Here is a 144,179-nt window from a genome sequence, read left to right on the forward strand (position 1 = left end):
TTGATAAATCAAGCATTATGTAGTCATAACATTTGCAGACCCACACCAAGAGGTGGGGCTTTTGTAATGATTTTTTTCTGTATAGAAATAAATGAGTGAAAAAACAACAACAACTTTGTGACCTCAGTTATGCCAGTATGTGGATCCTAGAGTTGTAGTGAAATATAATTTTATATGCCTATTGGTTTATGCTGCAGCCCACTACAAAGTGTTGTGGTATAGGCCTAGTAACCTGAAAATGTTGTCATTGCTTCAGGCAGAGAAACATAGAATGTAATGAAAGGGCAGAGATAAATGTTTCTGGGATTCTACAACTTAAGTTTTCTTGGATAGCTTGCTTTCACGTTGATGTTCTAAAATGTGTGCTAGAATTGAATTGCAATATTTTGTTCCTTATGATTTCCATTATACAAGCATTACTTGGTTCAGAGTAGTCTTCCATGAGGTCTAATGTGCCCCCGTCCCCCACCCTGGCAAAGTGTACAACTCTCAGATAAGTGACATTAGAAATGGTAGAATTCTCTTTATGAAATGAAAAACAACCCCACAGCAAGACATAGACATGAGACAATAATTGTATCTTAATGAGCCATCATATAGTAAGAAAAACATTTGCTATATTGTGAGTGTAATATCTTCGTATCAGTTATGAACCTTTTATTTTTGGTTGATGGTAAAATACCCTGGGTGCTCAGAAAAAGAAATAAAAGTGTATGAGAGATTGAGTGTCTAGTTCTTTACTTAAACTGCAGTCAGATAGTCTGAGCATGAATTTGACATGTGATTTCAATACCTAGTCATGTGTTCCTACAAAATACTACTGAAATTGAGAGGGCTTGCGAAATGAAGGAGCACAATTTGATATGAATGCAAAGGGAATCTTATTTGTGTCTGTATGACAAGAATGCTTAATTCATGTTAGCACACTGCGCTTAGTTATTGCATGAAAATTTATATCGTAGCAACTACTGGACAGGACACAACAACGAGGTTTGTGTATGTACTGGGATCTTGGGTTCAACTCTGAAAAATGTGTCGTGTATTCAACTCTGTGTTTACTGGATGATTTGATGATTTCATGAGACCCATGACAATTAGAAAGAAGAAAATAGGCATTGTTTAGCTAGGAGTGTGAGAGACTGTTTGTGTTACTTAATTTACTTTTCTTTTCTTTCTGCCTTTTTTTGTAAACATGATGTAATGGTATGGGATATACTAAGTATTTTAAAACTGTATTAGTCTTTCTGTGATGTCATTTAATGAAAGTATATTAAGTAGCCTAATGTATGTACAGAGTAGTTTGGTATGATGTCATTCACAGCCAGATTGAAATTGTCTTGATGGTTAACGATATTATTTGAAAATTATTTGAATTGCCGGCTTTGAGGATAGCAAAGCAAAGAAATTTTTTAAAGAAATCACATTCCAATTTTTTTTTTTTTTACTTCAATTGCTGTTTTCTTTTGTTTAATGTAAGATAATCTACAATATGTGTTTTATGTTGTAGCAGCCAAGTTGACTCATTTTGATATCAACTTTGAAAGCAATCAGGGATGACCTCATGCACTAGAGGTCAAATGACGGATGATGCTGAGATGACTTTTGGGTCCAGGTGTATTTTGAAAGCAGTTTAGTTGGGCTATGGTGAACTGGGTTTATGATATTGGACAGGTGATGGGATAATTAAAAGTGTTTAGTTATGATGTCATCTCTGACATTCTGTTCTTGGTTTCAGGCATTATTTCTTGGGATTTACCTTTGATAAGGGCCTGAGGAGCTGTCAATACCTTGTAGAGATGTGCTATAGAATCAGTGTATGCATCTCTGTCGGCTTACTCTTGTGTGTTACCCACCAATATTGATCTCACTTGGTAGAAAGGCTCTCCTGTTCAGGGGCAAGTACCACTATTTTGTGCTTTTGTTTTTTTCTTCCCGCCTCGCTTCGACTACATCACGTCATTGAAGACAAGAAATTCATGAGTGAAGTTTTCTTCTTTTTTTTTCCATTCTGTTAATTTTAGATAATTTTGGTGTTGAATATGAATTTATAGACCTTTCACAGACAATAAAAAAAAAAGAATTGTTGTGCATAATTTGAATGATTGAACTGTTGCCTAGCAAGTGGGAGTAGCAACGGTTTTGTTACCGGTATTTCATCCAGTGCATTATGCAAATTCATAACTCTTGTTATGAGCACTGGTTGTCTTGTGACCTCTGCAAATTGTATGGTGCTCTCCACAAAATAGTTATGGAGCAGGTTGACAGATCTAGAATGTTAAGTACTTTGCAAGTACTGAATGCCGCACCAGCTGTATTCAAAGTGCTTGTCTCACCTGCACACATAGCCTGCTCGTAAGAAGTGTTTTCAACCCCAGCCAAAGAAATCTTGTGCAAGGGCATGTGGTCGTTGAATGTCGCTATGATAAGTTTGTGTTTTATGTTTTTATGTTTAATGTTCATCAATGTTGTCAAGTGTATTGTTTGTTTCTCTGATAGTACGATCATAATTGCTGTCGGATGTTTCACCCCCAACTGCAAGGGAAATTCGTGTGAGCATTACGCACGTGCTGGAGGCAGAACGGAGTCAATTCTGAATTATGAAAGTGCTGAAGACGCAAGGGAATGCAGGCATTGGGACTTGAATGTATACAGAACAGTGAACTCTTTCAGAGAAAATCACCGTCTGCTGCACATAACCTGCACGGGCCACTGGGAATGGCAACATGCCATTATTCAAGTGAATGTATGTCCAGTGGTATTAATGACTCTGTGCTAAAGAAAGTTGATGTCTGAGTTTGACAGGAATCACTTTGTAAGCCATTATTTTCATGTACAGATATTTTCATGCATTTGGACATGGACATTTACGCGAGATGTTGTTTTCGCAAATTGGAAAGCACATGGTGACATTTTTGCGTGTTGTTAAATTCGCGGTCCAATCGTAATTTGGGAAGTCACGAAAATTGTACCCTCACAAAAACAACAGCTTATACAATAATGGATGTGTGTGGACTTCATCAGAGAGAGCTATCCATACCAAAATATGTCACCAGGATTTAGGGCTACAGAGTTGTGTTTAGGGAGCAATATTGATGTCATTATGGTCACTAGATGTGGTGTTCACCTTTTTCTTTTTAGGTCAGAACTTAATAGTTGTGTTTGTCTTTTTTTTTAATGTAACAACTTGACATATCTTAATGTTCTTACCACTTTTATCTTTTACCTTTTCATCATTGTCATTTTTCTTTGGTTGAAATGGGTGCATTTAAGCCAAGGCCCCATGCTTTTTCAGTGTTACTATTTGATCTACTTGATACTTCTATCCAGTAAGGATCAAAAGCTTTCTGACACTCATTTTCAGAAAGGCTCCTCGCCCCATCTTACTCTACAGGCAACAAATCCTGTGATTGCAGGCATATTTGTATGTGTTTATTGTAATTTTGGTTCTAACTGATGAGTACAGCCTAAGGAAGTTGTATAAGATAATGAAATTTGATGGCATTAATTATTGTGTATTGTTTGACCCTATCTCTGTCTAAAATGCCATGACTTGGTCAAACTCATTACTGTGACTTCTGCAGGGCTTGCAAACTTCCATACTGAATTGGGCATTGCTTTGTCTTCTTACTCTCGTGAGGAGAATACAAAGAAAAATGAATTCAATTAGAGAATGTATGCAACTTGAAAAGAAAAAAAGATAAGAAAATCAAAGCAATTGTGTGATTCTATGCTCTTGTTGTATATTCATGTATCATAGTGTGGTAATTTCAGTAGAATTCCTAATGTCCGATGAGAATTTTCAAGGTAATGATTTATCAGGTGCAAACAACTTTAACCAGTATTATTACAAGAAAAAAAAATTCAATTTTTTGTATATGCTCTGACAATAACTACCTAGGCAATCAAAGGCTTGTTCATCTTCCTCCTAGGGTCACTGTACTTTAGAGCTATACGAAGTTGTTCATGCAGATGTGCTATACTGTGTCTGTGCATGAATAGGGGAAGATTGACAGGCATGAAATCTCATATGCTGCATTTGTCGTCACTTTTCTGTGGGTACATTGACCATTTCCGGGAAACTGAGTCTGTGGCAGATGGTTCACTCTCGTGTATACGATATGGAAGTATGTGGAGCATAAATCAGTTCCACAATCGCAAAGTGCTTGGAATGATGCGTGCAACGATTTATATTGATCTATTCATGTGTTACCATCTCTGTGAGGGGATGACACTTCTTGGAAATTATGTAGGATGGTTCATGTGAAAGGAACATACAAATCATAGTTCTGTTGTGACATCTCTGTCTGAATATTCTGAATAAAAGGAGGACACTGCCACACAACAGCAGCTGGAAGATGTTTGCAAGAAAAGTCCCCCCCCCCCCCCCCTTGGAATCACTTTGAACGGAAGCAGTGAAATGGAGCAGCGTCAGCTTACTGGTGTGGCAAAATTTGAGATGTTCAAGTCATTAGGGGTTTGAATGTCACTCATCTGTGTAGTTTTGGAGCCTACGGGCTACTGGACATGGCCATTTTGGTCACCTGATCATGACATCACTGGCATAGTTCTCCCCATTTGACATACAAAAACAAGCAAAGTAATTTCCTCCTGATATTGTGCGAGTAGATCCTTTATCTTTTTTCTTCTTTTTTTTTTTTCCAGGATAAGGAGGGGTCTTCTGTCATATATCATGGACTATCATGAAAGAAAATTTGTCTTAATGATATAAAACCAGACATAACTCCTGCTCTGTATGAAACAAAGGAACTAGGGCAAGACGTTACACAAGCTGTGAGACATTCAAAAGACTAAAGCAGATTATCTTGGGGTTACAAGGACCACCGTTTCGGAGCACGTAATGACAGTTGAGAAGAAGGAAAAATATTTTTGACTGATGTTCAGGTTCCCCAAGATTTCTACTGGTTGTTTGCTGCTTCTTATTCCTGCATCTATTCAATAATAACTTTACTGAAGGGTGAATGATCTGCTGCAGGACTCAAAAGAAAAAAACAAACAAACCCGGTAAGAAAAAAATGTGTTTTGTTCTGTTTTCGACTCATATCCTGACTAACAGAAAAATTTGAAGTAAAACAAATGTGCAATTCTGGTACTAAATGTGTAGTTGTCTGTTGGGGAGAGCTTGCACAGTTGGGGCTCTTGCCTTTCTCGTGTCAAATTTGGTTGGATCCAATTTCTTTTAACTTGTATTATTTTTTTTCTGTATGCCATGGTATGTCATAGCTTGACCAACTGACCCAAACTGTAGATCCCACAGAACATAGGTGACGAGTTTGCCTGTTTTCTTGCCTTGAAGATTGCGATAATGTGGGGTTGGTCATACTCTTTGTGAATACGTTCATGATACCACTGTATATCTATTTGGTGAATTAAAACAAAAAAAAAATGTGATAAAATATATTGACAATACAATGCAAGTCAAAGGACTTTTACATGTGTATTTGTGAAATGTGTGTACTGTATGTTGAAAGCAAGAGCCTTCCTTCAAGTTTGTGAAAGTGAGTGCACTGCATTTGATTTTCCAAAGTAGCTGTAACAGGTAAGATTACATCACATACTACAGAAAAGTGGGTGTTTCATTGCAGCAATAAAGTTCTTGGATTTAGGTACACATTATTTTTGCCAAGCAGCGTTAAAGGCCCAAGTCCACACTAATATCAAGTTGATTTCAATAAAAAGAGAAACATTAAACAAGTATAACGCTGAAAATTTCATCAAAATTGGATGTAAAGTAAGAAAGTCATGAAATTTTAAAGTTTGGCTTAATTTCACAAAACAGTTATATGTACATCCTGGTCAGTATGCAAATGAGGGAACCGATGATGTCATCCACTCACTATTTCTTTTGTATTTTATTATATGAAATTTGAAATATTTCAATTTTTTCCTCATTATGATGTAAAACAAAAATTGGTTCCTCACTGAACTTGTGGAATTGCCATTTTTCTAACATTGTGATTCAAGGAAAAGCTTCCTTAATGTCAAATCTGCAAAAATTGTAATATTCTATAATTCATATAATAAAATACAAAAAAAAAAAAATAGTGAGTGTGTGACATCATCAGCTATCTCATTTGCATATCCCCCGTGTTGTGCATATAACTGTTTTGTGGAAATAGGCGAAACTTTAAATTGTCATAACTTACTTATTTTACATCCGATTTTGATGAAATTTTCAGCATTATGCTTGTTTAATTTTACTCTGTTTATTGAAATCAACTTGATATTGGTGTGGACTTGGCCTTTAATGCTCTATGTATGCAAATTAGGAGAGTCAATGATAACATCGCCTTGCAACACTCCCATTGAGTGTTAAAAAAAAAAAATGTACTGAGAATAATGTTTCTGGTTGATATATTCACCAACGCCCCCACCCCATGATAATTAAAACTGCTCGATTGTGACTACAATTATTTGATGTAAAGGATAAAAGGATAAAGTCACGGTCCTGTAAAAGCATATAAACCCTTCCCCACCCACTAAAAGCATGGTTTTCTTATTTAAAGTCTGATCATCATGAAACTTGTATCATTCTGTCTTTATAGCTCTACTCCACATCACAGCCAACTTGCATTTAAAATGAAATGGCAGTTTCAAGTGGAATTTGGCTAACTTGTAATGTACAAAAATCCCTGTCTAGTCAGTTAAAGGAAAGCTGCTAAATCTCTGTGTAATGGTCCACATTCATCATCTGGTGTGAGTAAACATGTTACATTTTCAGCTTCTTGAAAACCTTGTGGCTGATTTTCTCCAAAGTTGGCAGGGCACTCCCTAGGGTAATAGGATTTCAATTTGTTCAAATGGGCACCATGTCCCCCCCCCCCCCCTCCCCCCAAAAAGAAAGAAAAAAAAAAAAAAAAAGAAAGTTAGGAATCTTTAATAAGAATCTTCTCCAGAACCAGAAGTTATAGAGCTAATTTAATGCTAGTGAGTACATTGGTGACTGTAGTTTCTAGTTCACGACAGATCAAGGAGTGCACCCCTCGAGTTTGGGGGGGGGGGGGGGTGCAAATTGGGCAACAATTTGAATATTTTCATCTTCTTAAAAATGCATGGCCAAATTTTTACAAAACTTGGCAGGTACTATCTCAAGGGTGGTACAATATTTACATATTCAAATGGGAACCATGCACCAGAGTGGGGGTCAATTTTTACATTTTGATCTTCTCTGTCGGAATTCTACATTGGCAGGTATTATCGTCAGTGAGATGATTTACTAACAATCACTTTAAAAAAAAAAATCTTAATGGACAAGCTGAACAACATACCATAAACACAACTTTTATTCATGGGCAACTCATGAATTTAATGTGCACTGGTCAAACATTACACTATAAAACATGTACAGAATAAAGCTAGAGAAAGAGAGAGAGAGAGAGTGAGAGAAAGAAAGAAAGAATGGAATATACCACAATACATAATAGATTGTACACCCCAAATGTGCATAATTACATAACATGATTGCTTTATAAAACACTCAGTCAAGAGGCAGCACTGTTCTGTATGTTCCAGGTTGCAAACAACTGATGCAGTATAACAAGTCGACCTCCCAACTTTTCAGTTATTTGTAACCTTTTTCTTTTTGAAAAATCAAAAATAAAATACAAAAAACTGCCAACCTGTTAGGAAAAACAGACACTACACCAAACATACTCTAAAAAAACATGTTATCATTTAACATGACACAAATTGTCGCATACCTATATTTACAGTACGGTAATATGTATAAAGGTACAATTGCTTCTCTTTACAAATATATTTCATGTGGATGGAGTTGTACGCAAGGACTATTGTGTGGTGTGGGTGATTTTACAAAATCTTTTTGGTACAGGTACAATCGTATTTCTGATGAGCGGTAAGTTGTTTGGTCGGAGAAAACAACATTCAGAGAGGGGGGATTATCACATCATATCAAATATGATGCAGGATGCATCAAACACAGTGTTGACACAAGTTGACACCGCTGTCACCAAGTTGGGCCCAGGTACATTGTAGCAACCCCTTAACACCCTGCACTCCAGCGAAGTCTAACTACGAAATTCAAGTTTAGGACCAAAGAATTCACATCCTAATTCTTGTGTTTTTATCTTTCTTTTTGCTACAGCATCTCCTTTGTAAAGAGAGAACTAATCTTGATTGCAACGTTTTCACTATTTTCAATGACATGATAAAGAGATTTCTTCCCATTCATTCACGCCTGCAACATAGTATTTCTATTTACTGTCACTGTTGTGCCCCCATTTTTTTTTGGATGTGATATTTGTCAATAGGACTGTAATTGAGAAGTTAATTTTTTTTTTTGCAACACAAAAAGTACCAGTACTGACATCCTTCTGTGCACGTCAGAACAAAGTTACCTACTTTAACCATGCATGCCCCCCTCCCCTCCCTCAAAAGATCTGTGCAAAATTTAAATTAAATCACACGGTGTGGAACAAACCTCTACTGCAAATGACCTTTTTTTTGCTGTAGTATTGAATACCAAGGCTCGCATACCACACCTGTTTCAGATTCTGACATTTTAAGAACCCAAGGCCCAAGGGAGAAACTTGGCATTTTCCTCGCAATTAATGACTTTCTATGGCTGAACGTAATGACGTATTTTTAAAATGCAAGCGATTTAAACATGATGGCCTACCAAAATAAAATCATATGATCCTGATATTCTAAAACTTTTTTTTATAACTTATTTTGCATCGGATTTCTGACACCTCTTGTCACATTTGCACTCTTACCACACAGGCATTTACTCTTGGTGGGTCGACACATGTGCGCACCTTGCTATGTCACATGACGCATGACAAAAATGACTGGAATGTTTTGATGGTGTGTGTTTGTTTGTGTTTGTGTTCTCGTAAACTGTTTCAATCAGGGACATTGGTTGGTACTGCTCTGGGCAACCGAGAAAACATTTCACATTGGGCATAGGCCAGTTTGTCCAGGGCCTCGTTTTATCAAAAGATAAAATCAATTTTACATTTCCTTACCACATAGGATGCCATAGACTTACAGTTAAAATCAACTATAAAATCAATTTTATATCTTGATAAAACAGGGCCCTGAGTAGTTAAATGAAACGATGCACTCATAAGGCCCTAGGGGTACCAGTACCTTATAAATGTATAATGCATCTGCCCATTCTGCATACTCAGTGCCTGTGTGTAGGCAATAACAGTACTTCACACTATCCAAATGGGGTTACTGAAATTTTGACACATCCTTGATTGCTGTGTAGGCCCCCATCACTACATGAAGCCTGGTTTTTCATGAAATAAACTGAACTATTAAAGATATAAAATTTGATGGTTTTCCATTTCAATTATTCAATTTATCATTAAAAAACAAAAATCAGAAATGAATAATGGGACTTTGCCTGGATGCCCGTGAGCAAACGGTCATTTACCCATTACAAGCCTCACACGAGAAAGTGTGTGTGTATGAAGAGCTGTGTGATTACCACTATCCCCCCGCCCCTCCCAAAATGAATCAGATAACAAGATAATAAATGTGTGTTCCAGAATGAAAGCCAAGAAAAGTATGAAGAGTAGATACAACATGAAGTCGGCACTGGCGAAGAAAGATATATGATACAAATATCATCAATGAACAGATGAATGGCAGTATGAAAAAAAAAAAAAAAAACCAAGCAGGTAAATGAGTGTATACATTCAAGGCATTGTTTTAAGGAGTATTTTGAATTATATGCATTGCATAAGAAACAACACAAGAACAAAAGAACCACTGCAACTGCGAGAGTAATACATGTCTTTTTCACGAGCAGAAATGTGAAGTTTGCCCTCAGGCAAGTTGCTGAAGTCAACAATGAAAATGCGCAAAAAACAAACGGCTTTGTCAAAAAAAAGGAAGAGAGAATAGAAAAGACTGAAAACTGTGATGACACGACTAACAAGAAGGCTGACCAATACATTCACTCTTTCTTACAGGTGAGGGCAGTATCTTTTCTTAGCCTGTTTTGTGCAAAGAATTGTGGGTAGCTCTCTCACTGATGCATGATAATGGTCACCTGTGTCCATTCCCCACACCCACCCTTTTCCTCATGTAGTGGGGCTTAAGCAACCCCGATGAAAGTACAGGACACTCAGGGAGTTGGACTGCCACTTTTCAGTGCTGAATTCATTAATAGTTTGGACAAGCTTTGGACTTATGCTATCCAGATTGGGATTTTCATCTTCAGACAAAAGGTGCACAAAATCACAGGGTGTAGAAAAAAAGAAACAACCAAAACCAGTGTCTACCTTAACCCATTAAGGACGAACTGATTTCGCTATAACACATATTTTCTATAGACACCTGCCCGAGTATACTCGGAACTAGTCTTCAAAGGGTTAACATGTAAAAGAGCTAATGTGTGACCCAGACTAAACTTCCTACAAGTGTGACCTTGTTGCTATTCATTATTTACCCCCTTATGTTAGAGTCAAACTTTATAATTCAACTACACACACCAATAGCTCCAGTCACTGGCTTGTCTGTGCTATGGCAGGTGAAGCAATAAACAGTAAAGTGTGTCAACACCTCATTCCTTTGGCATTGTTAAACACAAGAAAAGCAATGCTTTCATGACATCACGCAAAGAACATCCCGTCAAATGACGCGAACGAATGACCACAATCACAAAATCATACGAAACAAACAGTGGAAGACCGGTGTAGATTCGCTGAAGATTTTTGATCGGCGCCCATTCATTCATTCTTCAAAGATCAACATTAGTGTAGATGAAATCCGCCCCTGACCGACAACTGTAACTGAGTCGTCTTGACATGCGACAGAAATCTAACAGAGTCCACCATTAGATTACTTTTGAAGTCTTACATTAAAAGATATGTCACTGCCTACTTTCACATAATGCCATCTTTAGACATAGGGTGATACATTTGACATCAGCTGGTAATGTTACATAATAGACACCTCAAGACAAGTCAGTGCTGTTAAGAAAGAGTAAAATCTTCCCCTTACCGTCACAGCTTGTGAAATAATTCTACTCACGATCATCTGCGCTTACGCACTGGGCACACAAAGGGACTTTGTGTACGTTGTGAGCTTATTCTAGTTACGATAGTGACCCACTGACCTAGAAAACCATTTCAGAACAACACCACACTTGTTACGACAGTAGAATCATTGTATGAATCAATAGACTGGTTGACAATGAAAGATGAATAATGAGAATGTCGGTGATTTTGCCTTAGCGTAGAAAAAATGTATCAAATATCAAATTGCAATATCATGTCATATCATATCAATACCATTATCAATTTAAGTCTTTCATAAAGATTATCTTCTTTATTCCTCTTTATTCGAGAGCCATCAGTTGATATCATTTGAAGCAGACATTTGAAGCAGACCTTCATTTACGAAACGTTCAATATCCAATCATCCCATCATTGCTTTAAGTTGGCAAATCATGATTAAGTTGAATCACTCACTTATTTTATTTCATGTGGAAAAGTAGTAATAACCTGGAAATATGGTTTGAATATTATAGAACTACACAATTACATGATTCTTGCTCTAAAACTCATTTGGCTATCATGTTAAAACCCTGGATTTCAGTGATTAACTCTATACATGTGACCTTGGGAAATCATTGTCGAAAGATATTTGATGAAACCTGGTATTGTCATTGCAATCATTGAAAAATATTGAGCTGTTCATCTTCAGGAGTATCTTTCAATATTTCTTCATTTTACTTAAGGGATGTAACAGAGAACAACTAGGAGAGATAAATAAAAATGCTGCACTTCACCTGCATAACTTTTGCCCTCATTTTTACATCAAGAACTTGAATTTAAAATTGAATTTAACACTTAAAGCTGAAGCAATAGTGAGTTGTGTGTGTATGTGTGGTGGGTGGGGGGGGGGGGGGGGTGGGAGGAAACACCATGACATTAATAGTGAAATTTAGCATACCACTATTTAGTGACATTTCCAAGAAAAGACTCTATCATACTACATTTTCTGACTATGAAGATTGCAAGACAGAAATCATCGCACTGGGTGTAGGCAAGCATTGGTATCCCAATGGTAATGTTCATGCTATTTGAAACTTTGTGTAAATTTTTAGTATATTTTGCAAGTCCTAATGCAAAAAATATCAAATAAAAATTGGTGCAATCAACACTTATCAAATCAACGTGTCTTCTACCGGAAAGGATTGCAGTGCCAAAAGTATGCTGGTATGCTATACAGGCTAACAGAAATGCTATCCCCTGCTTTGTTTTAAAAGATTTATTGGTTGACATACAATGTACTTTTACTTTTCTTTGGCATATTATCCTTATCTCCCTACATACATAATATTTCAAGTTCAATAAACAATGCTTTCTTCTTTCATACATCTCCCTACCCCCCCCCCCCCCCCCCCCCCATCGCAAAACATTGTCAAAACTTGGTTGGGTTCTCAGTACAGGGTAAGCAAGTGATAACCTTGACTATGGGAACTATTGATTTGCTGCAATGAAACTTACACACATCAACAGAAAAAGAACACATGGTTTGTTAAACATATCATCAACTGAATATATGCTGAGACAGAAATATTTTTTACTTGATGGCAGTTATTTAAGAAAATGTTTGTGCTGTACAGATGAGTGAAATTCATTCTTTATGCATTATGGGTCATCCCAGGGCTGTGACCACATGAAGATGAAAGAAACACTGCCTGTCCTGATGCCAGTAGTTAAGGTACATTAGTCGACAGACAAGCAGAATTGATAAGAGGCAACAAATTTTATTGGCCTGGGGGAATATCTTGGAAGAGTAAATGCTGACAGAGGCTATCACGTGGCACATCATAATGATCCTTGTCAATTATCTCCGTTTCACAAAGAATGCATGAACCAATGCATCAGTGAGACAGCGAGCAGTGTGTGTCTGAATTACGTGAAAGCAGAACGCCATTTGACTTTATGATTATACAGAGTGTTGCTGATGCGTTACAAATCAATGAACCTGCCGTTTTCATAAATGTTTTCCTTCTTCCACAAGTGAGCCACTGCTCTCGAATAATGTAACTTTCAATATCACGTCATAGTTTTATGTCGCGAATCAATATACTGCAGTGACAAGCTGCCTGGAGCTTCTTGCACGAGACCCCGGCTCCAGATTAGCCGGGAACTCGTCAGTATGTTATCAGACTCCAAGGTGGTTCTGGGTCTTCAATCATGTCCTCCACTGTGGTTGGCTGCACAGGTCAATCAACAATAATAATAAAAAACTCTTACAAAACACAATGCATTTCCTGTCCACTCAGCATCACTCCAAATTTAGCTTGGCCTGGAGAATTGTCTGTATGCGTAGTGCACAGTGCAATGTGGTGCATGGGGGTGAAGCCTCTTTCTTTTAGGAGTCCACATCACATCTTTATTGTCAGGAGCTGGGCAAGGAGGGGGGGGGGGGCTGAACCTGTACCCCCTGCCCCATCCAACCCCCATCAGTCCTCTTCCACCAACAACATTCTCACTCCCCTTCTTCCCTTCAGTCTATTGGGTGTGGCTCCATGAGGGGCATAGTGTGGAGCACCTCGTCCAGGAGCTGGAGGGCACGGTGCAGGTGGATCTCGATCCAGCACGGCGTCTCCTTGATGCTCTGCCGGGGGTAGTCCGGGCCCCACCCCTTCACGAAGCTCATCCGCAAGATGCACAGCCTCCGGAGGTCGTCGACCCCAATGCCCGCTGCCGCAGAGTAACCTGTGTTCAAGGTGGATGGGAGGGAAACGTGACAAAAAAAGAAGCAATGTGTGAGATCACATGATGGAGTCACTGTACACACTGGAATAGAGCTTCACACAGCATATGATTATAATTCCATCGGAAGCAAACATGGACTGTGGGTAAAACCAATCTAAAATGATAGAACCCCACGTGAGGAATGATGGAGAAGGCTACGAGGGTATTGTTTGATTGCTTTGTTTCTGATACTTTCAATGCATATAAATATCAATTTTACTTTCTTGAAAAATAAATGTTACAAGATGAATACATGTATAGTCATTGTTAGTGTGTGCGTATACTCTTAATCAGACACATACACACAAGATGTAAGATTAATACATAATTAGGATAATAAAAAGAATATTGGTCACGAGGAAACTGCAAAGTGAGAATGGCTTTTTTTTCCTCCATAATCATCACCAACTGCAGCACTGGACTTACGGACTGCTGGTGCTATCCCTCCAACTGACGAGGGCCCTGGGACGTGGCCAGCCACGGCGGCCGCCTGCGCTGCTGCTGCAGCCTGGGCTGTGGCTGCTTGGGACTTCATCTGGGCGTAGCACTGCTTCAGGTCAAACACCTGATGTGTATGGGCAAGAAGACACAGAGTGCATAAGACAGAGTTCAGTACATCACATGCCATGAAAATTTTGCTTACTGGTATGTATAACATACCTGCCAACATTTCAAGATGAAATATCTTACTCGTGGATTGCAAAAATCTTATTTTATATGCAAACTGAAGTTAAAAATTTTACTTTCGGTCAAATCTTCAGAAAATACACATGAAAGGTATATCTAAATATGTTTTTTAAATCTGATTTTGCTTTTTTTAACGTAAAAAATCTTACTGGATCTGATAAAATCTTACTAGTTGTCAAGTATGGTATAAGAACCATTCAGGGCCATTACCAATTCACACGTCTGTTTGCCTACGGACAATCACTGTTTGGCAAATAAAATTTTACAGAAAACTTTAAGGTGAGGTAACCGTCGTTTATTTTTCCCTAAAAAACTCTACATACACTCATCCATTACAGTTTTTACAATAGAAACATGAATGAAAACAGATGAGATTTATTCTGAAAAAAAAAAAATAATAACAAAACAAAAACAAAACTGCACACAACGCATTCTCCTATGTGAATCATTCAGTAGGTGAATACACAAGTTTCTCATCATTATCATAGTTCAATGAAAAAAAAAAACTGGTAAGGATCTGTGAGGCACATTGATCATCGCTGCCTTCAATACCTTGATGTATGCCGTGGGATAGATCTTGTGCACGGCATCCCCGGGCGCCCGGCCGGCTTCCCTATCGAGGTAGTAGCTTTGGACGAAGACCGCGTGGTCACTCTGACACCTGACCCAGACGTCCCCCTCCCCTTTCAGCTCCAGCTGCACACCTTTCCCAATGTGAAGCCTGTCATAGGGTTGGAAGAAAATAAAGATGACCCCTGTTTCTATGATACCTTAATAATATGCACACCATCTTATTCATTAAATGCAATGGTCCAAGAGTAGAGTGCTTACATCACAAAATAATGTATCTACTATCATTGTAAGCTGAGATAAGACAGAGAAACTAAATCCAAAATAAAATTGGTGTCACATGCAGACACTTATTTCACTAATGTTACGTTCGGTTCCATGGCATTTGCTCTTGCGACAATTGCTCCCATGATTTATCGGCACGTTAAGCCAAGCATAAATTCTACCCACAAAAATAACCCTAAACCTCTATCACAGTCCCAACCCTAATCCTAAGTCTTTGGAGAAAATAAGACCGGAGCGATTGTCGCAGGAACAATATCGTGTTACCGTTACGTTCACCATCATCTTTTCCATGAAAAAGACCACTACAGTGATCCGTAACTATGTGTCAATGAGCTTGAGAAGTGGCGATTAAGATTTAACTAGAGGAAAACTATCATCACCATTTGATTGATCTTTAAGCATAAATACTGGACATTACTAGCAAACTGTTACACAATTCATGACAGTAGAAGGACTTCTCTGGTCAATCAGTGAAAACTGAAGGCATTAAAAAAAAAGGAGAAAACTTGTGCATGAACCAGAACACAGCTTTTTCACTACAGTCTTTTAAATTTTACAAAACTAGTCACAAAAAAGGGGGATGTATCAAATGAATGACTCGTGCATTCATTATTCATTCTCTCCTGCGCTTCCACATGTTTTGGCTTTGATAAGAACTTGGTTCACAGACACACAGAAAGAAAAAAAAAAGAAGAAGAAATAACCCAGTTTTACTGATGAGAATACCCTCGCTTTGTACAAACAGCAGCCATTTGCACATATCCAAAAGCTGCAGCTTTAAAACTTTGCACTTTCCTCAAGCACTTACAAGGTTGCATGTACTTTGCACACTGAAACCTCTCATGTTCACGCTGTGATAGGCAAAAGAAAAAAAAAAGAGAGAGAAAAAGCCTTGTATTTGCCAGGTGTCTGCAGCAATGAGAAAAGTACAAATAATGTATCATGAAAAGTAAGCGTACCCCTTCTAACCACATTGGACCTTGGTAGTTCACATCAAGTTCAAATTACAGTCAAGTTGTTGGTATGTACGTTGGTATGGAAGAAGCGCTTGTGTTCTCACTTATGAACTACAGGTACCTCCACTGTTAACCCATTGAAGACAAGTCTCAAGAATACTCAGGCAGGTGTCTATGGGAAATGCATATTGTGGCAAAATCAGTCGGTCCTCAACGGGTTAATGTCACTACTGGAAAACTTGAAATGGAATACCTGGCCTTCTCGCTGCTTTCGGTCCTGTGTACGTTGGAAAGCTGTCCCAGGCAAAACCTGTCCATCCTCGACGGGTCCACATAGCCATCGACCTTCACCGTCGGGCAAGAGGACTGGATCTTGAAAATTTCACCAACCTGGGTATCCAACTCAAAGTAGGCAATGGAACACCAGTACTCTGGGGCTGAAGAGAAATATGAAAACACAAACACAAGCAAATGAATAAAACAACAACAACAAACACACAGGGATGTAAATCAACCTTACTATTAACACCTTCACATCCTCAATATGGTCATATGGCAGTACAATATACTGACTGGCTGGTATAATTGACCCTTTAAAAGGGCAATTCAGATATAACTGGTAAAAAAAAGAAGAAACACATCAAGGAGATATTTTGGAAAATGATGCCAGTGTATTGCATCGAAAATATTTATTTTGAGAAGTGGTTTCATCTCCGTGATACCTAGCACCTCAATTTACCAACTCCTGCAAACCTTTTGTTTGCTCTGGACTTCATCCAAGGGTCACTAGCAGGAAACGAAAAGGAGAGGTGGTTTCATAAGTGCTTGAGTTGAGTACTGTGGCAAGCACTACAAAAACATATGACTTCATTCACTTTCAACAGCAGGTGAAAAACAACAGTGCATTAACACACAAGTGATGTTGTGTTTACTCGCAAAACAACTGAGCTGACTGCATGTTTTCTAACCTTCGCACATTGGCCAAATTTTTCCTCTTTTTTTTGTAAATAAATGTGACATAGATTATAGAAGAATCATGACTTTGAATAGATGTGGTGAAAATCTGAAAATCATGTCAGTCCAGTCAAACAGAAATTGGGTTTATGTTTTAACCTATTGCAGTCAATCAGTTTAGTGGTAAGAATCTGTTGCAGATGATAGAGTAGATGGTAACAGCAAAGTGTGGCATAAACTTACAATACTTTGAGAACATTAATTCTACCATCATCGTTTAGCAAATATATATGAGAGAAGTTATGTCTACAAAAGGTACGTTTTGGCCGACTAAGAGAGGAAAACCAAAGAGTGTTTTAACAGGTTATTGCTAGATATAATGGTCAGAATTCACTAAGGTTGTGTAAATTTAGTCATTGGATTATGTTAATTTCGTCCGCATAAATGTGCGTAACAGATCACATACCATCTGCCAATAGACGTCCAGCAATGAATGCCACCTGACACACGCACGTGAAAGGCACACCTATTTGCACTTATTTTAGGCTGTGGACTTACTTAAACTGTAACTTTGATTTAAACTACATTTGTGACTTCAGGCAAATGCGTTCATTTCTAATCGTCAAAAATTCTTTTATGGGGTCAAAACAGCAACCATGCATTTAAAACAAAATGTTTATACATTTCTTTTTTTTCTCTCTCTCTCATTTTTTTTTTGGGGGGGGGGGTGGGGGAGAGGGGTAAGGGAGTTTGTAAAGACTGCAATAAATGAATCATTCAATGCATTGTGATTTGTGTTTTCTCGGCTACAGTCGTCTCACCAGGTTGGGTGGAAAGTGGCGGCTCGTTGGCCTTGTCGTTCTGCATCTGGTAGTTGTGGTACGTGCTCTGGCCGCTTGACCCCTGGCTCACCACGTTCTGCCGGTAGTTCAGCGTGCTGCCGCTGGGGCCGGGCCCTGCCCATGTGTCCGAGTTACCTTGGCAAGAATCACAGAGAGCACGCACAGTTACGCACTGCAGTCCAGATGGCAACAACCATGCACAAGATTACACATCATGAATAAAATACAGTACTTTATGACAAAGATTTGTGACCTCTATGCATGTGCTCACAAACTGAAGTAAACTTGATCCTTACCAACAGGGCTTCATTTACCAAACCTTCCCGAACATGTGACGGGGCTTCATGGTGAAAATTTACCCTTGCTGACGAACACAGAACGGAAATCAATCAGCACGGATTAGGTTCTTTGATCAAACTGACCACAGTGGCAGACTTGTTTGAAGAAAGATTACTTTCTCTTAGCATGTGTACATCTGTGTGTCTTTTTCTCCATTATGTTTTTTCTCCCTCAACAACGCATCGCACATGACGCATCGTGGGGTGCTTGCGGCCAAACCTTCAATCAAATGAAGGATAGTGTGGCAACATTCCTAGCATACTAATTGGATCCTTTGGCAATCTTTGCCTAACAGTCTGCAATTTTCCCATCTGCGCCAAGTGTCTGCGGTCAGGAAAGGGGCAGCTTTGGGCTCCAAGCTAATGCAGGCTTAGATAGACTCAAGCATCCTTCGTAGGGCTATTCACAGAATGAAAGGGAAGATGCCACCAAATATGTGATCACACATTCACAAACACAAATATGTGAGACTATTCCCTCATATATAATATACATATGAACACATGCATATAGCAATGTTTTCTGTTATTTCAAAATGTTTGTTGCTTTATCACCCATGAAAACCAACATGTAGCCAGCACAAATTTCACCTTTGCCAAGCTGATAACTCAATCAGTGTAACAAGAAAGTGGTGCTAATATGAACATTACTACATAAAAAAATATAATATGCAGGACATTTATACACTCATCCATCATTAAAGTGCTCTTATGATTTATTTTCTACTGTAACTGCAAACTACAATGTAGCCTACTCAGCTCTGGAAGCATTTTTACACTTCTACACCACGACGGTAGCCAGTATTTTCCAAAGCTGTGAGGGTGTCTGAAGCAAAAAATATCAGCATACTCAGCATACTAGCTGACAAAAATATCAGCACACGGGCTGACGCCATAAGCTCTTGAGTGAACAAATCCCTGTGAATTTTACTTCAGCAGATGTGATATTCAAAAATTTTGACATGTGTCGCCCAAGTGGTGGTGCCAGTCTATAGATTACTATACACCACATAGCTGACAAATCCCGACTCTCTGCACACCTGCAAAACAAAGGTTTCTGACAGCAAGAAAGCTTGCCTGTGGATTTCCTAACATGGCAACAAAAAATGCTGCAAACTGAATGCCAGGCATTAAAAAAAAAAGAGTATCTATTCAATCTATCTATAGCAAAAACAGGAGAATTCCACAGCATGTCATGAAGTTGAAGGAATGAGGGAGGAAAGAATAAAGTCCCTTTAATGAATGCCGCCTCGTCGTACTCACTTCTCTGAAAAGGGGCAGGGGGCATGTTTGGCACGGGCGAGGTAGGTCCCTGAGAACTCTGCGGCATGGGAGCTGGGCCCGGGGGTGGAGCCTGGCTGGGGGGCTGGGATCCTTGGGGTGGGGGCCCCTGGGGGCCGGGCTGACCTGGGGGGCCGGACGGACCAGGTGGTCCTGACGGGGGCGGTACACCTGTTGGTAGAATGATACAAGGCGTTATCTAGAGCTACATTCTTCTCAAATACAGCAAAACTTTTTTTCTCTCTCTCTCTTTTTGTCTTTTTAATGGTTTGTTTTGTTTTGTTTTGCTTTGTTTTTTTTTTTTAATTGTGAAGACAGAACCTAGCTCATGAAGACTTCACTATACTGGGAATGACAAACAACAGGTGGCCATTGAAATCTTGTCAGCCGAGTATGAAATGTCAGACATGGAACAGAAAATGGAAACAGAACAACAACAAAAAGAAAGACAGACAGACAAACAGACAGGTGAAGCTGATGCAAGGGTGGAAAAACAAAAGAAATAAAAGAGACAGACATAGATTCGTATACAGAGAGGTAAAAACAAATAGACAGGAATAGATACAGATATAGAAAGATGACAAAATTAGTGAGGATAGGTATAGAGACAGATAACTGTCAAAGTGTTGGAAGAAACTGGAGAGACAGACTGGTGGCATCTAATATTAGCAAGCTTTACATCTGCGATGCGAACACTAAAGACGACGCTCTTTAATAGGCAAAAAATGGTGTTCTGCACATGCGCGAGACAGCTGTTTCCATTGTTCAACCTGTGAGGCTGCGTCGTCTTAGCGTTCCTATCGCAGATCTAAAGCTCGTTAATATTGAATAAAGGGCAGCAAACACACAAACAAACTAAAACTTACCATGAAGAATATTGGTAAGAAGGGAGAGCTGTATTTGAACAGTGAACTTTTATTATTGACAAAATTATGTACCATGATCTTTGTAGGGATTAGAATCGTAATCACTCAGCAGAGAAGCAGATCTACTTTCACATTAGCAGATTAGCCAGTAACATCTGATCGACACCGGTACACATAACAAATGTTTTCTAATATCAACCCACTGTAATCTTTGCACTGACAAACTCCAATCAGCAAGCCACATCAAGCTCAGTTTGCTAGAAATGATACCTAAACCTGATCCCTCTAACCCCATGTGACATTGTCAAATCCATCAAATGATCAAACATAACCTTTAGATAAATATTCCATGGATAACCAGACAATCAAACAAGAAACTAAAGCACAGTCACGATTCTCAGAAATAGGATGGCTTCTGCACTTGTGGGGGCAGACGACACATGGGGAAAATCTACTTGAAAACACACCTTGCCTTGTCTTATTAGAAACAAATTCTTGACAATCCCCTTAAGCATACAGCAGTTAGACATCAAGTTAACAGAACACACAAATACACACTAAAACACATGGGCAATCCTAACGGCAAGAAAGAAAAAAGTGTCTTGTCTTGGGCCAGAAAACATTGGTGCATGATTCACCCTTTCCACACCAAGTCTTACGAGAATTCCTGCCACTTCCTGTAGTCAAACTTGTGGGTTGACTTCCAAACGAAAACAAGCTGTCTGAGGGCCTTAAAGGATGTGCATTTGGCAACCCCAAACGGGGTAATACCAGCAACGAATAGCTGCAAATTCACGTCATAGACAACCCGATTGTCAACCCAGAAAATGTTTTGGAAAAAGAGGTGCAGAAAATAGTACAGAACAGTACAAAAATAGTAATCAGATGAAAAGCATAAAATGTGATACTGTGCAAGCAAATAGTCTTGCAAGAACTTAATCATATTACGCAGTGAGCTAACCTAAAGAGAAGTTTTGCTTTGTTTTATTTTCATTTTCATTGAGGAAGTGTATTTAGGAAATGAACGTGACAGAATGTGATTGTGAAATTTGGGAAAATTTTAGCACAAGCAAATTAGCTGATGACATGTAAACATTGCTGCATTAGAAAACATGACATCTGATAGGGTAAACTTGGAGGAACCATTTTATCATGTGACTTCAACACCAACTTGTAATGTACTCCTCCATTCTTTGCGCACACACGACCAAAACAGGATTTTTTTTTCTCTTGAATTCTCACGAAAAAGAAGAGGGCTTCCTTTATCGAGAGGGATGTGGATGACCACAGTATCCTTGGTGCATCATGAGTAGAGTCATGAAACAAACATCTCTATCAAGGCAATGTGGACTTAGTAATGTTCAAAGTGTGAAAAAAAGTGCAGATTAGTACAGAAGGCAACTTCACGGTCACATAACCGCAACAGCTGTTCTTGAGGTACCTCGAAAGATGCCATGTTAAATGGCTAATCATCACTAAAACATTTTGCCCTTCAATCATTTCTGCATGTTGGATAAAACTGTGACAAACTCCATACCCCATCTCTCTGTATATTGAGGATTTCACACACATCTTTTTTTTAAATATTTTTATTGTTGTTTTTTTAAATATCTTATTTTATTTATTTTTTTTTTTAGCCGTACATTTTCCCTCTTTTGTCTTTCCTCTGATATGCAATCTTAGCCTGAGAGATGTTTCATAATCACTTTCTCTGGTGTCCTGTCATCTTACCCGAGTCAGAAAAATGAGAAGAAAGTGATGACTTTCTATGTGTCAGTGTACATTCATACATGCCACACTGTGGAAACTCAGAAATAGCCATTTTGATTATGTGACCACGGTGTCCTCTGTATTGAACCTCTTTGTCCACCTAGCTCCAAGTGACCCATTGAATGTGTGATTTATTTTCTTTTTGAATACCGGTATTCATAAAGCTAATGACTTCACACATCTTGGATGATTGTGATAGACTGCAATGCCACAGATATGCTCGCAGGCAGGGTTATGACAAAACTGTATTTTTAGGAATAATGACTTCGAGAAAATTAATGTATGAAATGCATGAAGGAGATCCAAACCCAAGCAAAGGTAAAATAACTTAAAACTCAACCTTTAAAAGTATATGATATGAATAACTATTGAGCAATGAAAAAACACTGCACAGAGTTTTCGAAATTGCAGTACATTGATATACTCATGCAGCCATGCAATATACATTTTTGTTTTATTGCACTGACACACTATACAAATATTGACTGTTTTGGGGGAAATAATGCAAATTCTTGACCTGAATTAATTCCAAGAGACACACTGTGACTCTAGATAACATAGAGTATCATGACATGTCACTTAAAATTAAAAAAGTAAAATAAATGTGCACTATGACCACAATGGTAATGCAGTCAATATTTGCTGTATGATTTTGCATTATATGCTGAAAACACAGCATATCATACTGTAAACATAACCAAAACCTCATTGCCTTTTTTAAGATATACTGCTCGCAGACAAAGACATCATTTAACTACGGCCTCTATAGTTTGGTCAAAGGGCTTTTTTCCAGTGATATAATTAGTTACCATGACCAGTCAAATGGTCAGCAGAATTTTATTGCAGTCATTGGAGCCTTTCCTACCTCAAAAATTAACCAATTACAGACCATCATTCCAAAAGTGTGTGATGTAATAACTGCTGGGAATTTTCTATCAATCACTTTTCAGAGCTTTAAGTTTATGCTGTGTTCTGAACTTTAAAGGGAAGATAAACCCCAAGAACAATGTGGATTGAGTGAAAGCAGCAACATTACTAGAACACATCAGTGAAAGTTTGAAGAAAATCGGACAATCGATGCAAAAGTTATGAATTTTTAAAGTTTTGGTGTTGGAACCGCTGGATGAGGAGACTACTAGAGGTTATGACGTATGAGTGGACTACAATATCAAGAAAATATAAAGAAAATACTACAAAAATCCATTTTTCATGAAAATTACAAATTCCATCAACTTGATATTGACATATGTTAAGGGTAGCAATTATTCCCCCTGCTTTCTGAAAGCGGTTGGTCTACTGCTCTTTCATAATTCTAGAAAAGTGAATTTTTGTTGAATATCCTTTATATTTTCTTTGTATTGTTGTCCACTCATACGTCATATCCTCTAGTAGTCTCCTCATCCAGCGGTTCCAACACCAAAACTTTAAAAATTCATAACTTTTGCATCGATTGTCCGATTTTTCTCAAACTTTCACTGATGTGTTCTACTAATGTTGCTGCTTTCACTCAATCCACATTGCTCTTTGGGTTTACCTTCCCTTTAAATAACCTCCTTTTCCATTTCATGGTCCATGGCATGTTGCGCTAATGCATCAACTAAGGATTACTATGATTGGTGTGTCTCCATTTTAAGCTGGGAGGAATTCCTGGAATGGTCCACACTTCAGGGCATTTACAAATGTGTGTGTTATACACACAAACATAACACACACACACACGAAACACACACTATATAAACAACACTATAAATACATACAATAAACAACCAACACATACACATACAGGTAACACATAAAAAAATAGTGTGAACATGCCTAATCATGGCCTTGCTGCTACAAAATATTGCAAACCTAAAAACATTTAAATTGTAAATGGTAAATACTTAACTGTAAAAAAAGGCTTATGAGGAACTTATATTTTCTTTTCATGTTTTAGTTTGGACAATTAAATCATTTGCTACTGTTCTTGCGAAAATGCCCTAATTTAAGACTTCATTTCAGCACACATTATTATTATCATCATTATTATTATTTATCTAGCAATTCAACATAGTACAAACAGAAAAATCATCTTACATGATATAAAGATATAAAGACATCACTACTAGTATTCTTTTTCTTTTATTTTAATTGTATTTCTGCTCTTTGATTTGAGGAGAGAGAGAACTCACCTTGAGCTGCAGCAGGATGACTTGGGTGGATGCCCTGCGGAGGATGGGGCGGGGCCGCTGTGGAGGGGGGTGGGAGTGTGGGCGCCTGGGGTGCAGGAAGGGGCTGGCTGTGGGAGTGGGAGATGGAAGGGCCTGGGGCCTGGAAGGGCTGGGCATGTGAGACCGGCATGGAGGGCATACCGATGGAATGGGGCGGCATGGAGACGGCCGGTACTGCTCCTGGTGAATGATGGTAAAAAAAAAATGGGATGCAACGAAAGAGAGTCACATCACGTAAGAAGTCTGTTTGAACACCATCACATCACCTACAAGAAACATATGCATCTATGATTTTCATTATCATTACTTTCTACTGTCATAGACAGTATCAGAAGTACAAATTACTCATCATTACCAATCATTATTATCATCATAATCTGTTGCTCACGATTCATGTCCCAAATTTTGTGACAGTTCCATGACTACAATGGTAAGAGCTCCTAATGCTTCTGATCTTAAAGCTTTCTTAGAGTAAATGATGCGGTGGGACCATCTGATGCCCCTGAAATTAAAGTTTTGTGTAGGCAAGAAGTTTAACAGAATAAAAAGACAACAACATATAGGAAAATATATAAAAAAAAAAAAAAGAAACTGGGCCAGTGGGAGGCTAAATACCAGAAAAAAAAAAATCTTACATGTTGGACTGATGGCTAATTTGACCTTTTAACTCCATGTATGGTAGCATAGAACATCATACATTTCAACTGCACAGATGCAATGTACTGTATTTCCCCACTCAGCCATACCTTGTTGATGTGCCAGCATGCGGTTAAACTCATTCAGGCCTGCAGTCGAGGGCCCCGGGCCGTGGGGTGGGCCATGGGCCCCTGCCGGGTGCTGGATGTTCTGAATGCCCCCATTGCTCATGACAGGGGGGTGGGAGATGTTCTGCTCCACCTGAATACAGTCGCCACCGAACTCATCCTTCACCACGCGAGGTGGACCTGCTGCGGGGCAAAACAAGAAAATTGCAAGAATTGGAGTAAAATATGCCAGTTTCTGTCTGGATGAAAAGGGTCAACGATCTTCCAATTTACCTTTATCCTTAAAAACAAACAAAAATTAAGTAGAACTATGACTTTCTAAATACGACCTTCCTTTTTTTTACTGAATGGGCACATACATTGGTCATGGTCTGGCATAACAGTACAGTTCTTCCTCAAACTTCCTCTTTCCACTCCCCATGAAGGATTATAAAATCTCAAAATTCTATTCTCTTTTGCATTTCAATTTTGCATCTCTGCAGTGAGAGTGACAGTGACACTACCATCAGGTAGATGAATTGTGTCACTGTCGGCAACCAGGGAAAGCCTGTGGTAGTGTCACTGCCCGGAAAGCAGTAGATGACAGGTTTGAGTCCCATGGTTTCTACTTTTCAAACATGTTTGTTAAATATATAGATCAGCAGTTGCGCTCTTACAATTCCATTTGTAGAGGGTGACAAACTGAAGAAAATTCACTCCTCAACATTCACCCCTCTGCTTTATTATATTCTCGTTCTTTAACCTGGGTCCTACTTTCCCTGCCTGTCATCACTGATCATCTCAAAACCTGGCATGTATGAGGCAATTGATTGGCAGGGGCTTGTCTACTTTCTGTATGATCAAGTTGTTGGGAAGTTCAACTTGCCCATCCCTCGATCCTACGCAAGTCAACTTGGCGCAAAGAGTGCTTGGAAATCAATCTCATATGTACGCTTTGGCATTACCTCTATCTGGTGAAAAGTTTGCTTCACAAATGGATGAATTTGTCAGCAGGGGGCTTGTTATCAGATGGAAAGGGGAACTATGATTACCACTGTTGGTTCACCTTTATTAGGTCTATTAACTGCTCCTTACTGCATGTGTGCAGACTACTCCTTACACAAACATATTCAGCAGGTGGTCAAAGAGGAGAAATCTTGCACATTTTCCTGGATCAACTCGTAAATTTTGAATGTGTAAACAATCATTTTCATATTTGGTAAAAGATTATAATCCGAAATGATAAACTTTTTGCCAGAATAAGGATCACTGTCAATCCAACATCCATAAAGATTCAATTAACAGACCTGTGTCTTCATTAATGGATCTCTCTATGAAACAACTTTCTTTCTTGAGATAAATCCCCTGCTGCTTGATTAAGCCTATCTCTGTGTCAGGACCCCCCACCCCCCCCCCCCCAAAAAAAAGATGTTTTTTATTCTATTTTTTTTTTTTTTCAAATGAGTGTTCAGCTGCCTCCAATACACAAAGTAAGAGGCAAACCCGTTGTCAAGCCACAGATGAGGGAGGGAGACCTGTCCATGTACCTACGGAAGGCAGGCCCACTTTGGGTATTAAAAGAGGGGACCGATAATTGATTGGCTCTCTCCCTCACTCGCGCCACACTTCCTGACCAGATGGACTCTCCCCGAGTTTGCTGCCCAGACGGGTCATGCACTTTACCTTTGTCTGTCCTACATGTGGCAAGTCCAGCCACCTTTGCATCCCTCGTTAGTCAATCTGAAGACCCTCTTAAAAGTTGTGTGTTTTTAAACTCCATGGGGACAAAGAACTGGACACTGTGTGTATGCTCAGCTGCCTTTTAACTTGACCTGCACACACTGACCAGTCCTATATGCTACAGGTAACATCTTCACATTTTTTGTCTTCTGATTACAGCAGTGGCTGACATTTGTCAGTGGAGTCAGAACACAACATCATAACAAATGCTAGCTACAACATAATCATCTACTGTAATAGTGGACATTTTGGTGTGACTAATTTTTCACGCTTGGCCGGGTAAGAAGAGTTTCACATATTTTTAATTCCATGAATTCAAGACATCAACTACTGGAACATACGGCAAGCAAAAATATTTGCGTGCATTTATTTTCGCGCTAGTTTCTGGTTGCGCAAAATGTGCAAAAATTTCAACAACGTGAAAATTTCCACTTTTACATTAAAGGGAAGGTAAACCCAAAAAGCAATGTGGATTGAGTGAAAGCAGCAACATTAGTAGAACACATCAGTGAAAGTTTGAGGAAAATCGGACAATCGATGCAAAAGTTATGAATTTTTAAAGTTTTGGTGTTGAAACCGCTGGATGAGGAGACTACTAGTGGATATGACGTATGAGTGGACAACAATACAAAGAAAATATAAAGGAAATTCAACAAAAATTCACTTTTCTAGAATTATGAAAGAGCAATGGACCAACCTCTTTCAGAAAGCAGGGGGAATAATTGCTACCCCTAACATATGTCAATATCAAGTTGATAGAATGTGTAATTTTCATGAAAAATGGATTTTTGTAGAATTTTCTTTATATTTTCTTGGTATTGTCCACTCATACGTCATAACCTCTAGTAGTCTCCTCGTCCAGCGGTTCCAACACCAAAACTTTAAAAATTCATAACTTTTGCATCAATTGTCCAATTTTCTTCAAACTTTCACTGATGTGTTCTACTAATGTTGCTGCTTTCACTCAATCCACATTGCTCTTGGGGTTTATCTTCCCTTTAAATAATTTGCTTTATTTATCATGAGCAGAGTCATGCTTGCAATAAATCAGTGACATTCAGGCAAAAACAAAAAATAAAGTAAGACACACACACACACAAACACAAACAAACAAACAAACAAACAAACAAACAAACAAACAAACAAACCAACCCAATATAGACCACAGGTGAAAGGTTTGTAATTATGCAAAATGTGAAGCTGTGGCATGAAAACTCATTTTGGAGTGCCCATGAAATACTTCTCTTTAAACTTCCAATATTCAGATAAATATAACATTTTGTTAACAATGCACTACAGCACAAAAAACTTTTATCCCCTGAGAACAATATCCTCTTGAAGTATTCCTGTCTGATCTCAAACTCAAATCCTCTGATTAAATAATCTGAAAAAGCGGGAAGCCATCGATTTCCCAAGTCAACGTGGCTCTACGGCTCTGAAAGTTTAATCAGCGTGCGATGCTGACTAGAGGCAACCCTCCGTATTACTTGTCCTGTTAAGCTTTGGCAAGCTGCAGGTCATTTTTGCAAGTTTTATAGGTGCAAAGTGCAACGGAAGGCATTAAACGGCCACTATGAATTATTTGCATGCTCTGCGGTGAAGTGTGCTGGAGCCTCTAATGGGAGCTGATTTTCCATTTTCCTGGCTTCATTTGCAAGAAGAAGTGGCTACGGTATAAGTGGGTATATAAGTATACAAACATATGTATAAATAGATGTAAGGGGCTACAATATATCTAAAAAATCGATTTCTTTCTTTCACAAAACAAATCTTAATCTAAACCATCACCACCAGCATTAAGTCTTACCTGTGTGTTGTAGTGTGAGACCTGTTAAATCTGTGAAAATGAAAGGTAGAAGAGAGAAAGAAAAAAAAGTTGTAGTTCTTACTGCAAAACTAGTTAAATTGTTACATTTTTGAAAATATACACACACCTGTTATCATACCAGCTAGAACAAGGGGGAATGCTCATTCCTCAATGAGTAGATTGCAGATGAATTCAGGACTACATCATGTATCTCCCTTAAAGTCACAGAAATGTAACTGAGACAATTTCATGTTTGGTTTGATCTGGTTTAATAGACTGTGTCAAACAAAATACTCTCAACTCAAACTCATTGATGAGGTATGTGTACTTGACAATAATAACGTACACACAGGGGATGTTTATTTACACTATAAATTGGATATAAAAAAAAAACACACAACAGCCTACAGTAAAATCAGGGAAAATATAAGATATGACTGCTTGAGAAATGCCACAGCAGTTTTTGAATTGTGTCCTGTGTGACTGTAACAAATTAATTTTAACCCCTTCCTTGTTGGAGTCTCATATTCTCATAGACTTTGTACATGAGTCTTGACTCACCATGCACAATGTACTCATGGGCAATGGCTTTACTATGAGACTGGTAAGCTGTTTGGAAAAGACTCTTCAAAAATTTTGTTCTTATTTTTCATTCTTTTTTTTTTCTTATAAGAAATTTCAGATCTTTCCCAAGAAGTACTTTCTACACATATATTTCAATATGATTGGAAGTCATATTCTTCGTTCCGATGATAATGACAACTTTTGGTCTCAGCACTGCAAAAAGAACTGCATAACAGATATCACAGTCAGATATAAAGCCAGAAAGGTTCTTTGGAGTGAAATTGGATACTGAACTGGATGATACACCCTCGACATTATAAGCCTAACCATAACTTTCCAATCAAAAGTATGCTTTCCATACAATCTTCAAGGATCTCTGGTTTCGAAAACACTGTTTGTTTTTTTGCTGTTTTTTTTTTAGAAAGAGAAGGTCTCCTTCAAAAACCAATGTCAATGCACTCGGCCCCTCTTTGCTGAACTTTTAACCAGCATTCAGTATATTCTTTCTGCACAAACCCACACAGGCATTACAAAATGTGATAGTCCTGCACGAGAAGCCATTGACATGAGATAAGACTTTGGTAGGATTATGTGATCACTTCACAACAGACAGTGTTTACCACTGGGTAAATACCGTCTGTTGTGGTTCCATTAAAAAAAAAAAAAAAAAAAAAAAAAAAGCTATACTTTTGGTGACTGAACTCTTAACAATGATATCTTAAATGGATAACAAAACACTCACATTATTGCAACTGATTAATGAATTGCCCTACATCTCGATGGATGATGGATGGATGATTTCATAAATTTGAAAACATCACATGTTAAGCAAGATGTAAAGCAAGATGTTTTCGTAACATGAAATTTTCGCGAATTGGAGCCGACAGCCTTTGTTGCCAATTCAACCACTTGTGACATTTGGAAGCTCCAATTCGTGAAAGATCAGACTCATTAAATATATGGTTTATACAGTATTCTAAACAACTGTATATGGGGGGAGGGGGAGTATGGAGAATCCAGTCACCCACAGATTTTTACTTTTTGAAGCGTTAAGCACTCATCTTCTATATTCTACCTTCAATTAGCGCTTTGTATCCAATGGAAAAAAGGTGCTCTAAAAATACCAACTATTATTAATCTGACCATGAACAGCAATTGAACTCCGGGCACCTTTACTGGTTACTCCAGAATGGCACATCAGTGGATGCAATGAACGGCAAAAATTCATACTTGGAACGCTGGCTCCTAGTAGTCTGACTGTTAATCAAAACTTCATCTTTTGTAGTAGAAAGGCCCTGCAACAATGATCTCCATATCTATTTTTTTTTTTCAGAGTATTGGTATGTGTGTTTTACACTGACATATCAAATTCGCGGTCTCTTCGACCTGTGTATTTGATTCCGCTGCATATATAGGTTATCTTGAAGAGTACACCCAAGTCTTTGACCTTTTCTTGTTTACACTGCTCTACTGAAAGATCCAGACTGGAGTCACAAACTGCAGTGTTTGAAAAAAACATATACGAAGACTGAAAACAAAGCAAAACAAAAATAAGGAATACTGGGCAAGGACATGCCCCTGCCTTTCACACAGATACAGTCACACACACACACACACACACACACACACACATACACAGGCACAGACACAGACACAATTAAATCAAGCCAGTACAGTACTCTCCGCTTAATCGGGTACCACTTAATCGGGTACTCTGCTTAATTGACTTATACACTGAAAAAAAAAACAGTTCCGACATGTGTTGTATTTACCAGATAATTGGATAGGCATTCCAGATAAACAACTAGAAATTTTCCAGATTAACCTGCTCTGTTGCCATAGTTTCCCACAGAGAGCCCTTAGAATTTGTGTAAATATGAATTATGAAGAGACTGTGAGGCGCTGAAAGTTGATAGAAAGCCTTGGTTGATGTTTTAATATGCAAATGCAGTGTATAATTGATTTGGCGTATCACTGGTACAAGTAGATGCATTTATGGCATGTACGAACAGCACCAGCACACACAGTGATATAATTATACATGTGCCTAAGAGCTATGACTAGCTGTAGAGAAAAAACAAAGAAGTAACTAACTCCTTTGAGACTCTAATCTGTCTTCACGCCGTTAATTGAAAACAAATTTACGGTCACCATGAAACACACAGGGAGGCAGCGGAATTTGTTGCAGCATTTGGCTAAGTATTTTGCATAAATAGTGATCTAATTTCAAATGACAGATGTTTAAAAGCGTGCATGTGGCTTGACGAGGACTCGGGGCTGCATGCAGATTTTTTGCAAAATTACATCTTTAGATGAGCTGTGGCCGTAAAGTAGCATACCGTGCTGTGTGTCTGATACAGAGAGGTATGTGACTAGATATACTATGTGGTATCTGCGATGTGAACGAATTAACATGCTTTCTGGTTAATCGGGTACTCTGCTTAATCGGGTAAGAAATGCTCTGCCAGACACTACCCACTTAAGTGGAGACTACTGTACTTCTAATAGGGTGTTGGCTGTATCATGCATTTTCATCTGCCGCAGGTATGTGCTGGAAGATAAAGGCTTGAGCAGAGGGCATTTTTACCTGAATGGGAAGTTGGGCAAGGGCCTCCTTTCGATATATGCAAATGCTCATTCATTTCATGACCCTGTTACACATACAGGAGAGCTGGCCCCAGCTAGGTGTGAACATTACAACAAAACTTGGCCCTGCTACACTGAATAACACAAAGTTTTCAAGAAAACACAAGTTTTGTTATTCATTCAAATACTGTGTAAATATATCAAATTCAACCACCAAGTATGTGTCTGAGTCAGCTTGTGAATGAGATGAATGCTAGCTAATCACTGACCATTTGGCTGTAAAAATTTCCATCTTTTCTGTAATACAGATCTAAACTTTACCTACAAAATAAACCCCCAGAATGGCTCAAAGTCAATCCACATTGCTAAGTCACCAGCAATCATAAATGTGGGCACTACATTTGGCAAGGACTAATATTAAGGAGCTAATGGGTGGGTTGGGGTTGGGGTGGGTTAGCCCAACTTTCTTCTCCTGAAACATTTATAAACTGACACGATATTTGAGGTAAATCCATCATATAACCTAGTATGAAGCTCCTTTTATATCTCAACCAACCCATCATTTTAGAATCAAACATGTGAATTATCTTGAGGAATTGATTTTTATAATTTAGTTTACAGCAGCAACCAAAAACTTTCCCTTGGTTCAACTTTGAAGCAGCCTGTCATAAATGCCATCTTGCACATTCGGGTTTCTATATTACACTGCTCAAGACAGAAAATAATCAAAAACTAGAAACATCACTGAATGTGACTAATACCCCTGCTAAACAATTCTCACTGTGGAAAGTAATAATTAAAGGACAAGTTCACCTTCATAGACATGTGGATTGAGTGAATGCAGCAATATTAGAATACATCAGTGAGAGTTTGAAAATCGGACCATCTGTTCAAAAGTTATGAATTTTTGAAGTTTCTGCTCAGTCACAGCTGGATGAAAAGACTAAGTAAGCTTGTGATGTCACATGAGTACAACGATATAAAGAAAGAATAAAGAAAATTCAACATATTTCCATTTTTCTCGCATAACAAAAGAACACTCTACTTCTCTCTTTCAGAAGGCAGGGGGAATAATATTACCCTTAACATACGTCCTCCCTTTAGCTTTCTCCTCTATGATGAGAGCAATAATTTTAGACATACACTGATACCCCTTTCAGGCATTCGTGGCAAAATTTTCAGCATCATCCAGATAACATGGTTTAAAATGACTGTAGTTGATTGACTTGAAGTCAATTGATTACCACACAAGAATTACCACACAAGTCGCGATATGATGCACTCACGGAGTCTCATAAAAACCTCACAAAAATGCACGATTGTGTAGCTTTCATCTGTCATACTATGCAGGTATAGTAGCATCATTAGCAGACAATTTCATGCCACTTGTGTTTACGTAGTAACGTCATCACATTTGTTCATCAAATATTTGTTGCTTTTATGCAGCAATATTAGTAGAATACATCAGTGAGAGTTTGAAAATCGGACCATCTGTTCAAAAGTTATGAATTTTTGAAGTTTCTGCTCAGTCACAGCTGGATGAAAAGACTAAGTAAGCTTGTGATGTCACATGAGTACAACGATATAAAGAAAGAATAAAGAAAATTCAACATATTTCCATTTTTCTCGCATAACAAAAGAACACTCTACTTCTCTCTTTCAGAAGGCAGGGGGAATAATATTACCCTTTACATACGTCAGTAGCAAGTCAAAGAAATGTGCACTTTATTCAAAAAATAAAGTTTTGTGAAATTCTCTTTTTATTTTCCTTATATAGTTGTACGCATGTGACATCATACACTGTAGTAATCTTCTCATCCAGCAGTGACTTCGCAGATACTTAAAATATTCATAACTTTTGAACGGATTGTCCGATTTTCCTCAAACTTTCACTAATGTGTTCTACTAATATTGCTGCTTTCTCTCAATCCTATTGAAGGTGGAAATGTCCTTTAAGTTCTCGTATACATATTCTGAAAAAAAAACTGAAAATATATATCCACCTATCCACCTTTGATGAAACCATATGTCTTGCACATCTAAACCTTATGGCAGTCATAAGCGCCAAATTTCAAATCAAAACCTCCAAAACAGAAGAAGTCATTCAATCTACAAAATTTCTGTACTAAGGATGAAAGATGTGTGTTGCACATCTACAAACAATATTGGTCACCTTTGCCAAAATTTACGGTTGAAACTCAACATTGAGGGAGTTACTGTATAGGCTGTTATTTTCACAAATTTCGCAAATCACAGTTGGATCGCAAATTTAACAACATGCGAAAATATAATCTGTAAGCAAAAATAACAGCGTATACAATAGCTAAATCTAAAATATTTTTGTATGACTTTGATATATAAAAAAAAAGATATTGCTGCCATGGCAATGTATCATTTGGCATTCTCAAAATATGTTACTTTGACATACCTAAGTGGCCACCTGTACCAAATTTTAAGTCAAATGCTCAAAAATATTGAGGGAGAAAGTTTATTCTAAAATATTTTATACTGCTTTATTCACAAAATACTGTTACCATGGCAGACAAGTCTTGCAAGTCTACATATTATTGCAGACATGGTTACTAAATTTCAAGTTGATTGCTCAAAATTTAAAAAGAAATTTGAAAGACAAAATTTGGTAATGGAGCAACAGACGAACCAACTACCCAACCAAGCTGTACAGAGACTCATAAAATGCATACCCCCTCCACTCTTTTGTGTGGGCGAGGGTATAAAAAGTGTCTGCGTGGGCATGTAAAAAAGCTCCAGCCGAGATGGGATTATCACGACAAATATGCCTTTAACGGTAAGTTGCACTGAATCTTTAATTGTCTATACTGTACCAGGTATAATATGTGCATGCATTATGCATTACGCTGCATTAAAAACGGCTCTGTGTAGGTTGGGCAGGAGAGCTCCCACCCCAGAACTGATGAACTCAGGGATACCCATGAACCACTTCCTCTGGGGTTCAACTTGGTAAGAAGATGGGACAGCACATCTCTAACTTCAGCAATCCAAAATCATGACTCTGGAGCAACAACAACAGCAGCAGCAGCAACAACAACAACAACAACAACAACAAAAACAACACCAACGGCACCAACAACAACACAAATGATAAAAAAATGAATATGACCATCTTAGCGAACGTCTTTACATGGACGCAAGTCCATCAGGCAAATCTGTGCATCCCCTGTTAAATATACAGATTAATAATGATAGAGCAGCTGATTGTTTGGAACATTTTCAGGGCCACCAGCATTCCCTCATCAAAATAGGGGAGATTCTAAAGAGCAATCACGAGGATACTTGTCTATCACATTCAACTCGACAGGCCAAAGTAATACCTGACTCAGGGAGGCTCTTCATAGAGGAGGTATTCTATTGGCATGAAGTGAAGAGGAATTCCAGTTTTCACGGAGCTGCCTGCAGATCTCAGGAAGACTCGGCGGCTATGGCATACCAACCACACTCTCCTCAACCCTCTCTACCCGTGTACCTATTACTGTATATGCCATATATTTTAGCGAGTTCAATTTTTCACGAATCAGAGCTTCCTAGCAATTTTGCGAGTAGTTAAATTTGCAACTGTGGAGTGCAGTACTAAATGGAGAAATGTATCTGTGCACATCACAATCGTGTCAGGATCAGAGTCAATATTTTCGCATGTTTTCAACTTCGCGAATAGCACCCGACTCACAAAATTTGCAAAAAATAAACACCTTGCAAAGTATTTGGCGCATAGAGTACATCACATGGGGCCATCCATGCATTATTTCTTTATACAAGTATGAAACTGAAATATGTACTATTGATAAACAGTTAGGAATTTTCAAAGTTTCTGTGGCACTATTGCTAAATGACTTCAGCATTTCGTGATGTCACACATGTAAAACAATGTAAAGAAAATTATCATTCTGGTCAGTTTTTCTGTTTGCGTTTGTTACAATGTAAAGAAAATACAGTATCAAGGAGGGGATGTGTAATTTTCATAAAAAATTAAATTTTTTTGAATTTTCTTTATATTTTCTCTATATTGTTGTCCACGCATGATGTCATGAACTGTAGTAATCTTCTCCAGGGATGGCGACATCCTCAAACTCCACCAATGCAGATATGTTCTACTAATATTGCAGAATTAACTCAATCCATCTTTAAATTTGGGTCTTATTCCCCTTTAACTAGTTGCATTTCAACTCCAGAATTGCATACAAGATACAGTACACCTGCTGAGGGTGATAATGGTAAGAAAAGAAGCTCGTCTTATCATCTACAGATGGAATGTGGAAGTCAGTACCTGATGTGGTGGGGGGGGGGGGGAGGGGAAGAGTATCATGATATACCACACACACACTATCATATCAGGAACATTTATAGGACACCAGAATTTTCACAATATTCCTCCCTTTAGCTTTCTCCTCTATGATGAGAGCAGTAACTTTAGACATACACTGATACCCCTTTCAGGCATTCGTGGCAAAATTTTCAGCATCATCCAGATAACATGGTTTAAAATGACTGTAGTTGATTGACTTGAAGTCAATTGATTACCACACAAGAATTACCACACAAGTCGCGATATGATGCACTCACGGAGTCTCATAAAAACCTCACAAAAATGCACGATTGTGTAGCTTTCATCTGTCATACTATGTAGGTATAGTAGCATCATTAGCAGACAATTTCATGCCACTTGTGTTTACGTAGTAACGTCATCACATTTTTTCATCAAATATTTGTTGCTTTTATGCACCTGGATCCAGGATTATTGGGAAGAGGTAGACTGGTGGATACACCACAAAGATACCCCCCCCCCCCCAAAAAAAAAAAAAAAGAAGGAAAAACAAAGAGCTGAATAGCTATGTTATTAAGAAATAAATATAAGAACCCAATTGAGAGGTATGTTTTAGAGACTCCAGCTGGATCATACTTAATACTGCCAGACACAATAAATCAACTGGCAAACAACACATCACAAGAGCAGACTAGTAGACAATCAATAGACAAGTCTAATTCTACGTTCCCGCTATTTTCAATCTAATTGCCGAAAGAAAAAAAAAAAAAAAGAGTGTGATGATTGAAACATCTACGATGACTTTCTCCTTGATATGCAGTAGTTGACATCTTGTCACACTGCTCTATTCTCTTCGTCATCTCCTGGAATATCTACCCCTAACTTTTTATCTAAAGAACTAATGTCACACATACAAACATTGAACATATAATATTTTTCATGTTCTTTATAAAAATTGTCATCTTTTTTTTTCATGGGGGGGGGGGGGGGGGTTTGGGTGATACATACCGATACCGGGCGACACTATCCTCTCGTAGTGATAGGGATTTACGCACACACTGTCGCATTTGAGGTCGAATGCAAACTGGCAGAACTTGAGATGTTTGAGTTCGTTTTTGTGAAGGTCCGGCCACCTCCATATCCTGGCATAGATGACGTGAGGGAAGCCCTTCCTACCTGCAACCTGTTGAAGGAACAAGGAGAATATGGGGGGGGGGGGGGGAGGGAGGAGAGAGAGAGTGTGTATGCATGAGGATTAGAAATACGCCAATATCAAATATGAGTTCATTATTCATAATAAAAACATTTGTGTGATAATCATAAATACAGTATAGCAATAATGAAAATAATAGTTATAATTCTAATCACAATAATGATAATTATGATAATGATGATAATAATGTAACGTACAAAGTATTAAAAAAAAAATCCTTGTTATCAAGCAAAAGAGTTGTGATGAATAACACACAACCCTGACCCCGTAACTCCATTTCCACCTATCAAAGAAAAAAAAATTACCCGTATGAAACAATGTAAAGGGAAAACCCTCACAATATGATGCCTACAGGTGTTTTTATCTTTATGTTTTGTTTTGATCTTTTTTTTTTTTGGCTATAAAGTGTCTGCTGTGAAAATGAATAAAACACCCTGTAATGTCATTAAGTATGTGACCATTTTAGAATAGAGTCACATACAGTGTATGTACAACAAGAATATGTACTATAGCACTATTCACTACTGGTTACTGAGTGCAACTGAGTAAAACTGTGCGGACAGGAAAAAACACGCCTGAATGCTCTACTTTTTCAAACTGATACATTTTGATTCAATTTATAAGTCAGAATAAAAATTTGTCACAAAGACACAATTACATGTACAGTATTTAGATAATCAGTTTATCGGGATGGGGTACACATTACATTTCAAGCTCTTTATGATAAACAAAGTACTCTGTGGGGAAAAGTCAATTGGCTCTTTGGCAGCAAGCCCTTCATCAGCACCATTCATTTCTGCTCCAACTTTGTACAATATTTGTTTACAGGGAATAATTTTCCTGGTATTGCATCACAATTTGTTGTGCAATTTTTATACCACTGCCAAACAAACTATCTTTTGTGTAGCAGTTTTCTTCCATAGAAATGTAAAGGATACCATATGAAATACTATTCAACAGCTAAAATTGCTAATCTAATCCGAGTTGGAAGATTATTTTCTGGTTTACTTCACTCACAATGACTATAAACAAACACAAGTGCTTGAACACACTTGTACAAAGTGATCTTCCAAAGTCATCATTTTGAGTACCTTTATATGCATCCATCAATATGCCTGATGTATTAAATGTACACTGCACAAATATGAGATTTTTTTTTCAAGAAAAACAAAAACAATCATAATCACCGTAATTATGACAGAATGGTGGGAGCTGTTTGTCACAAGTTGTTGTGTTTTTTTTTTTCGTAGCTTGTCAATGGCTTTCTGTGTCAGATGAATGCTTGATTGAGGATTTAGGTAAAGTTGGTGTTTTGATTTTGCATTTTCTTACTTCTATTCTCTAGTCAAACACAGGCCGTTGGCAGGTATAGTTAGTTGTTGTTGTTGGCTCTCACAAGATACATTGAATGTCAAAGCTCAATGAAACTTCTACTCATTTGTTTGCTAAACCCGTTTAAGAGGAGTCCCAAGTATACTCGGGCAGGCGTCTATGGGAAATGTGTGTTGTTGCAAAATCAGCCCGTCCTCAATGGGTTAATATCATTCACAAAGCAGACTTTACCAGAGAGGGACAGCTTACTCAAATCGGCAGGTCGACATCTTCATCCGAACATAAATCTTTGAAAAATATCTGCCTGTTCCATGAAAGACAACTGACTAATCTCCAACCACGGATGGATCAGTTGCTATTAAACCCTTTGGCAGCATTATTGACAGTGATCATTTGTCTGTCCACAATAACAACATCAACCTGTCTTCAAACAATTACAACATATTTACGCTGTTCCAATAGATCTTTTTCAACATCTTCTCATCATCTGCTGTTTTGGTCATCACTACATGGCATCTTGTTGTTCAGCTCTTCATCTGGTCCAAAGTTGACCATTTCTCATGACTCTTGTATGCCTCGAGGTATTGCAATACTCAGGTTTGTTTTGAAATATCGAACTACATCGTACTGCAATATTACATTATAAACATTTTTTTTTTTTTTTGGGAGGGGGGGATATTCTCCCCCTCCCACTATTTAAAAGGGAACATAATCTCACACGCACACACACTCAGGAATATAATGCATCCAATATTTAAAATAAGATAAGATGGACTGTGAAAGGTACACTTGACTTGCAACTAAATGATCTTCTTGTGACAATTATATGTCATTGTTGCTTGCATCATATAAGTTTGTCTTGGACATCAGGCCAGTAAGTCCTTGATACCCAAAGGCCTATTGGGGGAGAATCAGATTTCTTTATGGCACACTTTGGGGAGTAAAACAACAACAACAACAGCAAAATAAGAATGTACATCAAAGATGGCACCGGTCCCCTTTGCGTCGTCAGTGAGGGTGCAAGGATCCCTGCCAATTTGGCCAGAGATTGGCACATGCATGTAATTCTTTGGCGAGTGAGTCATACATTCACGCATGTCTCTACCAGCTATGTGTGTATGTGATGAGTAATAATAGCCTTCATATGGATCATCTGTTTGTTTGTTTTTTTTAAGACTGCTGGGGTCTGAAACATTATTCAGCATTTTCCTTGCAGTCACTAACACAGATCTTAGCCTGGAGACTCACCGAATTACCAATCACAAAGTGAGTGGAAAGTCATTTGTATACCTGGTAAATACTTCTGAAACACATATTAAATTCGAAACCTTTAACTTACAGTATAATTATCTTATTTGTAACATTGTCGTAGTCTTTCTCAAGCAAGGAGGATGTACATAAAGACTAACATCATATTTTCAAAACTCTGATATCATTGGCATGATGAATAATGGGGTAAATGGGACTTTCAACAATGTGTTACAAGGGGCCTGTGTAAATGCATAAGTATATATATTCTCTGCTGAAGGATCAGGCTGCCAGGAGATATACCCGGGTAGTTGTTCATCGGAGGAAACCCATGTGTTGCACGTATCTAGATGGGTAGTGCTGGTCTTTCGAGAAACTCATCTTATCAAGGAGATGAATGTAGCTGAAACTTCATTAAAACTCGGCAAATTAGTCTTAAGTATACAAGTTGAACGTAGACGGGGAAAATATTCGCGAGGAACGAACAAAATCCTTTTTGTTCTTTTTGTTCTAAAATTGATTCAGAAAAAGAACACGGGAGTTCACAGGAGTTAACTCCTGTTGCTGGAACAAACACAAATGCATTGCTGGATCACACGTGCCGGCTCCCCTATCATTACTTACACCAAGGAGGTACTCGCCTAGTACCTCCTTGCTTATACAGTGAAACCCCGTTATAACGAGGTCCGTGGGACCGGCGACATTACCTCGTTATAACCGGTACCTCGTTATAACCGTACGCATCAAAAACAAAGAAAAACATAAGCACGACGTCATAATATACCCAACAATGAAAGTTAAGAACATCCTTTGCGTTGTTATTACACAATTATGGATCATTATTATCGAGAGAATAAAGGGAAATTATTTGTGAATTAGGCGAAAAAGTTGGGGTTGAAATAGGTTAATTCTTTAGTTTTCTTCCAAAAATCTCTTCGCATAATAGTGCACATTATGTTCTTGAGAAGTATAGGCCTATATTATATTAAAATCACATTGTATAAAATGCGTTGTTTACCGTAACTTGCAAGGTATTTTTACGCTGTTGGTGTCAAGCGGGAATGCGATAATTTCATGAATCATTTCGGCTGTATTCTTATACAATGTATGATCGCTGCGCCCGAAAAGATTAAAATGCGTTGTTTATTTTCTTCCGAAAATCTCTTAGCGTTTTGTACATCCGTTCTTGAAAAATAAGCGACAGGATTGAATTTAGAAGGTTGTGATCCTTTTTACGCAGATCTGTTCCTCATAGACCATTCTGAAAGAAAGAAAATCTTCATTGTGAAATGCGTTGTTAAAATTGTGATAATGAACAAACCCAGATCTATTTAAATTGTTAAATGCGTTTGTTTCTTTTTCTGAACAACGACTAAGTAGCTTAACATGCGTTATTCAACTATTTTTACGCTACTGTCAACCGGCGAGATCGCGATGATTTCAGAGTAACATTCGTGCATCGTTTAGCGTAACTTGCGGGGTATTTTTACGCTGTTGGTGCCCAACGGGAATGCGATGATTTCATGAATCATTTCGGCTGTAATCTTATATAATGTATGTTCGTTGCACCCGAAGGGATTAAAGATGCGTTGTTCATTTTCTTCCGAAAATCTCTTCGCGTTTTGTACATCTGTGCTTGAAAAATAAGCGACAGGATTGAATTTAGAAGGTTGTGATTCTTTTTACGCAAATCTGTTACTCGTAGACCATTTTGAAAGAAAGATTGTTTAATCTTAATTGGGAAATGCGTTGTTAAAATTGTGATTATGAACAAACCCAGATCTATTCAAAATTCTTAAATACGTTTGTTTCTTCTTCTGAACACCGATTAAGTAGCTAAACATGCTTTATTCAACATATTTTTACGCTACTGTCATCCGGCGAGATCGCGATGATTTCAGAGTAACATTCGTGCGTCGTTTACCGTAACTTGCGAGGTTATTTTACGCTGTTGGTGCCCAGCGGGAATGCGATGATTTCATGAATCATTTCGGCTGTAATCTCATACAATGTATTATCGTTGCGCCTGAAAGGATTAAAGATGCGTTCTTTATCATCTGCCGAAAATCCCTTCGCATTGTATCCATCCGTTCTTAAAAAAATTGCGACAGGATTGCGTTATTCAACTATTTTTACGCTACTGTCACCAGGCGAGATCGCGATTTCATTAATTATTTCGGCTATAATCATACACTCGTATTTGCTAACCAGCAAAAGAAGTGAAGTTGGGACTACAAATGGAAAGGATATAATGTTGAGTTGAACACGCATTCCAATTTCCATATTTGCCACGAGTGTCGCTACATGAAAAGTTTTTGAGTGCGTTATCTTTTTTCCCTTGTTGCGCTGTGGTCTGACCTATAACATTACGCATGCATGTGATCTCGCGAAAAAGAAAATCGAGTGATTATGTTTAATAATTTAGTAGGAACATCGAATGGCATTAATGTGTTGTTTTTTGCGTGGTTTAGAAGAAAACATGGAAGGAACCGTTCTCTGCAAAACGTGAAAAAGACATGGATAGCGTGAATTCGATTTTCAATGTTTCATTTGACTCGTGTTTGAAAAGCGGCAAGTCAAGAAATGGTACCTCGTTATATCCGATCAAATTTCTTATGTTTTTCTTTATCATGATGCGCCGAAAAAGTCCTCGTTATAACCGGAATCTCGTTATAACCGAACTCGTTATAACCGGTTCGTTCTACCATAGGTTTACACGCAAAGGAAAACGGGACCGACGCGATCACCTCGTTATAAGCGGTTCCTCGTTATAACCGAACTCGTTATAACGGGGTTTCACTGTACTATGCATCACAGTCTGTTTTGAGACTTCCAGAATAAAACTGATCACACTCGCCATGATGGCAAGCAGTTGACATCAAATGATTGTGACCACTTCAGCTCTTGCTTAGGCAAAGTCATCACACATCATACCTATCGCAGAGTGCAAATTAAGTGGTCCCTTGGAATCAATGTGCAATGACAATGAAAAAAAAAAGAGTAAGAGTAATAGACAAATACAAAATACATGTAATGTCATATTAGGGAGAACAGCTCATTGTAAGGAAATATCTCATTCATTTCATCCTAACATCAATCCCAACCACTGATTTACTTATGCAGACCATGTTTGGGACATGTGAAATTACACTGCAACATCTGACTTTTTCTTTCATCAAAGTACTTTAAAACCAAACATTTTGGCAAATTTGCGAAATTAAAATGCATGTGAAGGTTTTTCTCAGCACTATATGCATTGATTGCCAGTGGCAATTCACACAAATTTCATGCAGCGAAAAAGGCCATCGTCTCCAATCCCCCCCCCCCCCCAATCTACCTCAGCTCATATTTCTGGTTTTATAGTATAATATTACTGCCTTCTCAGATCTACACTCTCATATCTACAGTTTGTCAGAAATCTGGAGAAAAGCATGGAGTCTATTAATTCTCTCTCTTGTGTGCTTTTTAAATAATTGTCTGGTTTACTAGTATTCAAATTTATGGATATTTTGCCCTTCTACAAGGACCTTATCAAGCTATTTTAACACACTTGAACATTGCCAATGCATTTTGATACTCGTAGCACAGCTTGCATGCATTACGTGTTGCAATGTGGGGCAAGCCTTGGACCAGCTTGCTGGTTGCCTGGAGAAACCTTTGATAACATAAAGTCAAAGTTTGTCAATAAACTAGTCTTTTGGCAACAATCAAAGCAGAAACATTTCAATTTTTAAAAAAAATTGACAAACATGGAACAAAATTTTGATTGGATGACCATGAACAGCAAAATCATCCAAACAATATGAATATGTCTTGCTTTGTTTTGTGAGTGACTTTTGCGATAATACATACTGTACATGTACAATCTGGTGTTTATCACAGGATCAAAGGGGTTAGGCCTACTCCATCCAACTTCTACAGTGTCTGCACATCATGGTAAAATCTTATGATATAAAATCAGTACACCTTATTCATACTATGTATTTATTTAACAATCTAAACCAGCGAATCCTGTATTTTGTTAAACCCCTCCCCCATTACGTGAAAGGATGAAAAACAATACCATGTCAATATACCATACACAGTTCGCAACACAGAGGTCAGAGAATAATCATTCCCTATGTCGCTAATTTTCTGTTGTTGTTGTCGTTAATGTTCTATTGTTGTTGTTGTTGTCGTCGTCGTTGAGAGCACCCAGACTCCCACAGCTCAGTGAGCTGGATATATCACCTGTTCCCGGGATTGGAGGCTTCCTAATTTGTCTGGACAGTTAGTGGGCAGTCATTAATAACTTCTGTCTGCATCCACCTGGTGCCCTTAAATAGACGAGACAAATTGCTGACATGCCAGGAGCTCTTTGAATCATTTTTCCACCCACCAGGCTGCCAGGAATGACCCCTAAAAGAACTGGCGCATGGCCCATTCACACTCAAGAACTATCACATTGTTGTTTTTTTGGATAGCAGTGCAGAAATCGATGTTATACCTCGCTGTTCACACTTCCACAAAAAACAGACTTACTCCTGCTGCAAGCAAAGCACTTAAAATATACAAGTTGCACATGCCTCAACAATGACCACACTATGACCCCTGGCACCCCCATCCCATGCACTGTGTGGCGAATTGAATCACGAAATTATTTTTTCTTTTTGTTTATCATTATCATTTGCAAGCCCCTCATAAATACTGTGCAGGGTAAACTATCTTGAAGGTTAAAGAAACTTCAAAATTGGCTGATTTTTACATATCGATGTAAACTGTGAAAAATAATAAAATGCAAGAAATTACTTTGTGTCCATGAATAAGATTTTGTTAATTTGTTTGTTTGTTTATTTGTTTTTTGAAGAGCATATATAACCAATGTGTAAAATGCCTCCCAGGTATGTATGAATGGGAAGGCACATGTGTATATACACAGCCCTGTTGCTGTACAGCAAGTCACAAGAGGGCTGTATCACTCGCAGTAAAAACACCAGTCTACTCAGTACGATGGCACAGATTTTGAATTAATCACATTATGTTTGGTACCTCAGGCCCACATACGTCTTATCTTGCTCATTTTAGGGACATACTGGTGTTATCGATATTGACCTCGTAGACACAATATACAACCTGTCAAAAAACGAGGACTTATTGTGTCGTCTACCCACTGTAGGTCACTTATCTCTGCACAGTTACAGTGGACTCTTGTTATAACGAAGTCCGCGGGACCGGCAGTTTTCTTTCATTCAATCGAATTTCGTTATAACCGAATGAATAAACAATAAGAAACATACAGCTTATAATTTTGTGACCTGGATTTTCATTTCATTGTAACCGGAATTTTGTTATAACCATGTTCGTTATAACGGGAGTGCACTGTACCACTGAATAGTAATGGCTATAATGACCTGCAAGAGTTATTGCTGCATTTCAAAAGGTCATGCTGTCGGCCAAGAGGTGGTATACTCAAGTGGGGCAAGGTGGTACATTCAAGTGGCGTGCGCAAGGAAACGATCACTGCACAGCTACACAGAGCACTTTCAGGTCATGCATGCGTACAACCTTGCGTTGTTCAAAGCTGGAACTTTAAATTGTGCAGCGATGGTCAGGCTTTGCGGTTAGAAATTGAAATTTTGCTCCGTGGACATATCGCGACGGCTCACTATGGATCCACATATCATACTTTAGTCTCAGCATTCTATTCCATGTGAGTGTAATGCAAAATTTGTGGTAGATTGTGTAATTTCTTTTTTAACTAGATTTGTAGCTGTGTCAGGGGGTGTTCTGATAATGGGCACATGTCAGATGCCGTGAGTTTAGTTGGGCAACACATATCATGATATAGTTATGGCCTACATGTATGTGGTTGACAGAGTTTGTTCTAGGAGAAAAGTGTACTACTTGGTAAACACCTGCTCAAAACATTTCTCAAACAAGAAAGTATACAATATTTATTCAATGTGAGGTTAGACAAGAAGAAAAAAACATGTGGGATACTGTCAAGGCAGCTCCCCCCCCCCCCCCCATTCAATAGGGCCAATCTGATAGCAAATTAGTCATAGACAAAGTAAATTCATGTGTGTTCAGCTTGAAAAGGGAACACCACTTGTTGACTGGTTACTTTAAAAATATAAATTAGTTGAGGCATAGATAGTATGGCAGCTATGCGGCTGCCGTTTTGCTAGTTTCACGGACATATCATCACGCACAATGATATCATATGATCTATGTGTGCCTTGCCTGCGTAGTCTCACTTTTGACTTGTTTCAGTGAACAGTTTGTAGCTATTTCTTATCATATGGAGCTGCTGCCTGAAACTGGAATGACAGTAATTATGAGCAACCACTGGGTAAATGTCAGGTAGGATGGGGTGGGGGAGGGTAATTGTCCTGATGCATCCCCGAGTGACTAGCATGTATAAGGGCTATAACATGATACTTTGATATTGTGGCCCTGCAAGGGTTAAATAACACTCATTTGAGACATGGTCCCAGAACAATGAGTAAAGAGCGGCCAAAGTTTGGAAGCACAAATTAGTATTCAGCACCTCCAGAGTTCATGTATTTCCTTCAATAATATTTTGTCAACTGGCTCTTTTTTTCAAATATGCTATTAAAAAGCTATGGTAATTATATCTAATAGCATCATATCTTCAAACAATCACACTCATGTCCATTTCTGCTCCAGCGGAAGCAGGGCAGAGGGGTGCTGGCTTTGATGGTTTCCCCACCAACACACAGCCAGCACCCTGGGGAGATATTCATGAAACTTCCGCTGTGTGTCAACTCATCATGGCAGCTCAGAAAATCATCACATTTTTTTTAGCACACAGAAAATAAAGACTAGGACAAGTGTCAGAAGATATCTGCGTGCTCTAAAATTCTGATATGTCGGATACAAATCAGAAAGTGGATGTTGTTAGATCAAATCATCTTTACCACCGAGTGATGCTTAAAATGCCTCCATCATTTTTAATTTAGTAATCTTTTTTTCCTGTGACTTTTACTTTTCGCACACACTTTTGTATTTTTGTATTCCTTTCGGTCTTTTGTGCAATTTCTTTTAAAAACGGTTGGTTGCCAGCTCTGTGAATAAGAGGCGTTGCACGAGCTGCTGAACTTTCAGTGGTTTTCTGTGCTCCAGTGTAACAATGAACCACTTGAGGAATGAAATAATGAACAGGGAGTGTCCTAGAGTAATCGATGGCTCGCGTATGTTATGTGTCCACTTTGAACTGATATTCTCCCACCCCACCCCCCCCCCCCAACTTTTGGAGAACTAACACTGAACTTGGGATGGGATTAGTTTGCCAATCAATAAACCACTTGATAGACAATAATCCTGAATGTACAGAGAGTCCCAAGAAAAAAGCTAGCAGCAGAAGGCTGGTGGCTCTTGTGAAATAAAGGTATTACTGAATGGATTCTTCTGGAGTGCTACATCAAAACCTCAGAGACTTCAGTTAGCTAAAAAAGAGAGCCGCTGGTATACTGTACGTTGAAAGGCAAAATGATTCATCTGAATCTAGTGTTCACAGCTTGCTACAATACTGCACTAGTATCTCAAATATTACTGTAGCTCACCCTACAGCACCAGCTTATGTTTCGTCACAAATATCACCTCCTATTATGACAGTGGTTTTAGCAACATCATTTACAGTAACAAAACATGTCCAAGGTTATGACTCTGCTTTTTAGAGTCAAAAAGGATACAGATAAAAATTATTACAGTGTGCCTTAAATTCAGGTCTTGAGATACGTGATTAAAGCAAATTGTGAGGACAACATTTTCATCTTGATGATCGTCTTGGCTAAATCTACTTTGCATGCATGTCAAACATCTACACAATATATGAAACCGAAAAAAAAAAGTTGGTCTTTATGTCCCCTTCTGATTTCCTACAACTGTACAAGGAAATATCTCTGATGTAACAAGAAAACAACATTTATGCAAACACTTGGAGTTGATTATTGATTCTATTTTGTAGACACGTCTGTTATGCAGTTATGTAAGTCGAATCTACTTAAAGGACAAGTTCACCTTCATTAACATAAGGATTGAGAGAATGTAGCAATATTATTAGTAGAACACATCACTGAAAGTTTGAGGAAAATCGGACAATCCGTTCAAAAGTTATGAATTTTTGAAGTTTTTGTGCAGTCATTGCTGGATGAGAAGACTACTGCAGTGTATGATGTCACATGCGTACAACAATAAAAGGAAAATATAAAGAGAATTTCACAAAATTTCATCTTCTTAAAAAAGTACACATTCCCTTGACTCGTTACTGACATATGTTATGGGTAATATTATTCCCATTGCCTTTAGAAAGAGGCAAGTCAAGTGCTCTTTTATTATGCGAAAAAAAGTGAAAATATGTTGAATTTTCTTTATATTTTCTTTATACTGTTGTACTCATATGACATCACAAGCCTTAGTAGTCTCCTCATCCAGCGGTTCCAACACAAAAGTTTTAAAAATTCATAACTTTTGCACCGATTGCCAATTTTCCTCAAACTTTCACTGATGTGTTCTACTAATATTGCTGCATTCTCTCAATCCTTATGTTAATGAAGGTGAACTTGTCCTTCAAGTTTAAATTTTACCTTGAGGCCTCGATTCATGTCAAGCAGCTGCTTATGATCGCGGTCTCCTGCTTTTCTGTTATTACAATGTCTAGAAATGCACAATTCTAAAATCAATTCATTTAAATCCCCCTTTTATTTATTTTTTTTTTAAATTTCGTTTATTGTAACGACACAACATTCTGAATGAATAATCAATCCTCATTTAGTTAATTTACAATTGTTATTTTCAAGATCTCCTTCCGAACTTTTTTTGGGTGATATTATGCTATATATACGTCTTATACATTGAATACAGTCATGTTCATATGCATGTACTATGAATCAATTTGTAAGGCAATGTGCTAAGTTTGTGTGTCGTGTAATGTTATTTTCTAAATGTATATTCTCTTGTTATGTGTGATTTGAAAAAAAGGCAGAAATAAACCAAACAAACAAACACACATCTTTGTCAGTCCGGGATCCCCCTGCAAGAAAGACTTCCTGTGACTGTCTTTTACAGTGACTTGTTAACTAACAAGGAAATATCTACACTTCCTCGATGTTAATTGAGTGCTGAAATATGAGCTTAGATCATCGCAAGTTCCTAAATGGGAAGTAATTTGGTGCTGAATGTGACACCACTTCAAATACAGATTTTCAAAGCACAGAAATTTTCACTGGGTAAACTAAATGGTACTGTATCCTTGTCACCTATACGATAATGGATATTGTTATACAGAAACATGTTCATGCAGTTAGAATGATTAGTTACATACAGATGGATATCAATGCAGCAGGTCTGTAATATTTTTGGTTTTTAAATCATCATTTTGACTATCACTATTACCTTCATAATCATTACGTGTTTTGAAACGATCTACAGAAAACTATTCTAAAAAGCACACTGAAAGGTTAACAATGTATGCTTTATGACCTAAGCAAACACACACACACATACACACACACATTATACAGTGTACATAAACACTGATATACTGTATATTATAGGGTGCGTTTATCAACTCTTTTTCTCGGCAGAAACAGGTATTCCGAACCGGCTCTCAGGGAATTTTTACGAGATGATAAACGCGAAGCTGTTTTGATTATGGGGTTCCAAACCCTTTTGAAAACCACAAATTTGTGCTTTCCGAAACAGGTTTCCGAAACAGGTTTCCAGAAACCTGTTTCTAGAAGCCCTTTGAAGCGAGATAAACGCAAATCTGCAACTGATTGACAAATTGCCCTACATCGATGTAAATAAGCACTGAATTGATCAGTGTTTTAGTAGTAGCCATGATAAAAAATCATGGGCGTACATACTCAAGCAGGATTCGAACCTACGATCTCCTGATCACCGGACAGGCGTCATCTCCACTAGACCACCGAGCTTTCGCCCGACAGCAAGTGTTGGTTCTAATCCTTATAGCATGCAGCGGGTACTGCTTTGTTATTTAAATTCATGAAATTCTTCCGTCGAGATGTTTTCATTGCAACTGATTGACAAATTGCCCTACATCGACGTAAATAAGCACTGAATTGATCAGTGTTTTAGTAGTAGCCATGATAAAAAATCATGGGCGTACATACTTGAGCAGGATTCGAACCTACGATCTCCTGATCACCGGACAGGCGTCATCTCCACTAGACCACCGAGCTTTCGCCCGACAGCAAGTGTTGGTTCTAATCCTTATAGCATGCAGCGGGTACTGCTTTGTTATTTAAATTCATGAAATTCTTCCGTCGAGATGTTTTCATTGCAACTGATTGACAAATTGCCCTACATCGACGTAAATAAGCACTGAATTGATCAGTGTTTTAGTAGTAGCCATGATAAAAAAATCATGGGCGTACATACTCGAGCAGGATTCGAACCTACGATCTCCTGATCACCGGACAGGCGTCATCTCCACTAGACCACCGAGCTTTCGCCCGACAGCAAGTGTTGGTTCTAATCCTTATAGCATTCAGCGGGTACTGCTTTGTTATTTAAATTCATGAAATTCTTCCGTTGAGATGTTTTCATTGCAACTGATTGACAAATTGCCCTACATCAACGTTAAAAAAAAAAAAAAAAAAAAAAAAAAACGCAAATCTGTTTTGAAATGGCTTTGTACTGCGGTTACGAACCCTGCTTTCTCCTCGGGTCAAAATGCGCAATGCAGCTGCGCAGTGACAAGGCCAGTTTTCGTGTTTGCGATGAGTTGATAAACGCAACTATTTTGGAAGCCGTTTCTAAAAGGCTTTGGAAAGGGCTTTGGAAACGGCTTTTGAAAGCCATTTCAAACAGGGGAAAGATGATAAACGCAGCCATAACACTACTTTAGATTTAACATAACGCATAATATACATCAGCATGTAGGCCCTACATGTAGTGTATACACGATATAGGGAAATTAGTGCAAATTTGTAATTTGTTCACTTGCATCTGTGTATTAAAACACATTATAGAATGGGTAGCGAAAACCCTGTGATCTAATTGGTCGAGAGTTGTGTGTTGATTTTAACGGGCCACACGCTGCCTCATAGAGGACAACCACTGTAAACATGTTATCGCGCACTTGTAGCAATAAGTTGTGCACTAGGCAATCATTAGCGCACTCAGTAAGAGACGCCTATTGGCTAAAAAAGCATGCATCGAATTATTACTGGATGCATGGTTTTCGTCTATGGCAAGCCAAAAGGAAATGCATCCAGTAAATTTGCCATCAGGTTATATGATCAAAAAAAGGATTTCTGGCAAGAACATTTTCCCCTATTCTATGACGCACAAGTCTTTTCCAACGTCAGTAGGAATAGTGTGTATGCGGTAACTATGGAATTTAGCCTAAACCACTCGGCTTTGCCTCGTGGGTTAAGCATTCCATGGTTACCTTATGCACACAATACCAACCGACGCACTCAGACTTGTGCGTCATTTCAATATTTATAAATTCTGCCCTGCTAGCAATAATAGCTAGGTTCACACAAGGTCTTAAACTTTAATAAAGTGTTTAAATTTGATGATAAGCTTGTAGTCTGAATAGGATGTATATGTGCATCCACATGAATCCTAATTTTTAAGATAAAATTTCGAGCAAGAGTCACACCCGATGATTAAACCACAGAGCCAGAAGAAATACAGGTACACGCAGCACTAGCTATAAACCCGATATTGTGCGATGATACAGAAGTGTACAACACACACTGGAGGTTGGCCCGGAATCTAAGGGGGGAATAGGGTTCGCAGACAGATCACATTTTTCGAGTTTGTTGATTATCGTGTCCACACGATGCTTACATCCCCAAAATACAGGAAGGCACCCCCCGCGGCTTGTGGATAGAGCATAAACCCCCGAGATGTCTTGCAGTTCTAATCATTGACTAATCTAAAGATTGCAAACCTACGAGTGCATCCATTAAATGCTAGAATACATGCTAATCATCAAAGTTTAATACTTTGCATTAATCTTTAAGATTAGGAACGTAATGTGAACCTAAACTATGGTATGCGAGAATGAACACCAGCTGCTTTGGTATCTAAGTGGTGATATCATCTCGGAGTCGTACTAGTATCTCATGGCGCTATCTCTTTTGCCTGTATGACTGAGGTCGAGTTATTTTGACATTCCTGCATGCCTGTATTATAAACACTGGATGTTTACTGAACATGAAATATGTGCACCACTGGGTTCATGTGATGTCTGTTTAAAAAGGGCACAGCTGTCCTTGACATGGTATCAATAGAACATATTGATCAGAAAGCACCATTTCTAGGAAAGTAGTATAGAATGTACTGCCTGCTGTAGCTCAGCGGATGTTGTCAAACCACAAAGTCTTTGCTGATTGAGAAAATACATGCATACACACCGGTTTACCTTCCCTGATATTCTTGTTTGATCATGAAGAAGCAATCATATATCTTTTGACATATTCCTGTCATATCTTGTGCCTTGTTAACATAGACTGTAGATCGTAAGTGTGTCTTCCTGTCCTTCCAGTCCTCATTGGGGAGATTGCCATGCTGTATTGGGAATTACGTGTTTAAAATGTGACGATAGATGGGAAAAAAAATATATATCAAGTGCAATTGTGTTTTGTGCTTAAACATACTTTAAGCTGCAATTACTCATTTTAAGTTCACACCTGCCATTCATGCATTCTAAGAATAGATTGATGTTTTTCAGGTTTAATCATACATACAAGCCCCCATGACCGGCATAGCACTATTTTCTTAGGGGCTGAACCCTCAGAAAATAGTGCTATGCTAGTCAACTCATAATCCATAATCCATAATCTTAACTTGAACCTCTCAGTGTATGGTATCTAATTATTTTATTTTTTATTGTCTCATGAGGTTTTACCCAAAAAAAATGGTCTCTTCTTTTGAGCCATTTGGTGTTTACATATAATTACTTGATTTGGAAGCTGAATTCTAAAAAGCCTCTCTAGTGCTAAATCTATCAATGACTCTTCAGCTAGCAGTACATTTTAGTAAATTCTAAGTTCCTGTTTCTCTCACAAAGTGGTAATTCTTTTTATATTCTTTCTGACTTTAAGGATATCTAATGAACACTGTCAGTACTATCTGACCTTTCTCCAATATCATATAATGTGCAGTGAAATTCACAGACTGTGCCTACTAAGTGTTAAAAAAAAATCAATTTCTGCAGCGAAAAATAAAAATGCAATGACTTGAAGGGTATTACAAGTACTGAATGAACACTGCAGTGTGTCTGAACCTCCTGCTGACTCCTATGTATGGCAACTTCCCACTTTTGAGGCATGTAGGCTAACTGACGGAATGACAACACAAACAGTTTGCCGATCCTGAGGAAATTGCCATTTCATGGCAACACTGACAAATGTCCGCCGCTCAGGAAACGACCACCTGATGGGCTTCTCCTCCCTTCCAGCGGGATGCGACCTACGACCTCATGCACTGCCATACACGCAAGAAATCCCGCCCATTTCCAGCTACACCAGCAAGATATGATCAATATCTTCACGAAAAGTTCCACAAAGAGGGGAGCTTTTTGATTATAGCAACCAGGCACGCAGCTTACGATTTATATTTATAAATTCCCTGAACACACAAAATACTGATTTCCCTCAATATGACATCGATTATGGGGACTTTCGCCGAAAAATCTCACTTTCAGCACGGAAGCTTAGATTGATGTCACTTTGCCATGTGTCTGAAATGTCCATAATTTGAGGGTACCACTGCATGTTTTCATTACACAATGTTCACATGATTGACACACGTTTGCACTGACACAGGCATGGGACACAGCATAGCATGGTGTACAGAAAAAACCCAGGAACACCCCTAGGAACTGGTTTCTATTCCCTGCAGGACTGAATCGAAAATTGATCCCAAGGCTTAAACCTGCAGTTCTCAGTACATATCATGACAATGTCCTTTCACACCATGGCAGCATACCGAGGGGATATTCAATCCTTCTAATGCAAAGTTTTAAAGTGCATGTCCACACTACGCTCAAGTTCAAGTTGAAAGTTGGCACAGTTAGAATTAAAGACTGCTTGCATATAGCCAGAATACACACACACACACACACACAAATGGGTACGGTACTATGAACAGGAACACATTTTCATTGAACAATGATATTGATCGCAAACATATGTGCAAATTAGCAGAGGTAGTGACATTATGAACTCATATATCCAACTGGCATGTGTACAATAATACAACAGCAATAGTGTTTTCATTGCTAAATATCATGGTTACAATGTTCCCCCACCCATAAAAGCCATTATTGACAGGTTTATACTACACAATGAAAAAAACAACAACTATAAAATCTATAAAAATGAACATTAGAAAGCATAATGTCATTGGGACATTTGTGAGGTGGTGGCATCATAATCCTATCTAATTAGCATAGTGTATGTGGTTGCTGCTATTATCCATTTTATGCACACAAAAAAAATAAATAAACACAGTTGCTGCTAATATATCAATTTTATGTAAAAGATAAACTCTGAAATTCAATAAGTTTCCTCCTTTTTTTTTCAATAAATTCCAGATCAACTAAGGTAAAACCAGAATTAACATTCTGTTTGATTTTTGTCACTCTATTTTTCCAACCCATTTGAACATGTAGTGGAATGATGCTCTGACAAGAAGGAATAATTGAACAAAAAAAAAATGCCATCATTCACTGCAGTACCAATCTCCAACTCCCCCCCCCCCCTCCCAATGGAAACACCCATATGCCATCATGTGTATTTGATGAATATATATTCTTTACAGACACACGATAAGCTGACACAGTGAGGGGCATCTGTAAGGGACTATGAAAGAGGCAAATTGACAAATTCACATCCCGCGAAAAAATGTGAATTAGTTGCTGCAGGCAGTATTGACTCATCTCGTAAAACCACTCCAATCTTCCAGAAACTCTTGGATTCTTCATACGACACCAAACATTATGCCCGTGTAATTGATTTAATATGTAGCATGACAGATCTTTTGCACACGGAAGACAGGCAGGAAGGATCTGGTTAGCGGCAACCATCATTATCTCGAATGTGTTCCTACTCAGGTTTAATTGGCAACATTTTGCATCCGAGAAAATCTACTCACAAGATTGATCTTAAAAAAAAAATGAGAATATGATATTCTGATGCGGTTGGCAATGGGCCACTGGTCATCTAAGGGTAAGGTTACCACAGTACACGGTCAAGGATTATAATTCTCCCTCTTTCTCTTTCTCCGTTTCTGTAATTTTAAAAACATTTTGCCTAAGGGTCTGATTCATTGATCTGTGTATAGCCCTCTTTCCTTCCTACAGATACATTGTATACCAAATTAGCTGTTACATGTACTACACACACACACACACACACACACACACACACATACACTGTAGATGTATACACATACACAAATGCAATATAATAGCATGATGAGTCATTATATGTACAGGAACTTCATGGCATAAAACAGGGACACCACACACACACACACACACACACACACACATACATGCACCCAAACAAAGAATGAATTCACAGGAGATGCATTCCTTTAACTTCATATGAAACACAGTGGGGATGCAGTCATCATAGAGTGCTTATTACTGCATGATGCAATTATGAGAAGCAATTGTACATTGCACAAATATGTTGGGATGCTCCTAAAATGGCCATATTCTCATTAAAAACAACAGATATGAAGGCCTACAGTGGATCAGACGAAAGGGCCCCACATCATGTTCACCATGTGTAGACAGAGATAACAAATATAAATGAACTATGTAAAATCCTGCATCATTTCCAATAAATGTTTTTCCTCTGAATTTTGTGATTCAAATTTTGAATATATTATCAGCACGTATTTCAACTTGGATTGTATACTGAAAATCATGTTACAATACATGCGTAATCAAGAGCATCATACTGAAGTAAAGCTTATCATTCATGATATCATAATCATGTGTCTTTATAAAAATCAACAAGTACACTGTACCTACAATACATCATGATGATGACTGACAAAAATATTGTTAATTTCTAAATTCCAGGATCATTAAAGGCATAACTATGAGAATCATGATTATTATGATGGCATTGGCAATGATGTCAACATTATGACTGTGAGAAAAAATTATAAAGCTATTAGTCGTATCATCATCTTGTTAAGTTTAAAACATTATAATCTTTCTATCATTGTCATTATATAATCATCATCATTCACCACCAACATCACCATCATCACCATCACCGTTATCATCACCTGACAAGAGACAATGTACTTCACAAAATATATTGGGTTATGATTCATATTTTGAATGAGAAAATCTTGTTTCCACATTGACCTGCACTTTTGACTCTAGAGATACATTTGGTAATATTACACTGCAAAATGCTTAGAATTTAACTTACGAGACAGGAGAAGTTCATATCCCTATCAACTCTTACTATAACAATATCTGCCACACAACACTTTGGCAAGCTAGAGTGATCCCCCTACACATATATGTGTGTATGCACCTGAAGAGATGCAACATCAAATACAATGCATACACTTCACCTGTTCCTTTCCTTAAACACAGTAGCAAAAAGGAAAAAAAAAAGGGGGGGGGGATGTCCTAAAGGACACTTTATCTACAAAGAAATATCAATGTTTCCATTATCCTTGTTCCAAATTATGCAAGATCTCTTTCTACTTTGAAAAGATCATCCAGGTTTGTATAGACTGTATGCTTCTATAAATAATCATCACTCTTCTGTGAATATTACACGGATGATGGAAATAATATACGTGAAATTATTTACAATTAACAACAGCCTTTCCATAAAGCTGCATACACCAATAGCAGATTATTCCGTTAAATCATTTGGCACTGTATTATCCAATAAGCCTTGACAGACTAATCCCAGGCTTAGGTGAGCATTGGCTGGTGAGTGGATGTCAGAAAACTTTCCCCAAAGAATGCGTAGTGACGCAGGAAATGATTAATCATTGTAACTTTTCAAGGAAAGGTTGAAGGGGGGGGGATGGTTAAAGGGGGAGGTGAAGGGGAGAGAAACCCTCTGGTTGCCTCACGAAGAAGACCTTAAGCTGCTGCTGTAAGATAAACCATTGGACGTGACAGTTCACTTAACTGGGTTTTCTCACTCGTCCTAAATCATATCGGCATAGCTCGTGCCAACACTGCATTCCACCTGACCTTTGCGTGACATGCTATACCCACAGTCACATGACTTCACATGGAGGGAGGGGGGAGGGGATAGGGCAGCTCAATCCATGTCTCTTGATGCTCCCATGCTGCTAACATTTACAGGCATGATACTTCAATGCTACTGCACCATGACATGTTCAGCCCTCACAAATACTTGCATGTCTCTCTTACATGCACTTCAATCAAAGTGTCTGCCTGTTTTATAATGAGTTAATCCCATTGGTTTCTCCACTGATCATGAACGTGTCAGGAGCGTCTCGTACAGCTGATCTTACCGGATAAGTCCAATTTACGATATTGTTCTCACTTGGATCAGCGACATATGTCTCATCTACCTGAAAAGCATTGAGGTATTTATTAAAGAGGACTTCTTTGGTGGGCACAAGGTCTTGGAATGGTCGCTTTATGAAAAAGAATAAGGGCACATCAAGATTTATTTGAAAGGAATAAAAGTTGCATGTTTTGTTCTACAATTTCCTTAACATGATTCATGTTTACTGTGCAGTACACTGGGACCTCATTACAGTGAGGTAAAACAAGAGACCCGGGGGTCACGTGCTCACCTGAGTATCATAATTTCAACTTCCATGCATTCTTGCACACTCATACCTGAGAACATTGGAAACTGAGGTATGCATATATATGGATCCCCTCCCCCCTCAACTCTAGGGTGGAGGGGGGGGGGGGGGCAGGCAGCCCTGGATCTGCAATGAACAAACTTGGAACTAAAGTCATCAATGTACAAACTCATGGTATTAACTTTGCTTTATCATTTCTGGTTCTAGAGTAGAAGATTTTAAATATTCCTTAATGTGGGGGGGGGGGGTGGGGTGGGCCCCCTAGGGGCCCCCAAGAGGGACATGGTGCCTATTTGAAGGAATTGAGATTCTATCCCCCAAGGGATGCCACCTGCTAAGTTTGGTCAAAATTCATCATGAGGTTTTCAAAAAGAAGATGAACATGTACAATTCAGGTCCCATTAGGACCCATCCCCATCCCCTCTCCTGGGTCCCAAAAGGGGGGGGGGGGGGGGGGGCCATCCCTGATTCCGCCAATCCCATGAACAAACTTGAAACTACAGTCATCAATGTACTAACTCATAGTATTATCTAAGCCCTGTCACTTCTGGTTCTAGAGAAGATTTTTAAAGATTCCTCAATATTAGGGGTTTTGGGGCCCCTGGGGGCCCCAGGTGGGCCATGGTGCCCATTTGAACAAATTGAGATCCTATCCCCCTAGGGATGCTACCTACCAAGTTTGGTGAAAATCAGACATGGGGATCTCAAAGTGAAGATGAAAATGTACAATTTAGGCCCCATTAGGACCCCTCCCAACCCCCCTCCCCTGGGTCCCAGGGGGGAGGGGGGCACCCCTGATTCCCCCATGAACACACTTGAAACTACAGTCATCAATGTACTAACTCATCGTATTAACTAAGCCCTATCACTTCTGGTCCTAGAGAAGAAGATCTTTAAATATTCCTCAATTTTAGGGGGTTTGGACCCCCCTGGGGCCCCCCAGAAGGGCCATGGTGCCCATTTGAACAAATTGAGATCCTATCCCCCTAGGGATGCTACCTGCCAAGTTTGGTGAAAATCGGTCATGGGTTCTCAAGAAGAAGATGAAAATGTAAAAAGTTTACGCACGACGGACGCCGGACGAAGGGCGATCACAATAGCTCACTTGAGCCTTCGGCTCAGGTGAGCTAAAAAATGACATGATTGTCCCCTTTGTTTCCTTGTGGTGCTGGCCTACTTATAGTTCAGCATTCTCTGTCTCTTGATTAGAAAATATTCAAAGTACTGATGTTCGGTCAACATGTAGGTTACTGCTACTGCTGCTGTTACCAAATCAAGCAAAAATCCTATAATCGTTACAAAAATCACCAACTAAAGTACAAAAGGCATATCTGTGGTGGAAAGAGACATTGTCTTACATTTACAACATACACTACGTAAACTACTCACTGTGCCATTAAAGAGACGTTGTACATGTGTACTACACAACTTGTATATGGTGTACATGTGAACTAAAAGTAAAATGCAGATACAGGGTGTATTAAGCTTTCATGGGCCTTTGATGCACTTGAGTACATGAAGTATGGTGACTTTTGATGTGTGGACTGTGTGGGTGCATATTCTCAGCTCTAGATATATTCCAAAGAGTATCGATACTTCAACAGAAGGAGAAACTTAAAACTATTGACGTTTAGGCTCTGAGAGCCATCAAGAGTACTCTAGCACTCTCTTGACTATTCTATTGTTGTTTAGAAACCTCCCTTTATTCATTATTCTTTCTAATTAATGTAGGTCATCGAGGTCATCTGTAATGAACTTTAATGGCAGTATTGCAAAACTCATTACACAGGCATTACATCTAGAGCTCTTATGAAGCATTTTGCTGGCAATGAGAGAACTGATGGAAAATAAAGAAATATGTTACATTCATGACCATTTTGCCTACTTGAGAACATTGACTCTACTTGCCTGCTGCATGTAGTCTAAATAATTTGTGTAACAGAACTACAAATCAAAGAGATTAACATATGGGCAAGATATCTCATGCATCACAACAGTTTTATAAACATTACATTCAATTTTACTAGTTCTGATTGTAATTTTACCCTTGATTTATTCACTACCATCAAAGTAAATTTGCAAATTCTTACAATGCCTTGAAGTTTATGAGTTACAAAATGTGGGACCTTGGCCAATGCTACATGTATCTACACAGAGGAAACCCCTCTCACCATTTGTTGTCTCTGATTTCAGAGTAATTAATGACTTGCAATACATTGGCTTACACTTGTTTTCAAAAATGCCACACAGGCCTCGCTTACAGGTGCATAGTACCGGTAGTGTAGAGGGCGCTGTTGATGATACTGCCGATCACCGTTAGCATTGATACGAAGATTACCGAAGTTGAGCTGTCATCAAGAGTAAAATGTGTAGGTGTTGCTAAGTAACGTTGCCTTCGTTGTCTTCTCTGCGCATCGCGCAGTCTGTAGTAATGCTAGGGTGCGTGCATATGTGCTTGTTATTATGACATCACAAAAGAAGTTTGCTAAAGCTGTCATCCCCCTCAACCGAATCATGAGCCGAACTGTGATCGGACCACTGACTACAGTGAATCGGACTTCTTCGGATACGGGGGAAGTGGGCCACAGCATAAGCGCCAAAGAGGAGCCGATAGCGTAGGTCTCTATAGGAAACTTGCACCGTGCGCCCGCATACGCATTTGACTGAACCACAGGGACCATGTACATTTAAAACCGCTAGTGCCAAGGTGTAATAACAGAGTGGTCCACAACTTAAAATTTGAGCATGTTGCAATTCTCAAAAAAAAAATTAGACTTGTTAAATGTACATGAAGTATAATGTACAGTAGTTGCCAGATCATTTTTTGTTTTTTGTTTTTTGGGTTGTATATGTACTGTTTCCAAGTTATTTTGTTATAAATACAAATACTGAATGCTAATTGTAACCTGACATCTATTATACATACTGGACATGCAAAAAATTTGGTGGCATGTATATGTGGTGAAGACATGAAAAAAGAAATCATATAGCAGCAATTCACAAACTAACTTTTGGCTCTATCCACCAACAACAGAGTATGTTTGGGGTATGTGTGTGTGTGTGGGGGGGGGGGGGGAGGGTCCCCATCAAAGCATAAATTTGAATATGAATTTTGTTCCCACAGAGGATAAGCATGAAGTCAGTATTCCTGGACCAATATTGAAGAAATCTACCTCAATGAAAGTCACTTCAACATTTCCATTACATTATTTTCTTTGAGACTCTTCCACAGTATACTGGTAGATGTTTGATAGTAATCTTATTCTGAGTGTCAGACAAACTGTTTGGACGGTACGAATTGAGCAGATCAGCATTAAATGGCTATGTGTGCCCACAATGAAAGTAATTTAAACAGGCACACTAATTCTAGTATCACCTTTTTCTCACTCAGAATTATTGAAAATAGGATGGGGGGGGGGGGTATGTCAACATCTAGTTTGTTGCTGGCAGAGCATGCACTGTGCGTGACATCTACACTCGCCAAGAGGATGTACCCATAATGCCTAATATCCAGGTGAAACTCGGTGCTCTGGTTTCACTTTCCCCGTGAGATTGGACGTCGGTCGATTTCTTCCTTCCTGGAGAAAGACGAGGCAACGAGGCCTCTACATGCAAGGTGCCATGCTCCTCCACGATCCCCAAGCCCCCACGCTCATGGGACGGGCTGACTTTGGTTAGGCTTCAACATTTTCAGAACTCGCAAAGTTCAGTTCCATGGAGAGAGTGCTCTTACTGCTTTACACATAATATCAATCATCACCATGTGTACATTTGCGTTGTCTCACATACTATGGGCACAGTAATCAGTAGCAGTCAGCAGTTTTATTGGTCTTCTAGTATGCAACAGCAGGCCCAAAATACAGCTACTTGCCGCAAGGCCTGAGCGGGGACTACAAAAGGAATTATAAGCATGCAGCATAAACCTGAACAGAATTTGACATCTACTAACAACTTTGAATGTCCACCCCAAAATATCTGACATATTGTGTAACCCCCCCCCCCCAAAAAAAAAAAGAAAAAAAAAAAGAAGTAATATGTAATTCTGACACTTTTGGGTCAACAGTCTTTTGGTATATATTTAACAAAAATAGATATATGAACCCAGGACAATTCTGTAGAAATCTGACACAAAATAAAATTACAATATTCTTTTTTTTTCTTCTTCGTCTTCTTCTTCTTCTTCTTCTTCTTCTTCTTCTTCTTCTTCTTCTTCTTCTTCTTCTTCTTCTTCTTCTTCTTCTTCTTTTTTGGCATAGCAGTTAATCAATGATAAAAAGTTCAACATCTTCAATGTCCTATGAGGCAACAACAACTTAATTTGAGCACTGCATTTTAATACACCTCGAACAGGATGTAAACGAAATGCACTGAAAAGTCAGAGAAGAGCAAAGATTGCTTTGTTTTGTTTCACTCAACAAGCCTCTAATAATACTCCAGTCTGTAAATACTGAGCATTTACAAATCATTACAGTGGAGCAATGATCTACTAGAACCCTGCACATTTAGAAAAAAAAAATCATGATAATAATAATAATAATAATAATAGTGTCAAGTTCACAATGCTACACTCTGCCTGAGCCATACTATGATTTCATAGCAAAAACAAACTGTGTGCACTTGGCACATGCCTGATCTGATGACTACCCTGAGTGTTCAGTGTGTACTGTTAACAAGCTGCCCTGGAATATCTAGCACTTGTCCCTTCGTAGGGAGCTAGAAGTGCTAATTGCCGAGACCTTTCGTTTCCTGCCCACTCTCTGGCTGTTTGCGTATTGAAAACGGGACAGGGATGGGCACAGCCAGTAAAGAGAGAAAGAGAGAGACGGGGAGAGAGAGAATGAGAGAAAGGTAGGGATAGAGTTGAGTTGTTTAGGTACTCAGTAGCCCATGGGGGGAAATCCGAATTCCGAAATGATACCGCAGTGGCTGTATCTATGTTTCTCTCATTCTTTCCCTATTTCTAGTATTAAACTAGCGATCATCGGAATTGTGGGGGGGGGGGGGCAGCAACAAATATATCCAGGTGCTCCTTTGGAAAGAAAAGGAATACAATGGCAAGGTTAACCTGCAATCATAATTCAATAAAGAGCAAAATCTGCAAAGCCAAACCAAGCCCTAATTGGCCTACCAGCTAAGAGTATAAACATGATACCAGTACTTGTCTCTTGGGCCAGCCAGAAAGAAATTTAAGATATCTACCTGGTGATGTGCGCCACTTTACCGTAAATGTGCACTAAATCCAGTTGTAATCCTACATCCTATTGAGAGGTTTCACTAGTATTGTTATAAAACACTCAAGTTAAGATGTGTACTATGCTTTTTGTACATCTAGTCATAGGAAAATCGGTAATACCAGTACATTTATCAATTCAATTGGTTTGGTGACATTACATGAATGTAGTTACTTATTGAGCTGTACATGACTTCATGTGCTGATACAATTTGATTTTTCAATAATTTTTTTTCCTTACCCCGCTTCTCAAATTCTTTTTTTTTTCTTTCTTTTTTTTTGGTCATTTAAATCAACCTCAGTAACGGTGAAGTATCAAAGGCCCACCCACCGTTGCCTGGTTCCATTCCACAGAGCCGTACCATGATATAACCTGAATGTATGACAATCCCACAGCTACCTAGTCTTTCAGTAGCATTTTTGTGACTATCCTCGCAGGTTTTTTTCAACGCCCGTAACTATCCTCAGTCCAGGCCTGCAATGAGGTCGAGATTTTCCATTACAGCCCCCTTTCTCACTTGTATTCGTAGTTCCATGCAGTCTGCAATAACTGGCGCTTCATGAGAAGTCTTTGCTGAATATTGCAACTTGCATGGAGTTCAATAAATGTGTAGTAATGAGACACATATTTGGCACAGAAGAGACATAGCAGGATATTTAAATGGAACCGAGTGCTCGCCCACCTGGTTAATAGGTGAGAGAGAAAATAAATACCCATGAATTTCCCTCCCATTACAACCTGGCTTTTGTTTTCTGTTTTTTGCTAGCATGCTAGGCCTCACCTTTTTGGGGGTCTTGGCACTGCAACTACAGTGCTAAGCCCACCATCTTGTAGTGCTAGATAGTCAATGTGCACCATTGGGTAAGAACACATTCAAACACACTATAAAGATCAAAAACAGGTCAAAGTTAGAGGTGACCTCTGAAAATGAGGTGGGGAACGGCAGCTCCGGTAACTGGTGGGACCACGGCCAAATCTTGCAACTGGAGAAAGCTCTCATGTAAGATGTTTGCCATCTTGTGTGGTATCATTGCTAGTGCTGCTGGCTGGTTTACAAATTCATCTTTACAGGACAAAATATCAGCAAGAGAGTCACTAACAATTTGAACAGAAACTGACTCATGACTTGTACACTCTGCAAATGATGCATTCCCATTGATGGGTACTGCACAATAATATTTGTGCTTATTTACCTTTCATACACTCAGAAGTCTGTTTTGTTTTGCTGTTTTTTTTTGTTTTTGTTTTTGTTTTTTTTTTTGTTGTTTTTTTTTTGTTTGAACTTGCAAGCCCAGCTTCCCTTGCATACTGAAATTTCAGGCAATCCTTTCAACAGAAGTTGTTCTGAATGACCTTCGAAGCAGTTTGCCAAAGATTAGCCCGATACTGTCATGGTTAAACACTGCAAACTGAATCCAGGAATTGAAACGTATTCTACTGTATTCTACGTACTGCAGATGCAGTACATATTTAAAGCGATCTGATGAAAAGAAGTGATTAGGCCTGTACACTCCTCCTACAATGACATACCTGTAACCTGCCGTCCAATGTCCTCTGTATCGTCACACACTTGCTTGGGTGCGCCCCGTTTGTGGTGATTGCCGTGATCAGACTGTCGAGCTCGTCTCGCTTCTCCTTCAGCTTCTTGACCAGGCTCTCGATGGCCCGCTTGGCGAAACTCTCCGACTCGCCCCCTTGCCGGTGGCACATGAGGCTGTGCACGATGCTGAGACAGGCATCGGCGCTTGTCGGCGCACCCGACATGGTTCCAATGGTGTACGCCAGTTTGACGCACGCAGTATCGTCGGCACCAAGGTCAAATCTTGTGCTGCACTATGGGCAGACGCTGTTTCCCCCCTAAGAACAATCGTCGTGGTGACAACCAGCTCCTTCTTGTGCTGGTGGTATCTTTCTAGAAAATTCCCTGGATGATTTTGACCGCTAGGTTTGATGAAGATCCCTGTTTTGAGAGATGAAAGCACTGTACATTTACCAGATTTTTAGCCTTGAAACATACAAATTGTACGCCACAATCACACACAAATTGTATGCCAAATTGTATGCCAAAAACAACAACAGGAACATTATGCAAATTTCATGAATTCACATTGAATGAAACTTACTTTTCAAAGAAAATAATCACTATGCATATTTCATGAATTCAGACTGAAACTTACTTTTCAAAGAAAATAATCAAAAACCTGGTATCTTCATGTGGATGATGTGACCAAACAAAAGCATACACAGAGGTATGCATCATGTTCACAATGCCTTGCTAAAAATTTGGTGTAGAGGTTTGTGCTTGTTTTTTGCCAAACACCCTAATTTTGACACAAGATTGATAACCTTAATACAAATTTCTCAATGTCAAGGTGAGAAGAATATATTAAGTGAGTAGTTCTGATAAAGAGTATAGTTCATTTGTAGGCACAATACCTGTGTTTCCTTCATAATCTGACCTGACTTAACACATCATACATATACAAAAACAACTCTGTGCAAATACAAAACACAACAAAACCTATCAGAATTGACGTAAATGTACTATGTTCTAAAAATTTGGTGTCAGATATTATGACCCTCTTTAGCAAAGACTTACAATGTATTATCATAATACTGCTAATGATAATAATAATAATAATGGTGCTTTTATCGTGCATATTACTGTACAGTCAAATATCATTTACTCCTTCAGTGACAAACTGTGAATGAATGAACATCAACTACTATCAATACCACCTTTCCATCATATGTCCAGTATTATGTTTAAATCACAGGAAATAAAAATTAACTTCTCTGTAATTGCTTAAAGATCGTTCACAAAATGCCTCTGGTTTCCTTGGTGAAATGATTATTCTCCTTTATTACTCTACTTGCCTAAAACTATATAAATATACTGATATGTAGTTGAGCACACTTCATTGTATCAAGTTTTGACAGGATGGAGGATGATATTCACCTAAACAACACTTGTGCTAATTATGATTTATTCACAGTTCTTTTTTTTTCTCACACTCACCACTGTTGTTTGTTCCTACCTTCTTTCTCCCCCCCCCCCCCCAATTAAATATTACTACAATCTTTGCAAAATTACAATTTTGTCAAACTGCAGAAGATATCTATTTTGTGCCAACAATTTCTCATGACCCTGACAACTTCACTCTGTTGAGCCAGTCTGGATTCCAAGAATCTTTCAAGTACACGCAATGAGGATGGCATAATCACAATATGGACGAATACAATGACTATACCTTCAAAGTCAGGACAGTGATGCCTCTCTTTCCTTAGGAAAATTTACAGAGATTACATGTAGGTATAGAATCCTAGTGACAATGCATGAAGATTGAATCTTCAATCTTAGTTGTCATTTAGGGTTATATAAAAGTGAGAGCAAAAGATATATTATCACTTACCATGTACTGGGCGTGGAGTCACTATACTCGACGAATACACATGAACAAGCTCAAGTGGAGGTCATCTTAGTCCATTGTGCAGAACTTTTGGCAACTGTATTGAAAATTAGAGACAAGGGGTTGGATAGGGCGGGGTAGGGAAGGAGTCCAAAAGGAATTGTAGACATTAGGAGACAGTCCAGGTAGTATTCTTGCTGAAACAGTGGTTTACACACTGAGGATACATTTTGTATAGTGATGACAGGACAGGGTGCATTTTCACAAAAATTTGTGTAGAGGCAAATCAAAGCAAACACCCTCTCTTGCAGTGATCTTAAGAAACGAGCTGGGTTCAAACAGATGAGCATCAATTCTCAATCACTAGATCTCCACTTGTGATTTATATTTAATAGACACTAGGTCGAGGTAAAATTCAGTCAAAGTATACAATGACCTGAAAGGTATAAAGCTGTGATGTAAATGGCATGACAGAAAATGGAAGGGGGAGGGAAGGCATAGTTTTCTCCATTTCTTTTCCAGAATGGATTCTTCCTTATAAAGTACCGTACTTATAAAGTGGTATTCATTTTACCTTTCAGAATGAAAACAACGTAAAAAGCATGGCATCAGTAGATTTTTCCCCCCAACAAAATCAAGAAATATCAAGAAAGTTATAAGAATCTGACACATCTTCTGAAATAACACCCCTGAACCATTTTGTGTGGTATGGAACTGGTATGTACATCTTAAAGGCAACAAAGTTTTTTGCTTAATTATAAAATATCTTACTGTAAAAGCGAACATTTTCACAGGAGTACAGAGTAACTTTCCGCGCTCAGCCAGATAAACTGAATTTCGGACGTTTTTAATTCCATGGAATGAAAGTATTACTACTACTACTACATACAGTATAAAAAGCACAGAATTTGCATGCTTTTATTATCACACTAATTTCATATTGTGTGGAGTGCACAAAAATTACCACACTGCAAAAATTCACTTTTACAGTACAACTCTTGAGTGCAAATATATGCATTACAGGTCTAGTGCATTTGTTAGAAAAACATTTCACCATACTCAAATGGTGTAAGTTCTGATTCATCCAGGTAACGATCAATAAAGGTACAACATTAAATCAAATCATCTGGACTTACTATTTTTAGTTCCGAGAACAGTTTCACGTCCGATCCTGGACGCTTCATCAGATCGTCATATGAGCTGATGAAGCGTCCAGGATCGGACGTGAAACCGTCCTCGGAACTAAAAACAGTAAGTCCAGATGATTTGATTTAATGTTGTACCTTTATTTCACCATACTAATTCATACATTGGGTAAGGGGTTAGGTCATGAAACAAGAATGAGAAATTCATCTTCCTCTGCCAAGGGACTGAAATGGCTCTTTTGATAAACTGAACTAGAGTCTTGATGAGAGATACATTCCGTAATGTAAAATGATATGAAACACAAATAAAAGCACTTATAAAGGACAGTGCACGCTGCAATGCGGTAGGCTAGACCTGGGAAAACTATGTCATACGTACCTGTATGTATGCCACCATGATGTTTAATGTCTCACATAATCATTACTGACATTATCGTGTGCACCCATTGCCATTGACATTGCAGTAGGGGCTCGCTCTAAATACTTGTTAGTATTTATCATCGTTGATTGTTGTGTGCTCATTAGCGACAAGGACATGTTGTACTATTACATTCCATGACAAATGATGCGATCAGAAATAAACTTGGGAAGTTTGGTTTCTCACACATGGACGTATTAAAAAATTGAATATCGCTGTTAAGAGTTGCTAGGTGTGCTATTCATTGGAGGGGCATAGATGGCATTTAATAATACTGCACTATCGCCTAACTAAATATCAAAAATAGTAAAAATTTAAACAATTACCTTGATGTAATAATCCCTTGAAGCAGCTTGTACATGAAGCTACTGGGTATACTGATTTGTCAATCTTAGTTAACACATGTTAGAATCTATAGATCTCGAAATCTAAGGGCTTAAGGCTATAGACCTGTAGCAGCACAATGAGTCATGCTTTCATTTTCTAACTCTACTAAGAATTGTTTTCGTCCACTCGCTGACCATATCCGCTAGTGGTCACTCTACAGCGTAATACAAGCACATTTTTACGACCGCTCTGGCCCTCTGTATCGCGAGCACTCATATCATTTGTCTGAGCATTCCTCGCGAACGCAACTTCACCTCCGGTCACTCCTACGGTCACCATGACAACGCGAGATGGACATCCTTTCCAACCAATCTCCTTCCTTTCTTCACTCCACGTCTCGAAGAGGTTTCGCATGCATGTTACAACTGTTCATTCACAAAATTCAACTTTTCACGCATACTTCACTTCTTGACCAGCTTTCGTTGCAAACTATCCAAACTTCATCATCAAACATCGGACTCGCGAACTTCTCTCTCTCTCACAATCTATCTATCTCTCTTTTCACCTCTAATTTCACTGTCTCGTGGAGCATTCAACATTGTGCTATTTCATCATTGTGCTACTTCAGGGAATCATAGTTTGTGTCACGTTATGTTCTTATACATGTGCTAAATGGGAGAAGGGCAATAACTGAACTTTCAATTATTGGAGGACCATTTCCTGCAACATCGGCTACTCCAGGCGTTGACCGACAAGTATGTCTAATTCCGCGAAAAACTTCTCATTTATAATAATGACATTTGCTGGGTCAGTTGAAACTGACCTAGCAAATGTCATTAAAAAATGAGAAGTTTTTCGCGGAATTAGACATACTTGTCCGTCAACTCCAGGTGCAGCTCGGCAGCAGGGGAGATATTGTGTGTTATAGAATCAACGAATGGTGAGTAGAAGGATATATTCTCTACGCTCTATTAACTATCCTACTACGAAATCCCATCAGACGTAGTAGGTCCCTAGATCTAGTATGAGTAAACTTTATACATAACTAGACGGGCGACACTTTGAAAATCTGTACTTCTCAGTCATGACTAACATTGCTCCCTTGAGATATCGAAGGTTTGGTTTCGATGGCATTCTCATTTTTGGCTGCCTTGACGGTGATAATCTTGCTGTGTGTAAAGGGACCATTTTACAGAGAGCGTGTTACTAGTGTGCAGTTGATCCGATTCAGCCAGCAAGGGTACGCCGACAAAGCGGCGTCAGTGGGGCTGGGAGGCCTGCGCGATCGCTGCTCTGCACTCGGCTGATAATCATAACAGTAACACATTGGGATATCATTACAACGAGAGTGACAGGCCCGACGATTTCTGTTTGACAATTGAAGGATTACGTTAACGAAGTAACTTACCACTCTTACTTGTTTAGAAGAGATAGTTGTCTCTAGAAACGTGTCAGATGGATCTTCAGTTCGTAACGGATCAGGGTACTGAGCTTTAAGGTCACGATTGGGGCTGTACACTCATCATTTCGGCATGACGGTATTCGTTCCTTGATCCTGCGCGTACGTACGTACACTGTACGTGAGTAGAGTAGCGAAGAAGCGAGTTGCAAAAACAAAACAGTATAGAAGCCATCTATCAGCTACCACACACACTCGTGCAAATCCCTCATACGGTTTGCTCGAGCTAGCTCTCCGATGCCGCCGCCAGCTCGCTATGTGTGTGAGTGTGTGTGTGTTCAGTAAAAGTGTGTGTAGTTACTGGTGAGCGTAATACGTGTACTGAGTATTTCTTTGCTTGGTGTGTATTTCGTTCACATTAAACTGCCCACACACACGAAATACGCACACCTAAACACACGCATAAAGTATACGGCGTGTTTCACCAGTTCCTGGAAGCCGAGATGATGGTTTCTTCGTCGCGCGCCGCAAACAGAACAATGCGCATGCGTTACAATAACGTTCCATAACTAACCCCGCAAATTGGCCTGAAGAAGGACTTGCAAAAGTGAAACTGAAAATATACAGTGAAATTAAATAGAATCCGCGTACCACCAGGAAAAAAAGAAATGCATAGTAATTCTTTCTCCCTCGTACCGATACATGAGTATTGTAAAGATAATGAGACATAATCAGAGAGCACGGAGACATTTTAGAACTGTTTTTCACAACTTTTTTTATTGTAAAATTCCATGATGACACTGTATGCCAACATATGGGACATTAAATTTTGTTTCAAGAAGAAGTTGTATAATGTGTAATATTTCAAAATGACAAGGGACTAAAAATCTCTCTATAGCACTTAAAAGTGGCCATTGCATCGTGAATAGTTTATAATGTCCGTAAAAAATATAGCTTCTTTCCACGTCAATATGTAGCGTGTACAAAGATCAAACAGAACTTTGAAAACTTTTATGAATGGATTGCAAAGTAAAGGTTCTTTTTTTATTAGTCACTAGCATCATTGCGCATATGTGTGAGATCATCATAGCATCGCCCGTAATAATATTGTACAAGCACAAGCATACGATTACGACAAATTTAGACTCGCCAGCGCGGCGCAAGCCAGGTGCATTTTGGAGTACAGAGCCATGCACTAGCAGGCGCCAGGCCTACATACACCTTAGCTTGCTTTGATTGTGGTGTAATAATGGGACAACTTACGCAAGACGCGCGAACGCGTCTCCATGGTAACATTTCCTCAGCCTGTACACTCCAAAGCTTACCCGGCCAAACAGAGAGTAAATTGTAGAGTTTTGGGTGAAGTATAAAGCCAACATCAAGACTGATGATATTTGCGTTAAAATGACTGGACTTTTCACGACGTTGGCGTGTCTGTGTTGGGCCTTGTATGCGACGAGATTTCCAGCCGAGGTTTTCGGTATGTGTTTGATTGTGGGCAACTGCCCTCCAGGGCTGACCTGGATGTGAAACTTGAGGTTCTGCTCCCGCGATACTCAATCAGATATAGGACACGCCCTGTCTTGCTGCCTCTCTAGTCTCCATCTACGTCTCAAGCTCCCATCTCTTTCTCGCTTTTGTCCTCATTTCCAGTTTTGTTCATTCTAGTTTTCAAGTCCATCTTTATGATTTGTGATTTGAATCATTGCTGTAATCAGGTTATCGATAGCAAATTCTATCCGCAATGCAATATTTGAAACTTCGATATGAATTTGTTGTTGTCTTGCTATCTTTATACCAAGACAGGAAGTTAAGTCCTGTCGGAAATCTTTGATCTTCCTAATGACTATAAAGGATTGTCAAAACTGTGAGTTCTCATCAGTAAGGACTCAAAAAAAAAAAATGAGATGCAGTGAATAAGATTCATTGTAGTGAGGAAAGCGGATGAAATAATCAGAACAGTGATTTAACAGATTTTTGTTTGCTCTCAAATTCTGTGTTCTGTCATTTTCAGGTGCATCAAGCACGATTGCAGCCTCTTTGGACTTGACATCATCATCATCATCATCATCACCACCATCACCACCACCATCGTCATCATCATCATCATCATCATCATCATCATCACCATCACCGCCAACACCACCATCATCAACATCATCATCATCACCATCACCATCACCATCATCATCATCACCATCACCACCGCCATCATCATCATCATCATCCGCTGTCCTTTCCAAACAGGTTTTGAGGAGAAGGAGAGCGACCCAGTGCGATCCCGAACTCGTAGAACCTCTGGTCATCTTCCCGCATCAGCGCGTGGAGATCCGGTGCGCCAAGTGGTAAGAAATAAATCCTCGCAGGCCAGTGCCCTCGAAATAAAGGGATCATCCTCCGAGTCACATCACGGTCCACGAGTTCGACATTGAAAAAAAAAAAGTCCATGAGTCTGTCATGCACCAACAAAACCATGTCATGCACAGACAAACAATCTGGAACCAACACCGAGACTTGAACCTTCTGAGAACCAAAATGACCACTCAAAATTCACTCCAGTTTCACTCTAAGTTCACTCTTTTCTTTCATTTACTCCTTCGAGAGTGAAAATTTTCACTCGATTTTCTGTTAGAGAGATAAGTGTCGTATACTAACGTCTTGTGGGCATTATTTGTCTTTGCAGTGTTGGACTCATGGGGCCTATTGCTCAGTGTAGAACTCATCGGGGTCCGACATGACTTGTGGGCTGTATAGCTCGTGGGATGTATGACTCGTGGGCTGTATGATTCGTGGGTGTCGAACTCGTGACGTGCACCCGAAAAGTGGTGTCCTAAAATTTTAGGACCTGGATGTCTGTTAATGGTTGAGTTAAATCGAATATTAGTAACTGCCGTAATAGCAATGACAAGCTTCGAGGAGCGTCATTCCCCCCCCCCCCCTTTTTTTTTTAACATTTGCACGTCTGTTGATTTGCATCTGAAAATACACGTCTGAGTTTCGGCCGTGTTTGATGAAAATGCCTTGTCGCCATCTTCAATCTGTAATAACATTGGACGATCGATTCCAGAAAAGTCCATATCTTGGAAAGTTTTTATCTACTATACATGTAGTTTGGTCTCGTACAGCAGCATGAGTATTTCTATATGATCCGAGCACTCTGTAAAGATGCTACACTCATACGTGTGCCTTAGTATACAAAATGATGCACAGGACAGAGTGAATCGGTGAGAATTGGATGCAACTGTTTAAACCCACGAGTGCAGCGAGTGGGTTTTAGACTGTTGCAAAGTTAAACTATAGAGCATCCAATTCTCACCGATCCACGAAATAGGTCTGTGCATTACTTGCGTTATAAAATGCAATCATTTATTATTTGTGTCATAAAATGAGCGTATGTGGCGTGGAACAATTCACAGTCTCCGACATAGGGAAATGAATGGTATACTCCTTCAAACATTATACTTCTGGTTCATAGTGGTATCTAAACCGAAACAGGTGTCTTCGTAACCTGGATATCTCCCTTGGAAAAGATAAATGCTGATAACTTGGTGTATGATGACTCCGTCCCCCCACTCAGGTGGTCATCTCTATACCGCATGCGCGTTACCGAGTTTTAGGGAAAGGGGTACATTTTTTAGGGCTCAAGTAAGGGAAAAATCCCTAAAAATCGCTGATATATAGGGGGTCGTTTAGTATCTTTTCCAGAAAAATTCTTGATTAGGTGTGATTTTAAAGATGTTCCCGAACAGTTCTAATAGAGTTTCGAATTGGATTATAGTTTCAACATTACCCGATGGCAGTGCGAATGTGTACATACACATTCCCATCTACCGTGATTACTGATGTATATCGTGGTTTTGTCCTCTTTTTTTTTAAAGGCAAAAGAAAACTGCGGGACCAAAATGACTGACCATGCATGGAATATAAACTCACCACAATTAGCAAATTAGATGACAGACATGCAAATATAATACGTCTGGAAGATATGAATTCTTGTGAACCCCATCGGGAAAACTGAACTCCCCCCCCCCTCCCAAAAAAAAGCAACAAAACAAAACAAAACAAATGAAATACAAAAATAATCATCAAACAATAGAGTCAAACTGTCATATCTTTGTTTTCCGAAAATGCTAAGTCGGAATTGTATTGGCATAGGCGTAGTGACGTCACAGATGATCGTCAAAACTCATCCCTTATATGTGTTCGAATGCCCGTGGATGATAACTTACTTTTGTTTTAATTAAAAAAAAAATGTGTGGATGTGGATAATCTACTTCCGCATTTCTTCCGTAATTAGAGTCAACGAACTTTACGAATGTTACTCTTTACATTTTGGAGATTTATGTTTACTTGCGTTGTGTTTGTTTTATCTGTTTTGTTTGTTTGCGTGTGTATGATTTTTACCTTTGCCAAGGAGTTTTTGTTTTTGTCGGCTTTTGTTTGCCTGTCTGTTTGAAATATTTGCTACAATTTTTTAAAGGATTTTGCTGAAACTTCCAGTAGGTCTGTGGGTCCGTTGTGGTAAATAACAGGTATGGTTATAAACAAGTACTTGGTAGTAATCTGGATCGTGATCCGGATCTATACTATGTGCGCGGTCACGCTTGCGCTCCCCGAGCGCTTCGAACGTAATTTTGTTTGTTTGTTTGTTGTTGTTTATGTGTGTGTGTGTTTGTTTGTTTGTTTTTGTCTTTTATTGGTGAGGGTAGGAAGCAGTGCACTCTATAGATGAAAGCAGGAAGGCTGACCGTGTACGAATTCAAATACATCTTTTATGTACAAAATTTTAATCGCACAGTCCGATATCGAATCGACGAGCCTCCTCGGCCACGTGGCGATTCCAACCCTACGCCGCTGCGCACGACGACCAACTGACGTCGAAACTGATGTCGACGTTGGACCTCGAGGTCGGCAAGGACGCTAGCAAAACGCTGGTCATAAAGAAGGCGTCGAAGGAAAATGCCGGTCGATATTACTGCAAAGCGGGCGCGGCATACATAGGAAACTACGACGTAACTTGTAAGTCATCTTGTAAGTCATTACTGTAGTTTTACCATTTTATGTTGTTGTTGATGATGAGACGAGTTTTAGTCAGGAGGATTCATATACAGTATGTCCCCAAAAAAATTACAATCAGATCTTTGCATTGAAACCTGCTAATGTGATTAGGCTGTCTAAATGCTACTTCAGGGCCTTAAAACATAACATCTAAAGGGGGTTTCACACCAAGCTTTGCGTAGAGTTGCGTAGAGTTGCGTAGCGACTACGCCGAAATCGGCTGCGTACTCATGAAAAATAATTGTGATGATCCGCGCAGGATTTGCGTAGTCCCGGCGTAGGGTTACGTATGGTTGCGTAGGAAGCGCGTATCAACCTAGCTTATTCGGCGTGTAGCGGACGTAGAGTTGCGTACATAAACGTAGGTCGGGCGTACAGGCCACGTAGAGTTGCTTACAGTTGCGGGAAGTTGCGTACCGCGGGCGTATGCACAAATTAATGAAACTGCAGAGCTACTTCAGCATAGCCTTCCGCTTCTTATTCCACTAATATTGCCTGCTGTTCAAACATGATATGCATGGTGGGGAGGTTAAATCCTTTGCTGGTATCTCCAGTTCTCCAGTATTTAGCTGTCCTAGAAACAGCATTCGCATAAATACGAACGTTTTGCAAAAATGAGAAAAGAAAATAAGATGTTGCAAGAATCAGAATTAAGAAGTATGTGGGTCAAATCTCGGATCCAGCGGCAACCAAGGGGCAATATGAACAACTGATGAAAAAAAAAACTGCATGCCGACGATGTTTCTTCATATCATTTTCATGTGAATTAAGCCACAGGCGTTCAATAAACTCTTGACACGACATGCACCGAGAATTACACAATAAGATACAAATTTCAGGAAATCTTTAGAACCTATAGCTTCAAACTTGCCATAACCTTCACTTGATCAAGATGACCAGCAGCATTATCATGAAGTAACGTCAGGTTCGTGGAGATACGTACAATGCCCACCTGCCAGACATGGAACAACTGTAGAGTGGCAACACAAGCAGAGCAGAAAATGAGCAAAGGAGCTACCTCACGGTGCCATGGGAAGATGAGATACCCATCATTTAGATCAGTGTGATTAAATGGCACTTGCAATTGCAGTAGCTTCCTCTACCTTATTGGGCATCCAAGCCACCAATAACATGAAGAGACAACATGTCTTTATACCAATTCTCCCTGATGCTCCTCCAGAAATCTTTACTAGCCTGCCAACTTTATCTCGTTGATTTTTCACTCATGTCTGCGTGTGCTAGCCTGGTTGATCACTATACTGTAGCATACCTTCTACCCCAATGTCCATTCCACATATATATATATATGCCTATATATATATATATATTTTTTTTTTTTTTGATGACTGATACAGCAGCTTCTTAGCCTCCTTGTTACAGTCTTCACGAGCCTTATCATAGACCATCGGGTGCTATTGAACCCACTCCATTAGAACGTGTACCCTTTCTTGGTCAGTTAAAACTAATAAGACTGGAAGCACGTTCTGTTTCCTCTACTTCGGTGATTTAGGGAACTTCCCGCTTGAGCTTCATTGCCAGATTAGTTCCCACAGTTCTGGCGAATTGTCTGCATCTTGATCACTAGAGGTATGTAAAAATGAGCAGGAGAAGAACTCTTGCACCTACCACAGCGATTTGCTCTTCCTTCTCGGCCTTTTGCAGTCAATAGGCCTACATAATGAGCTCGAAGAGCACAGGAAGATACATTCACCAGCCATTCAGAGTCCAGTGGGATAAATGGTATCATGCAGTTTTCAAACATGGATCATATTGAAATGCCAAATCTTCACCAATGATAATAGTCTACGCAATTGTAAGCAACACTACGTAAATGTACGCCAGGCCTACGCAAATCTACGCAAATGTCTACGTAACAGTACGCAACACTACGCCATGTCATACGCGAGCCGAAAAATTGCCTTCGTGTGAACACGGTTTGATCGCGTACTGTTGCGTATAAATGGCGCACAGTTGCGTAGTGTTGCGTAGACTTGCGTAAAACCTGCGTATCACTGCTCTACGCGGAGGGTACGCGAAAAAATTAAACATGTTTAATTTTTTGCGTACATCTCGCGTACGTATTTTGCGTCCCTCGGCGTACTCTTCCGTAGAGTTGCGTACTCACAGCATACAGATGCGTAGTGTTGCGTAGTCACTACGCAACACTACGCAACTCTACGCAACAGTATAATACGTAAAGCTCGGTATAATTTGCAGAAAAACCCACTCAATTTGGTTCAGCTGTTCACAGAGAAATGTGGATCTTTGTAAAGCATGTCATGGATCTGATTCTTCAAAATTTAGCACTCATGGATTCTCTTGCGAGTGCATAATGTGGGAACACAATGAACAGAACTTGGAGGGAAGGGATTCCTGACATGCTCTACAAAACTCCTCATTTCTCTGTGACCACTGAAGCAAATCGGATGGGGTTTTCAGTAAGATGTGGGTAATAAGTTATCATTTCATACCCTGATATTTTATTTGGATTGATTCACTATTTCTAAAGTCATTTCGGAAGGTCCCGTTGTAATCTTCTTTTTTTTTGTGGGGGGGGGGGAGATACGGTATTATTTTGAATATGATATGCGGACGAAGCCCAGTTTCCGAGTCTTCACATAATTATGACAACATGACATTTATGATTTCATCACTCGACTTTGTTGTTGTTGTGGTTATAATCGTTGCTATGGTTGCTGCTGCTGCAGCGCCAAGTACAGTTCTTAACCCATCCATATACTGAAAGGCAAAACTTATGTATCCCGTAGATGGTGGTTTGAGACAGAGGTCCTCGACGGGTTAAGGAGGGACAAAGTAAAACTTTTGGTAGGCACGTACAGTGGAGATTAGACTGCGGTGATGTCACCAAAACCAGGGTACAGTGTTGTTTATGCCATGACAACCAAATTCAAAGAAGAAGTTACACTTTATGTCCTGCGTACAATGGCAGCAAGGCTAGTTGGGTATAGATACTCTGTGATGCAACCGCCGGTGTTTTGTGTGACCACAGCAGTTTAAGTATTTTTAGTCCGCGTACTAATAGTGATCACAGATGTTCGAAATGCTCAAAATATTTTGCCCTAGTTTCCTTGGCGATGATATTTGTCATTTCAGCTGTTTCTGAAGTATCGATCAGGTATCTCCCACTTTTCTCTGTTTTTCTTTGCAAAACTAGGCCATGATCGAGTTGGCGTTCAAGAGGAATTAAAAAAGAGCGCAATATTCATAAGTATTAAAGACAGTAATCAAAATAAGATCAAAATCTGATATAAATTGCAGAATAGTGATCACTTAAATATGCAAGGATTTGAGCCTCGGGCATAATTACGTTTGAATGAAAAACTGGAAATTTCAAAATATTTATTGTATGTATACAAACTATATGGTAAGTTGTGAGGGAATGACATGCTCACGTTGCCATTTGCATATTTATATTGATTGTTCAAGAACTGTTCCCCCCCCCCCCAAAAAAAAAAAAATAGCGATACTTCAAAATGTCATAACTTCCTTATCTTTCATCCGATTTCAATCAAAATTATACCATTGAACTTGTAATGTTTTACTCTTTCTTATCAGACTAACTTATATTAATTGGACTGGATTTCTCCTTTAAAGCCCACAGAGCTTCATTCATTGTACTATACTGTACTTTTGCAAAGTATCTTATTTCTGGGGCCCGTTTCATAAAGCTTGTCATCAGTGACAACTGCCACATTTCTATGACAAATTTGCTCTCAGCCAATCAGATGCAAGGATTTCAGTAGTTTGTCACATCTAATGACAACTTGTCACTGATGACAAGCTTTATGAAACAGTCTCATTTTTTATATAAATCCTTAATCCCATAGCATGCTCTTTGAAAAAAAAAATATATATAATAACAAAACTTTAAACAAAGAAGAAGAGTTACGTGTAATGCTTTCTTGTCGAACGTACCTTTCTGGGACACAACGGTTATCAGTGGAGACTTCTGTGAAAGAATATGGTGTGAGTACAAAAATGTGATAAAAGTGGTCCATTTCGTGTAGAATTTGTTGCGTTGCCAAATTCGAATCTTCCCCTCTGTCTTCCGCAACAGATGTCGGCAACCCGCGCTTCCATCTCGGTGAGTTAACAAGACAACATTCATTTCATCTTACCAAATTATATGCATTTCTACAAATGTCATTAGTTATGCAGGAATTTGTGTCATATATCTATACGCACACGAAGTACAGATGTAGGCCTTATTATGTAATGTCATGAAAATCACGATTCTCTACGTTTCCCACAATCTTCCATCGAGGGCGCGCTATGAAAAGTGCCTATAGTTTTTACTTCGCAATTCACAAAATGTCCTCCAAAGAGCCTGTTTCACAATTTAAAGAGCATTAGCATTCCGAAGTGATGATGTTGACTTTAAAGAGAGCAAAAACGGAACGTTTGAGGTTTTATTAGACTTGCATTTAAAGTTAAAAATATATAGAATTTTGAATTTTCACGTGTGATCAATATTGGTCTCAGCAACAATTTGACATGACGTGCAATGTGATAATGTCATTATTTCCGAAGCCTCGCATTAATCTTCGCTTAAATTTCGCTTTCTATGCAATAACAAAAGGAACATCTGATGTCCCTCCCTTCAAATCATCAATGTTGTGAGGGGGAGAGGTTGCATTTGCTAAATTATTGGCAAATATATTTTCCATAACAATTTTGCGAGCAACTTTAGATGAGAGATTGAGACAGGTGATGACATAGTCGCCGGATCTCATTTCAGTATATAATAATTGCGACTGATACTAATATAGTATGCATGACATTCCGGGAAACATTGGCGTTCCTTTCTCAATCATTTTGTCAAATTTCATATAAGGCTCTTACCACTCTGTTGCTTAGATTTTACTCCATTTATCAAAGTCACGGTGAGAAGAGCGAAATTGCATTTTAAATTTCGTGGACCACTCCCTTAAAATAACCAACACCATCTTGTGCAGGCCGGTTGCCCGCGTTAATGATAAAATTCATGAGGGTTTTTTTTATTATTATTTTTTATATAGGCCTACTCATTAGATTGTCAATATCATCTATTGTATACAAAGAAAAAACACAACAACAAACACTGGAGGCGTTTGTTCATCATATCAGTTTACTCATGGCGATGCTGTTGTTATTATTGCTGCTGCATTTTTTTTTTTTGATTAAAAAAAAAAAATACTTCTCGTCCTAACTTCAGTTCTCACCGGAGACAGGACAGGGAAGTATCAGCCCTTGCCAGATTCTCGTTGTAAGTTTCATGTCTTCTGTGATGCAATGTATTCTCATATTTTCTTTTCAGGGAATAGTTGGCACATGGCTTTACTTACCACAAATATATTCTAAAAAAAATAATGCGAGCCCCAGAAATCATTTCATACTTTCGATATTGCTGCCAGAGCAGCACCATATACATGCTCCCATAAATCGTTCGTATTTTCTCTATAATGAGGAGTACAATGGTCATTTCCCTCTCTCCAAACCATGCAGTGTGGCTGTATACCGTATAGTAACATACAAAATTCATTCGATGACTCTTTATGTTTGCCATGAACGCTTTGGATGTGAATATCTGTATATACACTTTTTTAACAGAAATATATTTAGTTTATTTAGGTTATTTGCATTTCTAGATACCTCCCAGCACTAATGAGTTACATTGAACAAGGAATATTGACTTAGTTTCATTGTTTCATCGCTTGTTTTTCAGTTTGTTTGTACGTGTTTATATGTGCTTATGAGATTGTGCGCGAGCGTTTGCGTATGTGTCTGTGTGAACACTATTACTTTAAGCATCAGGACGCAGAATGAATAATTCAAATTCTAGGAAGACAGTACAGAGTATTATTTTTCTTTCGATGTTGTCCCCGCGGGATCTGTGTAACCCGAATGCAATGTTGACTTCCGGCGCAGCTAACGAGACGAACCAGGTGATGATGTTCACGGAGTGGGGGTCGTGGAGCGGATGCAACCACTGCGGCGAGCCGGGGGAGCGGGTCAGGCTCGGTGAGTCAGTCAGCAGAACCTCATATTCACTTTTAAAGTGCTTATAATGATGACGATAATCGTCTCAACGAATCTTATTTCAAAATGTGATACAGTGATATTTTGCTATACGTCTTATTGCAATTGCAAACTTTCAGAGCACCTCTGGGAGAGACTTGAAATATAAACCTGGGGCCCGTTGCATAAAACTCTAACCGGATTTTTTTTTTTTTCCGGTTGAAATCACAAAATTCCGGTTGGAAGCTCCCAACCAGAGTTTTTATGCAACGGATTTTACATTCTTAGGTTAGCAACCTTAAAAAATTCAGGTTGGGCAAATCTCAACCTGAATTTTTTAAGGTTGCTAAAAAAGTTTTATGCAACGGGACCCATGTCCTGTCAGTTTATACAATAATTATGATAGATAAAGATATCGGATGTAATTCAAGATGAAACTTCATGTCGTCTTGAGGATTTATCGTCGAATATTATTTCCTTTTTTTTCGACTAGTTTTAATTTCCGGAATTTTTTTCTTAATTTGTTTGCTTTTCATTTGTTTTGTTTTATTTGCGTCATTGTTCGATGAAGACCTTAATTTTCTCATCATGAAGCAACAACGTCCTGCAGTGCCCTCGATCCCTATCAAACTTTATAGGTCGTTGGTTCGAGTCCTTTCGTAGCAGTGATAGTGTTCAAGGGCCTTGTGGCCTTCGGAGGAGACGTTCTTGTGATTGCCGTCGGGCCCGTGATTGCTTTTCTCCAAGAATTCATCTAAGGATTCAATGCTTCCTATATCCGTAACCACGTAAAACAAACCACACTTCAACCATGCTTCAACTCAATTCAATCAAAGACTGTATCTGTAAACATATTCAGGCCCACCATCGAACGTATTATGACTTGTATGACACAATCGGAAAGAAAATGGAGAACATTCTAAATTTCTATAGTTATGCCAAACTACACAAAAATTAATGTTTAGAACTAGGTGCATGAGTTTACCACCTTATCATGGTTCCTCCTACTCTGTTACAGGTCTGTGCTTCGCCCGGACCCGTCTGCGTGAGTTTCCTCGCGGCGTACCGTGCCGATCCAACGTCGTTCCATACAGCGAGAGGTCCAAGTACTCGATTTCCCAGAGAAAAGACGAAAAGATGGTGGGAGCTTGCCGTCAGCCTTGTCCGCGTGAGTACGCGGGCCGTCGCTGTATGGCTAACCTTTCCCAACAGCCTACTTAACAACCCAGGATTTGATAAAACGTAAATTAATACTATATGAATTTGTTTAAAGTTTGTTGAAAATCAAAACAAATGAGATGAAAAGATATACTTATCATCATAACTATCTCTTTAGTACTTGGCTCGACAATACAAGCTAAACGAAGACATATTACAGAACTTGTGACCATTATCTCCCGATATTTCACTCAACCTCCTCCGGACTTCTTATTTCGCCTTCGAGATTCCTCCCCCCTCCCCCCCCCCCTCCACATCTCATAGTCGGGGCCCCATTCACCCCAGTGATTCCCCTCCGCGGGAAATCCCCATGTGCACCCCATGCAACCACGCTGGTGGTGGTGGTGGGGAGGATGGGGGCGTGGGAGGGGGGGGGGTAGCTGGGGACAAGAGGCTGTCCATCCAGCCCCTCCCCATTCAATACGTTTGCATTCAAAACAGATTGAATTAAAACAAAATGAATTTTACAATTTTTATGAAAAAGACAGACATTCCCTTGATCTGTTACTGAGATTATGTTACGGCAAATGATCATTAATCTCCGTGCTTTGCGGAGGAGATAGGTCGAATGTTCTTTCAACACCTTTATAGAAACATGATTGGTTTATTAAATTTTATTGCTTATCTGTATCATTCTACTGTGATATCACGATTTTTTGTAAGGTTCCCATATGAACAGGACAACGCATGGAGTTGTCAAAACTTAAAAAATCCTTTTTTGTGTGTTCGATTTTCTCCATAGAGTCTGATCATCTAAATGCTGTCCTGAAAACGTGAATTTGATACTAGCATGATGCTATTAGTGTGATTCCAGTTATATCAACCAGAATTGTTAAAAGGGGGAAAGCAAATACTCAGTGTATCTATAGATAAAGCAAAAGTCAACAATCATGGTGAAATCATACGGAGAATGGCAACATAACATCAATAAAAATGATATGCGAAATCAATGTAACCTAAGCAGGGTATTCCGTATTCGATCCTTTATCATTCTGAATCTATACAACAGTGCGTTGTTTACATGAAATGAAAGTGCTCACAATAAGCATCAGTGTTACTAAACATGCTCGAATATTTTTCGGCTGTTCATTCATAAACAATCGCCACTATTTTCGTAAAAGATTTTTTTTTTTTTAATTCCTGCGCTCCCATAGCGACAAATTTATATGACTGTGATATTTATGATATGACCTGGAACATTACTGCAAGCAATAATAACAACACGCAATGAGAGCTGCAATGCACCAATATATAGGTATTTAAAACACAACCATTGAATAAATCATAACATTTGAATTATCTCTACTGATCCAGTGTTTTGTCGTCATAATAGCAACAGGGCTGCATGGTGCCCTTTCACATCTTTAATCCAATTATATACACTTTGTGCCATAGAAATATTACGTTCTATATACGATAATGAACTTTTCTCGACTACACAATTTCCAAACTAAGACTTGTGTGATAAGAGTAAAGGCGAATTAGCCGCTTATATGTATATAGGTGGTCCTTTTGATGATGTTTTTGAGCAGGTTCCCAAAGAGGAATTTTTGCTAATATGTAAGAGACTGTCAGAACGTGTTCTTTAAAAATGAATGACAAAGACGCGAAATTTGCATGTTATACGATAGTTGCCATTTCGATCATTTTCAAGCCACCTTTGGCGATCATCTGCTGGCCAAAAATGAGTCATGTAACAATGTAAAGATAATGAGAGAACAGGGGTTATTCAAGTGTTTACACTGCAAAAAGTCCGGTGTTAAATATGAAACACCGAGCGGGTGTTAAATTTTCGGTGCTCATTTGTGGTGTTAAATCAACACCTCCGCGGGTGTCACTTCTAAATATAAAATTACTTCTAAATATAAAATTGTTTTTTGAATAGTTTCTTAGTTACTGTTTTTCTTGTTGATTTTGAACTTCAACAAAACGATCAAGAATTTTCCGATAAAGTACTTGATTTTTGAAAAAAAAGTGCGAACACATTTACACCACAGTAACACCAGTTGGTGCGGTCTCCTATTGAAGCTGGGCAGATGTATCAAATCAACACCATGCGGTGTCATTGTTGAACTAACACCAGCGCAGTGTCAAAAATATCACCAGCTCATACGGTGTCAAATTGACACCATGAAGTGCCAAGTGAACACTTTTCAACACCATCATAACATACTCTCTACACCTGTGGGTGTGGTCCTCTGTTAACACTTGATCGGTGTTGGATTTAACACCCGTGGTGTTAAATCTAACACCGATGTTTTTGCAGTGTACCGAGTCTATACGGTATAAGTTGAGCTCCTGTAGTGACGTTTCGAAAATATAACATTCTCTGTTTCTGGTTTCTTCCTGCAGCCAAGCCAAGACCGAGAGGAACCCTGCAATTAGTTCGTACATACGCTCTATCTGAAGGAATCCCAACACTGCCGCAACTTGGTGAGCGCTTTTTTGGTCGTCATGATAATTACGTTGATAGTAATGAGAGAAGCGGCCTTACTATAATAATATTTCTTTATTGTTTGGCTTGTTGCAACTTTGGCAATTGGCCTGGTATAACAAGACGTAAACATAACATGCTTATAAAAAGTTTACATACATGAAAAAAATAACTTTAATCAAGCTTTACTACGCAATGCAATCGCCTCCCCCCCCCCCCCCCCCGAAGAGAAATAGAAAATGGTAACAAATAAAGTATAAAAAAAAAACCCTGTCAGATTCTCGGATTAACGAGCCTTGGGAATAACGAACCTTCGGACTAACGCCACAGTTCGGTAAGGAGGTATCATACCAGTATACGGAATTTGTGTGTTACGGATTAATGAACCTGCGGAATAATAGCGAACCTTATTTCATTTTCGGACTAGATAATAGCTGAATATGTTCCAACATCATGCAGAGCATCAGAGTTCCTTCAAGCGCCAAGAACGAGAAAAAAAAGAAGGTTGTCCGGCTCCGTTTCTAATATAAATGATCAACTTCTTCTCATCACTGTTGATTGTCGAATGTTTTGCTGTCATAAGAAGACTATCTCCTCCCCCCCCCCCTTCTTCCCTTTCTTAAACTGTAACATCATTTCCATCCCAGCATATACTCGGCAGAAAACAACTGCAACGAATAACAAATTGTGCATTCTTAATCTACAACCTTGGGAGTGACGAATCTCCTAAACAACAGTCCCGGTGAAAACGGGTATAGATCCAAGACTTAGTATAGTTAGTTATACAAATGACCAAAATGAAACAAAACAAAATAAAGAATAAGGACTTAAGTCAGCGCTTGACTGAGACAGAAGTATAGAATATTTTATAGGGATATCGGTAAAAATAAAAAAGAAAAACAAAAAGTCTCAATTGATGATTTTCAAAATAAAATGTGCAAAAACTGACATTATTGCTATATATTGTAAGCGATGCAAATCGACCTTATAAACACGGGAAACCACAACAAAGAAATTGTGCGTCTTTGAAAAGGTAAAGAAACGATTAAAGAGATAGTTGATAGATGTTATAGATGACTCTTATTAATACACAATCATCATTTTATTTTCTAACATTTAAAAAAGTTTTGAACTTGAACAAAACTCCGCAACATTCTCGAATGATAACGTCAAGAATCAACTTCTTTAACTGGCTTGACTGGACGAGATATTGTGCAATAGACAGGTACAATAAGCGATCTTCCATTCACATTCTCTGCTTATCTTTATAAAACAATGTGTGTTGCTGAAAATCATAGAGCTGGGCCAAACTTACCCGACATAGCAACAACTATTTCACGCAAACTTCATGGATTCTAATATTTATTATTGAATACACTACACGCGTGAATCTTTTATTTCTTGTATAACTGTAGTCAATATACTCTCATGACATCTTGGTGTTACTGTCGTCTATTTCAGTTAAACGACGCGTTTACTATGAAAACATCGGAGGCAACGCAGAGCTGGTCTGTCCTGAGTAAGTATGATTTTACTCATTATGAAAGACGAAGTATTGGCGTAGATTTACTTTCTAGTTTCTTTGTATATAAGTTATACCTTGATTGAATCAAGAGGAATTCCAATGGTCAACTGATCTGGTCATCGCTGATCATGCATAACAAAGATGGGTGCTTTAACACAAGAGAATTTATCCAAGGTGTAACCCCTCCCCCCCCCCCCAAAAAAAAAACACCCACTCAAACAAACAAACAAACAAACAAACAAACAAACAAACAAACAAACAGACAAACAAACAAACAAAAAACAACTACAGTAGCCAATGCAGACAGCTTACTTTCATAATCATGGAAATGTACCATTTCTATCTGAGAATATGGCTATTATAGGCCATATTCAGCTATAAATTCTATAATTTTTATTTTAAATATTATAATGTGAATATGATTATTTTTTTTGAAATGCTGATTTAACTGAATCCGATCATTCGACTGCCCCTTACAGAGCTGGAGTGACCCATGGGGTGCGATGGACGAACGGTTCGATCTCGCTCAGTCAGGTGGAATTGCTGAAGTCAAACGGTCGAGTTTGGATTGATGGGTTGAGCCGTCTGAGGATCGACGATGTGCAACGTTCTGACACCGGTAACTTCACCTGCTGGTTCCAGGACGAGAAACTCGCTGTGGTCATGATCAAAGGTTTGCAACCTGTCTTTGAAAGTTTCGAGGCTAGGCTCAGGCTAAGTAAATGACGGTGGAAATTACGACCACCGTGTCCAGTTCTTTGAAATCGCTTTACCGCCCTCATGTGGGCATTCCCATGAATTTTTCCAAGCTATGTGGGAAATACCTCGTTGGAAACCTCATGCTACATCAGAGACACGCTCAAAATCAACGACATGACATAGCTCATGTTGAAGTTCAGTCTTTTTATATTCGCGATTGAGTATAAGAACATTTCAGTTGTTTACAAGGACATTTTGGCATCAGGATCGAAGTTACAGACCTTTCGAAAGTGTCTAGACAGGACACGTACACTCCCGGTTTCATTTTCAATACTGAAGAGCCGAGGTATCACTGTCTCGATCATAACAGCCTCGATATTAGTACATTGTACCTGTAATGTTGACAGACACATTGAATTTGAATAGAAAAGCTGTTAATGATGTTGTTTACAGATGATGTGTGTTTTATCTTATCCACGTATAGTTGAATATATTTCTTGGGGATTAACCCTGAAAGACTGGTTTAAGCCTATGTTTAATCCTCCATTTCTCTTGATATAAAACCTATATGTTTTGTATATTTCTCATTTGCCCTCATGATGTATGCTGTGATGTACAATGTAACTGTCTTTTTTAAAAAAAAATCAGATTTGTGGAAATAAATTGAATTGAATTGAATTGAAAAGATAGTTGGAAGCAAGTACAATGTATTGCTTTACCCGGTCCTTTCATATATTATACTACCCCCCCCCCCCACACACACACACACAAAAGTGAACACTTTCCTTTTGATTCTTTCTTTCCTCTTTCCGCAGTTGTCGAAGTACCCAAGATTGACAAAGGTAGGCTCTCTTTCAAATCTCAGTGGGGAGCTTTAGCTTTGAGACGCGGACGGGCGGTGAGTTGGCTCAGTCGGTAGCGCGTCTGCCTCACGATCCTAAGCACCTGGGTTCGAACCCGAGTCTGGACTGAGCAATGTTGTGTGTAAACAAACCGTCCCCTCTATAGCAAGAGGCAAAACACTCTGTCCCTCGGATAGGACGTAAAGTAGAGGTCCTATGCATGAGAGAGTCTCAACTCACGCACGTAAAAGATCCCGCTTCATTCATTCATTCATTCATCGCAAAGAGCAGGATGTTTAACAGGGTGAAGTGGTCACGCCTCACATCCATGGACCCCATGGAAGACCAGCTTAGCGTAGCTGAATATGGGCTATCCAGCCATCTTCTCAGGTGGAAATGAACAAACAAGCAAACAAACAAACGTTTCAGACGACGATTGCATTTGCTGTTCTCCACTCTCCCTGCGTCGTGTTGCAAAGTATAATTCTAAATCAAGCGAGGACTCAATCGTATACAATAATATGTACAAGTAAAATGCCCCCCCCCCCCATAGGATCATTGCATCAAGTATCTCTCTGCGGTGTGAATTTGAGCGGACCCAAACATAGCCCAGAACCGACCGGGCTAACTCAGAGGACGCGAGGTCGAACGTCCTCTGAACGCCCGCGTCGCGAAAATCTAAAGCTCCGTAGTATTAGAGGAGGTGCGACAAATGTTCTTATCGTGAACAAGATGCTTTTACGAGAGTGTATTTCACATTAACTATATTTTGATTGCTTCCATGATTGGATTATGTAACATACCACATTATATTTGCTTGACTCTTGTTGAATGTTCAACAAAAACGAATACATGTAGGTCAAATCACTAGACCTGCTGAAAATGCAAATTTAGGTTTGTACCGTTTTTTCTGTGCCTTTTAATGATTTCATCCATATTTTGATGAATTTAGTTTTATATTGCAGTGCATCGATGTCACTTTGTCATTTTGGACCGCAAGGTGCCAGCTGAGATTTCCATTCAAGTCTACCATACTATAATCAGGGCAGCTGAAAATGTTGTGATGTGTGTATGGTGTGTGTGATGGGGAAGGGGTGATCTGTGGCAGAACCCACAGAATCCTGCGTTTTAGCATGGTTTTAGTGAGTTTGTAAGTATCTTTATGCCTCCGCTACGAAGTGTTGCCGAAGGCATTATGTTTTCGGGTTGTCCGTCCGTCCGTCCGTCCGTCCGTCTTTCCGTCCGTAATCTTGTGTTGAGCAGCGTAACTTCAAAACCATGTGAGGTATCCTAATAAAACTTGGCATAATTACGTATGTATGAGTGGACGAAGTTATGTCCATCAGCTTTTGGGTGCACATGCTCAAGGTCAAGGATCAAAGGACATGGTCAAATTCTCAGAATTTCACTATTTGACATGCCAATGCCAAAGGTATTTTCTTGAAACTTAAAGTGCATGTATTACCAGATAAAGATGGGCAGATGTGTGTGTGGGAAGGGGTTGATAGGGAAGTCTGAATTCCGTCAAATGTCCATCGCATATTTTAACAGCCAGTGTCATTTTTTTTTTTTCTTTACAGATATGGAAGGAAACGCCATGTACGTCGGGATGGTATTAACGTTTTTATTGGTGTTTTACATTCTGTTTGGAGTCTGTCGGAACCGAAATCTCCAGACGATCCAGTAAAACCTTCGGAATTTTCACACATCAGTAGCGCGAGAATCTTGTTCGTTAATATACATGTACTTCCATCGTAGGCCTATCTTGTTGCTCGTCGTCTTCAATTCATCGAGAAACTCTCGAGGATGTGAGGAAGCAGACACCAGTGCCCAGTGTATCGTGGCAAAATGCGTGAACGATTTGATATCATAGCTACTAAAAGATGGATGTTTGTACTTTGTAATTGGGGACGCCGAGAACTAGCTGTCCAATGGGCGCGGTGCCAGCTGTGTCAGACTATCATCATCCAATGAGAAACTGAGTGTTAGTGACATTCAGATTCACCTCTGAGACCTGGCTCACTCGCTTGCTCGGCTTTATCAAAGACTTGTAATCGTAACAGCACCGATCAAACTCATTGGTTGTGCTTGGTTGTTGCTATGGTAACTGAAATTATACCCTGCAATTGTTATGAGGAAATGGGGGCTATTTCATGTAATATTGAGGGGAGAAACGTTATTTCTCAGAAATTACCAGTATGCCAAAGCAGCAGATGTCATGTCAAAACTATATACGCAGAGCTTTTCAATGGAATTACTGTAATCAACCTCAATGCGTCACTTAACATCGACGTCATAAAGGATTTGATATATCACACAATCGATACTTGTAATAAAATAATTTATTCATTTGATATATCCAATCAAACATGACTCACACGTATCAATCATTGCTTCATGCCATACAATTATTGTATCATTATTGTTAGATGATTTACAATAACAAAAAGCACGTAAATATAATATCATTGTGCCATTTAAGTATCAGCGTTACATCTGCGTATGCATGGTATAACATACGGACATCTTCAGTAACGAAACATTCAATAGCTTACTTTTGTCATAATTATAAGGACACGTTACCTTTGAGATCCCCATTTCTATGGGTCTTTTTAAAATGTACACCTACGAATTGATTGCCGATTAGCATGTCGGCAGTGGGAAGACACGAATGACTTTCCCCTCGTACTTGACAGTATGAAAGGAACGGCTGAATTTCAACCAAAGAGGGCGTCAGTCATTGATAGCTATCATAATATTCCACTCGCTAATGTTTCAGAGAATTCTGACACCCGGTTCTGACTTCACAAAAAACTATATCGCTCCAGTTGATTACATTGTATTTTATTTTGTGCATAGGTTGCATCATTCAGATATGCGTAATCATTCCCCACTGAAAACCGTAAGGTATCCTTGACCAATGAACATACGATCCAAGTGAAACACTTAAATCATAGCTTAGACTACATTACTTTTGTAAGTGATTGTGACTGGACCTTTATTGTCATCACAACAGTAATAGTTTGTTAATAACTTCTTTTTACACTTTCGTTTATATTAGTATACCTTTTACGTACAACATTATCAGCAATCACAGGAAAAGATAAAGGACGTTTTCTTCAGCGTGAAATAATTATTGTGTTGTTTTTGTTCTCTAAGGAAGTGACGATATTTTGTGAAGATTTCCACTAATAATGACAGCAAAATTGGCCTATATATACCAAATTGGATGCCGTGAAAAACATTGACTTTTGTTTCAGTAATGAAACACAAAAATAATATCCAAAATATATTATTCAATAATACTCAGTTTACAGGAAATGTTTATTGATCTCTACAATTTTCTGAAAACTCTAAATGACTACTGTACTCTCTTACAGGCAGTTGCAATCATGCGTTGGTGTTAAAAATACACACTCCAGTGTTAATAAAGAGTGGTGAAAGGAAGAAAATTATTGTGCCGTACATAGGTGACATCTATCAAACATGGGGAAAATCTGCAGTAGTGGAAAATTCGAACAAAGACCCATAATTTTCGAGATGATAAGAGGCGATTATGATGATTCTCGTATGAGTTATATTGAAAAGAACAAATCAAATCATTACATTAAAAAGGGAACATGCTATTTCTTTTGATAAGGTGATGACATCATTCTGTAGGTGCAATCCTACTGTTTTGTTTTTTGTTTTGCATGAAACGAGGTTTTTCTCCTTGTGGTACTTGTATTCGTTACAAAGTCGCTGTGACACAAAGACCCTTCAAAAATTAAAGGCACCCCCCTTCAACTTTAATAATGTCCATGACCACTATCAGCTATTCTACACTCTTGTATAGCTACCAGGTATAATACCGGTTAATGTGTGCAAGCTTCTGTGGTTATACAATAACACACCGAAATAGTTTCTCCGTGTGGTTTTCTTCCACACTGAGAATGATCAGTAATACATTGAAGAACGCTACAACTTCGTCAGCACATTACCCACCGCGAAATATTATTGCACTGTCGCCTACATTACTGCTAGTTGTCCGTGCCACATTGAACAGTGTTTTATATACTGTCGCATTTGCGATTATATTTTCGCTCAAAGTTACGTTTACCAAATTCAAGCGAGCGATGCGAGATGACCTAAACTGAAGTTCTGACGGGAGGAGATGAAATATGGCGTCATCATTTATTTTGCTACAAATTTTATCGCCACTTAAAGAGGTACAAAGTACTAACCCTTTTGTTTATATAAGCTCTTTGGAATCATAACCTGAAAAAAAAAAAACCAAACAAACAAAACAAAAGCAGTTTAGCACGCTGTGCTGCTTTTTTTTTCTTTTTGGCCGAACCGTCATAAAAAGGTACGAGCAGCATGAATTTCAAGAGACGCTTCATCATTTATTCTGTACTTTACTGTTGACTATACAAGTAATACGAAAATACAGTTATGGAATACGTGATTCAACACCCAATTTCATCATGTACCATTTGACCTAATTCGAACTACAGCATCTTGAGTAATAATACGATTACACCTTTGAGTGCAGTGTATTTCTCTGAATGTAAAATATGATTAATGAGAAAGGCATCATGATATTTTCGATGTTTAAAACATTATTAAAATGTGTCTGTGTATAAGAGGTGGCATTATGCGGCGCCGAATGCCATATCCGATTAAAGAGCTTTTGTCATTGCAATAGACTGTATTTACAGGATGTGATATTACGAAAGTTCATCGATTAGCACATATCAAGAAGCATCGTGCTTGCTGCCCCTTTTATGCCCACTTATAATCTACTTAGCTACTCAATGTATAAATATGTAATTTCCATACGCGGAAGACAGCGGATGAGTTTCTTTCACTGTGAATGTGAAATACAGTACGACTGTCTGTATTCTTAGTCAATGGGCATGCAGGCAGCAGTTAACCTAAATGTCAAAGTCGGGCAATGCTTTGGTCTTACAAACGATGAACTAGTATACACAGCACCATGAGAATGTTTTGGACGGAATCTTTGGTGTAAAACATCGATGTTCATTGAGAAAACCTCTCTCTTTCTCTTTCTGTCTTACTTGACACTCCCCACCCCCTCCATCTGCATCCAGTTTTTATCGGAGACACTGTGACGGAACTATGTAAAATTTGATTTCACGAAGAGCCTTTTTGACGCATGCAAACATGTACTTTCCTGGGATGAAATATTATCTGTGTAAATGAGTCCATATCCTTGATAAAAGACTAGCTAAGCACTATTAATTGGTCATAACATCTCTGTGATTTTGTAATTTTTCAGCATTTTGGTCATATTCAGAGTGGCCATTCAATCGGCAATATCCAAAATTTTGCAAGTGTTCGAGACTGCAAGATATTTTGGCTCAAATCATGACCCATCACCCACCTACTCATTACCAAAGCACACAAACACATACACACATACATATATAGCACTAGTGTCCATGCTGGTTCGATTGTGTCTTGGTGAATCGTCTGCTCTACAGCAGCGAGTGGATTTTTGTTACATTTAAGTCTACTCAATCTAAATCTTCTCGTCACAATAACACGACACTGTTCGTGTACGATGATAAAGAGGGAAAGACTTAGTGTCTATGAGAGAGAGAGAGAGAGAGAGAGAAGCTTTGTCAATGAACAATGATTGTATATCTTAATACTGTTTCTAGGTGATGAGCTAGAAGTGGCTTGGGCCGCCATCAACACGCTCTGATCCCCTTAGACTGGCTGTATCACTGAAAAAAAAGTCGCCGTTTTTCGACGACAAAGGTCATTACTGCACACTCTGCAACTCGATTTCCATTCGCCCTCTCTTTTTTTTTCCCCTACAATACCATAAGGACTTCGGTCATTCGTAGTGAAGTTGCAGACTGTGCGGTAATAAAGACCATTAAGTTTGTCACTGTCCGCTGCTGCGTGTAGCGGTAGTTTGGGCTATGAACTGCTTTCTTTGAACACCATATTGTGACACCTTGATGCTGTTTGCGTGTTTGGTGTATTTGTCGTTATTTCTTGTAAACTAGAATTGAATTATTTGAAGGGGTCTTTAACTTTAGATCACATTTTACATCTGTTTTACTTCTATGATAGAAAAGTAAGAACGAAAGACATTTAGCTTACTGGAGTGAGAAGAAACTTATGGCATAGGCATTTTCACGTCTACATGCAGAAGTAATTATGGTGCACTAGAAATTTTGAACAAAAGTTAATAGAAGTAAGAAAAATGTGTAAGTGTGAGAAAAGACCAGTGACTGAAATTGAAGGAAACGTTGATGTAGTTTGAAAAACAACTAAGGGTAGTGCATGATTATCATGATAATGAAAATCTACTGAGTTAGGACAATAACAGCAAACATACAAACAGACAGACGTTAGTATCAACAAATGTACATCAGTTATGAGTGTAAATTAATACAGCCTGCTGGAAACCTACTCAGAAGTAGGTATCAGCAAGGTTATATGGCAAGCGAGGCAAAGGGGATTGTTGAGAATTTTCTCCAGAGCTTGATGATCGCGGCGCGTACCGTCATGCTGCCGTCTCGTCAGCATCGTCATCGCCGTCGTCACCGCCATCGATCGCGGCTTCGTCGGTGCCGTCGCCGCTATCCTCGACCTTGAAGTCCCATCGGACCTGGAAATTGTTGTTCTCACCGTCTTTCGTGTTGTTGCCGAAAGTGAAGTTCTCCCAGCCGATGCGATTGTCGTCGGTGATCACCTGCTGGATGTCGCTGAAGCTGACAGAGCGGCGCCGGACGGAATCTGTTAGCGGTTGGTTCGACATCCGTTGCATGACGTCCATTTCGTAGTCGGCCGCCGAAGTCAGCAGGTCGGGGATGCTGCCGTTGAAGTTGTCGTAGAATGGAAAGCTAGCGCCACCTTCGATCAACTTCGGGCGAATCAGATGTTCGGAGTCCGAATCCGAGTCGGTGATGTAGAACATGCTGCCACTGCTGTTGTCGTCGGGGATGACGATGAATGAGCGGGGAGGTTTGGCCTCATTCACCGTGGTGTAGCTGGTCCCTACCACCGTTTCGGCCATCCTCGGCTCGCCCCCACTCTCACCATCCGAACTGTATGTGCCGCGCCGCCTCCTGTTACGCCATTTGGCAATCTCCTCAGAATTCTCCATGATACTGGGATGGAACGGGAATGAATAATGATCGCTTGAATCTATTTTTCCCGGTAAATGTTAGGCCTGCATTTACACTGACTTTATGAGAAAAGAGGGCGAAGCAAGTCTTTTCATAGGCAGCAGCCCTACATGTTTGCAAGGCACGTTTTGTGACCTCTCACAGAAACAGTTTTGTTGTAATCTGAAATGGTGCTCTTACATCGACTCAATTCATACATTCCATATTGAAGAAACGTCTAATATTCTACTTGTTTAACTTCTATCTATTACAGACTGATATTGCACTTTTTGAATATATATGCATACACGCACCTACATTATATGTGTTTTTATCTAAAGTATTATTATATATATATATATACGTACATTTATAAGTATATCGTCGTGTGCCGAGCGACGCGAGCGCATGCGAGGCGCGCTATATAGTTACGCGCATCGCAAGCGTTCGCGTCGTTCTGCCGGGCACACGACGAGTGTGTGTGTGTGTGTGTGCGTGTTTGTGTGTGTGTGTGTTTTCAAATTTATTCAAATCTGACCAGTATATCAGAGATACTTACTGCTGAGATTTGTTGAGACTCTTACACCAGTAGATGAGAACTCCGAAAAGGATGACGAACAGAACACCGAGGACGCCACACACGCTTGCCAAAATGATGATCAACATAGTTTCTATTTTGAGACAGATAATAAGAACGAAATAATATACCGTGGTATGTATAAAGTTCCCCCCCCCCAAAAAAAAAAGGATATCAGCGATTAAAATTCCGATAGGCTTATGATAACACCATCAGAAACACTTACACAAGAAGGTATTGTCAGAAAGTTATCAGGATGATTGTATTCTCAGCTGGCAACAGTAATTCCCCAAATCAGGGAGGCGCTTAAACATTCTTTTGTTATAATGTTAAGTCCACTACATTCCACCATTTTTTCTTTTTTTTTCCAGGGAGCCTCATGCAGAATCCGGGAGAATTGGCAGCCTGTTTACATACTATGTATATACAGTTCCAAATGATACTTTGAATACTTGTTGCACTTTCTTGCTGAAGATTTCATTACTCATTTTTGTTAAGATCGAAACTGTGATCGAAGAGACATAAGTGCAGACGTCTGATATACCGCACATCGCCCAACTCTCATAAATATTTAAGTAAACAAATTTCCGAGTGGGAAGAATGAGATGAGCAAGCGTAGCAAACAAAAATCCCCGTATGATAATTATTATCGTTTATTGTTCTTGCCCAACAATATTGACGATTATTTATCGGAACTAATGACTTCGATTCTGCACTTTGGCGTCGAAGGATTTAAATAATCATTCTTACGACTATCGCCATCGTTCGTCGGGGTCCTCATCGTTGGGACTTCGATCTCTGTTTCGCAGCGCTCGCCGTTGAAGTTTTCAGGGCAGCTGTGATAAGATGATATACAATGAAATAAAATGAAATAGAAAAGAAGCATTAAAAGCATACGTCGACGAGACCTACAGTGTTACATAGACAATGAATTGCTTTATCTACAACTCATTCCAACAAAACCTGTGTATTCTTTGCGTGCATAGAACTCTAAAGCAGAAAAATTAAATGGAGACAAACAATGACTCCACCTGTAAGAATGATCTCAAAAATGTAAAGACTGCGGACCTGACCTGAGAAACATCGCGAAGATCTTGGACAGTTCAAACAGCTCACGCGTGTGCTACAACACTGACGTATAATCCATGACGACACTGTAGCGTAATTTTAATCTGATTAAACTGACCATTTGAATTTTCGTTTTCGGCCGATATGATGACTTAAACAAAAAATATCCATCATTCTCATCATCAACTGTAACATCAAGAACAGCAATTAAATCATGCATCAAGATATTGTCATACTAAATGGCACTATATAGGACAGAATCTAGTGATAGGCTTACAACAGGATGGATGTGACCATTGCAGCTAGAATTCCTAGTACCTGAAGTAGTGATACGTGTTGACGATAATATTATTATATCTATCCTGGAGAGAGAGAGAGAGAGAGGGGGGGGGGGGAGGGAGAGAGATTTACAGCTCATTATGTATGATATGTGTTGCTCAAAGAGAAGAAACACTCATACAAAGCACAAAACCGCATCGACATAACGATGGCAATATAACTATTTATACCTGCACGTTGCTATGGTCTCATCACCGGTAGGCTCGACGCACTCTCCACCGTTGTAACAGTACGTGATGTTTCGGTTACCCTCGCAAGTCACGTAGCAACGGTTGTCGACAGGGTTCGGATCGCAGAAGACGCCCACGGGGCAGGGCAGTAGGTAACATACGTCTACTACTGTAAACTGGCCTGAAAGAAAGAAAGAAAAAAGAAAGGTGTTCAAGTCATAATGTAGAATTTAGGACGCTGAGGATGGTGTCGTGGTATTGCAGGAAGTAAGACATCAAGGATAAAATCATCTTAACTTACTCTGGATCGTCACGTAAGATTGGCATTGAGACTGCAAAAACGGGCCGACGGTGCATTTTATTCATGACTGACACATGACTGATGACTTATAGCGCACATTGAATCATTCAATGAATAAATTGATCGCAAGAATGATTGAAGAACTAGTATATAAAATGATCATAAATGAAAAGACCAAACAAAGAAACCTCAAAGAATCAAAGCATAACATGTAAAAACAGAATCAGGCTCTCTCTGCTAAATGTTACCCATCAATAGTCTCTCACTGAAAGACATCATTTCTCCTTTTTTGTCTCGTGAAAAACACCTAAACATTCCAGTATTCCTCTTTGCTTCCTAGACGTATTCTTTTCTGCGCTCTCTTTTCGTTTTCGTACTTTCTTATTTTCTCTATCGTTCTCTCCTTTCGATTATTCTCACGGTCCTTATGAGGCTTCAGCCTATAGAGGGCACACAGAACAATGCCTTTTCAGGTCTCCAAAGTAATTCGTAAACACCGACAATCACGCTCCTTTTTTTAGCCGTCAAACGCAAACTCACAGAAATAACACGCTTCACACTGAGATACTGAAGTGACTGTATTTTCCCCAAGACATAGTTTAGAATGAGAGAATAAGTTGGTGGGAAACTAAAATTAAACCGAGACTGATCTCTATTCGGGGAGATGACATGATCACATAGTCTCTTGTTCTATATACCTACCTATATATATATATCTATCTCTATTTGAGTCTATCTACAGTATATCTATCTTCCAGTATCTTTCGACCTATCTTTTTTAATCATCTTATCTGTCTGTCTGTCTGTCTAGTATATCCATCTATCTTATCTATAAAATCAATCTATCTACAGTGTATCTATCTTCCAGTATCTATCTACCTATCTTTTAATCTATCTGTCTATCTATCTATCTGAGCATGTATATTCGAACTGTGATAAAGTCTAGCTTACCGCTGTCATCGAGAGCCGCCACGCTGTCGACGGAGAAGCTGCCAAGCTGACCTCCCATCTGCTCCACGGCGTTATAGAGGACGTCGACGACGCCAAGCTTGGACGACTCGTCGAGACTCGTCGCGAAGACTAATTTGACTTCCGGAATAACGCTTCCTTGTCTAAATGGCAAATCAAAACAAACAAATATATATAGAGAAAAAGAATATGAAAAAAATTAATATGAAATAGAGGACAGTCACGTGGAATAACGGACAAAGCTCTAAGATGATGGGTTCGAATCCTGTCCAGGCGCTCACATATACCTAGATCAAAGGTTTATACCAACCGTGTCCATCTGGACCCAAATGCCTAGGCAGTTTCACTCTTGCAAGAGTTGCGTTTGATGATTTTTGTTTTTTAACTTTTCTATCGGGGCGCTGATAATGCAATGGCCCTATCAGTGCTCTGAATAGAATAAGTATCAAATTGATCGACACGACAGATTTCTAAGTGTGAATCAAAGACAGGTATTCTCTCATCGCCCTTTGTGTTTTGAATATCTTGATCTCTGACGTATGGGCGTTTTATGAGAAGTTGTACCTTTGCGGAAGAAAATGGACTGAATTTCGGCACCACTACGTGTAAAAATCGTTCGTCGAGGAGTTGATTCGCATTTTCTGGCCCTTTTAAATTCATTCGAGTAATAATCATAGAGGCATAAATACTCACAAGAATCTAATCACGTCGATGGATCTCAGGTCGTCGTTCCCTTCGTACACATCATTCATCTGTCGGACAGACGATCAAAATGAAACAGTTAAAACAGAGTCGTCTCAAACAATAACTGTATGTAGATTCAACTCATTGATATTCATAAGGTCTCATGGCTTCTACGCTGTTGTTTCTCACCTACATTATGTCTATTGTTATCCGGATAAACAAAGTAGATAGTAATATCCCTTCGTTATTTTTTTCTTAATAATTCTGCAGCCACATTCTGAGACTCAAACTGAATCGATAGCAGATTGCTAAAATCGATACAAGGATGAAGCCACTTCTGCTACTGCCATGTATTATTTCTAATCATGCTCCTTTTGCTGTTTTTTTTAAATGATGAAATACGAATATGAAGATGATACAAGAAAAATGACAATGCCAATAACAGTGATGATGATTATCATAACATCACACAAAGGATAGGGCCCACACCCTTACACGCCACTGATAAGAGAAATAGAACTTACGAATAGTGATGACATGGCCAATAATAAGCTCTTTTTCCTATACCAAGTCATATACAGTCCGTGCTTTGCCTTTACCCAGATGATTTGTTGGTGCTGTCGTTTGACATTTCATTGTTTTGAGACGGTGGGATCCTCCCCCGTTTGCACCTCGAAGATATACTACATGACATGATTATGTATACCCCTTACTGGAAATTAATTTTCATGACGTAGGTGTCATAAAAAGTCACGTGATTACTCACCACTTCCACGACCTCAGTTTCCAGCGAGACGAACTCGGGTGAATCGGACCTTGTGAGGGCGTCAGTGAACTGCCGACCGGTTATTCGGAAGCGAAGCAGAACATCATTGGCACCCTCTGACAAAAAAGACAAGAGAAAGAAAACGTTGGAAGGCGTACCATGCAAATCTTCTATCATGATATGTCATGAGTGCTCTTTTCCGAACTGCAATGTTTACTTCGATGTCATTCCATTTAATTCGACGTCAACTTAACTTTAAATCGACGTCAACTTCACTTTTGAGGTAACATGAATGTGAAATGCAAATCTAGACGTATTTTAGGTGCCAATGATTTTATTATTCACGATTGACCACAGTTCTTTATGGAAGTCGTGAAGGGACATCGTGTCAGAAACGTGTTTACGATGTCCCATCTGAGCTTCAATGCACGCTATAAGTTGCAGGTTTCGAAAGGCAGCATAAATGTCTCAAGAGCAGACATGAGGTTTTATAGCATTTTCCTTATCATTAACTTAATCAAAACTTCCTTTTTCTTTCTTAACTCATAGATGTTCTAGGATAATATCACAATAACGTAATAGTGAACCTAGTTATACTCTCAGGTCCGTAAACTGTGATTTTCTGCAGATAAGTGCTGTCTACTTTCTTTAGTGTGACTCGAAATCATGAAGTGAAATGCAACCAATAGTTAAATTTTCTATTTGAAACAACATGTTTTGTAAGCAAAATTAATTTTCAATGTGAATCAGGATTTAATTTGAATGTACCTGTGAACGACGCCTGGGTGGCAGTAGTATCCACTGTCGTACGGAGTGCAGTTGACAGAGCAGCGGTCGCTAATGTTGATTCGCTTTCTTCCGACGCTGGGGCCGACTGTTCGAAAGTCGGGAGAGCTGTCGCGGTAGTGTTCGTTCCGGCGTCCGCTGTTGAGTTCGTCGACAAAAACGATGTAGCATTTGATCCACCAGCGGTGCTGGGAGCGGATGTCGTGATTGTCTCGTTAACGATTGAAGAATTACTCGACTCTGTTTCGCTGGACATATTTGATGGGTCCTGAGTCATTTCAATCGTTGTATTCAGACTTTGGTGATTGGTCGTGAACGAGTCTAATGTAGGATACAGGGATGGCGATGTCGAAAGGGAAGACTCATTCGCCGATGTCGACGTAGTCGTCGAAGAGGCATTTGTAATAAGTGTCGTTCCTATTGTCAACGTGGACGCAGGTGCAGTTGTGGCGGTGGTCACGTTGACAAATGAGTGTGTGGATGAATTCGTATTCATTGAATCATTGTAGTTCAAAGTTGTATTCATATCTCCAGGACTCGTCATGTTGGTCAACGTGGACGTGGACGAAGCGTTCGTCAGACCAGTTGGTTCCGACGTGAAAAGAGTCGGATCACCTGTGCTCCCTACCGTTGTTGCCAAGGGCACACTTTGTGTTGTGGATGCACTTCTTGTGGTGGAAACAAAGGTAGTCTGAGTTGTAGCTGTCGTAGTCTCGGGGCTAGTCATGATCGGCGACATCACTGGCGACGTTGTAAGAAGCGAAGGAGTTGAAGTGACGTTGTCGTTATACGTAAAATTATCCGTTCTGACAATAGTAGTAAGATTCAACATTGCTTGCGTGCTATTTTCATCAACAGTTGATGTTGTTGTATTTCTAACAGACAGTGGAGTTGTAGTTACAACGGACGATGTGCTATTGCTTGGAAGCACTGTTGTATTTCCAGCAGTTGTGCTATTCTCCGGAGCAAGTGTTGTTGCATTCGTATGCAACGACGGCATAGTTGTTCTTCCAGTACTGATATATTTCGTAGTTCCTCCTCCCATGCTCTCACCAGTTGTTCCGTGCGTGTAACTTTCAGTAGTCTCTGACGTTGTACTGGCTGTGGTTGTATGCCTTGTGCTAACCAAAATTGTAGGTAATGATGTAGTTCTCGACGACATAGTTTGAACCATATCACTCATTGTGGTCTGTAGTGTAGTTGCACTGACGGTGGAAGAAGCTAACGTGCTATTCGTAGCTGTATTTAGTGCTGTCGTATTGGATTCGGTGGTCAGATACGTGTAATTCGCAGTGGTGTTAAGTGTCGTGATACCAATGGTAGTAGTTTGATAAGTGTAATTCAGAGTAGCATTTGGTGTTTCTGTGATGGTTGTAGTGCTCGTGTTTGGTGCTTTGGTACTACTTTCCTGAGTTTGATATGTGTAATTCAAAGTGGCGTTAGCTGTCGTGACGCCAGCGGTAGTAGTTTGATACGTGTAATTCAGAGTGGCATTTGGTGTTTCAGTACTGGCTTCGGTAGTTTGATTCGTGTAGCTCACAGTGGTATCTGGTGTTGTGTCACTGATATGTAATGTTGTGCTACTAGATACAGTTGCTTGGTATGTAAAATTCATGGTTACATTTGGTGTAGCAGTAGTAGTAGTTACATTGAAGGGAAATTCTGTCGTATAATTATAGGTAGAGGGGGTCGTTGTAATATTTGCTGCAGTCGTAAAGAGCGACGTCGTCGTTGACGAAGTGACGTTATCAAACGTTTGATTTGACGTGGTCGAAATATCATCCGTTGTTACGTTCACAGGTGTCTGAGAAGTTGATATTGCAGCAGTAGTCGACATAGTTGTGGTAACAAAGCTTGTGCTGTTTATGAGTGACGTGACATTGCTGTCAGTAGTTGTCACATTGTTCCCGTCACTGTTGTCGGAGGTGGTAGCATCAGGTTCTGATGTCGAGTTTTGCGAATGCAAAAATGTGGTCGAGAACGTGGTCGAGGCGTTGTAGTCTCCAGTAAAACCTGTCGTGAAGTTGGATTCATGCGCGGAAGTGGCCATTGCCCGCCCGGTGGTACTAGGTGCTGGTTGCGTGGTGGAGAAGTTCGATGGTACAGTTGGCGTCAAATTGTCCTCGGTTGTGCGTACAGGTTCGAGAGTTGCACCATCCGATGTGGTTTGCGGTGCCTCTGCTTCCGATGTTGTTGGAAGCGGTGGCTCGGTGGTGGTCGAGGCGCCCTCTGTCGAAGTGGCGTTCCCTTCACCGGCACCTTTTCCCGGAGGTGTGGTGAGCACAGATGGAAACAGTATGTCCGAGTAGAGATTAGTCCAGTACTCATCGTACGACTTGACAATAGTGGCCCTGTAGAGCGATGAGAAGATGTAGCACGACACGTTAACAGAGTGCAGTTACATCAAAAAGCATCTGATATATTATTAGCATTAAGAAAATGGTTACACGATCTCGTGTTTTCTTTTTTTTTTTTTACATGACCATTAAGCAAATTCTTCATTGACGGGCTCCCAGTATGATTTCTATTTCACTCTAGCAATGTCGTGTTTATGCAATGATACGCTCATTAAGCGAATCATCTACCTATACATCTATCATTGTCTATCTCTCGGTCAGTCAATTGTAATGGCTGGAGACTTTAAAGTAGACTTACACACAATAATGATAACATTTTTACAACGTTAAAATGGGCGACAATGATAACTGTGATATAACACTTCAAAACGACCACTTCTACAACTATTATCACTGCTACTACTGCAACTAGTAAAGATAACCGTAACATATATCATCACCATCTTGATTGTCATCATCACCAATGTCGGACTTTAAAGTTAAACAATTTATTGAAATGAACACCAACTTTGCCTTGACTACGACTCTGTTGAAAACAAAAGAGAAAAAAATATATGGATATAGCATTAGTCAGCAAATTGTCTGTCAAGCACACTGCACAACCTATAATCAGCGAACGTGACGTCAAATGGTGCTTAATTAGCAGATGTGGACAAGGCGTGTCCCTCATTTGACCTTTCTTTGCATTTTTCGTCTGTACAATGGACAAAAGTCCGAGAGTATAATCAATGATCCGTCTGCAGTTTTATCAGAGGAAGGCGAACAATAGTACGCACATGGTACGAAACGGAAATAAATCCTTCTCAAAAGATACCACATACTATACTATACCTTGTTCTCACTAAGATTCATCTTTTCTATCCTCTTTGAATGAAACATATCATACTCTTATGGGAAACGCGTAATTATGAACTCTGTTTAATGCACAGTGTATAGAGAGCAATGTGAACAGTCGCCAAACAGGTGCCATGAGGACAGGTGCCACGAGGGGAGGCATGTTACTTGACTTGTATTCTCTTGCCTTTATAGCAGTATCTGTCAATCTTTGATGATGTTTGTAATCTGCAGTATCTGTTGATGCACACCCATAGATGTATGCACACGATGCAATAAAATCTCATCCTCATAAGAATATGGAAACTACAGTTGATGCAGTGTGACAGAGTGAATAAATGACAGTGGTGATGATAATGATGGTGGTGATGATAATAATGATGATGATGATGATGATGATGATGATGATGATAATGATGATGATGATGATAACAATATTATTGGTTACGATGATGACGACATGATAATTAAATTGTGGATGAAATACCAGCATGATGATGATAATATCAATGATAAATTATGCTAGAAAACATGATAATGGCAATAATGATAACAATAGTCATCGTCGCTACCAGCGTCGTCGTCATCGTCATCATCATCAAAACAAGCGTTTGAATCATGTCAACACTTGAATTACAAGCAATCAGCACAGTAAATATTTAGGTCCAGGAAGGCTACTCCCATTAAGACAGGACGATAACTTGAATTATCACGTTCGTCTAAAAATAAAACAGTGACCTTATTTTGGGCACATGTTTCTGCTATGATATTTGATTGGCCCAATTTTTCATTTATCTATTTTTTTTATTTTTTATCCTTCATGGCGCTTATCTTTAGACACCGATGCAGACTAGTGCCCCAGATACCAAGGAGCTTCAATGCAGATACAAAGCGTGTCCCATTTAAAAAAAAAAAAAAAAAGAATGACGCGAGAAAAATTTGACAGGTGGGCTGAACAATGTTGTGAGACTTCCTCTCTCTCATTTTTTTTTTTAAGTTTCCTTACACCTTGCCCGATCCGAAAAAAAAGAAAAAAAAAAGTTCATTTACAGTTCTTTCATCAGCGCTAGGACCTGCACGGCGGGGAACTATATAGTAGAAGGTTGTTCACGAATAACGAGAGTCGTAAAAATGGCAAGAAATGTGTGGAAGATAATTATTCGACGTCAATGTTTACTAGTATAAATATAGATTTGTGTATCATCAACCATACGCTCGTCATGTCTGACCTCCTTGTCGAAACGTCAGCAATCTTCACAGAGAATGAAATTTGCAAGAGATAGCCCAAATCATGTTTTATAAAGAGCTAATTTCAATGATAAGGGTAAAATCAATGCAAAGCAGAACGCTAGAAGTTTCATCAAAATGAGACATAAGTAAAACGATAGAGTTCCATACCTTTTCACCGAATGGTAACATAGGTCGTAACCACTATAATGCAAATTAACTGAGGTGATGATGCCACTATATAATTATAGTTCAGAACTCATCCTTTGATTTTAGCACGAAAAAAAAAAACAAACAAACATGATGATTACAAAATTACTTTTATGTGTAGGGTCTGTAGTTTAGTTGGTACAACATCTTTTCCTCAAATGTCATTATGCTGAATTATTGCAACATAACACATTTTTAATGCGAAGGAAACACCTTTTTTTTCTCTCTTTTTGATTATCATGTTAAAGAGAGAAAATTTGTGAAGACTTTCCCGGCCAACGGGAGACTTATGAATTAAATTAAATTGAATCTATTTCCACACCACGCCGTGGAAACCTTGATCAGCAGAGCTGATTACTATCAGGGAGAGGTCCACGATGAGGTAATACCTCGTGAGGTATATACCTCATCTACACATTTGGCATATACGCGGTTGATAACAATGTCTCTGCTTTGTGAAAGGAAAGAATTCCATAATTCTCTTATTTCAGGTCCCATTTTTAATGAACCTTCTATCATTCTGATTCTTGATAATTGATACTACCCAATTTAGTAAAGCCAGCATGAAATTTGATGTGGAATTCGACTCTAACATTCGCATTGCCAGTGCTCTTGGTTTTGTTTTTGTTTGTATTTGTGTTCCTGATTCTCTCTTGCGCCGGACCAAATAATGTTGAAGGAGTCTTGTTGGTGGAAATAAGTATACTGTACCTGAAATATAGATCTTTTGCATCCTCCTTCTTCGACGTACGCCAAACGAACGCCGCGCCGAGCTTCAAGCTCGCGTCGCTGTGGGTGACCGCCGAGTCGCTGTCGCCGCCACACGCCACGCCCACTTGACCGGAGGGGATACGGAGGAACCTGCCGACAGGGCCGTCTTCTCCAACTTGGCGAGCCTGGATGAAGAACCCCCTGAATAGATTGTTCTCCGTACCTTCCAGCCACACTGGAGGGATGCAGAGAGACAAAAAAAGGAATATACACGTTCATCAAAAACAAACAACAAGAAAGCAAACAAACAGGTGCCACTTTAGATGGACTACGTCATACAGGTGGCGTGAATGAGGAACCTATATTGCAGACAAAATCATAATGGATATTACTCTTATGGTAAACTTACAAAATACACAGCACTCACACACACTCACACATGCACACACATATTTCATCTGATATGATTAGGTAGTGAATGACAGGTATATAGTAGCCCATTGGTTATCAACGTTCTGATTATACATTTTATAATGTTTAACGTCGCTTTCGTCTTGTTGGTATTACTTGGTATAACAGTTATGATATAAGATCAATCATAACAATCGTCGGTCTCGGAGAAAGAACGCCCTCCTCGTTCAGTTGTCGATTCTCGGCTCCTTGGCCTTTAGCCAAGATCATGGCTAATGTTAAGAATCAACCTTATCAATGTTAAAGTCATACTAAAATTGAGAAGCTTTCATCAGTTGGTTCGCGTTCTTGGCATAGAATAGTACAAGGTTGGCCCGAGGTTTGACCTTCTTTGTGCGACACTATGCATGTTTGCCCTATTACAATATGTTTTACCCACCGCCTCTCCTTTGTGACTTGCGTGTGTACTTTGATTTTTTGTAGGTCTACGTATAATGTTCGGAGCTCTGGTGACGAAATACTTGCAGAGAATGGAGTATGAACATGATGGCCTCAAGATCACCATCTGACCCAAGTTTGGAAAACCCAATAGCTATACATTCATTCTACTGAATCACATTCTTTTACGCTTTTCACACTTATCTATAATCATCAACAGAACTGTCTTCTATACGTCTACTTCTACTACTCCTACTACTGCTGCTGCTGCTATTACTACTACTACTACTACTACTACTACTACTACTACTACTACTACTACTACCATTACCACTACTGCAGTTCTACTACTACTACTACTACTACTACTACTACTACTACTTCTACTACTACTACTACTACTAATACTACGACTACTACTACTACTACTACTACTACTACTACTACGACTACTACTTCTGCTACTATGTACTACACTTATACTATGGTTTGAAACGTATTCCAGTGTTAAACATAATCATATGGGTCTTTCAGACACCCAGAAAGCTTGGCCGATGATTGTTCCACGTTTCAATGACAGACCAGTTAACAGTATGTATGCAAATTTGATGCATTTATATCGAAATACCAAAGGTTACGCATACATTAGTTGACTGGTAGATTGGACATTTAGTTATACAGGTTCCCAGAAAATACCCATAGCTTTGAATACACGAAACACACCCTTGTAAATCTTCCCTTTGGATGCAAATCTCATTTATCCTGTTTCTATTTAAGTTTTTGAGATCGATAACCCGACACTCTGCGATGTGTATCAAACAGCGGCGAAGCTTTGAATATGTCCTGAAATCATACATCAGGAACGCAAAGGAATGTGACATTTGTTTGCAGTCTTTAAACAGCTGTTTGGTAAGTATTTGCAAGGCATTTGAATTACGAGGGCCATTCTATTTATCCATGGCCATAATATGCCTAACAGGTTATCTATCACTTCTTTTGGCCATGTTGTTTGGCGTTGCTTTGGAATGAAAACATAAGAATCTTTACTTTGTAGGTTTACCCCCTTGCTTCCCCGATATTGATATTACCCTAAACTACACACACACACACACACACACACACACGCACACTCGCACACCCACCCACACACACGCACGCACATATACACACACACAATATGCGTGGAGATATATCCTACAAACCAATATAACCATATAGAACTGAACAGTTTGAGGCGGACGTCGTTTTTCTGTGTGCACACCGTAAACTGTAAATCATGTGACAGGAAATGCCGTAATAAGTCATTAATTCAATCGCATCAATTTTCTCGAGCAGCATCTAGACACAAGCCGTCATTTTCATGTTGTAAATTATGCGCTTTGAAGAATACAACAACAGTGAGACACTGATAGTACATGGTAAAGATACAAGCAGAAAACCCAGAACATTATTTTCTTGCATCGTTATTACTCCATCAGCCACCTTTGTCAATCACCTATTGTTGATAAAGAAAAGTCCTCTTCAACGTTTTGAGATGGTAAGACAGTGAGAGGAAGACATATTGTACATCCTACCTCATGTCCCAATTCATAGACTCTTTACGAGAGAATTTGAATTTAATGCTTGCCTTTACAGTCAGTGGATAGCTGTAGAGCAAAACAGACATCTGCTCGAGGTTCATCCCCCCCCCCAAAAAAAAAAAATCATTAAGACCTGATACAAAACAATGTTCATGGATAGAATGAATAGCTAATTCCGTGAAGAATGATAAGCACGTTACCATCGTGCACGTTGAGCTTTAGCAAAGAGAGCGGACAAACAGAAAGAAAACCATAATGTGCGTTACGGCTGAATTAATGCTTACACGATTTTTTTTTTTAACACGTGGTCTGGGGTCATGGATGCAGAATCATGCAAACATTGAATTATAAAGTGTTCCCCACCTTGTGTCAATACACAATGCAATTCTTCATTCCATTGACATTAGGGCCAAACAGAACGAGGGCTGCCTGATATGAGTTCCACCCTTGCATGTTTGAACAATCGACAACAAGGATATGAAAAGCTGATGGCAAATCATAATCATAACGATAACAATAACCATAAAAAAGATGGTTGCGACAAAGCCACGGCTGGTTATTGAAACACACAAACGACCAATGCCTGTTCATTGAGCACTGTTTGAACAATCGACAACAAGGATATGAAAAGCTGATGGCAAATCATAATTATAACGATAACAATAACCATAAAAAAGATGGTTGCGACAAAGTCACGGCTGGTTGTTGGAAAACACAAACGATAAATGCCTGTTCATTGAGATAGTGTAGCGTCTTTTGTCATTACGTGCATACTTATCCATCTTTTCTTTTCTTGTTATTGAGTCGCAAAGAGATATGCGCCGTGAACATAAAACGTTGATTGTCCGACCCAAGTACTAAGTAACTTTAGTGTGTGTGTGTGTGTGTGTGTGTGGGAGGGGGTTGAGTATGTATGAAGCACCACATCTGTTAATACATGATAATGACAAAATGTTGCTCAAATTCCTGACATTTGAGAATACACACGCTGAAATTTTCGGAAGTTATACTTCCGCACAAGTAACCATGATGTTACTATCCATAATTATATTCTGTTTATTTGTTTTCATTTCAATTACTAATTTTTCACTTTCTTTGGATAGATAATTTTGGCCATTCCAAAACACACATTAAAACATACTGTACTTATTCGATCATTTCTAATTATCATCACGGTACCAGTAACGTTGGAGGTGTAACTTCTTCTTCTTTTGTTGATTTCCTCCAGTCCTGGAGAACTGCGTTAGATTCGCAGAAATTTAGTAATACATTGGTTGTAATGTACTTAATGTGGTCATAGGTCAAGCCGGAGACAACAGACAAGGATCAACACAATAAGTAATAGCAAAGAGCAGGAGAGATGAGGAAGACAAGATGAGAGCAACAAATCAAGCACAGGTATGAAAAGGTTATGATGTCATAGATGAGCGGATCACATGCACATCAGCTAGGAGGAGAAGGGAGTTGATGTGGAGAACTGCAGATTCTTCCTGGGAAATATTGGGGTCACTTGTTCCGGTGAGTATTAGGCTGGCAGTGAGTGTGGCTTGCTTATCTTGGGGCGTCCGGGAGAGCAATTTCCGTAATCTTTCTGGTAGGTGTGAGATATATATCTTCCTCTCCTTGGCGTACAGCGCGCACTCCCCAAGGAGATGTGTGATAGTTTCCTCTTTGGACATTTGACAGGGGCATCTAGTATTCTGTAGCTTCCCAACCAAAGTTAGACGGGTGTTAGTGGGATAGACTCCACACAGCAGCTGACAACTGGTACTGCCTGTCGAAGTGAATGCGAGTCGAGTCTGGCGGGGAGGAGGGTAGATACCAGAGAGGGGTCCAAGGAACTGAAGAGGTGAAGTGTGGACTTGGTGGCCATTGCCTCTTTGGATTTGTCTTCTCTTTGACCCAGGACTGCTGCGCTAGTGATCCTCTTCCACTGCTGAAAAGTGGTGGGCATGTTCAAGACATCTTCTAAGGGTGGAAGATTGTACTGTTGAAGAAGGGTCTTGAAGGCTTTGGTTGTTTTGGAGCCTGGGTGATGGCACAGCATGTGCTTGAACAGACGGTACTCGACCCTGTTGGGTGTTAGTGTGATCATCTTCCCGAGCAGCCTGAGCCGGAGTATGGCAATCTTGTCAGAAACATTGGGAAGCCTGGTCAATATGTGTACAGATTCGTTGGCCGTGGAACGAGGAAGTCCCAGCAAGGTTTTGAATAAGGTCTCCTGGGCCTTGTCTAGGCGATTCATAGCTGCCTTTGTGAGGTATGTTACCTCAGATCCGTAGGTCATACGTGGTAGGCAGAAGCGTTCCCACAGGGATGCTATAACAGTTGGTGTGAGTCCCATGCGGAAGGTGCCTAGTCCTGTGAGTGCATACAGAGTCTTGTTGGCTCTGGAGATCATCTTAGGACTTGGGTCATGGTAACTAGTAGAACGATACAAAGGTGGGGGTGCTCGTCTACCTGTGGTATGGTATTTGATCCAAACTGCCACAGGTGTGTTGTCTGAGGTCCTGGTCCAGTGACGATGACGGCACTCTTGGCAGCATTGATAGTGTATCTCCACTTAGTGGAGTATTCATACACTATCTGGAGCATGCTGTTCAGCTCATCTGCTGACGTTGCCACAAGAGCAACATCATCTGCCAGAACCAGTATACCAGTGTAGATAGAATGTACTGAAGAGCCGAGCCCGGAGTCCCGAAGTTTTGTGACGAGACTATTGATGTACACCAGGTAGAGCAGAGGGGACAGGATTCCGCCTTGTCTGACACCTTGCCTCACATGTGCTTGTGGTGCTTGAAGTATCTCCATCGATGCCAGTGCTGCTCTGGTTATGACAGTCATTATGTTTAGGTATGTGTTATGGGATGCTCTGCCATGCCGAAAAACCTGGCCCTGTGGTTGTTGGTATCCTCTTGATTCTGCTTCCTGCGGGAGTACAGAGTTTGATCACAGATGTGATTTGCTTGCATTAGGAATTCCTTGTAGCCTACTAGGCCTTGGTGGCTGCTTTCCACCCGTGGGGTGACTGTTATTTTTGGAGCATGGTCTATTGGTCTGTGCCATTTGAGCATATGCTGGGACTGCAGGCACTGGTGAGAATGTTTCTGGGCTGGACATCCCATGTTGAGTATCCTGTATCAGATCTTCAGCAGTTAAAGGGAAGATAAACCCCAAGAACAATGTGGATTGAGTGAAAGCAGCAACATTAGTAGAACACATCAGTGAAAGTTTGAAGAAAATCGGACAATCGATGCAAAAGTTATGAATTTTTAAAGTTTTGGTGTTGGAACCGCTGGATGAGGAGACTACTAGAGGTTATGACGTATGAGTGGACTACAATATCAAGAAAATATAAAGAAAATACTACAAAAATCAATTTTTCATGAAAATTACAAATTCCATCAACTTGATATTGACATATGTTAAGGGTAGCAATTATTCCCCCTGCTTTCTGAAAGCGGTTGGTCCACTGCTCTTTCATAATTCTAGAAAAGTGAATTTTTGTTGAATATCCTTTATATTTTCTTTGTATTGTTGTCCACTCATACGTCATATCCTCTAGTAGTCTCCTCATCCAGCGGTTCCAACACCAAAACTTTAAAAATTCATAACTTTTGCATCAATTGTCCGATTTTCCTCAAACTTTCACTGATGTGTTCTACTAATGTTGCTGCTTTCACTCAATCCACATTGCTCTTTGGGTTTACCTTCCCTATAATACCGCGTTGTTGCTTGTGGTATCCCCTCTGTGAATCTTTGATTGGGCATCGGCCACTGGGGAGAATGTTTGTCTGCCCAATCTATAGGCTCTTGAGCCTCTCTTTCTCTGGCTGTCCTACCCTCATGCTCATCCTCAAGGAGAGAAAATGAGTTTGACGTTTCAGGTCAGAGCTGGAAGTAGAAGCTGTAGCTCTAGCATCTTCTGTGACAGCCATCCATCCTTGTTCTGCGATTGCTTCCTCTATTCCATATTTGAGGCAGATGGCGAGCAAGCCATCATTGCGACACTGGATTTCTTCTATTCTGTTATTCAGCTTCCGTATCTCACGAGAGGCAGATCCACATTCGTCTTTAGACTGTCTTTAGACTGTCACATTCGTCTTTAGACTGTAACGTTAAAGCGGAAGTGAGCTCGACAATCGTCAAACTGCGGCTTCAGAGTACTGTTGAATGCAAAGCTGACTGCAGAAAACCTCTATGTTTAAAGGAGAATTAACCCCAAATATACATGTGGGTTGAGTGAATGTAGCAATATTAGAAGAACACATCAGTAAAAGTTTGAGGAAAATCGGACAAGCCCTTGAAAAGTTATGAATTTTTGAAATTTGGTGACGAGACCACTAGATCAGAAGACTACTACAGATCATGACATCACATACATGTATGGACTACGATATAAAGAAAATATAAAGAAAATTCCACAAAATACCATTTCATATGAAAAGTACACATTCCCTGGACTTGTTACTGACATAATTATGTCAAGGGTATATTCCCCCTGCTTTCTGAAAGAGGTAAGTCTAGTGCTCTTCCATTATATTAGAAAAATGGAAAAAAAATGTTTAATTCTCTTAATATTTACTTTATATGGCAGTCCATGTGTGATGGCATGATCCGCAGTCGTCTTTTGATCCAGCGGTCTCATCACCAAAACTTTAAAAATTCATAACTTTTGAACGGATTGTCCGATTTTCCTCAAACTTTCATTCTACTACTATTCTACTACTATTGCATAATTCACTCAATCAGCATGTATTTTGAGGGTTATAACGCTCGCATGTCGGACCATTAACCTTGATTGAAGATTTTGTTGCAATAAAGCGTTCACCATCAGTGTTTCGCCCCGATACGCCATGATTCGGATTAACATACAAACAAGGAAATCTCCATCGATGAGTTCTGAACGCGGGACGCAAACCAAAACATTCAAATAATCTGAATACTCTCCACTTTCCCCTTCTTTTCTATTTTCCCTCTTTTTATTCTATCTTTACGTAAAAGCAGTCGAAGTTAGAGATCTTAGTGGCGCCATATACCCGGTGTATATCACTACCAACTTGTGCAGTGTGCCGCCATGGAAACAAGATGTGTCCTGTTACGTCTGGAAGCACACTTGGATTTGAACACGAAAACATAAAACCCGGAAATGGAAATGTCTCACTCACGTCAAACTATAGGGGCGATTTTGAGGGATATTGCTTTTCACTGAATAACAGGATATACTTTGAAGGGAGAGGGTGATACAATGAAACAGAGAGAAAAGAGGGGAGGGGTGATTGAAAGAAGAGGTAAGGAGACTACGTTATACTGCTTTAAAGGAGAAAAACAGGAGGCTCGTTGAATGTGAGATCATGTCTTTCTTGGCTTCCACTGACCCTTCAAGGCCTGCTGTAGTCTCGTCACGCTTGATGGTTTATTTTTGTGTTTTGCACAACCAGTCGAAAGTATATGTATATACCTGTCTGTATTTTCTTTATTACAAGACTACGCCTACAACATCTCTGTTCCTTTGAAACAAATTGCTGAATGTTTACAGGTGCCGCAACTGGTGATGTGTTCGTCTCAACTCCCTGCTGCAACCGACGCAGTATAAAATTTAATGATTTTTGTTGCCTGTGAACACCATCCTGAATTCATTTCGTTTTCTTCCTTAAAATCATACATTGGGCAAGCACCAGATTAGATTAGAATATCCGGAATAACAATTTTTCTTGAAGGACAAATACACATTCTCTCGACTTTTTACTGCAAGGATAATCCTCTATGTCTTCTGAACGAGGCATGCCAAGTACTTTTTCATATTAGAAATATGAAAATAATACGAAGAATCATCTCAATGTTTTTCTATATCGCTCTATCACTGGACATCACGAACTGTTGCAGTCTTCTTATCCAGCGATGGCGGCACCAAGTCTTTGAAAAGCCCAACTTTTGAACTGTTCATAGGATTTTCCTCAAATTTCATTGAAATGCTCAACTGATATTGCTGCATTCACTGAATCCACATTCATATTTTCATGGGGTAAATTTTTTTTAATGATGATGACGATGATCATATTATTATCATTGAAAGTAATATTGGTGATGATAATTTGTAATTAGAATCAATAGGATAATATAACGACGATGCTATAGGGACTTTTCGTGAAAATATTCATAACATTCTTAGGATAAAATTGTTCGAAGTTGTTATGTATGCTGATGATATAGTAGCAGACTGTGCGATGTCACTATACCCTATTCAGGTAAATAAATGTATCAGGGTGCTAGTTAAATATAGGTGAATCAGGCCTAAAAGCCACAACTAACAACAACAACACTAACAACGACTGCAAAATCTAATCTTAAGTGAGACTTTTCTCCATACTTCAATTCTGGACATCAACGGCAATGTATCTCAGTCTACAATTTACCTTGAACAAGAGTTGCTCCTTGCGTGTTAATTAGAACTGATGTTGTGATGTTCACACCAAGGCGATTTAAATCTTCCTGAGGCGATCCTCCATGCGATGGGACCATGTCCTGGCAGGCTTCGAGAGGTGCGCCAGTCGGGTAGCCATCGATAGCCGTGATCGTTCCCCCGGCGAGCCACACAAATGCCGTGCACAAAATCCATCGCCACGGTGATGAAGATCTGAACGTCCGAATCACCATCGCCGGCGAAATCGAATCGGTCTTCCTTCTTCATCGACTTCGGTTTCCTAAGTTCGACAGGGAAAGTTGAACGTCTCGCACGAGTCCCTGATCATGCTTCTCTGCCCTGTGTAAAGCATATAACATGAACCCACACAATGATACACGCATTACTACCCTTCAGTCATAGCAGTCGGTTGTCTTCCAAGCAAGAGCTAGTGCCAGCTTTGAATGCGAACAATACTCGTGCACTGTTACGTCATCTCATATTGTCACGTTAAATTCCGAAGCAGTGATCACTTTCTCCTTTTTGTCCTCCATCAAGGGACCCGCTACGCTTTACCAGCTCACGAATCTACGCTGTGTAACGTCCTCGCTGAAGTTCTTTGAAAGCTTCGTGGCATCACTAACTCACTATGTTTACATGGACTTTGGAAACTGCAGGGAGCAGGAGAACCGTAGACAGCAACTGCTCTCGAGCAAACATCTACTTTGTGACAAAAAAGAAAGAAAGAAAGATAGAAGTACCCATAGTCTCACTCCGCAGATACTTGCTCAACCGCTGAGTGTATGTTTAGCCTTGTTGCCTCACACTTGGAATAAACTGTGCGTCGGTTGTGGGGTTTTTTCCCCAGTCTGTTCCTGTTTGGCGACAATACGCGGTCTCCTTTCGAAATGTGTTTTTGGGTGGGGCGCCGCAGAGAGCTCGTGTGCGCCATTCATCGAAGCCATTCGACTGTGATATTCGAATGACTCAGTTCTGTACCGTGTCGATGCCACTGGGTGTGTACCAGGTACTCACCAACTTCCCTGTTCGGGGTGGTGGTATGTATGCATAGGGGTAAAAATAAAGAGCTTTTTTTTTTCTCCCTAAATGGGTTGTGGGCGAATGATTACCAGTCTCTATAGTGCATATTGTAGGTGGAAGTCAGCCACTCAACTTGTGATTGTTTTGAGATTGTACAGAGGTGAGCAAGCGCAAGGGATCTGGAGTTGTCGTTCTTCTGCAGTAGCAGTTGGCAAGTTGTTCTTTACCCCTGTATGGCAGAGCAAGCAGATTAGCTCGACGGGAGCTAAACCTATAATCGCATCGCAATGGCAAACGTGAATAAAAAAATACTGTCACTTCATTCTTCACAATAAAGAAACTACCGCCACCAGCGTATTTGCCATCGTGTGTTTTGTCACTTATTTAAATTTACCTATACGCGTTTCTCGTGTATTTTTTTATCACACACAACCTGTAATCTTGAATGAAAAAATTGATAATCACGAAGCATGCGGCAGTTCAATGAGAACCATCTAACAAAACCAATCCTGTTTTCTGACGTTAATTTATCAAGCATTAATGCTAATGCTTTCATCGAAATTCCGAAAAGGTTTGGCTAATATCAGCACAGACAAGTTCAATGAGAACCATCTAACAAAACCAATCCTGTTTTCTGACGTTAATTTATCAAGCGTTAATGCTAATGCTTTCATAGAAATTCCGAAAAGGTTTGGCTAATATCAGCACAGACAAATTAGTTAGAACTATCTCCTAAAATAATGGAACATATAATACAGACATACTCGTACGTAAATACACACAGTTATTTACTATGTATAGTCAATGATATCTCAGCGATGAACAATATACACTCATCGTAGATGCGCATTGTTTTATATTCCCTGCAACTCGACTGCAATTTGCACTATGACTGATTATGTAAGAATTAAGCTTGATGCATCCATTTTGAAGGTTTTATGCTTTTAAATAGGTGTTTTGTTCTTGAAAGATATTGTAACAATGTGTGATTTTTTAAACCTTTTTTTAAAATTTTTAACTCGACCTTTTCTCCCTTGAATGGTCATACGTGTGTGTGTGTAGGGGGGGGGGGGAGGGTAGCCCCTCCCTTCCCGGTTCTGGGACCCCAAGAGTGGAAGAGAGAGAAAAAGACATACAGAGAGAAATGATTGATAGAGCTAATGAGAGAAGGATATAAAAGGGAGAGAGAGAGAGAGAGGGGGGGGGGGGGGCGTTGGAGAGAGAGAGAGAGAAAGAGGAAGAGGATGAAAATAGCGAGCTGTATCGTGATTCAGATCAATAGTCAATCGTTACATTGTGTCAGGTCAATTGTTATCTTTCTTTCTTATTAACGCGTTACGCGACCACACCCTTCCCTCAACCCATTATCGTGGCGCTCAGTGTCCCTTCCACGCGAATACGGAATAATGAACTATTATGTAGGCATTTCAAGGTTTCTGGTTTCGTGTGCACTTTGTACAGTATAAAAAAAGTATTATTATGAATCTGCATGTTGATAGTGCTTTTGTGTGCACGTTTATTGTGCATAGAATATTTCCTTGTTTTATTTTTAACGGCAATACACTGTCATGATTTATGGTCATGCCCTTTTCATTTCTTTTCTGCATAGTCATGATGTGTTTATTTATTTTTTCGGGAGCAGTTGAATGAAATATTCATCTCATCTTCATCTCATTGTATGTCAAAAACACATACACACATTATGTATCATGATATGAAAGTAAGTCATGATATGTACACATAATACACTATTTATGTTATCAATAGCCGACCCACATTATGAACCCATTGATATATTGAAGATTTACCAACCTCGTTACAGCTGGACTGATATTGCTAATGTGTGCAGTCACTTTGTGTATGCTAGTGAATCATTATGTATACATACATACAACCGCACACACACACACACACACACACACACACACACACACACACACACACATATATATATATACATATATAACGAAGAATCAATAAATAAACTAGTAATGCATTGTTTCGCCAATAAAGAATGAGTTTATTGTACTCAAATTTTCGGTGGCCTCCACAGTACAATAAATTCATTCTTTATTGGCGAAATAATGCATTACTAGTTTATTTCTTGATTCTTCGTTATATTGGAGCCAATACGTGTATTCGCAACATGTTTGTATAATTATACATATACATATATGTATATATATATATATATATATATATATATATATATATATATATAGATATAGATATATAAATAACACTTTTGTACAACCTTCATGAAGGTCTGAAGAAAAGACAGAAGGCTTTATAAACGAAATAATGAAGTCTAAACAAGCCACACAGCATCCTTCTTCTCCTTTCTATAAACAGATAAAACTATGATAATGATTACAAAATGAAAGGATGGCTTCCAGCTTTTCCAATAAGCCATTTCAGGGTTCCACTTTGAGCATGAGCAGAAAAAGGTCATTTGTACCAGCAGAGCATGTTGGTTTTTAAATTCACTGAGATAAGCATCTGTGATGCAATGATTATTCAAGTAATCCTTGTATCAAAGCGGTGCTTGCCATCACATCCACCTGGCAGCAAAAGCAGTATTTGGCAATATCAATAGAAGAAGATTGTCATTACATTCAATGCAAAATAAATGGATGTTTTCCGAAGGGTCAATTGATGGATCATTCTGATCACCATGGTCTACGCGAGTACATCCTTTGTTTGAACATGACTGATGAATTCCATGAATTGTTACGTTGGCCAAGCTAATGCATTCTGTAGCTTGAAGACAACTGAGAAAGAAGAAAGGTCATTTGTACCCATCTGTACATGAGCTAACCCCGAACTGGCTTATTCAAATTCTGTTCCTGTGAGTGAACCACTAAAGGAAAAAAAGGAAAATAAAATCTACGCAGTCTCTCATAAGAGTTTACCTGTTTTATATATATATATATATATATATATATACATATATATATATATATATTTGTTTGTTTGTTTTTTATTAGCTTTAGGTACTTCATGAACTCGATGTATTTTATTTGAAGAAATAAACGAGGATGTATCCTGGATTATTCACAACAAACAGTATATCTTAAGTTAACATGCTTCCTTGTCAAAGAGTGATTTTTTTCTTCTTTTTTTTTCTTGTTCCTTTAACACTTTGTGTGCTTTGGGTGCTGGATGGCATAGAAACCCTATAGTATTGTACAAACTGTCCAAATTTGTGGCACGGAAAAGGTTAACAATATCTAAAATATTTTCCTCACAGAACCAGTCTGTTTGGAACGTAATACCGAAGAGAAAAGAATTTGTGTTGGAAGACGTTGAGATTCAGTAGACCTACAACCATAGAGGGCGTCTGCGGCATACATCTCAGCAACTACCATTGAACTGTCAGTGCATTAAGTGAATAATGCAATGGTCTTACTGTAGACGGCGACATCGTGGCCTCATGTATAGCTCTATTAACTCGAAACCTTAGATTAAAAGCCATGTTAATGGAATGAATTAATTCAGAGCTCACTCTATTCAACGCTTTAGTCCTTACCGCAATAATGTTCTGAAAACAAAACAAAACAATCTATACACAGTTTTTCATGGCATGGACTAATAACCAAAGATGCATGAAATTATCCCCACCACGTCATGATATGTGCGCTTTGATAAATACAGTTACCTCAAACAGATTTGAAGTAGTCATTAACATTCAACTTGAAATAAGAAGGTGTAATGGAATTCTAAAATCTTTCGGCTTTTTTTTTCAAGAAAGCAGTGCTCTCAGTAGCTACAACGAATCTCTTTATTGACTTATCTGCCTACATTCTTCTTTTTCTTCTTCCTCTTCTTCTCCTCCTCCTCATCATCATTATCATCATCATAATCATCATCATCATCGTCATCATCATCATCATCATCATCATCATCATCATCATCATCGTCATCATCGTCATCATCATCATCATCTTCTTCTTCCTCTTCTTCTTCTTCTTTTTCGATGTTGTCCAACACCCCACTGCAGGGTCCACCCGGGGAGGGGTGCGCCGATCTTAATGGTGCAGAAAGGAAGTTAGAAGTTAATTGCTTTGCTCTCGAATGCTGTGGAAAACTGCTGGTTTGAAAGTACCGGTATCCTGGTTTGCCCCGGGCCTTTTACATGTATCTTAACATGAAATTTCAGGACGTAAACTTTTATGACGAAGGGAATATACAGTTGCTGGATTACAGATCGAACATTGATTTCAAGATAGTTTCGGGCATAAATCAATGAGTGAGTTACGAGTTGATGACCTGGTCACTTCAGCTTATTTACATAATGTGATTGCGACCAATATTAAAATTCCGTGAAAATGTCGGGACCGTATATGAAACTTAATCGTTTATGGAGTCGGCATTCCTATTCCTTCATGTGAATTTATTATACCAGGCATTGTCGTGACAAGCACGGAGTTTTTCTTTCAAATTCATTCCTTAAATCTGTCATTCTCGCACATTTTTATCATCCTCCTCCAAAAATTCAGTGACAGTAGAAAGAACATTAATCAAACTTCTCAAACATTCCTATGATTATGCGCTAATACTCTTTATTCGCTGAAACAAAGTGACCAAATGAAAGGTCGGTCGCACCATGAAAACTGGGCCCCACCTTTCATTTTGACCACTTGTTTTGGGATGTCTTAGCCATTTCAAAGTCAATTTTCATCAAATACGCTCTGATTTCCTTGTAGAATCGCATGGTCCTACATATTTATAAGTACTTTAGTTTTTCATCTCACAAAAAGGTTAAAAACTGACGTATTTTATGCTAAATATTATGTTAGATTGTAATCAATCCTGTCAGCCCAAGAGACTATAAGAGACTTTATGAGCTCCCTCGATCGTGGAGACATCATGTCAAATCTAATATTCTTGTTTAATACCTTAAGATGCATTCTGTTTGTTTTATGTTAGTATTGTCTGGGGCAAATTATTGTATAGGGCCCCAATTTTTCTCTCTCTTCTTTCTTTAAACCACAACGTTCCTGTCAGGTGGAAACTTTTCGCCTGGTATATAGGAGAGGGTATCCTATGCACAATGTTGTGCTTAGATCAAACAGATTAATACAAAATTAGAAAATCGGAATAGAAAAGGCACTGGACGACGCTTTTTTGGAGCAATTGTTTTTCACATTTGATTTCCTTTTTTCCCAAAAAAGTTTTCAATAATGAAAAAATAACTGCAAGTGGCACAAAGAAATGTCTAATGTTACATTTTATTTTATGGATACTAAATTGTATCCATGAGAGCGTTTTTATCAGCTGAATTAATCAACTTTCTATTTTTCCCCTATATAGATTACTGAAAACCGATTCACACATGGCACCTGCATGAACAGATCTAAGAGACATTCTGGCTATTCACAAAGGGAACAAGTGTATGAAATGATTAATTTATTATCTCTCATGCAATGTACCATAATATGTTAAAACGTATCATGTATCATTTTATCTTGATTAATCAATCTTGGTTCATCCTTTGCTCCGGGATGTCATTTCGATATTACATTATTATGCCATAACTATTTTTTAATAGGTGTCACTATAGTAGCAATTGAATAAAGGAAAGAGAAGGACAGACAAATAAGTACATGAATATATACCATAAGAAAATCCAGATAGCGAAATGCGAATATTTGATATAACAAAACATAAGTGACTTAAACTCCAGTCTAGCGTAAGACAGCCATATTAATTGAGAAAAAAGTGTGGATTTAGAACCCAGAATAAAAACTTGATCAATAATCATAAGAAGGGAAGAAATACTGGCAAATGCTGTAAAGCGTGTGAAAACAAACTTGAAAAGAAAAAAGTATATATAGTTAAAATGTAGTACCAACCTACACAGTATATTCATGTATGTCATCACCATATCACCTTCTTCACATAATGTCACCCCTCCCCCATTAAAAAAAAAAATGGTTCACTGTTTCAAACTTAATTCAAAATTCCTATTTCATGTTGTTGTCTTGTTTTGAAAACTGCGTTCATGCTTGTCACAAATGCAATTCCACTTCATTTTCGTCACCATGTGGTAACCCCACCCCCCTCAAAAGAAATCTTTCCAACATACTTGTGAAATAAATTGATTACACTTACAGTCATTAAACGAAAGATCTTATAGCCATATTTTAACCTAACGCTGTCATGATGTCGAAATGAGTGATCCGTCGCGAATTGTCAAGTCGATTTAATGTAAGATATAGATATCAGAATGTGATTGTCCTAAATCATGTAAATGAACAGTTGAAACACAAAATGAAAAAAAAAAAAATGTTTTCATCTTTGGCTGGGAGCCATATAGAATGGCATAAAATGCATAAATTGCGTTTCACATCAACTTTTGCTAGCAGTGTAGAAAAGAAATCGTTATAATTGATTTGCGGCTCCAAGGTGTTTTTTTTACGCTAAAAAGTCCAATATTATTCCCATACCAAATTATGTTAGACAAATCATTGCCGTTAGCTGGAGACTTTGCCTTTGGCAGGAAGGGGTACACCCGATGCTAAAAATTGCGCATGTATATAAATAGAGCTTTCAGGGAGACGAACACAAAACTATGGATCAATAGCGAAGTTGATTGATTCCGGTCTCCGTATATATACGAAATATCTTCCTTGATTCCTTTCTTTTGAAAATTTTCAAACAATGCGAAAAGCTACATTCGAGGAAGAACGAGTAATTGAAATAAACCATTCACATATCACACCTTCATCAGAATGTCTGCAGCTTATCAAATCATATCATTTCATTTGAAGACCCCCCCCCCCCAAAAAAAAAATAAAATAAATAAATCTATGTATCCTAACAAAGTGCTAGATGGTACGTCATTGCAAGTATTGTAGATATCAGTGGTAGCAGCTAAGACGTCGGCGATACATCATCCCATTAAGCCTATACACGATTTGCATACTGCGGTCGCAAAAACCCGAAATCTAAAATCTTTCTTCATTTCACTCAATAATCTAGACTTAAGTTTCAATTTGATTATTGGTGCTGATCTTGTCGGCAAATTCACAGTCGTGTTGAGTGAAAAACATATACACGTTGAGTGAAGAGGGCATTGGCTATAATTTGAGATATTTGGTTTTATGTTATAAGCAAAAGGAAAAACAACAATGATAAATTCGACGTCTTTTCTTCAAGGTAAAACACGAAATGACATTATTCCTCATGAGTTGCTATATGAGAAGTGTCTTTCCTATCAGATTGGATATGAAGGTATAAGCTATTAACATGTAGATATGGTCGCAACGGCACGCAAACATTCAACACATAGTCACAAACAAACATGCCTTTAGAAGAGCTTTCGACAGGCTATTCTAATGGCACCGAATTTATCTCTCCTATAGTCTCACTTCAAGTTTTGAGATCCAAGGGCAGAAACCGCTGATGACAGCAATCAGATTGAAGGTAAGTTTGATCGCTGTAGGTATTGCCCGTCCCAGCTTATGTCAGACTATCATTTCTGTAAGCTGGAAAACAAGTACGGTAAGAACTATATTGTTTTACATCCCAGTGCCCATGATCCTACCGCTTTGAATACTGGGAATAGTTATAATGATATCATTCTTTATTACCTCCACAAGTAGATGAAACCTTATATAGGAGGTTATGTTTTCGGTTCCCTATGTTTGTTTGTCTGATTGTCTGTCTGTCTGTATGTGCACAATATAACTTGAGAACATCTTGACAAAATGTTTACCAAACTTGCAGGGTGTATTTCTGTTAAGGTAAGAAAGAAATAGTTACATTTTTAGGTCATGTGGTCAAAGTTTAAAGGTCATATGGGTCACCAAAAAAAAAAACAACATAAAATAAGTTTAATCTTCCAATAACTCGAGAACGGATATCTGATTTTCACCAATAATGTATCGTGTAGATGTCCTTATGTCTATGTTTGCTTAATCTTCAACGAGTTCAATTTGTCTTCCCATTTAGTCATCTTGTTTTTTGTTTTTTTGTTTTTTTTTTTTTTAGGTATGACGGATAGAATTAATCTGTGACGATGTTAATACACTTGAATTGACATTAATATCATGGCGTGCGTCTGAATCTTACGACAGCGTTCCCACCATGAGATCGACAATTCTACTTGTGACGGTCAGCATCGCTGGTGAGTTTCTCCCGTCACCCCTCCCCTTGGCCCATTTCCTATAATAGGCTATACAGGTGTTTTAATTTTCCCTGTATCCCCCTTCTAAGTGTGACATTCAACGACAGTAAATATCCACTAATGAATGTCCGGGGTCGTGCACGGGGGGGGGGGGGGGTCCAAATTTTGGCCTAAATTGTACATTTTAATATTCTTCTTGAAAAATCCATGACGGATTTTCAAAAACTAAGCATTCCTAGGGGGATGGAATCTCAGTTTGTTCAAGTGGGCACCATGCCCAACTTGGAGTTCCCCAGGGTTGCCCAACCCCTTCCCCACCCCCATTTAAGAATCTTTAAAAATCTTCTTGTCTAGAACTAAAAGAGATAGCGCAAAGGTAATACGATGAGTAAGTATAAATTGATGACTCTAGCCTCAAGTTTGTTAATGGTGGATCCAGTGGTGCCCCTCTTGGAGCTGGGGGTGGGGTGGTCCGACAGCCTAAATTGTACACTTTCATCTTCTTCTTCAAAACCCCATGACGGATTTTCACCCATTTGCCAGGCAATTTCCCTTGGGGATATAATTATAGAATCTTACGTTCAAATGGACACATTCTGCCCCAAGGTGGCCCACCTCCCCCACCCACCCCCCCCCCCTCCAAAAAAAAAAAAAAAAAAAAAAAATGATCCGGGGACGAGCGGGGGGGGGGGGGGGGGAACAAATTGGGCAAACTTGGCAGGAATTATCGCCAGGATGACATGGAAAATATATCTGTGCAAATGGGTACCATTCCCAATCTGGGGCTCCAAAGGGCACAACCTCAACCCCCCCCCCCCCCCCATTTAAGAAAATCTTCTTTCTAGAACCAGAAGAGATAAGCTAATTAAGTAAGTGTTATGAATAAGTAGATTGGTGACTGTACATTTCTAGTTTGTTCAGGGCAGATCCAGGGGCCCTATTTGTCTAATTTCCATCTTCTTCTTGAAATACATGGTCTAATTTTCACCAAACTTGACAGGTGTTACCTAGGGTGTACGTCATGCGTTTGACACCCACGAATCATACAGCCCAAGAGTCACAACCCGTGAGTCATAGGCCTAAAACCCATGAGTTATACAGCCCACGAGTCATAAAGTCCGTGTGTTCGACACTAAGAGAACAAGACCCACGAGGCCGACGTGTTGTAATGTCGAACTCGTGGGTTATTTTTACGTGGTGTCAAACTAATGGGCCGTAAAACTCGTGGGCTGTATGATTTTTTCTTTAAATGTTGAAGTTCGTTGACTTCAGAAGTAGGCCTACTATTCTTCAGGACTGCACCCCCTAGGGAAAAAAAATCACTAACTCACCTCATGTACCTAGTCTCAACCAGAACGTCGAACAATGGCATGGTATATTTGTTTTTATATGTTTCAGTGCTTGAGGAAAAACAAAATCTATTCACAATCATTTTCTGACGGACCCCTCCCCCCTCTCTCCCTAGAGAATGATCAAAGCTTTCAGCTTGCCTTTTCTGACTCAAAGCGCGCCCTCTTTGTTACTTCTCAAGAATTTGAAAATTCGTCTGCTGTGGACATTGTTGTCGTATCTCTTCTGAACTTCACGCTTCTGGAACGCTTTGCCAGGGATGTTGGCATGCTACAGAGCATCATAGTTGACGACGTTGGAAGGTTTGTGAATAACTATACCCCATTCTAGCCTTGGTGATTACTATATTTCTCAAGTTGCAATATTCCCGAAGTATATTGTTACTGACACCGAAAATGAACAAAGAGTGTTGGCATAACTTGCTATCACAGTATCAGGTATTGAGATAATAATGCCAAAGAAAGTTTAACAAACGGATACATGATTTTCATGAAACTTGGAATTCTCATAGTCAAAGTCATTTTTACTCAAGAATAGGTGTGAACATGAAATTAATTTAATGATTTCTGATCAAGATATCGAATAGAATTATTGGTACGACAAACACCTTGTTGAAATTCAAATGGGATAGAGGATATTATAGCTTATTATGTACGTTCTGTAAAAAAAAAAAGAAAGAAAGAAAGGTAATCAAGTTCATATTGTAACTGAGCTATTACTGTTAAAGGACAGACATTAATCAAAACATTTTCACACTAAGCAATAAAGTTTCGTGTTAGGTTATGGCTATAAGAAGAAGAGAGACGCATAATTTTTATCTACCGCTTTACAGATATCTCTACTGGTCCGTTACGGGTCAGTCCTTATATCGTCAATCTATCGCTAACACCTCACCAAAGGAATTGATGATTTGGGGTTCTGCGAATACATGTACATTCAAAAGTATCGTCATGTACAGCGAAGGTACGATATACAAGGTATTACCATGAATCCAAATGACTGTACAATGTAAGTCAGAAGCCATACCACAGTAATTCATGACTACTCTTCTTAAGTCTCCTGGGAAGCAGTTAGGGAAACAGTTCAACAAAATTGTTCATCAATCTTAATGTCAGCGATACATGCACATGGCATCTATAAAGTAAGAATCAAAATAGTTTTGAATCGTAGTGATATCAAAATAGAGATAACAAAAAGAAAACAACATTTTCTTTTCTGTTCTACTAGCCGTAGCAGCTGTTATATTTTGCAAGGAGAAAGCATAAATTCACCTGATAGGAAAAATGTTTGCCATGAAAGAATGATTTTTGACGATTTATTGCTAATATTGATTTGCTTTTTCACTTCTAAAAACGACACCTTATGACTTGTATGATACTTCTTTTTTTTTTCTTTATTGATACAAAGCTAGCTAGATATCTGAAAAAATAAAACTTAAGACACGTCTCACGTAAGCCTACTTGTGAAGTCTTAATACTCGGGACCGATAATTGGGAGAATCCAATATGAGGGGGAGGCATACCAGTTGCCATATAGCAACATGTCTACTTTTTGTGTTCTTTGAAGGTTTGCCTGGTGAAGTAAAAGAGGGAGAGAGGTTTGTGTAAAGTCCGTTGCTTGGTGGAAGAAGAGCCTGGAAAGAGGAGAGTTGAAGAGGGGACCGATATAGAGTGATATAGGGATAAGTTAGTGACAACTTAGAGACGGTGGTGAGCGTGAAGTTGAAGTTGCACCATAGTGGAGATGACAGAGTAAGGGGACAGAGAGATTTGTTTAGGTAGAACAGAGTGAAAATTAGTTAAAGTGTATGCAAGGAAATCGATATCCAAACATGTCTTGAACACTTCCTAACAGTGAGAATGAGAATGTCTTTAAAAAGTGCCGAGAACCAGAAGCTGACGCTGAAGCATTATTAAACTGTATGACGCGACTTGTTTCTCCCGAGTATCCTTGTTTTTATTCGTTGCATTGTTTTCTCTTTGTGAAACCACAGTGGAGCGCCTCTTCACTACCGACGGATACAGGGTCTGGAGCGAATTAACAACAAGATCCAGCTTTGTGTGGAATAACATAGTGAATTTTCAGCAAGCATTTTTTCGACAAGACCTGGCTGTCTCATGCAACACGCTATTCGTTGTTGGTGTAAAGGAAAACGGGTTGATGGTGGAGGTTTTGACCAGTCCGTTGACTGCTTTTATCGGGTGACCACGTGTCTTTAACAACTGGCGTCGCGTCCAACTCCACTCAAATACTCGTCTCGTGTGAATGATTAAGGGCAATCTCACACTGATTCTCATTATCACATGGCAAAAAAGTCAGAATCAATCGTTTTAGCTTAAATGAGGGATGCAGAGACATCTTTTTATTTTATTCAAAAGTAAAATTCGAAGAAAACATCTCGCACGTGGTTATTAAGTTCAAAGTATTAAGTGTAAACAGGATATTCCTCAAACGCAGATGAAAGTACGGTCATATCTTTTTTTCCAAAATATAAAAAAAAAATTAAAAATACAACTTGATTGACAGATGGAGTGTCTCGTCAGCAATATTATCTTATACACATATATACATTGGTAGAGCGAAGAGGGTTTAGAGTGTCCAATGACGAACTGCTGGCCATCGTTTCATGAAAGTTGTCAGTCTCTGACATTTTCAGCCTAAAATCCATGGATTTGGCTGAGAAGCTCCGTTCACTGAAAGATAATGATGGTGATTTTCAGAGACTGACAGTTTTCAGTCCTGACAGCTTTCATGAAATATGCCCTCCATATGATCTATGACATCAAGCACCTGATATCAAGTCATCCCATCACCAGCTCGACACCAGAGACGTCCTATCACTTGACGATTCAAGGTGTTTATACGGACAATGAGCTAGACATTAATAATAAAAAAAGGCCCATGAGTCACACTCCCATGAGTCGTACAGCCCATATGAGTCAAAGAACCCACGAGCTATAGGCACTCAATAAAACAGGCCCATTCTTAGGCACTGTGTAAAATATGCCCATGGAATAGATACCACAGGCAAATGCGGTCCATAAGCTCGACACAAGGCAAATAAGGCCCTCGAGCTCGACACTATTTTTGCCACTCAGCAGAGGAAAGAACTTGCCGCTGTTATCCTTTTATATAAGGCAGAAAGACAGTTTGCTGTTTCTATCTACTTCGTTATTCCGAAGGTTCGTGTATTCAAAAACAAAACAGGTTCCTTATTCTCTTCTCATCAGACATTTGCTGATGAACATGCAATATGTTCCTTATTTCATTTCAGGATTTACGAACCTTTATCTTATTTTCAGATTAACGAGGTCTTGGAATAACGAACCTTATTTCATTTTCGAAATTGCGAAACTTCGGATTTACGAACCTTCGGAATAACCCAAGAAATGTTTGAATTGACGAACACTTTTTCTTTTTCTGATTAACAAACATGCATTGTATGTAATTATGGAATGTGTGTGCTTTGCAATAGCAAACCTTGGGCATAACGTAGCATATATAAATAATTTTCGGATTAACGAACTTTTGGAATAACGAACATCACCCGTGTTCATCTCTGTGAAATAATTGTAAATAGCAGAATTTTAGTCGACTGTATAGGAAAATAGCAGCATTTTAGTCGACTGTATAGGAAAATAGCAGAACATTATCCTGTAGTGGTATCACTGAAGAATGTGTATTAAAAGAATATATTGAAGAATGTTAATGCATATAAAATATATATGTAGTCTTCCTGGAGTGCACCCAAGTTGCTAAATACTTTTTTGTGTGTGGTAGCGTGAAGTGTTGCAAAAATCAATGAATTTTCCTTTGTAGTAGGCCTATACAAAAATATTTCAAATCTGCCAAACTCTTTCCAATGCATAAAAGTGATGATAAAACAAATAGAGCCATATCTATTTTGTCCATGATAAATTAGATTTAAAAAAAAGAATCCGAAACAGTATGAATATCTAAATGAACATTCATTACTTACACACCCAGATGATAATTAATCTGGTTTTCGACCTTCCGCTCTATTGAAATCATTGCATCCTTGATCCTGAACATCTTCTTAACATGAACTCTAAAGATTGTAGAACAGGTGGTGTATTTTTAGATTTTCGGAAAGCTTTTGTTGTAATATCTCATGATAAATTGACGAAAGTGCATTCATGTGGTATAATTAAAGGTACAGAGTATAACTGGTTTCAATCCTATATTACAGGCAGAACTCAATGTGTTTTAGTTGAAGGTAATTTGAGTGACTCACATGTGAAAAAAAAAATGAATAGCCCAATGTTCAACCCTTTTGCCATTTATTTTTTTTTCTTAGCATATATTTGTCAAATGAATAATATGCCATCGACAAAACTCTCACTATATGCTGATGATATGTATAATCTATATGCACTAAATACCTTTATTGTAAGACAAAAACCAAGGAAGAACTTCTACAGATCACATGACAATCTTGGTTTATTATAATGCATGTAAAGAAATTAAATGTACTTAAATGTTGATAAAACGAAGGTTTTGCTATTTGGCTCCATCAGAGAAGCAGGAAATTGTAATATCAACATCACATGTAACAATATTTGACTTTGGAAAGTGTAGATATGTGAAGATAAGTGTAGATATAACAAGGAAAAGTAGAAATTACGCGGTGCGTAACATATGTCCCCGCCGGAAGTAGCATTTTGTAACAAAATGTGCAATATAGGTAAAAAATCAAGGTCAAAGGTCAAAGAAGTCAAAGGTCAAAATTCTGTGTAGAAGTTTTGAAGCCCTCACCTAGTGCCATCACATAAAGCAAATGGAATCGAAATTGGGTTAGAAATGGCGAAGGAGTAGCATTTTGTAACCAATGTACAATATAGGTCAAAAATCAAGGTCAAAGGTCAAAGAAGACAAAGGTCAAAATTCTGTGTAGAAGTTTTGAAGCCCTCACCTAGTGCTATCACATAAAGCAAACGGAATCGAAATCGGGTTAGAAATGGCGAAGGAGTAGCATTCTGTAGCAAAATGCACAATATAGGTCAAAAATCAAGGTCAAAGGTCAAAGAAGTCAAAGGTCAAAATTCTGTGTAGAAGTTTTGAAGCCCTCAACTACTGCCATCATATAAAGCAAATGGAATTGAAATCGGGTTAAAAATGGCGAAGGAGTAGCATTTCGTAGCAAAATGTACAATATAGGTCAAAAATCAAGGTCAAAGGTCAAAGAAGTCAAAGGTCAAAATTCTGCGTAGAAGTTTTGAAGCCCTCACCTAGTGCCATCACATAAAGCAAACGGAATCGAAATCGGGTTAGAAATGGCGAAGGAGTAGCATTTTGTAGCAAAATGTACAATATAGGTCAAAAAATCAAGGTCAAAGGTCAAAGAAGTCAAAGGTCAAAATTCTGTGTAGAAGTTTTGAAGCCCTCACCTAGTGCCATCACATAAAGCAAACGGAATCGAAATCGGGTTAGAAATGGCGAAGGAGTAGCATTTTGTAGCAAAATGTACAATATAGGTCAAAGGTCAAGGTCAAAGGTCACGACTGAAATTCTGTGTCGAAGTTTCAAAGCTCCCATGTAGTGCTATCATATAAAGCAAACAGAATCAAAATTGGCTCATAAATGACAGAGAAGTAGCAAATTGAAGATTTTGATCACACACGGACGCACACACGGACACACGGACGGACGGACGGACACACGGACGGACGGACGGACGGACGGACGGACGGACACACGGACACACACACGTACGGAGCCCGTTTCATAGTCCCCTGCTCGAACTCGTTCGGCGGGGACAATGAAGTATTTCTTTTAATCTTGATTCTTAATGGACAAAACCGTAACATGTTAATAATCTTGTAAGTAAACTTTCTTGGGTAACAGCCAGCATATACATAGAATTAAATATATCTAAATTAGAAAAAAAAATTGATGGACTCTGAAAATAAATGTACTCTTACCGGTTCCTCAGTGCCCTTCAAAGTGCGCTCGGCTTCCTAGTTCCATACTCTTTGGTGTCCACTTCGGGGAATTTCTACTTCCGCCTGTATAAACTTGCCTAGACTTATTTCTAGGTGCTTAAATTTTTTTCCATAATGTGAACACGTGGCTACCTTCGTTGTACAGCACTACGGCTGGATCTAAAATATCTGCTAAAACAGCTGACTAGAGTCTATTCTGATTATTTCTGGATCTACACGTGTACTTACGATATCCAACACACAGTAGCATTTCACATCACAGCTTGCGTGTTATGTACGTATTGTACTGGGGAACCATTGTATGTACCGGTATTGAGTGCATATTCATCACAGCGAAGAAAGCCGTGTCCGCCAACAATTGGCCGGTGGGATCTTGTGAGAGAGTTGATATTATGATAATTTAGCCAATCACTCCATTGGAAGGCCTTAGTTGGCCGGCTGATATCTTTATGACTTCTCAGGGCGAGACATATGCCATTGATCTGTCAAACAGTGAGCTTGAACAATCGACGTTGGATCAGAAAATCGTGCGACCTCTGAGCAGCCGACAGATTGAGCGGAGCTTTCCAGCGCAGAATAACCCGAAAGACAGGGCCGCCATGCAGTTAGCGCAGGGGTCAACAAGCAAGCTACTTCTGTGCTTTACAGGTGTATTTGTCTGCTACTTTTGTTTTGGGATCCTTCAAGAAAGGATGTAAGTATACCAGCTTATCTTCTGTAATATCCAATCCGATGATAATTCCCTGGCATTCGCCGGAGATAAAAAGAAGAGAGAGAGAACGAAAATTATCTTAAGGTGTACAAAATAATCACTTATTTCCTTTTTTGTCTATATTGTGTTGTGCTAATACTGCTATGCCTATGTATGTAGGTAGTTCTACTCATCACATCAAGTGCAGTAGTGGTTCTATTCTACGTTACATTTTCTGCCTTTCAGTCTCAAGACTCAAGATGGATCTTGGTCTTCAGGTTTGCAGGGATCTTTCAGTGGGAATTATATTGGTGCAGTGCATGTTTTCAAATAGTGTATCCATATAATCATGATACTGTAATAGTAAAGTGCACAATTGCCATGCTGAATGTGATGAGTTGGCCAATGTTGGTGGACTAAGTTTAGATTATCAACAGGTGCTTTGAATAGCATAGCGTGAGCATAAGCTGTGGTACTGATAGTGATACATGGTACTGCATTTTGGACTAAATTGGCGAAAAGTAATATCGTAGAATTGATTTTGTTGTTGTTGATATTTTGAGACTTTTTCTTTAAATTCATTCATACTCTAGCCTGCCCAGATGACATTGTGTACAGCGACAGGGCTGTGGACATTCTCCTACTTTTCGATCATCGGATGTTCTCCTATTCTATGCATTAAGTAATCACATGTTAAAAAAGCAGCGACTCTAAAACGTTTGTGTCGCAGTGCCCTGGTGGGGTTAATAAAAGGTTAGACAGAAAAATCTGTCTGTCCAGAGGAGTGTTTTGTTTACTTGTTTGTTTGTTTGTTTGTTTTCTGCTTTTATGGCTCTTGATCGTCCGTAGGGGATTCCATAAAACCTGACATAGTCTCCATAGAACATATCCACAACGACAAGATACAGACTAATCTTTGGTTCAAGTAAAAGGCGAGCTGACTATACAATATGTAAAATGCAAAATTTAAATGTCTTCTTTGATCCAATCATGCAGGTAAATGATGCAGAATGTTAAATAAAAGCATGATAATTGTGATACTTTTGATAGAATTAACCTCAATCTGATCTCTTCTTCTCTTTCTTTTATTTTCATCTTGTACGATAGCACTAAGAGTTCCTATGGACCCGACGAGGAAAAATTTGAATATTACCTATGCCTGTTGTTTCTACCGTGTGTGTTTAATGCCATCTTTTCCAAAGCAGGTGAGTCAAGTACTGTATCATATTTAATTCCAGCCAGACCAGAGGCTGTGTCAAGCGACACTTGTGTACAGAGACATGGTTGTGTATAGTTAATTTAATTGTTGCAAGAAAATAAGTGCATTTAGATTTTTCTGGGAAACCTGTGCAAATGTCTCCCACAGCTGCTGATGATCACACAAATCAAATAGATATCTCATTAATGCGGATATATTTATTTATTGAGGCAATGATATTCATAGTTGCTGTATTGCGCTGTACTTGATGTATAGTGGTTATTACTGGTATCATCTTTGTCAGGGCGGTTGTGTTTTGTTTTTGTTGTCTTTCAACAGTATCACTCAAAAAGTTATGAACAAATTTTGATGAAATTATCAGGATAAGTCTGTGGTGTTTTACATGATTAAACAGTTAAAATACACACACACACACACACACAAAAGTTTATCACAGTACCACAGTACAAGAATTAGGAATTAGATGATGAATATTAGATGATGAATAGCTTGTTAGATGATGAATGTCTTATTCTTATGCAGTCTCTTCCTTTATAGTGTAGCATCTTGACAAATCATTCATGTACTTATTTCCCTTTTGTGCCATAAAAGTGCATGATTTTACAACTTCCTTGTTAGTGAGCTGCAATTCTTATTTGAAGACCAGCCACCATAACTTCTCTCCTTCATCTCCTCCTTCTTGAACCTCCCACCCCCTCCCCTCTCATATCCGTCCACACCTCCAGTGATACATTTGACGAAGCAAGATGCGGATCTCACGTCCCCCAGTCTCTATGCAGCCAGCTCAATGACCTACCTTGGAGCCATGGTGGCCAGTAATATGGCTCTCCGCTATGTCAGCTATCCCTTTCAGGTCCTGGGGAAGTCTTGCAAACCCATTCCTGGTGAGTACTTCACAAATTCTAGTTCTGGCTGTGAGCCCTTTATCCCTTCTAAGCATCTTGCAATGTCCACCTTGTTTAGGGAACAGTTAGTCTTATGCATAGGTTTAGACAGATTTACTATATTCTGATAGAGATTAAAGTGCAGGGTAGATTGCTACAAGTGTGGTAAAGGTAGAGAAACATTTACACTTCCATACACCTCCACCCCACACACATAGTGCCAGCTATAGGTAGTCCCAATTAATCTTGGGTTAACCTAGGGTTAGACAACTACAACATTTACTGTATAGCAACGTTCACTTTAGGTCATATCTTTGATACAAATAACAGAGCAATTGCACCTTCAGCTTTCCTGAATATCTTCACAGTATGCTGAAACAAGGGATAGTATGAATCCTTTCATTAACTCTTGACTTTTTGTCTGTTTCTGAAATGATTATCTACGAGTATCCTGTCATGTGAGTGGGTGTCGGGGGGGGGGGGGGGGGGGGGTGGCTTTGCATGAATTTCATAACTGACTTTCTTTGTAAATTATTTGCAAGTCCCTTGACTACTTATGGGTACATAAATACAGTATGGTTTACTTTCTGCATTTATCATACGAGATATGTATTTATTGTCATAGTTTGTTATTAATGTAGCTCATGCTATGGAACCATAAAGCATACACTTTTGAATATTTATTTTTCATCATTAAAAAAAACACACAAACACACCCACATAAACTGATCTATAGGGTTTAAAGTGGTTTCATGGAATGACCATCATACCCTAAGATGAACCCCTAATTTGAATGATTCTATGCATTGGATTGTGCCTTGCCATTTCTCTTCCTCCATGATGCAGTTATGATCCTGGGTGTACTTCTTGCCAGAAAGTCTTACCCTCTCATGAAGTATCTGTGTGTCTTGCTGATTGTGTGCGGGGTAGCGACATTTGTCTACAAGGACAAAGGAGGAAAAAAGAACGATGACCACCTTCTGGGAATTGGCGAAGTATTAGTGGTAAGTGCTGATGAGGTTTGCTGATAATTTCATAAGCTGACAAACTTCCCTGGACTCACAAAAAGAAAAACACCTCTGAATGAAACCCATCATTCAGGCAGTACATGTGTGTTTTAGATATATCCAGATTGATGGTCACCATGGATTCTTTAATCCACTTTGTTTGAAATGGTATATTCCACTTTTATAAACTATTACTACTACAAAGAACTGCAACTACTACAACTACTACAACTTCAACTAAGTGACTACGACTACTACTACTCCTATTACTACTACTACTACTACTACTACTACTACTACTATTACTACTACTACTATTACTACTACGACTACGACTACTGCTAAAGGGCACACCCATTATAACAAAGTTTTCCAGACTGGCGGTTTTCTTTCGTTATATGAAATTTTCATTATAGCTGTACACTGGTACAGTAAAGTTATGAAGATACTGTATGTAGATGTTAATTTTGGGATTTGAATTTTTACTTCGGTGAAGCAAGAATTTTGCTATAACCAGGTTCGTTATACAGTATTGAGAGTGCACTGTACTGCATTGTACTGCAATCATTATTACTGCTGTTGCAAACTATTCTACATAATTATATCTCCTCTGTCACTGCCGCTACTTCTATATTCACCATTATTTCTACTTACCGGTATCATTTCAAGATTATCTCTGTAATCATCACTGTTTCTTGTAAGACCTCTTTTACTTCTACTTCTGGTGTTTTGAAACCACTCCTTCTGTCACATCTTGCCACTCCTTCCTCTACTGGAACGAAGACTTTTAATAATACTTTGTCATGTACCACTTCTGCTCACTATGTCGCTGTGTTCTCACTCTTCCTGCTGTGTTTATATTAGTGTCGTTGCTAAACTCAGCCATGTTTGCATTCCATACCCAGATTATTTCCTTGACCTGCGATGGATTGACGGGTGCAATTCAGGAGAAAATGAGGGGACGTTTTCAGACCAAGCCTCATCCCATGATGTTCAACATGAACATGTGGTCTATACTCTACTTGGGAATTGGTGAGCAAATGATTAGTTGCTTAACAAGTAATGACATCAGTGATACAGATTTATGTACAATATCATCAGTAAATGTTGAATGTTCTGCCCTCACTAAATATTTTCATTGAGTTAAGTGTATCACATACTGTATGTACAAAAGTACAGTACTGAAAGTGTAACACCCATTAAAGGGACTGTACAGTACTGGTTGAGGTGGGGATTCATGTTTTGAGCATTCCTAAGTGAGATAATGAAAAGCCTCTTATGAAATATGAAAGAGCATGTAATTTTAAGAAGGATTCAACGTTTATTTGATGAAAATTGTTTTTCAAATGGCTGAGATATCCAAAAAAGAGCTAATAATAAAAGGCGACATGCCACAACTTTATTAGGATCTCTTTGTTTTACCTTGTTTTTGGATATCTCAGCCATTTCAAAACCGATTTTCATCGAATAAACTTTTGATACCCCTTAGAACTGCATGTTCTTTGACATCTCATAGAGCGGTTTCTGAATATCTCGCAAAATGTTAAAAGCTAAATCCTCACCTCGACCAGAACTGTACACACCCGTTAAAGGTATTAGCCCACATTTGTAAACCTGCAGCAATTGGTCTCATAGTTAGCATGGAGTTTGGGTATGATTGCAGTAACACCTGTGCAAAATTTTGTTCCAATTAGTCCATTACTTTCATAAAAATAAATGAAAATGCACCGTAATCCGTATGCATGCGTATAACGCTCGCTAGCTCCGGTCCACGTACTTGTTACATGTACAATGTACGTAGCTATAGCCCGCGCTCGTAATTCGATTTTGGGTCGGGTTGACCCGGTTTGAAAATTGATTTTAAAATGATGATTTTCTCTCTTTTATCGAATGGTATAGACAAAGAGCGACAGGTGAGGTATGTTACTGTTATAACTTGTACTTGAAGTCATATTGGACCTGTTTTATGCAGTTTTGATTTTCGTGGGTTTGCAAATGTGGGCTAGTACTTTTAAAGCATGGTAGGTGAAATATCAATGTTATGTTGATTTTGCTCAGAATAATTGATTTATTGAATGCAGTAAACGTCAATTATTCAAACCATGTTTTTTTGTTTTTTTCTGCTCTCTTTTTCTTGTCTCTTTTACAGCTATAGTGGTTACTGGAGAAGTCTTTGAATTTATTCCTTTCTTTTTCCGCCATCCATCGGTGCTTCTTGATATAGTTTTCTTTGGATTGACGAGTGCAGTTGGACAGGTGAGTTTGACAAACATTCTTTGCTGTGAAAGTCTCTCCCTTGTTCAAATTCAAAATAAGATTCAATACCAGTTAAATGAAGCAGAACAACAACTACAGTTTGACTGAAATTTTTTAATTTTGTGGGAAATTCTTAATTTAGTGAACTTTGTAATGTTCACATGATATCATGAAATTATGATATCAGAGAAGGGATGGTATCATGGCCTCACATATTCTTGCACTAGATCATTTACAAAAGTGTTGCAATATTCATTTTTTTTTTTTTTTTTGGGGGGGGGGGGGTTATAATCCACCAGCTCATAAACTCCCACTAGAAAATTGATCATATAATACTGTATACGCCATATATTTCGCGAGTCTAAATTTTCGCGAATCAAGACTTCCCGATAATTTCGTGAGTGGTTAAATTTGCGATCGTGGAGTCTTGTACTGGATGGAGAAATGTTAACACGTATGTCACATTCATGTCGGTATTAGAGTCAATATTTTCGCGTGTTTTTAATTTCGCGAATAGCAGCTGACTCGCGAAATTCGCGAAAAATAAAAACCTCGCGAAATATTCGGCGTATACAGTAATTGAAAGAATGTGATGTAAGGGACAAATTGTTTGTCTTCTGTATATCAAGCAATCAGGTCAGTTCGAGAGCCTTAAGGTAATGAGATCCCCTCATCTAATTTGCATATGCAATTGTGACCAGTGTTACTGTTGTGTGCAGACATAGGTAAATTCAAATTTAGTTAGCATTCATTTTTTACTCCCATTTCAACAAAACTTTCATTGTGTTTGTTTTGACTCCATTCTATGTAAGTGAACTACAATGTTTGGTGGAGTTTACTCTGTGCGAGTTTAATATCCTGATTATAGATCTTAACATTATCATTAAGTGACAAAACAGAAAATAGCTCTTTTAACCAGGTGTGGCTTTTACATTTTGGAAGTAATTCCCCCCCCCCCCCCATATTAAAATGATGTCCCAAAGCAAAGTGTAATTTGCAAGAATGCAGCATAACCATCAGTTATTACCTTCACCAAGGGAGGAAGTTATGTTTTTGTTACCGTTGGTTTGTTGGTTTGTTTGTCCGTGTGCAAAATAACTCAAAAAGTAGTTAATGGATTTGGATGAAACTTACAGGAAAGGTTGAGAATGACACTAGTAACAAATGATTACATTTTGGTAGTGATCCGATAATTTTTTGGGAATTTATGATGGATTTTTGAAATTTTGAGAGGTAGGGTCAACGAACTTGGGAGTTCAAGGTGGGCATTTTTGAGGTTTTCAAACGCGCACTAAAGTGCGTGCTCTAGTTTCTGCTAGGGTGAGGTGCGCCGCGCAGCTGAGGGTTTATGACATAAAAAAGGGCTTCTATATTGGGAAATCGGGCGATTTTTCAGCATGTATACCTATGGGTGGAAATCACTGATCTCTATGGAAGAGCCCAAAGAGCTTTTCCCCAGTGGTGGAGAGGAGAAACTTTGGGAAGAGCAAGATCATCGGTGGAAAGTAGCTGCTTGGTGGAGGTCTGCGCTTTTAGAGTGCTTTTCTAGTTAGTGCATGCAAACAAGACGTTCTGTGCACACAAGTAAATCAAATGAAGAAATGCAGTCTTTGTCCGAAAGAATGTGAATAAAGGAGAGCTAAAGGAGCTGGTATGAGGTGGCTGTGGGTATGACTTGAAATCACTGATTGCCATTATAGCTATGTAGTATTTGCATGAAATATACAGCCAATGCTTCATACCTAGCTGAATGCAAGGTTCTTGTACTTTCCAAATCCCCTCTTCCCTCCTGCAGCATTTTATCTTTGAGACTGTGTCCACCTTTGGTCCTCTCACCTGTTCCATCATCACGACGACGCGGAAATTCTTTACCATCCTCGGCTCCGTCATCATTTTTGCCAACCCGATGTCATCGCGGCAGTGGATAGGGGTGGTGCTCGTCTTCACTGGTCTCGGGTTGGACAGCATCTTTGGGAAGAGCAAGCCGAAGCCAATAAGCTAGGAACTGGAACGAATGTGTCTGCATGTTTTGTTTTTTTATATTTATACGCCAGACTGTACTCCATTTCAGGAATGCAGACGAGTTAAGAGCGGATAATCCCTCACTGTAGATCTCCTCAGTGGGCTGAATTGGCTCTGCAGGACATGTTCACACCAGATTGCATGTGAAATGGGTCTGTATTGGTATGGTTGTGTGAAGGTATTAGGTGTCAGTGCACAAAATTCGGTCTATCAGGTAGATGTCCTCTGTTCACAATTTCTTGTCAACAAGTCAGGGTGCTGCAATGATACAGGCTCTCTTTGACAAGGGCAAATAATACTCGCGGTTAGGCAAGTGTGGAAAAATGAATGGACACGTGCCTGTTTAGAGGACTGTAAGGGGTTCTTGCCCAAGTGACCATTGGGGCAAATGGGAGAAAGATTTTATGTAATGCCCTGCAGCTGTGTAAGAGCGAGTGTGTGATCTTTTGTTCCACCACTGGGTGTCTTTGACAGACAAAAAGGTTGTACAGAGGAACAGGCCTACATTTGAAATATTTGCTACAAATTTGCACTTGTGCATCGATCTATCTGGTCTCATTCACAGACTGGTACGTCTAGCTCATCCAAGCTGTACAATGTATCAGATTCCAATCCACGAAGAAATCTATGTTTGTAAAGTTTTGTTGGCTGTGAGTGGAAAAGAAACAGAAACATCAGCGAAGAGTTGAGTAGTTTAATGCAATCATTTTAGAAAGTCATGCTCATATCAATATCACTGAGTCAGAGAAATCTATGTCTTAATGGCTGTGATGTTGCCAGCAAAGGCCTGCTTGTATGTTCTGAAGAGAAATTTTACTCTTGAAAACACATCGTCTTCATACTTTAGATCTAGACCTGGCAAAGGCATTCAGTTCCTGTAAGGCATTTTGAGATCAGAGGGAGAAAGGAACATCTTTCATACAAAGTCAAAAAAGTGTTCAGCCATTTTGTCTGTCTGTGTATGAACCAAGTGAAGAATACTGTGTGTGTGAGGTATCACAGTCATTCATGGGAGCAGGCAATCATTCTAGTGTTCCCACAAGAATGAAATGATCATTAATTTACTGTGGTCTTCACAGACATGTGCTTCTTTTTGCCATGATTCCTTTTTTTTTTTCATGTTGTTATCTGTCTTTTTCAGTGTTCAAAGCAAAATTTTATGTGGGATGGATCTTTAAAGCAATATTCTTGTCAGAGCCCTTCTTGCATGAATAATCATGATGTCTGTCTGATTAGGAATAAAGGCAAAGTTTTTCAATATTTCCTTGCCATTCATTGTAAAAAATAAGAATTACAAGTATATCAGGGTTTGAAAATGCTGGTTTGAATACTGTACATTGAATGAATGAATGCAGTGGCAACCCTGAGATAAGAGGTGTAGCGTTGAGCAAGTGCACAAATAGCAATCCCAATGTGGTTGAATGTGCACATTTTTTGAGAACCTTGCCACACCAAGAGGGGGAAAGGTTTCTGTTCGGCAACTCGGTCTCTAGTTGCACAACCTCGGTCTTCTTTTGGCATGGGAATGTTCTAGTTATGTCTTTCAAGAAGAACTATACAGCCCGAGTTAGATGATGTGTCAAGTATGCATAAGTGCTGGCTGTGGTTGTAACACAGAGTATATGATGTTCTACCCTTTATATCATCAAGCTTTCTTCCTTTTTTTTTAAGGACTCTTAGTATCAGTAATCTATGTGTATGTGGTGGGCTGCATGGTTTTGATTTCTCAGAAAAAAAAAATAAGAGAGAAGAGTTAGTTTTGCTAGTTGAGTAGGGGGCATTGCTTAGTTGTGCTTACTTTGCCAGGAAGTATTACCTCAAAATATCTATATGTATGCAGATCACAAGTCAAATCATCTAGCAGGTCTGTGAGTAAAGTGCGCCTTTATTAAATGTGTAAAGTTGATGGACAACAAAGTGTATCCACAAATTTGAACAATTATGTGATGGATGCAAGCAGGAGATAAGTGCAATTGATTTCCTGGTAGTGCAGACAAAATTACTGAATACATGTACTTAATTTAGCATAATATGTTACATTATCATTTTTTTTTTTTTTTTAAGATGACTGCTTTAATAGTTAGACAGCAAGAATAGCCAGTTACTTGGAACGGGGAGATATCAATCTTACCTAGTTCTTGATTGAGATTTTCTTTCTGTCAAAATTATTTGCCAGTTTTCAGTTGCTTGAGAGATAAATGGTCTAGTGTATGTAACTTTAATTTGTGTAATACGAGATGTCAACAACATATTTATTTACATATACCCAAGTGCTACGTCTAACCATTGGAATTGCAGAAATGACGATCACACAAAGAACAACTCTTCACACCTCGGTTATGCTGAACAGAATGAAATAAAGCTTTATTACCTTCAGGATTCGTGTCTGCTCATTGCTCTGTTTTGTGGAGTTTGAAGGACATTTACTGCAAGTAACTGATATGAAAAGGAAAATGATTTAAAACATTCATCTTCTGCTGTCAGTTAAATCAAAATACACAAAATGATTTATATGACTTGCACAATTACACAACCCAGAACTATATGCGTTTCTCTAGGCAAATGCATCATAGAATTTACAGAACCGTAAATCATTTTTTTAAAAGATGATTTCAATAACTCAATATATGTAAATGCATTACTGAAAACCAAGTGGTCCCTGACAGCGAAGGAACTGGAACTTAAGTAGTACATGCGCCTCAGAATAGGCTACTAGATCGATGGCGCAATACAAATGCTGTACTTATTATTATTATTATTATTACATGTATAAACAAACTACAAGTGCAATTCAAACGGTGTTGCTCCCCGTATATGTAAGCCCTACAGGAAGACATGCAGGTTTTCTGACCTGAACCACTCTACCAAGAGTTGCATTATCTAACTGCATTGAAATAATGACGTTATTGCAAGACAGAACACATTTGTGTTTCCAAAGATGGGTTATTATCAGGGCCCGCGATGTATAGCAATTACGTTTTTAAGGTGAGGGGGCCTACTTGATGGGAACAGGGACGTCGATTCGTTCTGGCACTTCTGGGATGAAAAAGAGGGAATATATATATATATATATATATATATATATATATATATATATATATATCTTCATATCTATATCTATTTATATGTTAATGTATATATATATATATATATATATATATATATATATATCTTCTATAACAGTAAAAGGCGAAGTTGTTGTTGTTGTCGGGGCCTTATGTATTTCCTGTTTTATTCCGGCGTTGCTGGTTTGTCTATCTCCTCCCGAGCCGTCGGCTCCGGGCCCCCGAGACCGGTGCCGTCGGTAGCGGGAGGGTTTCCTACGTGCCTTGGACCGGGTTTCGTCCGCGCTCCGCCTCCGTGTCGACGTCGAGGACGACAAAGAGAAATTAATTAGATAGATGCATAATGCATTTTTGTGCGTGACGTCAGAGCTGAGCGTTTAAATATTCACCGATCCTGCGCTGGACTCCTGCTTTCTCGATCGTCCATCTTTTAGCTTGCAGAGACAGTGGGGATACTAAAGTCAAAAAGATGATGGCGTGCAGCGAAATCTCTGTCATATTCCGGCGGACACGCACGCACGCACACAATGTACTCTCGGGTACGGTATGCCAGTGTGTGGCCTGCGCCTGTGTATGTATTGACGATGGTTACACGAAACACTATCTGCGTGCGCGTGATATGGACACTCATTATCGTACAATATACAGCAACGTTCGCCATTGGCGTGCCCAACAAATGAAAACAACGAATGCTGTTATTTTATTGTATTTTGCACAACTGCAGGATACTATGCAGCTCAGATACGTCATTTAGTCGGGTATCATTGTACTCAGACTGTTCAGGACGGCTAAATATCCACTTAAATTTTGTCCTTGCCGATCGTACCCTTCCATATCAGAGTACACGCGCCGCTGTTCATTCTTTTACTGCATGGCTGCTGTAAACATGAATATTCATAAGACGTGCGGACGCGGGGGAAACCCTCGCTTTGCTGACCGCCAATTTTTGAAGTTACAAGTGGACATCAAATGTGTGGTTCTATGGTGCATCAAACCAAGTTTTGGTGATAAAAATAAAAAAGAGGGAGGAAATGACGACAAAAATATTCTTCTTTCTCCCATAACGTGGGAAAAGAAATATGAAAGAAAAAATACGAGGCCCTGAGACCCATGGATTCCCACAGGAGCCTACTTATTAAACCTAATGACTATTATCTCCCCCTCCCCAAATATAACAATGATGATTATAATGATGATATAATAATAATAATAAAAAGAAGAAGAAGAATAGTTATAGTTATAATACTGATAATAACAATAACGATGATAATAATGATGATAATGTACAGTCTGAAGCAGAAGAAGAAGGGCATTAATGATTATGATAATAATGATAATAAAAATGTACAGTTTGAAGCAGATAAACGGGTGGTTCTATGATCCATCAAACCAAGGTTTGGTGATAAAAACAAAAAGAAGAGAGCAAACGAAGACGAAAATATTCTATTTCTCTCAGCACTAAAATAACAAAAACACTAGGGGTCTATATATGAAGTAGTCCTACTCAGCACAAGATTACGTATGTTAGTGCAGTGAAGCAGTTTTGGACAATTTGCGCAGGACTGTCTTCAGAAATGCTTTTTATCAAGAGCAGAAAAATGGGGGAAACAGATTTTTACAATTCTTAAGAAATTAACATTTTCGCCTCCCTTGGTTGATCATCCCTATATTATGACTGTACTCTCTCCTCTCCCCTAAACAATAATAATAATGTTAGTAATGATATTAATGATAATAACAATAACAATAATACACTGAAATAATGATAATAATACAATAGGCCAATGCAAATGAATGGGGAGGGATGCTATGATCCATAACTTAAGAGTGGGCGGAAGAGACACAAGGCAGGTACTGGATTGTTTTGATGGTTAAAATGAAATAGCAATGCTAATGAAGCTATTTAAAACGTCTATCAGTCGTAGAGAAACCTTGACATGACGGGAAAAAAAGATATTGACTATCCTTGACCGATAAACTTTTTTCCTTAATTCCC

General features: G+C 39.0%; 4 protein-coding genes across 5 annotated transcripts; 2 read left to right on the forward strand and 2 right to left on the reverse strand.

Annotated features, from left to right (window-relative positions):
- Nucleotides 1-12,419: 12,419 nt before the first annotated feature.
- On the reverse strand, nucleotides 12,420-65,021 carry LOC140238115 (mothers against decapentaplegic homolog 4-like). Of its 2 annotated transcripts, none has more exons than XM_072318050.1 (11): nucleotides 64,634-65,021; nucleotides 37,271-37,445; nucleotides 28,816-28,845; nucleotides 25,272-25,469; nucleotides 24,487-24,705; nucleotides 19,662-19,850; nucleotides 18,040-18,195; nucleotides 16,518-16,701; nucleotides 15,006-15,174; nucleotides 14,193-14,331; nucleotides 12,420-13,727 (listed from the first exon to the last, which is right to left on the reverse strand). In XM_072318050.1, the coding sequence occupies exons 1-11, from the start codon at nucleotides 64,865-64,867 to the stop codon at nucleotides 13,516-13,518; spliced, it is 1,905 nt and encodes a 634-aa protein (XP_072174151.1). In that variant the 5' UTR covers nucleotides 64,868-65,021; the 3' UTR covers nucleotides 12,420-13,515. The 2 variants fall into 2 exon arrangements, with proteins under 2 accessions (XP_072174151.1, XP_072174150.1); XM_072318049.1 differs by having other exon boundaries at nucleotides 25,272-25,472.
- Nucleotides 65,022-74,679: 9,658 nt separating this feature from the next.
- Nucleotides 74,680-89,916, forward strand: LOC140238018 (Ig-like V-type domain-containing protein FAM187A). Its single transcript, XM_072317945.1, has 10 exons — nucleotides 74,680-74,821; nucleotides 78,939-78,965; nucleotides 80,076-80,126; nucleotides 80,789-80,881; nucleotides 81,897-82,046; nucleotides 84,449-84,529; nucleotides 85,992-86,049; nucleotides 86,535-86,728; nucleotides 87,570-87,596; nucleotides 89,177-89,916. The coding sequence occupies exons 1-10, from the start codon at nucleotides 74,689-74,691 to the stop codon at nucleotides 89,281-89,283; spliced, it is 921 nt and encodes a 306-aa protein (XP_072174046.1). The 5' UTR covers nucleotides 74,680-74,688; the 3' UTR covers nucleotides 89,284-89,916.
- A 4,203-nt stretch (nucleotides 89,917-94,119) lies between these two features.
- LOC140237898 (uncharacterized) lies at nucleotides 94,120-114,873 on the reverse strand. The gene is made up of 10 exons (XM_072317830.1): nucleotides 114,568-114,873; nucleotides 105,723-105,957; nucleotides 100,366-102,734; nucleotides 99,598-99,713; nucleotides 98,841-98,899; nucleotides 98,130-98,290; nucleotides 96,878-97,058; nucleotides 96,051-96,136; nucleotides 95,283-95,394; nucleotides 94,120-94,726 (listed from the first exon to the last, which is right to left on the reverse strand). The coding sequence occupies exons 1-10, from the start codon at nucleotides 114,806-114,808 to the stop codon at nucleotides 94,120-94,122; spliced, it is 4,167 nt and encodes a 1,388-aa protein (XP_072173931.1). The 5' UTR covers nucleotides 114,809-114,873.
- A 16,615-nt stretch (nucleotides 114,874-131,488) lies between these two features.
- On the forward strand, nucleotides 131,489-141,490 carry LOC140237405 (solute carrier family 35 member B1-like). Its single transcript, XM_072317328.1, has 7 exons — nucleotides 131,489-131,733; nucleotides 132,838-132,935; nucleotides 133,675-133,833; nucleotides 134,680-134,837; nucleotides 135,746-135,872; nucleotides 136,990-137,096; nucleotides 138,892-141,490. Exons 1-7 carry the CDS (start codon nucleotides 131,489-131,491, stop codon nucleotides 139,096-139,098), a joined length of 1,101 nt encoding a protein of 366 aa, XP_072173429.1. The 3' UTR covers nucleotides 139,099-141,490.
- Nucleotides 141,491-144,179: the final 2,689 nt, after the last annotated feature.

This window comes from Diadema setosum, chromosome 14 (genome assembly GCF_964275005.1).
Source record: "Diadema setosum chromosome 14, eeDiaSeto1, whole genome shotgun sequence".
Taxonomy (NCBI): domain Eukaryota; kingdom Metazoa; phylum Echinodermata; class Echinoidea; order Diadematoida; family Diadematidae; genus Diadema; species Diadema setosum.

Coding starts and splice junctions, on each gene's coding strand:
- LOC140238018 (XM_072317945.1), top strand. CDS start 74,689: ATGTCGACGTTGGACCTCGAGGTCGGCAAGGACGCTAGCAAAACGCTG. Junction 74,822..78,938: donor AGGAAACTACGACGTAACTT/GTAAGTCATCTT, acceptor CTTCCGCAACAG/ATGTCGGCAACCCGCGCTTC. Junction 80,882..81,896: donor GGGGGAGCGGGTCAGGCTCG/GTGAGTCAGTCA, acceptor ACTCTGTTACAG/GTCTGTGCTTCGCCCGGACC.
- LOC140238115 (XM_072318049.1), bottom strand. CDS start 64,867: ATGTCGGGTGCGCCGACAAGCGCCGATGCCTGTCTCAGCATCGTGCAC. Junction 19,851..24,486: donor TCATCCTGCTGCAGCTCAAG/GTGAGTTCTCTC, acceptor TTCTACCAACAG/GTGTACCGCCCCCGTCAGGA. Junction 16,702..18,039: donor GCCACTTTCCACCCAACCTG/GTGAGACGACTG, acceptor ATTTCTCTTCAG/CCCCAGAGTACTGGTGTTCC.
- LOC140237898 (XM_072317830.1), bottom strand. CDS start 114,808: ATGGTGATTCGGACGTTCAGATCTTCATCACCGTGGCGATGGATTTTG. Junction 99,714..100,365: donor CACCCAGGCGTCGTTCACAG/GTACATTCAAAT, acceptor CTTTTTTGTCAG/AGGGTGCCAATGATGTTCTG. Junction 94,727..95,282: donor AGTCTCAACAAATCTCAGCA/GTAAGTATCTCT, acceptor GTTCCATCCCAG/TATCATGGAGAATTCTGAGG.
- LOC140237405 (XM_072317328.1), top strand. CDS start 131,489: ATGACTTCTCAGGGCGAGACATATGCCATTGATCTGTCAAACAGTGAG. Junction 132,936..133,674: donor TGCCATCTTTTCCAAAGCAG/GTGAGTCAAGTA, acceptor CCACACCTCCAG/TGATACATTTGACGAAGCAA. Junction 134,838..135,745: donor GAATTGGCGAAGTATTAGTG/GTAAGTGCTGAT, acceptor TTCCATACCCAG/ATTATTTCCTTGACCTGCGA.